The 144,179-nt window shown below is 38.5% G+C and overlaps 1 protein-coding gene and 1 pseudogene across 1 annotated transcript; both read right to left on the bottom strand.

Annotated features, from left to right (window-relative positions):
- Window positions 1-87,396: 87,396 nt before the first annotated feature.
- On the bottom strand, window positions 87,397-141,590 carry GPR63 (G protein-coupled receptor 63). The gene is made up of 2 exons (XM_044245368.1): window positions 141,438-141,590; window positions 87,397-92,892 (listed from the first exon to the last, which is right to left on the bottom strand). The coding sequence occupies exon 2, from the start codon at window positions 92,744-92,746 to the stop codon at window positions 91,487-91,489; it is 1,260 nt and encodes a 419-aa protein (XP_044101303.1). The 5' UTR covers window positions 92,747-92,892; window positions 141,438-141,590; the 3' UTR covers window positions 87,397-91,486.
- Window positions 92,890-93,050, bottom strand: LOC122897098 (annotated as a pseudogene).
- Window positions 141,591-144,179: the final 2,589 nt, after the last annotated feature.

Raw genomic sequence — 144,179 nt, 5'->3', positions numbered from 1 at the left:
AAAGACTGTCTCCTGCTGGCTGGCCCTCTAACAATACAGGGACCACACTTTCCCACAGTAGGCAAAGAGAGCCATTGCAGACGACTGGACTGAAGGCAAACACAGCTCAGCCACAACCGGAGGGTACAAAAAACACACAGGGGTATCCCAATATCCCTGAAGCACCAGGTTATGGTGAACAGCAGACACTGCATTTCAGGACACTACAGGACCTCTTCTTCTTAAGGCCATTACCCTCAAGAGCAGGAGACATAGCTGACTTTCCTAACACATAGAAACAGACACAGAAAGTTAGAAACAATGAAGAGACAGAGGCATATGTCTCAAATGAAAGAACAGAACCAAATTGCAATAAGAGGTCTAAATGAAATGGAGACAAGTAATATTCCTTTCAGAGAATTTAAAGTAATAGTCATAAAAATACCCATTGAATTTGAGAAGAGTGGAGAACTTCAGTGAGATCCTGAGCAAAGAGAAAGAAAACATGAAAAAGAAACAATCAAAGATGAGAGCTCAATAACTAAATTTAAAAATACACTAGAGGAAATAACTAATGGACTAGAGGAAGCAGAATAGATCAGTAATCTGGAGGACAGAGTAATAGAAAGTAATTAAACTGAACAAAAGAGAAAAAAATAATAGTAAAAAATGAAAATAGACATAGTGATCTCAGTGACACCAACAAGCATAATAACATTAGCATTACATGGATCCTAAAAGGAGAAGAGAGGAAAAGGGAGAAAAAATTTATTTGAAGAAATAATAGCAGGGAGATGCCTGGGTGGCTCAGTTGGTTAGGTGGCTGCCTTTGGCTCAGGTCATGACCCTGGAATCCTGGAATCAAGTCCCACATCCGGCTTCTTGCTCAGTGGGAGCCCGCTTCTCCCTCTGCCTCTGCCTGCCTCTCTGTCTGCCTGTGCTCACATACTCTCTCTCTCTCTCTGACAAATAAATAAATAAAATTTTTTTTTTTTTAAAAGAATCCATTTCTAAAAAGAAAGAAAGAAATAATAGCGGGGCACCTGGCTGGCTCAGTGGGTTAAAGCCTCTGCCTTCAGCTCTGGTCATGATCCCAGGGTCCTGGGATCGAGCCCTACATCGGGTTCTCTGTTCAGCAGGGAGCCTGCTTCTCCCTTTCTCTCTCTGCGTGCCTCTCTACCTACTTGTGATCTCTGTCTGTCAAATAAATAAATAAAATCTTTAAAAAAAAAAAAGACAAAGAAATAATAGTTAAAAATTTCCCGAGTCTGGAGAAGGAAACAGATCCAGATCCAGAAGGTACAAAGAGCCCCCAACAAAATCAACTCAAGGAGGTCCACATCAAGACACATAGTAATTAAAATGATAAAAAGTAATAATAAGTAGAGAATTTTAAAAACAGCAGGACAGAAGAAAACAGTTATGCACAAGGGAAACCCCATAAGGTTATTAGCTGATTTTTCATAAGAAATTTTTCAGGCCAGAAGAAAGTGGCATGATATATTCAAAGTGCTGAAAGAAAAAAATCCTGCAGCCAAGAATAATCTATCCAGCAAGGCTATCATTCAGAATAGAAGGAGAGATGAAGAGTTTCCCCAGACAAACAAAAGTTAAAGGAATTCATGGAACAATTATAGATATTTATGTACCTAATATGGGAGTACCCAAATACATAAAGGAGCTAGTAACAAACATAAAGGAAGTAATCAACGGTAATATGAGAACAGCAGGGAACTTCAACATGCCAACTACAGAAAATCAACAAAATACTAGTTCAAAGGAATACAGGCATGCTCATTTTTTTAAATATTTTATTCATTTATTTGACAGAGATCACAAGTAGGCAGAGAGGCAGGCAGAGAGAGAGGGGGGGGGAATCAGGCTCCCCACTGAGCAGAGAACCCGATGTGGGGCTCGATCCCAGGACTCTGAAATCATGACCTAAGCCGAAGGCAGAGGCTTCAACCCACTGAGCCACCTAGGTGCCCCCAGGCATGCTCATTTTTATAACAGCAATATCTATAAAAGCCAAATTCCAAAAACATCCTAAGTGTCCATTAACTGATGAATGGATAAGGAAGACATAGTATGTATATATAAAGGGATATTACTCAGCCATAGAAAATGAAATATTGCCACTTGCAACAATATGGATGGAACTAGAGAGTATCATGTTAAGTGAAATAAGTCAGTCAGAGAAAGACAAATCCTATATTCTTTCTCTTGTATGTGAAATTTCAGAAACAACACAAATAGGTAAAGGAGAAAACACCTTTACTCATTTGCCTAAGAGATAGGCAAATCAAGAAACTGATGATTAACTCTACAGAACAAACTGATGGCACCAGGGTAGAGGTGGATGAGGAAACAGGTTAAATAGGTGATAGGGATCAAGGAATACATGTGTGATAAGCACTAGATGTTGCATGGAAGTGATGAATCACTATACTGTACACCTGAAACTAATATTACACTGTATGTTAACTAATTGCAATTTGAATAAAATCTTTTTAAAAATCAACAAGGAAACAGTGGTTTTGAATGACATATTGAACCAGACAGACTTAACAGATATATTCAGAACATTCGTCCTAAAACAGCAGAATACATATTCTTCTCCCATTGTACATGGAACATATTCTTCTCCATGTGTACATGGAACATTCTCTAGAATATGTCACACATTAGACCACAAAACAAGTACCAACAAATTCAAAAAGATCGAAGTCATGCCATGCATCTTTCCCGCCACAACACTAGGAAACTAGAAATCAACTACAAGAAAAAAATCTGGAAAGAACACATATACCTAGAGGCTAAATAACATCTCAACAATGAAGAGGTGAACCAGAAAAATCAAAGAGGAAATTAAAAAATACATGGAGACAAGGGAAAATGAAAACACAACAGTCCAAAATCTTAGAGATACATAAAGCAAAAGCTGCTCCAAGAGGGAAATTTATTGCAATACAGGCCTACCTCAAAAAGCAAGAAAAATCTCAAATAACACTTCACACCTAACTTAACTTAACTTAACACCTAAAGGTGCTAGAAAAAGAAGAAAAAACAAAACTCAAAACAGGTAGAAAGAAGGAAATAATAAAGATTAGAGCAGAAATAAACAAAATAGAGAATCTGGGGAAAGAAAAGCAACAATAGAATAGATCAGCGAAACCAGGAGCTGGTTCTGTGAAAAGGTCAACAATATTGATAAAACCATTAGCCAGACTCTTAAAAAAACAAAGAGGGAGGACACAAATAAATGAAATCAGAAATGAGAGAGAACAGCTGACACCACAGAAACACAGAGTTGTAAGAGAATATTACGAAAAATTACATTCCAACAAGTTGAACAACGTAGAAGAAATGGGTAACTTCCTAGAAACATATAACCACCCAAAATTGAAGCAGGATGAAATAGAAAATTTGAAGAGGCCAATATCCAGTGATGAAATTGAATCAGTTATCAAAAAACTTCCAAAAAACAAAAGTCCAAGACAGATGGCTTCACAGGTAAATTCTACCAAACATTTAAAGATAAGTTAATTATTATTTGGAATTAACTATCTGGATTATTATATATTCAAGTATATATCCAAATAACTATTTGGATTAATTATTTGGAATTAACTATTCCAAGAAATAGAATTCATTCTATGAGGCCAGCATTTCTCTGATACCAAAACCAGATGAAGACACTACAAAAAAGGGAACAGGCTAATATCGCTGATAAACAGATGCAGAAATCCTCAACAAAATATTGGCAAATTAAATCCAACAATACTTTTTTTAAAAAATCATTCCCCACACTCAAGTGGGATTTATTCCTGGGATACAAAGATACAAATTGATACAAATCAATCAACAAGACAATTCACATCAAAAGAGAAAGGATAAAAGCATGATCATTTCAATAAGTGCAGAAAAAGCATTTGACAAAGTGCAACATCCAACCAAGCTTAGTGGGAATATACCACAACAAAATAAAGGGCATCTATGAAAATCCCACAGCTAACTATAAGCCATAATGAAGTAGCAGAAAGAGAAATTAAGAAAATAATCCCATTTATAGTTGCACCAAAAATAGTAAAATACATAGGAATAAACTTAATCAAGGAGGTGAAAGACCTATACTCTGAAAACTTTAAAACACTGATGAAGGAAATCGAAAATGACACAGACAAAGGGAAAGATATTCTTTGCTCATGGATTGTAAGAACAAATATTGTTAACATGTCCACAGTCCCCAAAGCAATCTACGGATTCAGTGCAATCCCTATTAAAATACCAAAAGTGTTTTTCACAGAACTAGAACCAATAATCCTAAAATTGTCATGGAACCACAAAAGACCCTGAATAGCCAAAGGCCAAAGCAATCTCAAAAAAAGAATAAAACTGGAGGTGTCACAATCCCAGATTTCAAGATATACTACAAGTCTATAGTCATCAAAACAGTATGGTACTGGCACAAAAATAGTCACATGGAGCAATATAGAATAGAATTGAGAGCCCAGAAATAAATGCATGATTACATAGTCAATTAATCTTCAACAAAGAGGGCAAGAATGTGCAATGGGAAAATAAGTTTCTTCAACAAATGATGTGGGGAAAACTGGACAGCAACATAGATAAGAATAAACTGGACCCCTTTTTTACACCATACACAAATATAAATTCAAATTAGATTAAAAATCTAAATGTGAGATCTGAAGTTATAAAAATCATAGAAAGCACAGGAAATAATTTCTCTGACATCAGCCATAGCCACATTTTTCTAGATACATCTCCTGAGGCAAGGGATACAAAAGCAAAAATAAACTATTGGGACTACACCAAAATAAAAAGCTTCTGCACAACAAAGGAAACAATCAACAATGCTAAAAGTTAAACCTACTGAATGGAAGAAGGTATCTGCAAATGACATATCCAATAAAGGGTTAGTATCCCAAATATATAAAGAACTAAGACAACTCAGCACACACCCAACCCCCCACCAAATAATTCAATTAAAAATGGGCAGAATACATGAGCAGACATTTCTCCAAAGAAGACATACAGATGACCAATATGCACATGAAAAAGATGCTCAACATCATTCATCATCAGGGAAATGCAAATCAGAACCACAATGAAATAGCCCCTCACACCTCTCAGAATGTTTAAAATCAAAAACACAAGAAATAACAAGTGTTGGTGAAGATATGGAGAGAAAGGAACTCTTGTGCACTGTTGGTGGGAAAGTAAACTTGTTCAGCCACTGTATGGAGGTTCTTCAAAAATTAAAAATAGAACTATGATATGTTGGTAATTCCACTACTTGGTATTTACCCGAAGAATATGAAAACACTAATTCAAATAGAAACATGCACCCCAATGTTTACTGCAGCCTTGTTTACTATAGTGAAATTATAAAAACAGCCTAAGTGTCCAACAACTGATGAATGGATACTGACTATTGGCCATAAAAAGGAAAGAAATCCTGGGGCACCTTGGTGGCTCAGTCAGTTAAGCATGTGACTCTTGATTTCAGCTCAGGTCATAATCTCAGGGTTGTGGGATTGAGCCCTATGCCAGGCTTGTGCTGGACCTGAAGCCTGCTTAAGATTCTCTCTCTCCCTCTCCCTTTGCCCATCCCCTCTCCACCTCTCTCCCTCTCAAAAAAGAATGAAATCTTGCCATTCGCAACAACATGGATGTAGCTAGAGATTATAACCAAATGAAATAAATCAGTCAGAGAAAGACAAAGACCTATAATTTCATTCATTGGTGAAATTTAAGACACAGCAACAGGATAAAATGGGACAAACCAAAAAAACAGACTCTTAACTATATAGAGAACAAACTGATGTTTACCAGAGGGGATGTTGAGGGGTGGGGTGCAGTGATGGGGATTAAGAATATACTTAGGGTGATGAGTAGTGAGTAATGTAAAAAATTGTTGAATCCTTATATTGTACACCTGAAACTAACATAACACTGCATGTTAACTGTATTGGAATTAAAATTTTGAAGGAAATATGTAAATAAACATAAAGAAATGATGGAGAAAAATAAGAAATAAGCAGTCATAATAAATTTAAAGAGACAAATAAGATCAATTCTATATTTATGGCTTCGAATTTACAGCTGTAACCTTTTAGAACAAAAGTTGTTTACAAATGGAACAGGTAATATAATTTGATATACATTATACTTAGAAATGGAGAAAATCTTTTATTTTTGTGTTGTAATTAGCAACTGCCATTTATACAATGATAAATTGATGAGGAACCATAAACTCATTATTTTTGGGGGGAAAAAAGACTAGTACACATTAGTTTAAAAAATGAAAGTTAACCATATTGTATTAAAACTTTCAGGTAAACAATATTAAATTGATCTTTTTCCTTTTCTGCTTGCTCTTTGATCCTACTCTTTGGTGGTTATTATGAATCTACTGAAATTTGGCTTTATTTTTCCTGAAACTTCAAAAATATAGAAAGAATACATGTAAGCATTTCTTCTACACTCATCATGACAACTGCATTATCAAATTCTCCACACTAATTTGGTGTCTTTGCAAAAATTCATATTAACCTTTAACAAACGGAAAGGCTTACTATATAAGTTCTAAATCTTACTTATGGGAATATTTTACAATTACTCATGATTCAATATTGTATCTTATTTTACATTCATTATAAAATTAATAAATTTAATTAACATTTATAATTTCCTTTGAGAAGAAAAAACCCATCTGGGTAGTTGATTTTGGAGGCCAACAGTACACTGATGGTCCCTAGTGAATGCAAGGAATACTTGCTCAACTTTTTTTTTTTTTTTTAAGTAGGCTCCACACCCAGTGTGGAGTCCAACATGGGGCTTGAACTCACGGGCCTGAGAGATCTGAGCTGAGATTAAGAGTCAGTTGCTTAACTCACTGAGCCACCCAGGTGCCCCCTCCCATCTAATGTTCTCAAGAAATAGTAGTTGTTTGGGGGGCAACTACCATACTTAAAAAAGGCAAATATAGATAGATAGATAGATAGATAGATAGACAGACAGACCGACCGACCATGGACATCAACACATATTTTGAGTGGTGTTCAAGTTCTAATAAGACATCTTTTTTTTTTTTTAAGATTTTATTTATTTATTAGAGATAGAGAGGGAGAGAGAGCAAGCACAGGCAGACAGAGAGGCAGGCAAAGGGAGAGGGAGAAGCAGGCTCCCTGCCAAGCAAGGAGCCCGATGTGGGACTCGATCCCAGGACGCTGGGATCATGACCTGAGCTGAAGGCAGCTGCTTAACCAACTGAGCCACCCAGGCGTCCCCTAATAAGACATCTTACCCGAGAGATTTTCTAAGACTTCAAGTACAGACCTCTGATTTCTTTCTGATAGAGTTGGACATTGTCCCCAGGCTCTGATCCTCTCACTTCCAACAGCCAATAGATGTTGCTGCTAACATTACTGCGTTTATCCTTATCCACTACTAACCAGCTCCAGGCACTTGCACTCACTTCCAAGACTCCCACCTCCACCGGCCCCCCACTCCAGCTCAGAGATCAGTGAGGCAGCAGTGACACAGTGGGGACCCACGCTCCCTGCTTCCTCTTTCCTCCCCCTCCCCTGTTGACAGGGAAACACTTATATTTCTATGATCAGCTGGAACATACTTAGTTTATAATTTCACTCAGATTCTTCAATAATTTCAGGTCTCTGTCTGTGGCTCCCGTCCTCATGTTATGCACTGTTTTATCTTGAGCCCATTTTCCACGGAACTAAAACATTTTCTGGGTCGTTTCCATACATGTAAAGCATGTGGAATATGCAATATAAAGATGACTAGGAAGACCTGAACCTTGACGACTAAGGGAAAGACAAGAACCAGGGTGAACCTGGACAGAAGTATACGGAAATTTATTTTTTTTAAGATTATTTATTTATTTATTTGACAGACAGAGATCACAAGTAGGCAGAGAGGCAGGCAGAGAGAGGAAAGGAAGCAGGCTCCCTGCTCAGCAGAGAGCCCGATGTGGGGCTCTATACCAGGACCCTGGGATCACGACCCTAGTGGAAGGCAGAGGCTTTACCCCACTGAGCCACCCAGGCGCCCCGAGAAGCATATGTAAATTTAAAGACAAACTGGGCACCTGGGTGGTTCAGCTGTTGAAGCGTCTACCTTCCGCTCAGGTCATGATCTTGGGGTTCTGGGATCGAGTCCTGCATCGAGCTCTCTGCTCCCCAAGGAGCCTGCTTCTCCCTCTTCCTCCGCTCCTTCTCTTTCCCCCTGCTCCTGCTCTCTCTCTCTCTCTCTATCTCTCTCTATCTCTATCTCAAACAAATAAATCTTTTTTTAATAAATAAAAATAAAAACAAAGCAAAAATGGCTGAGTAGTACAAAGTACTTCTATGGAGAAACGAGATTTCAAAAGATGATGGAGAGCAACTGATATAAAACTGAAAAGTCCCTATTTACAAGTTAACAAATAGAAATAATTTGAAAGCAATTAAGGACAGAAAGTTTATGGCCTGAGCATTGCTTGGTGAAAATTATTTTGGCAGCTGTGCCCAAAGCCGAAACCAGTGGGGCAGGCGTGGGCAGGGGGGATGAAGAAGAAGTCCAGCACTAAGATCACTAACGTGTCTAAATGAATCATGATGAGAGCCTAGAGTGTGTAGAGAGAAGAGGAGCAGTCGGAGCACACAGCAGTTTTTCATTGAATATTGGCTGCGTTATAAATGTCAGGCTCTCCACTCAGTGCTACAACTAGAATGTTGGGCCAGAACAACAAAACGATGTCTCTGCACTTAACAAAGCTTAGAAGATAAGGAGCCTGAAAGAAGGAGAAAGTCAGTTTCTCTGAAGGATAAGTTGGAATTAACCAAGGGCAGGTTTGAGGTAGTGAAATATCACCAGATGAAGTCTAAATTTTTGGCCACAATTTTTTTTAAATATTTTATTTATTTATTTGACAGAGATCACAAGTAGGCAGAGAGGCAGGCAGAGAGAGAGGGAGAAGCAGGCTCCCCGCTGAGCAGAGAACCCGATGCAGGGCTCAATCCCAGGACCCTGGGATCATGACCCTGAGCCGAAGGCAGTGGCTTTAAACCACTGAGCCACCAGGTGCCCCTGGCCACATTTTTATCATTGGTGTCTCGCCTCCTCATTCACCCTTTCAGCCAGTATTGATTGAAACCCTGACTCTGTACCTGTTACAGTCCCAGATGCTTGGGATGCAATGAAAAAAGCCTTAAATGAAGGCGGAAGAGAGAGAAAAGTGAACTGACTATTTCAACACACCTGACAGGTGCCTTGAGGTTTCAGGAAAGAAGGTGAGAGCAGTAACAGCGTCTTCAGCTACAAAATAATAACCATTATCACCAAGTTCTTGAGAATCATCTTCAAAGTGGATTTTTTTTTTTTAAGTTGCATTAAACACACCGTCCAAAAAAATGCAGTCGGTCATGGGGACGTAAAAGATGGTGAGAACACTGCATGCTCCTCCTTTGCCGCCCTCGGGGCCCAGGCATGACCATTCTCCGGCAGAAAGAGGCCCACGTGGGGCCAGAAGTCTCAGTGTTGTGACTCCTGCTGCCTTCATTTTAAGCACAGCATAAAATCACCTCATGAGAAACCCTTCATGAACAGCAGGAGGAAAAGTGAGAGGAAACTCAAAAGGAATGGAAAGCCCACGCAACTCGAGGCACAAAATTGAGGGTGCTTCTGCTCAGAGAGAAGCCATTGTTTGGATACCCCTGTCACGGGGGATGGACGGCTAAAGAACCACAGACCTTGTGAATGATCCAAGGTAGGAAGCAGGAGACTCTTTCCATCCTCCTGAGCCTCCACAGAGCTCAGAGTGGGAATCTTTGTATATTTCCAGTGAATATTTGGGTATCTTTCATCACCAGAATTGGATATGTAATGTCTCACATTCCACTTACTTAGCAATAACACATTGAAGGTGCCAATTTCAGACTTCTCAGGAAACTGGAGTGCTCGTGGAATTCTGCCAAACGCCGAAGAAGGTTCTAAAGGGTTTGGCTGAGGAAACGGAACACCAGAGACTAATTCGATCCAGCATGAAAGGTCACACAAGTCAAGGTTTATTGCCAAAATCCTGCCAGGGAGGATTAATTAATATCAATTGAGCAACCAAGAGTGGCTGGCATTTTACCAAGACTGACTTTCTCAGTCTTCTTCCGCTAAAAATGGCTGCCGGGTTCCAAGCTGGCTGGGCCAACAGATGCTTCCCTCTCTGACCATAGTGAAATGCAAGGGGGTGGGGGTTGATGTGACTACAAGGGTAAGCTCCTCTCTACCTTCAGCTACACAAAAATGGGTTTTGTAGTCATTTGTCTCGAAGCATATTCTTTTCCCATTCAGAGAAACACACAAAACAGCTAAAATTTACTAAGTTCTAAATATATGCCAGACCCTGAGTTGGGAACATGTTTTATGTTTAATCATCTAGTGTCCACAGTAACCCTGTAAGATATTATTATCTTCAGCTTACAAAGGAGGGAACCGATGCTTTAATATTAGCCAAAGATACAAAAGCCACAAATTCTCAAGCTTCGAAATCAACGCTGCCTCCCCACACTACATGTGTTTTGCTGGATCTAAGCAATTCATTCCTTGCTGCGGGAAACTCTTCAGAAGAGCCACAACATCGCTTATGACTAGCGGTCACTCTGATCTTATTGACTAGCTTGGGCTAAGTCATATAAAACCTTAAGAATGATTAACGAGTGATGAGCATTGGTTAAAACCTGATCAGTTTACCTAGAACCAGCTGATTCATTGCCAGTAGCATTAAGCCTGGAGTGTAAAATAGAGCATAAATCCACATGTTGAAATTATACTGCGGGTCACTAGAAAACAGCCTTGTCCAGCACTTTTCATGGGCTATGGAACAGCTTGAAGCATCTTCCTTTTCTGGTCCTCTTGCTCCCAGATGGACATATTTAATGCAATATACCTTATAGGATATGAAGGACTTTCTGGTTTTTTTCTTTCCAATTCTACAAGACCTAATTTCAAAGCCCAAGGTTCTGACTATACACTTTGGAAGATGTAACAATATTCTGTGAGTTGTGATCGATTTCTTGCATTTCGTTTTTTAAATGACAAAATACTATAACATTTTTTTAGAGAAGCATAAGAATGCCCAAATAAGAAGGAAAGGCTAAAATGTAGGCTATGATGAGACTATGAATATGCCATAAGCTGTATAATACAAAGATGTATTAACACACACCTTTACTATCAGATCCTAACTTATGATCAGTTATGATCCTATGTCAATCTATCTGAAGGATTGTGTCCTATTTGTTCGTATTTCCTTGTCATTTTAACATTTTTTTCTGCTTTCCTCAAGCACATAGACCAGTGCTTTGGATCATAAATTAAGCATTCAATAAGACAAAAATGTACTGAACTCCTACTTTTATTCTTCTACTTTTGCAACCAACCTCCAGTATATTCATACCCTGCCCATCAAACCTTGTTTGCTTCACTCTTCGTTACGGGATATAACATTCAGGTTAGCATAGCATTTTCCAGGATTTGAATTTCCTTCATTACATCAAACCAGAGGACTCTCAAATCTAATCACGACCTTGAGTGCAATGACAGCATCGGGTATTAATTCAGGATGCAGATGCAAAATACTATGCCTACTTTAGAGATGTTATGCTGTACATGGTCATGGCTCTAGCTCAGCAGTTCCCTTATTCACAGAGAAGACACTAGATTAAGGACACTTAGAAAGTTATAGCTGCACAGGAGTCTAAGAGAGATGAGGACCTGATTGATGGGAGAAGAAACCTAGAAAAGGGGTTGGTAGAGGGAATGAAACAGCTCCACTCCAGATGGCACGCATGCAGCGATATCCTGGGTATATTCACCTAAATAACTCCCATTAGGTGTATAGAGGACTTGAATGCTTATTCTGCGATATGCCCTGTTTGGGGCACATTGCTTGTTATAGGTGATTTAATTCATGTAAAACTTCCATGAGTTCCCAGCTGAAATTCAGTAAAGTAGGTTTAGGGCTGATAACTAACTGTCACCAACTCACATATGGCTTGAGAATCAAGACTCAAACCCTGATCTGTTCAGGGCCAGGGCTCAAGTTCTCACCATTACCTGTTTATGGCACCTGGTGTGCACTTGGGGAACGTCTAATGATGCTTCAGCACGGCCTCTTTCCTATTTTTCAAATTTAGTCCATTTATAACTTACGTTCAATCAGGTATTTTGTTTTATATTATCAGTTTTTTTCCCTCTTATCCTTAAACAATCTCATTCTCTCTCCTAGTTTTACCAATCACCTTAGTCAAAGAACTTGCCTATCTTTATCATCCTCATCCCCCTCACAGGTTCCAGAAGTGTATTTCTAACTGCTTGTCCTGTTCTTTCTCCTGAATATTGGAATCTCAGATACAACATGTCCTTACACATATTCACAAAAGGCTTAGAAGTGGAAGGGACATTACAGTTTAACTAAAACAAAAACAGCCAGTTTGTATATAGGATTTTGTTCTAAGTGCTTCATGTATTAACCCATTTAATTCTCCAAACATACATTTTGTGGATATTATTATCTCCATTTTCAGAGGAGGTAAGTGAGGCACACATTAGTTTGGTAAATGGGTCAAACAGTATGGTTAGTAACTGGGGTAGGAGCATGAGGTTTGCTGGTATATGAACATGGGCAACCCAGTTCCAGAGAGTGGGTTCCTCCAGGCTATGCTCTACTGCCTCTCCCACTTGGTAGCAAGGACACTTGCAACCCACAGAGGTTATGTGGTCTGTCCAAGGCGACATAGACAAAACTACACAATGAGGGTCTTCAAACTCCCGAGCCATCGTATTTCTACTATATTCCACTGTCTTTCTTTATCTTCCCCTACTATAACCCATGTCTTCTCTGAAATTCTCTTCTCCAAATTCTGTTAGCAACTTCACTGTACTCCCTCTGTCACCACTTTTCAGCCCTCTTTTATCCAGCCATTTGCCCAGGCCCGTAGATGTAACCCATCTCTCTCACCTAGCCCTAACCCTCTTCCCCCAGCACACACACACTCACTCATCTAATTTTAGACTCCCACTTCTTTTCTCTACTCTTTTAGATGATTCTTTTGGATACGTACATCCTTATTCTAAGAAACGTGTATATTGCTACTGCCTGAGTTTTTAATGTTAGGCATTGACCATTGATTTCTCTCAACAGAGAATGAAGATTTTGTTCTCTTTCTCCCCAGCTCCCACTCCCATGGCAATCTCACCCTTCAAATATAAATACATTGTGATTTTGGTTGGATCAGTGTTTGCTATGACCAAGCATACACTTTTATTGACTCATGTAACATAATGTGTCTTTCCCTTCCTTAATGAACCGTCTGTTTGCTCTGGAGTGTCATCTGCTGAGTTTTCAATCATGAATTCAATCATGAATCCTCCCTCCCCTATGGTGTCAGCACCTTCTCAATATGCTCAGACAGCTCAGGTGTACTTTCAGTTTCATCATAGCCACACCTCTCACTGAACTTCAGACACTCCCTACCCCTGCCCAAACCCAGGCTAATGACCCTCCACCATCACCCTGATGAATCCCATCTTCCAAGTCTTGGGTTGGAGCTCTGTTTTCTGGACTCCACGTCTTCTTTTTTCTAGCCGTAACTTCTCATTTTGCTGATGGAGCACCTTGAGAAATGGTGCATAGAAGGTACATTTTTAAGACTCGTAAAATTCTGTCCTCACATTTGACTGAGGGTATGTATGGGTATAGAATTCTAGGTTAGAAAAGTTATATCCTTTGGGCACTTGGGTGGCTCAGTTCGTTGAGTGACTCCTTCCTCAGGTCATGATCCTGGAGTTCTGGGATTGAGTCCCACATCAGGCTCCCAGCTCCATGGGGAGACTGCTTCTCCCTCTGAACCTCTCCACTCTCATGTTGTCTCTCATTCTCTCTCTCTCTCTCTCATATAAATAAATAAAATCTTTTTTTAAATTTGTGTCCTTCAATAGTGAGATTTATACATACATTATGTACATAAAAAATACTTTATGCATAAATCTCACTTAATGTATATATAAATCTCACTATTAAAGGACATTAAGTTTCCACATAGAAAGGGCTCTCTGAGTTGAGTGCTCAGCAAAATGGATGAAAATACACTCCCATTGAAGCACATCATTGTGAAATTTCAGGACACTGGAGACAAAGGTAAGATCCAACAGGTTTCCAGAGAGAGAAAAATAAATAATAGTAGTAGGCAAATGGAATTCATACAAAGGACCAAAAAATAAAAATCAGATGATAGCCACACTGGAGAATAGAAGATACTGTTTTCTATATACACACACACATATATATGCACATTATATATTTAGTATATATAATATATATGTATTACATAGATGATATATACTACATATAAGATATATAAATAATTAAAATATTATATATTTAATTGAAATATATATTATATATACTTTTAAAATTTCCTCTTCACTTTCTCTGTTTGCTCTTTCTAAACTTCCTAATATTTGGATGTTGAACTCACTAGAACATTCCCCTTTTCCTCTGCATTCTAGGAGATTTGCTTAACTTTTGATTACTATGCTTAGAGGTTTGGGTTTTTTTTTTTAATTTATTTATTGTATCTCATATTTTTAATTTTTATTATATGTGCTGCCGAAGCGAGAACATCATATTTTTAATTTTTAAAAGTTCTTCTTTGTTCCCTGTTCCATTTCATGGCACCTGATCCTGTTTTATGGATACAATCTCTTTTTTTCTCTTGGAAGATATTAATGATTGATTTCTTTGATGTCTTCTTTTCTCTGCATAGTCTGATTCTCTGAGTTTTTATTTTGTTCTCTATCTTCCATATCATGGGTTACATCTTTGGAATGGCCCACTAATAGGCTCTTTGGAAGCCTTGAATGAATGAATGTGTGGAGCTGTCAATGAGAAGCCTGACTTAAGGGTAATCTTAAAGAGTCAGACTGGATTTGGGGTGAAATACCTGATATCAATTTCTATAAAACATTTCCTCTTGGCTGATCAGATTATTCTCTAGGGAAAACCTCCAATTTCTGCTTGAATGGTATAAGCCTAGCTACCGGTATTATGATAAATGAGAGGGAAAAGTGGGCTGAGAGTCTCAGATTCAGAGTACATTTATTGCCCCTGTTTTCATATAATAATCTTGCCCTCAAAGTGATTTGGTATTACCCATTCCTAAGACTATTTTATAATTCCCAAAGAATAAATCTCTGGTGTCCTGCCTGGTTAAAAGAGACAATTGTCTTGCCTTTATGCAATAGAAGAAAGAACACAAAGGGATGAAGGAAACCAGAATATGTCACCCCAAAATATGCCCCCTTGACATAAAAAGTATTTTAAGTTGAAGGCAATTAAGAAGCAGAAAACCCAGGGAAGGCTCCCTTTTTTTCTATCTGAAGCCAGGATATAATTCTCCTTTTACTAGAAACAGATTCTTATCAGCCCAGAGATGACACAAAAGAAATCTTCAAACAAACCTGACTCCATTAGTTTCATCACATATATTTACCTTCCTAGTTTGCAGCCCTTGGAAATCTAAAACTGCCTTTCTTTTTATGTCATTTCTTTACAAATGTATTGTTCTTTGTTGAAGATGCTATATTGGCTGGAATTCTAAGCCACCATTTTGAATTACTTACTTTTGGTTTAGGTTTCTCTCCCATGATATGTACAGCCCATGTTAATAAACTGCTGTTTGCTCTTGTTAATCTCTCTTTTTGGTAAAGAGTCCCAGCTGAAAACCTAAAATGCACAGAAGTAAAATTTTGCCCCCCACCCCCGTAGGACCATCCTCTACTTAAATAAGTTTCCAGTTGATTCTTTGGTTTATAGTCCCAAATTCACACACACTCCCAGAACCACCTGGTGCCACCAACTCCTTAGCCATTGAGAATTCTGGACTGTAACTTGGGTTGCTTTTCAGCTCTTCATATTTCTCAGGTCTGCTAATTAAGTTTTTGTTCATCCATCAACTTTGCCAGATCCCCAATTTTTGCTATTGGCTCCTCTTCATTCTCTTTGTCATTTTAGGTTTAAAAACTAAAATCTCTTTACTGTTATTTTAGCATGGAGGAAGGGGCAGAAGTTCAATTCAAATATTTGACTTGCATGTTTACATAGATATTGGCCATCGTTTCCTCTTGTCTCATAAGTTACTAGTCTTCTAACTTCCTGTTCATGTCAATTCTTTGTTTAGAAAAAATAAACTTTTCTGTTGAGGAAAGCAAATATTTCCCATTGACAATACCAGATGTTCTTGACCTGTTTACCATCCCCACCATTATTCACATGAATAATTTTTTCATCAGAATTATCACTCAGTATGAGTCAATGCTCACAACTCCCAAGATTATGAAACTTCAAACAGGCCTTAGCTTACCATTATTATTTATTATATATGATTCCCAGTATTCTTTGCTTCAGCCAAAATTGGTTACATTTTTTGTCCTCTTAATCTGCCATATATTTTCTTCTCCCTGAGACTTTGCTTATGACTTTTCTGAAAAGTGGAATGCCCATTTCTAGAATACAAATTCTTCTGAGCCCCCAAGCCCAGGTCAAATGTACCTCTTCAATGCAACATCCCGCATCCCTTAACACATAACGCTATATATGTCACACATAGCACTTGTACATCTCATTTGATTTCTTCCTAAAGCTATTATTTATATAATTATTTTCCTTTCTTTATATAGGCTCCTTGACAGTGAGAACTGGGTCTTATTCTTACATCTTAGCCAATATAATAAACTCATAGGCTCATGTAAGTGAATTAGAAGTCTATCTAAACCATAATATACAAGAACACGTAGTGATTTCTAAAACCTTAAAATATTTTTCCCAGGACTTATATTCCATTTATGTATTTATTTGAAAAGCCAAAAAGATTTAAGAAAATTTTTAAAAAAAAGAAAACTCCACTTACTTCATCTTTTCTCATTTAACTGATTCATAGCAATTGTATAATTCCAAGAACGGTCTGAAATTTGGTTGCAAATTGTATATCCATGAGGAAAAAGAATCAGTATCCCAAAATGAAATTTTTTCCATAAAATATATCAAAATTTCTGTGCAGCTCACTGTTGAGAATTTGCACATGACTCACTAAAGCAATTACCTCAGATATGAGAACACTGCTGGCTTGAGGGGTTCATAGGTATTATTATAGTAACTTCAAAAAGATAGCCAAGTATCCTTCCCTGAGCCATTTCTAAAATCTACTTCAGTATTTAAAGTATTTTTGTGTCTGGGCGCCTGGGTGGCTCAGTCAGTTAAGTGTCTGATTCTTGATTTTGGCTCAGGTCACGATCTCAGGGTCATGAGATCAAACCCCGTGCCTGCTTTATGCTCAGTGGGGAGTCTGCTGGAGATTCTCTCCCTGTTCCTGCCCCTCCCCCCCCACTCATGTGTGCTCTCTCTCTCCCTAAAATAAATAAATCTTTTTTAAAAAATCAAATAAGGGTGCCCGGATGGCTCAGTTGGTTGAACGACTGCCTTCAGCTCAGTCATGATCCCGGAGTCCCAGAATTGAGTCCCACATCAGGCTCCCAACTCCATGGGGAATCTGCTTCTCTCTCTGACCCTTCCCCTTCTCATGCTCTATCTCTCATTCTCTCTCTCAAATAAATAAATAAAATCTTTAAAAAAATAAAATCAAATAAAAATTTAAAAATCAAATAAAACATTTTGTGTCATCTGGAAGGGAGGGTGATTGACAAAAATACATACTTTAAAAAAAACATGCTGCAGTAGAAATACCTACAGATCATTGTCAAAATAAGTCCGATTTTAGACTCAACATCCTCTCCAGTTTTATTTTTAGGGACATATTTTAATAACATTTCTGATTACTATTATTCATTCCATATTATTGCATTTAATGTAAATAGCTCCTATTCATTGGGCATTTATTTTGTGCTAAGGATTTTATATATATTTTCTTATTTAGTAGTTACAAAGTTCCTTTAAATATTATTATTCCCATTTTTACAAATACATAAACTTAAAGACTTAAAAGGGAGCTAAAGAAATTGTCTAGAGTCAAAAAAACAGGTAAATAGTTCTCTTCCTCTCACCAATTTTAATTTGAGATTATTTGTAGATGCCGGTGATTAGTTTGTCTATAGAGCTTCTCTACAAAGTTTTTAAACTTCTTTTATCCAAGAACCAGTGGAAAGGGAATTTTTGTACAAAGGTTTGTTTGTTATCTGGAGTGAAGAGTTAAAAGGAAATACCTATATAGACAGTCTCTAAAGTGCATATCCTTTTGCATGATGTTTGTGTTAGTTCTATGTGTGCACCAGAGAGTGGTGGAAACCGTGTTTGGTCTAAAGGGTTGTCTGTCTTCCCTTCTTACACCTGCTGATAAAGGCCATTGTGCCTCACGCTGGCTCTTCATCCAGCAGGAGAGCTCTCTTACCCACAGAAGTTTTAATTAGCTCCTCACAGTCTGCCTAAACTCTCTGCTTTCTATCAGCTGTTCTTTAGGAGTGTATGTTGTAAGGAGAATCATGTTTTTCCTTAAAACTAAAATTAAAGGGCCCCAAATTTTATCTTTTCATTTATTATGCACCCAGCACCATGCTATATAGCTGTACAAAGCTCTCTTGGGGCGCCTGGGTGGCTCAGTGGGTTAAAGCCTCTGCCTTCGGCTCAGGTCATGATCCCAGGGTCCGGGGATCGAGCCCCACATCGAAATCTCTGCTCGGCAGGGAGCCTGCTTCCTCCTCTCTCTCTGCCTGCTTCTCTGCCTATTTGTGATCTCTGTCTGTCAAATAAATAAATAAAATCTTAAAAAAAAAAAGAAATAAAAATAAAATATAAAAAGGTCTCTTGTTGGACGGCCAGACTGGCTCAGCTGGAGGAGCATGTGGTTCTTGATCTCAGGGTCATGTGAATTTGAGCCCCACAATGGGTGTAGAGATTACTTAAATAAATAAACTTAAAAAAAAAAAATAAGTTCTCTTGTTTCATGTTAACCACTATGTTCTTTCTATAAAGTGTGAGCCCCTTTCATTGCTGTACAGTCCATCTTTTCAGCAGCATAATTGAGGTTATATTCATGATCAAGTACTCAACATCAGAAAAATGACAAATATAACAAAGCATGCATTCATGGAGTTGCTTATTGAACGCTTATTATTCACAATGGGATAAATACTGAACAGAGCATAAATGAGTAAGATGAGTATTCATGTATCGTGTATATGCAGAGAATCCTGATATACCCTGAACTACAGACAACACATGCAATCAATCGGCAATGTCCCAAATTTGGCCTGAAACAAATGTAATCCTTTCCCAATAGACTATAGTTTTCTTCCTGCTCTCTCCATCCACAGCCACCAAGAAATCTCTCTCTAGGAATCAGAGGCATCAAAATTGTCGTAACTATAATTCTGTATTAGAGTTGAAACTATACATTTCAAAAATATCCATGGCAAAATCTGTATGTTGGAAGTCCCAGGGGAAGATCTCTGATGCCAGAATAAAATGAGGGAGGGAACTTGAATTTTGTTTTCTCATTTTCTCATGATTTTCTTATTCCTTCTCTGTAACCTATCCCCCACAACTTTCCTCCATCCTCACACAACCGTGCTATAAACTGAAAGTGGGTATCCTCCCCTCCCCAAGCCCCCCACTGCATTTCATCTGTTGAAACCTAATTGCCAGCATGGTGGTGTCTGGAAGTACGACCTTTGGGAGGTGAGTAGGTATGAGGACAGAGCATTCATGAAAAGGATTAGTGCCCTTATAAACGAGAAGCCAAGGAGTTCCCTTGTCCCTTCTGTGACCTTGGGAGGACACAGAAAGAAGACAGCCATCTATGAACCAGGAAGTAGGCTCTCGACTCATGCTGAATCTGCAAGTGCCTTGATCTTGGACTTCCCAATCTCCAGGACCATAAGACATAAGATTTCTGTTGTTTATGGAGTACCCAGTCTATGGTATTCTGTGATAGCAGCCCCAAGAGATGAACACATACCTTCAGAGTCAACTTCAGTGGAAAAAGAATTCACTCCAAGGCAATCTGAGAGAGGAAAGAAGGTAGTTCTATTCCTTTGCCTTAGAAGGGGTTCTCAAATGCCTAACAAAATTGTCTGTGGTGCTTTCAAAATACATAGTTCCAGATCTCTACCCTCTGGAGATGCAGTGTACCTGGAAAGACCCAGGAATCAGCATGTAACAAGCATTCTCTGGGAGATGCTAATCATGCAGTTCTGGGAAAGGCTACATTTTGAGAAATTCTGTTTTAGAAAGAGAAGTCATTTTTTTTCTTAATTTATTAATGAAGTCCAGGAATTGAAGCCAACTATCTCTGTTCTAGACCCCATCATCACATCTACCTCCTACAAAGTCTACCGCATCAGTAGACAGATTCATCAAGGACTAATGTGTAGATATTAAGCTGTCTCCAGGAAGAGGTGTTTGTTATAACAAAAATGTGAGATCCAGGAACAGAGCAGAAGAGGAATATCACAAGCGGGGTTGGAGAGTGGGTGTGTGGGGATGCTGGGATGCCGCAAATTTGCACGCAAGTGCCAGTAGTCACTTCAATTATTCCAACAGTTAAACTCTTTTTTTCCAAATACTTGCAGTGACTACCGTATACATTCATGGCTTCCATGATGTAGACGGGGGCAGAACAAATAACAATCGTGTTCTAAGGAACAGCTCATGAGATCTCAAATATAAGGTCCTTCATAGTTGTTTTCAACCTAAGTCTACATTTTAGTTTCTTTCTTCAGTCTAGAGGCTCATTACTTTCATTCACATGTAACCACGGCTTGGCTGTGCAAGTTTCACTAGAGGATGCAGAAGAATAAAAATAGAGTGTGAGCTGACTAAATGTGAGTACGGATCTCACAGGACAGCGCATTAGGTGCCAAAAGACTCCACTGGGGATTGGCCTGCCCACTCCACATCTTCTCACCGTGCAAAGCTTGCAACTGTCCGCTTGGCCCCCGCAGGCAGCACCACCCTGGGAAGGAGTCAGGTGAGCAACATTTCACTTCTATGAGGAACATGTGTGTCAGGGTCTATAAAGAAGATCTCTCATTGTGTTGGGTTTTGAAATATATCCTTGGAGGAATGACGGGTGGGGAGGCCTGGAGTAGGAAATTACATAAAGAAAAATGGACGAGAGCTGACTTGCAAGATCACTTTGGAGAAATAGTCAAGTCAGTGTTTTCCTGTTCCGTTTTTGCAAAGTGCCCAAATGCAGAGAGTCATTTACATGGGAGCTTACAATGAATCCTCTGAGGCCATCATTGCCAGAATGTGCTTCTCAGGGTGCCTGATTCAGCTAGCAGAGGTGCTCTTGGGTGGGATGGAGTTGCAGCTGCTTCCCTCGATTATCTTCCAGAGTTCAACTTCAAGACTTCAAACACAGTCTCTTTGACCCCAAAGCTGTGCGACTGCCTGTGGGCAATGCTGCCTCTCTATCTAGTCTTCAAAGATGAGTCACTTGGACTTTCCTCATCTCCCACCACAAAGAGCTCTGCTCCAGTCCTTTGGAACAAGCACTCCGGCACTGCCCTGAACATGCATACCCTTTCACACTTCCACTATGCTACTCCTTGGACTAATTTCTACCTCATTTCTACATCTGGTGAAATAGGTCAAGGTCTGTGTCCATTACCTTTTCCAAAACCCTTCCATAAGTCTTCAGGTGTTTCCCCTTCTTCTGTGTCCCTATGGCACTTAATTTGAATGACTGTACTTGGTCTGTGTATAAATGTTCGTGTCTTTCCCACCAATAGATGGATGTGGATTATTTTGTTCTTGTTCTTTTCCAGTAACGTTACGTTACCTGGCCCCATACCATGTACAGGATAGCAAACACATAGTTCAAAAACATCGTTTTTGAATGACTGCTGAAAACATATTTTCAAAATATTTTAAAGAACATGAATTATGTTATTAAAGTGTTTTATAGTTTTTTTAATTTATGCAAGTTAATATATGTCATTGTAATGAAAGTTTTAAAATACAGATAGAATAAAGAACATGAAACTAACTCAGATCTCTGGTTAAACCATGGATAACCACTTTGAAGACGCTAAGGTGTATCCTTCCGGAGAAGTTTTCTACACTTACGAGTACATGTTATGTTAATATTTTATCCTTTAATATCCTTTAATATGTTATTAACATAACACAATATGTCATGTTAATATTTTGAATGTGCTCTAGTTAGCCAAGATGAGGATGGCTCCCTCAACCAAGATTAAATCTGATCTTTTTAGATCTCTGGGCCACAGGCTCATCCCTGGACCAAAGGAAAAGAGGGATGCTGTAATGGACAGTCCCACCAGAGTCTATAGTTGTGGGGAGGACATGACCGAGTGCCGAGCAGACAAAAATGATGAGTGTCCACCACACACTCACATGAAAAATGAAGAGCAGGACTACATAAGAATGTGGAGCCGGACCCCACAGAAACTGAAAAACGGTTCGCAACCCCTTTCTCTGACAGGCAGTCTCTGCATCCACACGTACTCTCATTTCTGCTTTTCTTTGAGCATCTGTTCCTTTGTTCTCTTTACAAAAGAAAAAAAAAAAGGCTTTTTCATGAAAACTCCTGTTTCTGGCTCCCCATGACCTTACCTTCCATGTGACTCTCACCCCCGCCAATGCTAATGCGGGCGCACACAATATGGCTGTGCTGCTCAGCTCCCCAGTGCCCTGCCTCAGCCTCTATTCCTGATTCTAATGTCCAAGAGAAAGAATGACTGAAGTTAGGTCAGGGATCTGGTTAAGTTACATCCCAGCACTGGAAGTAGGTGGGCTATTTTGAGAAGAGAATGTGTCTTCTGTTTACCTGTTCTACTTAACCTTGCATAGCTCACATTCTCTTTCACTGAAACACACACACACACACAGAGGCATCTTGAAGACTCCTCCAAGTATAGGCTCTTTCCTGCCTCAGGGCTTTCCTCATGCTACAGCCTCTGCCTACAATGTTCTTTTCTCCATAATTTGTTATTTGTTTGTTTTCCAGCTTTATTGAAATTTGATTGACGTCTAACAGCATATAAGATTAAGCTGCACACACTTTGGTTTTGATATATGTGTATAGTGCAAAAGATACCACAATCAGGTTAGTTAACATCTCCATCCCTTCACATAATTACTCTGTGTGTGTGTGTGTGTGTGTGTGTTGAGACCATTTAAGATCTCTCCCAGAGCAACTTTCCAGTATATAATACGTATTGTTAACTATAGTCACCACCCAGTACATTAGATTCCTAAAAATGAATTCATCTTATAGCTGACAGTTTATATCCTTCAACCAGTGTCTCTTCATTTCCCCTCCCCGCCCCAGGTCCCAGCAACCACCATCATACTCTCTTTCTGTGAGTTCGGCTTTTTCAGGCTCCACATATTTTTATGATCTACTTCAATGTATCTTTCAAATTTCAGCTTAAATATCACCTTTTCTGACAAGTTTTCTTGCTTACATAATTTAGAAGGTATCTCCTGGAAATTCAGTAGTAGTAGTAGTAGTGTGTGTGTGTGTAAAATCTGTTCAGTCCCTTTCTCTCCCTCTCCCTCACTGGCCTGCAAACATCCACAAAAAAGAAATATAACTTTAATTTTTCCTGAAATTTTATTATCCTTAGTTTGTAGTCCATCAAGTAGGAGCAATTTAATCTCAATTTCCCCAGAGCTGCATCCATTTTCTGACAGCATGTGGGGTGGGAGGGAGGCACTAGCTGGGATTAGCCAGGCTTTGATATCATCATCTCTCCATACTGGGGTCAGGTAGAATGGATTTATTCAAGGCTGATCTTTTTTTTTTTTTTTTTAAAGGTTTTATTTATTTATTTGACAGAGATCAAAAGTAGGCAGAGAGGCAGGCAGAGAGAGAGAAGGAAGCAGGCTCCCTGCTGAGCTGAGAGCCCAATGTGGGACTCCACCCCAGGACCCTGAGATCATGACCTGAGCCGAAGGCAGCGGCTTAACCCACTGAGCCACCCAGGCACCCCTCAAGGCTGATCTTTTATCAAATCCATCCATTCACTGCCACATCTTCCCTAATTTCCACCTGCAAGTTATCTTAAGACAATATCTTCAAAATTGAAGTTTTTCTCAAGATCCTGTTTATTCAATACAGGCTACTCTTCTAGATAGGGAGGAAAGAAAACCATCGAGTGCATCACAAAGATTATCATCTTTCTTCAAGTGACTGAGAATTGACACCATGAATAAGGATGCGGTAGGGGAAGTCATAGAGTATAAGAACTGGTCCATGGATTGCATTTATGACACTGCAAACCCCATAATTTTCACTAAACCAAAATATTTTGAAAAAATGTGAAGTACTTTGAGAAGAGCATGAAACTGTCAGGTGTAATAGACTTTAACTGTGTAGTGCCTGTTAATGAAATCTCATATGATCTGAATTTCTTTTGCAATCAATGGGCTTTTTAAATCGATTATATTCACTTGCCTTGTATAGATCTCTTTCTGAGAAGTTGCTGTAGTTAATTTGTTTAAATTAGGGAGAGTAATGGGCTGTCATTTATTTTATTTTTCAAATTGTTCTCAAATCATTCTTTATTGACAGTGTTTTTGGGGGTTCTTGAAGCTGATTCCTACTATGGTACAATAAAGGGAAAGATAATTTATTTTCAATTGACTGGCATATTTTGGCACCTTTAGTAAAGGGCATATGACAGCTCAGGACTGAAAGAGCTCATACATTTTTTTCTTATATTATTTTAATCCACACATACTACTTGTAAAATCTGATGACTAACATACTTATAGCTGTGAGACAGATGGGGATATGTGCTCCTTCAATTCTGGAAGTTGATTTTCTTGTGTCCTACTGTCTCTCAGCAATGTTCACATCTAGCCAAGTAATAATGTTTAAAATAATGCATTTTTGCCTTGTAAATAGGATACAGTATTATCTCTTAACCCACCTAGAAACTAAAAGGGGAATGGTTCATTCAGTGTGTGTAATAATCAGCAGTTTCTGCACCAAGATGCTACCCAACATGCAGAGCAAAGCCAGCCTCTTAGTGTAACAAGCCTTCCTAGAAGAAAATTCATTCCTTTTTTTTTTTTTTTTTTTTTTTGAGAGAGAGAGAGAGAGAGCACAGTCAAGGAATTGGAGGTCAAGCAAGCAGGGCAGAAGGAGATAAAAGAGAATCTCAGGCTCCACACCCAGCGCAGGGCTCCATCTCACTACCCGGAGATCATAGCGTTATCCGAAATCAAGAGCTGTATGCTTAACTTACTGACACCCAGGGCCCCCCAAAATTCATTTTTATAATAACAAGAAATTGCTTTCCTGGTATTCTGTGTGATGAGGTAGAAAGAACATGAAATTTGGATTCAAATATCCTGGAGTGGACCTTTGCCAGACTTCTGGAGCCACACAATTAATATGGCAGTAAAGGGACTCTGGTAGTGAAAGTCAATGTGCCTACAAGAGCATCTCCTCTTTAAAAGTCCCTACCCAGTCCATAACACCAATGAATGCATGCCAGCATGGAGACAGTGGAACATCAGGATTAAAGGCACAGACTCTAGAATGTGATAGCCCCTAATTACACTCACCAGCTGTCAGAACTCAGGCGAGTTAACTCATCTCTCTGCCGCAGTCTTTTTATCAACTATGAAATGAAAATAATAAAATAGTACATCCCTCGTGGAGTTGCTGTGAGGATTTAATGAGTTAATTAGTACAAAGCTCTGAGGACAGTGTGTGGGATGGACTAAGAATGAAATGAATCCTCACTGTGATTAAATGATGTTCATGGCCAACCAAAGGCTTCTACTTGGCACTGGACTGCCCTCAGTTCATTTCAGTTCTGCTTTCTGGTTCCTATGACTGCTGCCGCCCACAGCCTCCCACACCCTGAGGTTCTTTCTTTATGGACTGTGGATTTATGACTATGAGCTAACCTATAATAAAATTCATGGCTTAGGTTAAATGCTTGTATTTTCCTAATTGCAAAAAAATAATAAATACATGTTCCCAAAAGTTAGAAAATACATAAAAGTGTAAAGAGAAAAATAAAAATTAAAACACTAGGATTTGGGTTTTATGTGTTGCTTCCAAGTATATTTTTCTAGTATGTACATGTTCAACTTAATTTGCACTTAGTTACATGTGGATTTTTTTCTCTAAATACAAGTGGATTTTTTCCAATAAATATACTACAGTATTGTAAAGAATTTTCTCTTCCTTAAGATTTTATTTGCTTGTTTATGTATTTATGTGAGAGAGAGAGAAAGTGGTGCAGACGGAGGGGCAGAGAGAGAGAGAGAGAGAAGCAGACTCCAGAATGAGTGCACAGCCCAACACGGGGCTTGATCTCATGACACCGAGATCATGACCTGAGTTGAAACCAAGAGTCAGTCACTTAACCAACTGCACCAGCCCAGCTCCCCTCTCTTCCTCATGATTTTCTTAATAACATTTCTCTTCACTGGCTTGCTTTATTATAAGAATACAGTATATGACAAATATAAATACAAAATCTATTTTAATCAACTGTTTATAGGTATGACAACTGTAGGCTATTAGTAGTTAAGTTTGGGGGAAGTCGAAGTTATATGGGGAGTTTTGACTGCTCAGTGGTTTGGCACCCCTAACCCCTTGAGGTTATTCAAGGGTCAACTGTCAAATATTGTTTTCCTGAGTTTTCTCTATAACATTTTTGTTGTTGTTAGGAGAATCTACTCAGGGTTGTTAAGAACAATCATTCCTTATGATAATATATAACTAATTCTTTTTTTTTTTTTTTTTTTTTTTTTTGAGAGAGAGAGACAGTGAGAGAGAGCATGAGCGAGGAGAAGGTCAGAGAGCGAAGCATACTCCCCATGGAGCTGGGAGCCTGATGTGGGACTCGATCCCGGGACTCCAGGATCACGCCCTGAGCCGAAGGCAGTCGTCCAACCAACTGAGCCACCCAGGCGTCCCAATAATATATAACTAATTCTTAAGGAATGCATCTTATTCCGACTGGACATATTTTAGTCTTGCTATGTCACCAAAAGGTTAAATTAAAAGAGTGTATCATTTAAACCACTACAAGATGAAAGGCAACACCCACACACTCTAATCTCTGTCTGTCTACCTTTGCTTGCTCTTCTCTGCCTCTTGGGAGCCGTAATCAAAGATCTTCTGTCACTGGTCGTGCCATGGTGCACCCACGTCTGATGCCTGGATTCGGAGCTGCAGAGTGAACCAAGATGGTAGCCACAAATCCTAAAACTGGCCGGAATATGGCTTTTACATAGAAAGACTATTTTTAACTCATCCTACATGTCCTCTTCCTGTGGGTCACTTTCCATAAATAATTCTCAGTAACACCTTCATAAGTGAATTTTTAAGAGAAAGCTGAAAGTGTGTTTTCTTTTTAAACTTAAGCCCAAAATGGGTGATCCAAACCCTAGATGACCTTATGACTTTCCTTTTCCATTTTACATTTCTTGAAGAAATGCTTTAAAAGTAAAACAAAAACATGTCAAGGTGGCTCAGTCGGTTAAATATCGGCCTGTGGCTCAGGTCATGATCCCAGGGTCCTGGGATCCAGCCCTGAGTTGGGCTCCCTGCTCTGTGAGGAGCCTACTTCTCCCTCTCCCTTTGCCCCTCCTTTCTGCCCCATGCGTGCTCACACTCTCTCTCTCTCTGTCACATAAATAGTTGTTGTTGTTGTTTTAAAGTAAAAACAAAGATGTTTTAGCTAATTAAAAACTTTGTACATGGGAATAAATATTCCTAAGATTTACTTAGGACTACTAGGTGTCAAAATATGCACACTCTATAAGTTATCAATTGTTTCCTTTCTTGAATATTAGATATACTATTTTAAAAAGTTATATAAAAATAATCCATGTTTCATAAAGGAGTTTATCCATATCCTTTATCATGTAAAAAGAAAAGTAAATATAGGGACTGAAATAACTCATAAAAAAAGAAAAACAAAGCCATTCTACTGGCATTATACTTACTAGCAAAAATACAGTGCCAATGGGGCTTAAGCAGCAGTTTAGCTAAACTTCTTCAACATGTAGCGGTTTTGACAATCTACTTCAACCAACTTCAGCTCTATGTCATGCATTACAGGCAGGGCACGTGGTGCAGCCTTGGTTGACTGGGGACAAGAACCTCAAAAGCACAGCAAAGAGACAGGGATGGTCAGACAGCCATATCCCTGCCATGGCTCACTGAACAAAAGAAAATGCAATGAGCTCCTGTGAACATACTCTGATACATGTGCCAACATTCTTCCTGAGCCTGAGCCAACAGAAAGTGGGATTGGATTACCTTGACGTTCAAAGTTCTCCATTCAACTGACTAGGAAACAACACCTAAGTTTCTTGCTCAGGTAACAGGGCAATGAGGGTAGATTTTGGGCCCCGCTTTATGAAATGATTCTGGGACCACAGACCCTTCTATCCAGTGACTCTACCATCTTTCCTTCATTAGATCCTCTCCAGCTGGACAGCTGACAAGGGATAAGACAAAGAAAGAGACACCTGGCGTGACCATCTTGTCCTAGATGGTGATACTTCAAACTTCCCATATTCTACAGCAAGAACTAGTCACATAGGCCCACCTCCATGGAGGTTCTGCCATATACATCAGAAAATACGTTTCTATTCTCCTCCAATTCTGTGACCATTTTTCACTTCTTTTTCATTTCCTGAGTGGCTATTTTCCTTAAAAATGAGTAGAAAACCTATTATTGAAAAATCTCACATATCCCTTTAAGATGTAGCCTGATGCAGTGGAAATACACTAATATTTGATGTAGATATCATTGACATCTCAGGAACTTGTTCCCATTATCTGTGAGAAAAGGCAAAATTTGGGCTGAACAATTATAATGTGGCATTTAAACCTCATCTACCAATCTCCCATCTTAGAAATCATATTTAAAGTAAAACTCTCAACATGTTATGCTATTCTTAGCTCAGATAGAAAATGATGCTGGTTATAGCAGTGTAACTATGGTGTTACCATGGTTATCTACCTATTAATGATTAAACATTCTTCCTCATGCTGATTAGAATATATATCTTGAAAACAGAGGTTTCAGTTTATTAGCAGATTGTAAGGCCCAAAGTTCTCAAACAAAAGTTTGGACATTAAAAAACAGTTCAGGCTCCAACAGTCAATAGATCCTTCTCTTATGTCTATGGTATGAGTAGTTTGCTTTCTCCTCATTAGTTATAGTGATCAACTTTCAAAGGGATAAACATTTTATGCTTCATAGAGTCATTATAATTTCCTAGGAAGAGAGAAACTTGGTGAGATAGTATGAATTATGCAAAAATATAAATTTGTTTATAAACCAGAAAGCATCAGCAAATTGAATCTGTTTATTCAATTTTTTTTATCAGACCCATCTTCTTAAGTCTACATACAAACTATCACCGCATATTACCAAATCAATCAAAATGTCTGAATCATAGGCACAAGATTAATAATAGTTTCTCACAGAAATGACTCTGAGATGTATACGCAAGGCATTTTTGTTGACTGTGTTTTAAAAAGCAGTTAAATGTTTGTGGGTATTTCTAGCTTCCAGAACAACAGATAATTTTTCTCCTTATTACAGATTTCTAGGGAGAGTTAAAACCTCAGAATTCTGTGTATGATATCTACATCTTCAGATCATTTTGTTCTGCAGGAGAAAAGAAAAAAGGAATGGTGTGGTAATGTTTCTCTCCCTGTACTGCTCTGTTTGTTTATTCAGTGAACATTTCCTGAGGGCTGAGTAAGTGTCAAGTCCTCTCCTCCCACTGGGGTACAGAAATGAACAAAACAGACATAGTTTCTATCTGTAGGAATGATAAAGGCCTAAACAAAGCCTTGTGAATGAATCACCATCTTTTGACAAGAGGAACCCTTAGCCTGGACTTCAAATTCTTCAGCCTATATTTTAAGCCTTCCTTGCAGGAGTCTACCCTGTTTCTCCCAAACTGGTTGGCTATATACTCCATGGCCAGGATCCAATTTTCTATCTCCAATTAGATTTCAAGGTCTAACTCAAATCCTACTTTTTCTATAAAGTCTTCTCTGACTGGATGGTCTCTCAGTCCTCTGAATACTCATAATCTTTTTTTTTTTTTTTTAAGTTAGCTCTACACTTAACATGGGGCTTGAACTCATGACCCTGACCAAGATCAAGAGTAACAGGCTCTACTGACTACTAGCCAGGCACCTCCCTGGCTTTTTTTTTAAATGTAGGAAACTTTATTGGGTTTACATTATGAATCAAGTACTTTAAAAAACTACAATTTATTTCTATTTTGAATCAATCTTATAAGGAAAATATCCACATTTTATAGATGAGAATGCTTTATTTTCAGTGGAAGTAAATTGACAACTTATAGCTGTAATTCAACTCAGGATGTTATGATTCGAAAACACATGTTCTGTTAAACACTTCACATTTACTAATAATATTTTTTATTTCATATCAGTTATAAATTCCCTTAAGTCTGGAATCATATACATATATATATGTGTGTGTCTGTATTTCTCTTAACTTCTAAAATTAATGCTATACCTAGAGTAGATGCCAATTAAAATTTTTTTCATGATAACTGTGAAAATAGTGCAAGTTAAAATATAATAAATACCTTCCTCTCACAAGGTATATACAATAATAATTAGAAGACATCAGGAAGAAGAAAATCACAATTGGCTAGAGTAGTAAGAAAAGCTAAGAACTAAAGGATGAGCAGAATTTAAGTTGCTGGTATCCATAGATAAAACATTCCAAGTATGGGGAAAGTCAAGAGCAAATGTGCTGAGAAGAGAATGTCCATGGGACAGCCATTGGAAGAGTCCAGCTGCAGCTGGAATTGATGTAGCTTAAGATAGCCTAGAGTGGCCAGTGGGAGGACAGACAAAATAACGCTCCCACAAAGACATCTATGTCCATCCTCAAAATCTGTCAATGTTATCTTTCATGGCAAAAGAGACCTTGGGAACACCTGACTGGCTCAGTTGGTAGAGCATGTGACTTTTGATCTCAGGGGTGTGAGTTCAAGCCCCACACTGGGTGTAGAGATAACATGAAAGGTAAAATGTTTTTAAAAAGTCAGAGAGACACTACAGAAGTAATTAAGGATTTTGAGAGAAGCAGATTATTCTGGATTATCCAGGTGGGCACAATATAATTAGAAGAGTCCTTATAAGAACATCGGGAGATCAGAGTGAGTAGAAGAGATATTACGAGAGAGGCAAGAGATTAGAGTGGTATGAGGAAGGCACCATGAGCCGATGAATGCAGGTGGGCTGTAGAAGCTGAAAAGACAAGGAGACAGATTCTCCCACAAAGGGATGCAGCCCTGTCAACACCTTGATTTTAGACTTCTGATCTCCCAAACTGTAAGAGATTAAATGTGTGCTCTTAAGCCACTCCATCTGCGGTAATTTATTATCCAAAGAATAGGGTATCTGTGCATGAGCCAACTTTAGTATTTAGCCATACTGCATCATTAGGAACCTTCCCTGCGAGCACTGAATGTCTCTAAGCTAGGATGGAAATATATTAAGGTGATGAAGATGAATCACATTATCACATTTATTCACAGTTATCTGAACTACTGTAGTAGCAATGAGAAAGGAATTAAGGGGGATTGCTTGGAGATTGTCTCTGAGGAATTAAGAAAAAAGAAAGAAGATGCAAAAACACTACTTAAATTATGAGTGTGAGAGATACCATTGAAAAATTATAGTTATAACAGAGAATTTAAGTGGGATAGAAGACACTAAAGAAAATGAAGAGTTAAGTTTTATACACCTGGAATTCAGCTTGCTGACTCATTGCCATTAGACCATGAAAAGGGCACTACTAGAGAAAGCAAGTAGCTTGGAAACAATGCCAATTAATCATAAACACCTTGAAAGTAGGAAGATAGCTTTTTCTCATTCCCCACAGGTCCAAACACATCACACTGCACCTAGCTGATGCTGAGGACATGGCTGGTGATAGGGAAAATATCTGATCTTGCCAATGAAATATATCACAAAACATCCTCTTTGGGATAAATATCTAGTTGTCAAGATTTCTCTCTTTTGTAAGTGATCTCCCCTCCTCATCTTTTCAATTTTGCATCTGGATTCCAGAAACCATATATATTCATGTGGCTTTCATGGGGAGATGCTCAGTCCTTATGCTATCTTCTGGGTCATGCTATTTCTACAGAAATGTGCCTTGACTCATCTAGTCCCACAGTGTCCTGCACTGGTCTCTACTGAATTGAGACTGTCTCATGTGGCCATTTGAGCATTACTCTGGCACTGTTGCAGGGGCCATGGGCTCCAAGTGCAAAGTGATGCACCTCCCTTATCCCCATCAAAGACCTGTTGTCTTCCTCCCAGCAGTTTTATGCCCCTGCCTCTTAGAGACGCTGGAATTTTCAGTCATTTTCCCTAAATCACTCTGAGGTGCCCTGGATCCAGTGAAGTTAGACTGCCTAGGCCACCTGCTTTCATCTTCGTTACTCAACTATTCCCACATCATGGTAGGCATGGTAACATTCAATATGAACTTCTCTGAGAATCATGTAGGCTCCCTTGGGCTATACTTTTGGAAGCTCTGAATACTCCAACTATATCTGATTATTTGAAAACAGCCCCTTAGCTTTTACACTTATGGTCTCTCTAGGAATTTTAAAGTGTCAGATTTGAAATTCAAAGTTGAGCAATGGCTTCTTGGCTGTAGACAGTAGATCTTTTGTTCCCTTCCTTACAGCAATATCTCTTGGTCTCGTGACTTAGCCTTCATGGGATGGACTGAAGGGAATGCAAAAGAAATAGTAGAGAAGGGAAAATCTAGTGGAAGCCATTTCAAAAGCATTATTTGCCTGTAAAGCCAGAAGAGAGTTGAAGTCAAGGGCATGAATGAGAGCAGAAGGAGCAAGTAAAAAAAGAAAATAAAGGATGCAGGACTGAGTTGGGGAACAGCTACAAAACATGACCCGAAGAGAACAGGAAATAAAGCAGGCTGAAAAAGGAGTGACCTAAACAGAAGGAGAACGAAGTTCTAAGAGTCTCCAAGGCCAAGAGAAAGAGAACATGTACCAAGAAGGAGACAAGGAGAGAGCAAAACACTAAAGAGATCAAGGAGAATGGATATCCAAATGGGGTCCTTGGGTCTAACAAGTGCAAGGTAACTGTTAACAATTATTTGACAGGAGTGGGTTAGGGGTAGGTTTGAACTGGAATCCAGGGATCACCCAGTTAATGACTTCAGGGTAGAATATTCCTTTCCTAGTCTATTCCTGTGCCAAAAATCTGAACAAACCAGAATGGATCATTTAAATGTGTGCGTGCGTGTGTGTGTGTGTGTGTGTGTGTGTGTAGAGAGAAACTAGACTTTTTGGTTATTATCCCTATGTAAATATTACTCACTATTAATTTCATATTTATCCCTAAAAAACTAAATTGGTATATGGCCACTCTCCTAAAGTATATTCTTTTTATGTGTGTAAAATTCATTCTCAACCATTATTTTCTGTTCATGTCACATAATTACTCATTTAGAACACATCAAAGTTTCTATGATTTCAAAAGATGATCATCTTGCCCCTACCATAAAATTCCAAGGCTGGAAGAAATTCTTATTGTTCCAATGAGCTTGTTAAATATAAGAAACAATCTTTTGTTGTCTCAAGAATTCCTAAGCTTGAAGTAAGGGACAGGTAACAATCCAGGAGTTCAAATGAAGGCCTATTGTATAAAAAAAACATTGCATTGATACCAATGGAACTAATGAGAGAGTAGATTATATACAACGCACATCTAAAGCTCATTTCAACAAAGACTCAAGGAATTGGATTTTACATTTAAGTTACTTTACCTGTCACAGTAAAATTCACTAATCTACTTTTTCAGCTAAATATTTTACCATAAAAATATATTCAAGGGGCGCCTGGGTGGCTCAGTGGGTTAAGCCTCTGCCTTCAACTCAGATCATGATCTCAGAGTCCTGGGCAGTCCTCTGCCCGGCAGGGAGCCTGCTACCCCCTGTCTCTCTGCCTGCCTCTCTGCCTACTTATAATCTCTCGCTCTCTGTCAAGTAAATAAATAAAATCTAAAAAATATATATATATATGTACATAAAGTATATATATGTATATATATATATACACATAAAGTGTATATATATATATATATATATATACACACATAAAGTTTTGCAGGCGAGGCAAACACAACACCAGGCAAGGTGGGCTCAAGGTAAGATTTGTTAAAGGCACTCTCCAGCGAAGTTTCAGGACTCGGGAGAAGGGGAGCCAGGAAAGTTGTGCTGGGAGGAGGTGGGCACTCTCAGATGAGGTTCTGTGACTAGAGGAAGTCACACTGGAAGGGAGTAGGCGAGGGTCTTTTATAGGGCCAAGGTAGGGCATGAGCTCACATCCATATATGGTAGGGTATTTGGTGATCAGAGGGTATGGGGTGTTTCCTGTTTCCTGCATAGGTATCATAGGTATCAGGTTACCTATAGAGACGTGACCTGGGCATACGTCCTTTTGGTGGGAGAATCAAGGGTTAAGGAAAGGAGGGGCGGAGGAGGCTGGAAGACGGTGGGACCCGGAGGTCATTTCTGTTGTCATAGATCATTTCTATTGTTCCTCCTGCACTCCTGAAGCCACCAACCCTATATATATATGTTTTCAACAAGGCAGGATGATTATATTCTTCCTTGTACAATAGACACAAAAAGAAATCTTCAGGGGGCACTATAAATATAAATATAAATGTTGGGCACCTGCGTGGCTTCATGGGTTAAGCATCTGCCTTCAGCTCAGCTCATGATCCTGGAGTCCCAGAACAGAGTCCCATATCAGCCTCCCTGCTCAGCAGGGAGTCTGCTTCTCCCTCTGACCCTCTCCCGAGCAGCTCTCTCTCAAATAAATAAATAAAATCTTTATAAATAAATAAATATATATATAATTAAAGGTAGAGTGATCAACCTGACAAACACTTAAGTGAAAAGACTCAAGTTCTAGATGAAATGACTATGGGCAAGATATTTAAGCTTCTCAGTCTATAAAATTCACACGAATCCTATAAAGATCTAGGATAATCATGAGCCTCACCCATAAGCTAGACTGAGGCAGAGTGCATAAATCTTAAGTGGTAACACACTGCTCTTTCTACTATTGGTTTTACAAAAATATAAAATATGAAATATAGCTAAGTTATGGGATGAAGATCAGCCAAATATTCTTAGATTCCTTCAGAATAATTTTCTCTTAGCACAAAGCCATCATTTCGGCCTCTCATCCCCCTGACGTGTGCTCCGAGTATACAGGATATCAAGGAAGTCCCTGCATCAGATTTTACAAAAATGAAAACCGAAGCCATGTCATCTGTTTTTTTTTCTCATGTATTTATTTCTAAATAAAAGCCTATCGTCCCAATCAGCAGGAGAGAGAGGACGGCCAACCCCATTTTCTTTTTTCACCTTAATTTAACAAAGCCCACTTGAGCCTTCAGAGCAACAAACAAAAATTAGGCATAGCATAGGAAGCCTATTTGAGGGTGTGAGGAGCTCATCCAGAGTTCGCCATGTTCTGGAGAGACAAGCCAAAGCCCAGGGGAAGACCTTGCTACCAAATAAGGCAGACAGAAAGTACAGAAGATGTGCAGCGGATCTCATCTAAGTCACTGACCTGATTATGCTTCAAAAGAAGAACTCAAGTTTCTGAGGTTGAAAAAGACTGAAAAGAAAGGAGAAAAAGCTGGGGCGATCATGACCGTGGCTGAGGGCAGGCAATGCGCTACGTGACTGTCTTTACTACAAAGCGACGCAGGCATCCTGCAGGACTACCTTTAATGTAGAAACCAGCAAGGGAAGGCATGGAGTTTTGATCTTACATTGTTATTTTTAGAAAAGAAGGTAAAGTAGAAATTTATTTTTATGGACTTCTCATTGATTCTCTACAAAAGTAAGGAGATTAACATTAGTGGGTGATAATAAATAAAAGTGGGTTTCTTTTCACCAAGCATCTATTGGTCCTAGAGGAAGGACAAAACGACATATTTTGTTAGAAAAATCACAGGAACTAACTTTTTCCTTTCCCTAAAAAATCGTTGGTATATGGGGAAAACACAACAAAGCACATATTCATAATGTAAAAGCTAGGTTTCACAAAGACTCCAACTTCAAACAAGCAGCTAATTGCTACTGATTTCCTTCTACATTATCAGAGAAAAATCTGGTAAAGAATTCAGATGTGTATTTTCTATCCATCCAACAGTATTCATGGGTCCATTTTGCATATCAGTTAGAACTTTCCCATGTTCTGGTGGAGGCAGCTCTTTCATTAATATCTTTACGAGATTGTTTTCCTTTTCTTTTAGGTCTCGTCTTAGATTCAGTTTTTCTCTTCCCAGATAAGATCATGCTATCCCCCCAGAGCCCTGCAAACCTCCAGATAGTTGTGGTAATGCTTCCATGTGGAGCTGTGATTTTGTCCTTGAAATGAAGGTGGTCCAACGAAACCTTTGTTTCGTTGTTTGCCTGCTTTTTGTTTATTTGTTTTCATAACACGTTTGAGTAATTCTTCATACTAAAGCCATCTGGCGGAGGGTGGGGGAGGTGGGGGAGGGAACCTGGGTGGCTCAGTTGGTTAAGCAACGGCCTTCAGTTCAGGTCATGATTCTGGAGTCCCAGGATCAAGTCCCACATCTGGCTCCCAGCTCAGCAGGGCGTCTGCTTCTCTCTCTGATTCTCCTCCCCCTCCCACCTCTTATGCCCTCTCTCTCTCATTCTCTCTCTCTCAAATAAATACATAAAACCTTTAAAAAAAAAAGCCATCCAGTTTTCCCCTTTCTTGTAAACTTTCCCCGCCTTTCCTACCACACATTTTATTGTCTTAGTGTGTATAGCTGAAGCGTAACAAATACTATTTGTATTAGTTGTGAGAACAGTATCCCAAGATACTTTCCAACAAGAAGAACCTATGAAAATGTGAACTTTCTTCCCTAAATACTACTGTGCTACAAATAGTGTCCAATGTTCTCTTGATAATTTATTCTGCGTTATTAAATGAGACCTGTGGAAGTTTTGATAGCCTGAGCCTGTCACTAACATTATACACACAGAATAAAAGCTGGAAGCTTGGGCACCATCCTATCCTGGGTTCTCAGTGATAGCTGGATTTCCCAATGACTGGAGTGAGTTTTAAAATACCACTGATGAGCCGACTAAGAAGATATGGGGTGTGTGTGTGCACGCACACACAATGGAATATTACTTAGCCATCAGAAAGAATGAAATCTTGCCATTTACAATGACTTGGATGGAGCTAGAGTATATTATGCTAAGCAAAATAGGTCACTCAGAGAAAACAAATACCATATGATTTCACTCATATGTGGAATTTAAGAAACAAAACAGAAGAACATAAGGGGGAAGGGAAAGAAAAATAAAATAAGATAAAAACAGAGCAGAAGGTAAACCATAAGAGACTCTTAACTATAGGGAACAAACTGAGGGTTGCTGGAGGGGAGGTGAGCGGGAGGGATGGGGTAACTGGGTGATGGACATTAAGGAGGGCCCATGATATAAAGAGCACTGAGTATTATATACAACCGATGAATCACTAAATTCTACCTCTGAAACTAATACTACACTATATGTTAACTAACTTGAATTTAAATAAAAGAAAGAAATAAAGAAAATACTGCTGCCATAGTCCCGTCTTGGCTTAATATTTCTCAAAGACCTTCAATCAGTTTAATGTGCAGCCAGCATTAAGAGCCACTGATCTAACCCTTCACCCACTTGCAGCCAAGGAAACAGAAGCCCAGATAGATTCAATCACCAGCCCAACTACGTAAAGTGAAAAGTCAGCAAAGAAAGGGTTAAAGACCGCGGCTTTTAGTGAATAGTTCTTCCAACTCCAAGAACCACTGGACGGCAAAAGGTTTCCTGAAGAACAGTCTATGATCTAAATTTCTTTCAACTTAGCCTAGGTCATGATCAGCTACAGAATTTGCAGGGCCCCGTGCAAAATGAAATCATGGGGGCCATTGTTTCATAAATTACTAAGAGTTTCAAAAAGTTGGCAGTGGGGGGGTTAAGCCAAGGACAGTGTCCAATGTTACTGCACAGGACACACACCCATGAAGTCAAGCCTGGTCCAGGTTTGAAAGATATTCTCTTCAGTAACAATGTGTTAGTAATAAACAAACAAACAAAGATTCCACTGCTGAGAAATAGCAGTGCTGAGAAATAGTACTGAAAAAGCCTTTGGTGTAGGGTTTTTTTTGTTTGTTTCTATGCTTATTTTGGGGGGTGTATTTACTTTTTTGAATGCAGGAGCTCTCAGGAGACTGGAAGAACCCCTGTTCTTTGTAACTGCATTAGCCTCCCTCTCCCCTTGTCAAAAGCAGAATCTGTGAGATGAGGGCTTTTTTGGGGGAAGTGATCTCAGAGAGCCAGAGAGACAGAGGGGAGCAGTAGAACAGGGAAGGAAAGAATCAGTATACATTGTGGGGGACTGTTACTGGACCAGCCTCTGAAGTGCTAACCTGGCTAGAGCCCTGGGCTAGGAGCCCTTTGAAGAGCCAGAAAGAACGCACATCAGCCCTGCACACCCACAAGAGAGGCAAGAGGAGGGAGCCTTTCTCATCTGGGTCCTGTGCTGTAAGGAGTTAACTCTGGGCCCTTCCAGACTGCATGTTGGGAGTGTCAAGAGAGAGGGGAAAGTCAGTCTCCCCTCTCTCTTCACACAGATTCCTGTGCGAAGCTCAGCTCACTGTAGCGAGAGGGGCTGGAGGGACACAGAGGCCAGAGCTAGTGACCCTCCAAGCTGAGACTCAGCCAGCAGCCAGCCCAAACCGATTTTAGCTAAAACTCTTCACTTCCCAGAATACCCATTAACATCGCTCTGGACACATGTGCTATCCACAGAGCACAGTTCGGAACAAAGGGAATGATCTATTATTAGATTCAGATATTCCATTTCAAAGAAATCATTCACTGGGAAAGCCAGGTTGGGGATGGGAAAAGACCAAAGGAAAGATTAGAACCTGGAGAATGAAAGCCAGCATCCAGCCAAAGGGCAGTAATTGTTTTGAATGTCCTCCCGCAGGTATAAGCACCAAGAGTTGGCCTCACTCTTCTGTACCAGCTCTCCTGAAATTCTTTAATGTATATCCAGAGAGTTTTAATAATAGGGCTATGATTTTTATGCCATAAAAATCAGTCTCTTTTCCAAATGAATGCTAGAGGAAACAGGAAATAGCATTTTCTGCCTGCACACTGGTCATAGTAAGAGGTTTTAAGTGAACTTGGCTTCAGCTAAAAATTACACAGAGAGAAGCCGTTTCCTTGTTTAAGACAATTCTGAGCACGTACACTCTTGGTCACTGAGGCTGCTGGCAGTAATCTGCACAGACATATTGGGAATAAATGTCTTCTTACTATATTTATTTAGCTGTGACAGCAGACTCAGAGCGATCTTAGCATTTTAAAGGGAAAACTCCCTAAATATGTTTGGTGTAGGTGTTCCTATAGACATGATCCAGTTCACATAGAAAAACAGCAAAACAAATAAAATCTTTACATAATGAAATTATCATTTCTACTTTTACTTAGAAACACTATGTATTCATTTTCCGTCAATAGCTTGCTATTTTTAAAAAAATTACTTTCAGACATCTCTACATACCTCTCTCCTTTTTCTGTCAGTTGGGCAATAGTTATTGTTGATGATGTCCAGAGCCCTAAACCTGATCGTGTCTGTCAGCAAGATATTTATATATTTTATTTTTTAAAGTATTTTATTCATTTCTGTGAGAGAGCAAGCATGAGTGGAGGGATTGGGAGAGGAGAGAGAAGCAGGCTTCCCAGTGAGCAGGAATTTGATACAGGACTCAATCTCGGGACACTGGGATATTTTTATATTTTATTTTTTTTTAAGATTTTATTCATTTATTTGACAGGCAGAGATCACAAGCAGGCAGAGAGACAGGCAGAGAGAAGTGGGGGGAAGCAGGCTCCGCATCAAACAGAGAGCCCGATGTGGGGCTCAATCCCAGGACCCTGGGATCATGACTTGAGCCGAAGGCAGAGGCTTAACCCACTGAGCCACCCAGGTGCCCCAAAGACATTTATATATTTTAAAAAGTACAAAGCACGCTGTCTCTCAGTAAGGCCGTAATTGAACTATCAAAAGGATATAATTTCCTGTACTACAGAATATGTTTTTCATAAGGTGTCATTCAAAAACCAGATTTATCTCAAGAGCGATTCAAATCCTTAGAAAGAATGTTATCATAGTTTTCAAAATGTAATTGTCTTACACTTAAATGTTTACTTGTCATTGGAAAACATGACTTTAAATATTGAGTTTTCCATCTGTTTTAAAATACGACCACCCACAAAAGCTGCATGTTCCCAGTTTTCCCTACACTCCTTTTTATTGCCACACTTTTGTTTCTGCTTATAAACCTGGGCACTTCACACAAAAGCAGTTCAATAGTATGAACTTAGAAAGCAAGATAACTTTAAAATCTGTGTAAAAGTATACCCCCCAAAAAACGGCACAAGGTATTCTTTTTCCAGTGCTGTATTATGGTTAAATTTAGATCTAAGATTTCAATAAAATATGAAATATTTTTGATTTCAATAAAATATGAAATAAAATTTCAGTAGGGGCATTGTTTAAAGGCCTCACATAAGCAGAAATTTTTCTTAACATAGAAGCTAAGTCACAAAAAAAACCTTAACCTTACATACCCTTAAACCTATATCCTTGGAATTTATATCCTTCATAATTCATTTTATTTCTCTATTTCATGCTTCCTATTTGCCACAACCCTATTTGTTGTTCAATAAGATGAAAAAAAAATGCTAGAATTCTCCCTCTGAGTCTCAATTATTCTTAATCCAGCAAATCATAAAGTTTCTGTCCCTTAGTTATCTGACCTCTAAAATTAAGATATTGTACTAAATAATGCTACCTTCTCTAAACGTTATCATTAAATGTTGTCACTGTAGCTTTGACATAGGCTTTCTTATGGAAGAGACGACGTGAAAACCTTCCCATACATCCCAGGTTAGGACAGCAAATTGAAAACTTACATTTTATTTCACTCACTCATTTCTCAAACTGCATTAAAACTACCATAACTAAATGTTTAAAGAAAAGGAAGCCAAAGATAGAAGGTGAAGAACGCTGAGTGTTGGCAAATCAAGAAACTCTGAATCCACCAAAGCCTGTCTAGAGAGCCAGCTCCAGTCCTGGTGGGCTCCCAAAGACTCCAGGAGCTTGACATTCACTATCCAGGCAGAGAAACTGACTGTTCCCAAAGGTAATACTTCAGAGGGTTTTTCCAACAAATGACCCACTCAGGGTCAAATTTGAGGTTCAAATATGAAAACTCTATCCATGCATTCAGGACCACTAATCACCTTTTTATCCCTCACCCTAAATCATAAATAGACGGTAAAGGATTACCAAATATATGAACAAAATCTCTAATGTGGACAGAAGAGCTCAACAAACAACCTGATAGAAAAACCAGGAAGAAACAAATCTAGGCAACTATCATTGATATCCTGAGAGAGAGAAGAGAAGAGTCTGAATCCATGAAACACGACCAGGAAGACATTAAAGAGGAAAGAAAAAAGATGATGTTGGCATTTTAAAATGTGATAGCGGAAGTTTAAAAAAAAAACACACAAACTATGGAAATGTTATAAGATAATTTGAGTAAATATCCAGGGAGGAGAGCAAGAAAACAAAAGAATGGAAAATATGAGGATAAGAGAACTGAAGTACAAATCTTTCTGTGAAGAAAGAACAAGAAAAAAATGGAAGGCAGGAAATAATTTAAGTTCCTAAAATTAAAGAACATAACTTGCCACATGGGAAGGACCCACACTATGAGGAAACAGAGCCATCCTATGGGATACCAATGTACTGTTGGGTCCATTGTCAAAGGAGGGAGACTGATACAAAGCGAAAGTCAAGCAAAGCTTTATTTCTCGCCAAGCATCGAGAATCAAACCAACCCCTCGGGGCCGTCTCTTACAGAGAGGGCAACCCCTCCCTGCTTCAGACTAACTTTTATAGAGCAAAGGCCCTGTGATTGAGCCTGGCCACACACACGTGGCCAATGAGATTGTAACACATAGAGAAAGCTGCACTATCATGCTAGGTCACACACGGGTGGCCGATTGAATTACAGTTTACCCCATAGTAGCTATTTGAACTAGCCTATCACCTTGGTTAGAATTGGCACCCAAAAGGCACCCAAAAGGTGGGGCCCACACTCCTTGGTAGCTAGGGAGACAGTACGTGTGCCCCACTGATTGGATGTCTCCACCTGGCCCGACTCATCCCTCCATTTGGGCTCTTATCTCCATCTGACCTGACCTGCCCTTGTATTTGGGCTCTATTATCAGGGACTGGTCGACCATATTTTACTGGTTTCCCAGACTTGCTTTTAAGTAAGTCCCCTGGGGGTGGGGGGGCAGGGTCAGTTTAAGTTTTACTGCATAAACAAAAAATGGCTATTCAACTGAGGTGGAGCCACTCTGGCTACATAGGCCCTTACATGTACATTTTCAGAATTCTAAATGAAAGCAAAGAGGGATTCTACAAGCTTCCAGGGAGAAAGAGGAGAAAAAAAGATCACATACAAATAAAGAGGAATCAAGTAGTTTTGAAATCCACAACACCAACACCAGGAGCAACAGGTCAACACCTTCAGAGTTTTTTTGTTTTTTTTTATTTTTTTATTTTTTATAAACATATATTTTTATCCCCAGGGGTACAGGTCTGTGAATCGCCAGGTTTACACACTTCACAGCACTCACCAAAGCACCTACCCTACCCAATGTCCATAACCCCACCCCCCTCCTTCAGAGTTTTGAAGGCAAATAATTTCCAAACTAGGATGCTACATGAAATCAAGCTATCAATCAAGTCTGAAGGTAGAATAAAAACAATTTCAGTACATGCTGTACTGAAATCAAAATATCTGTCATCCGTGACCCATTTTTAAGAAGTCTCTTAAGGATGTACTTTACTATAATGAGAAAGAAAAGCCAAGAGAGAGGACATGGGATACAGGAAACAAGAGGTATTATATAGGAGAACAGGGAAGGAAGACAGTAAAGGAGGACCCTTGGATTTTCACCAGTTGCCATAGTGTGACTCAAGAGAAAAACAACAGCTGAAATCACCAAGAGACCCACCACTACGTGTTGTTAATCTGAGACAGAATGTACAGATGAGCCTGGCCCAGACTTGGATCCAGGCGGATACGAGCATGAGCTGAGGAAGCTCTTTAGCCTCTCCACTTCTCACCAGGTCCTGCCCCAGGGATTAGCTAAAAGCACTCCTGCAGAAGTGCTCTTCTAGGACCTACTCTGGAGTGCTAGAGAAAGGCCATAGTGAATTTAGAATATTTCTCAGTACACAGCAGCCCTCCCCTGTTGACCGTATCCCTACTGGACACCCTGTCCCTGCCGGGCAGGTGCCTCGACAGTATGGGAGAATGTGCAAAGCGTGCCGACAGGAATACTCTGGGATATTTTACCCTTATAATTCATTACACAGCTCACAAAATAGTAATTATTGGTTCTATTTCACTCTTCTGAGCTTGGCTATACTACACACCCATTCCTATAAAACTGATCCATTTCTAGGCATACTGACAAGTCAGGTTTCTAATCCTTCAAGGCGGAGGGCCACTTTCTAATTAGTTCACTGAAGAGATATGCAGGGGAGGAGCCCTCCTACAGCAGCCAGAACACCAGTTTCTCCTTATGTCTTCTGAGGCTCCCATGTCTTTTCATTTGAAACCTCATCTAATACCTACTCCATTATTCTACCACATCTGCATCAAAAACATCAAACCACCAAACAAAGGCCCTCATTGAGATTAAGGAGAGATCAAGGCATAGTTCTTACTGAAACTGTCAAAAAAATCACTTGATTTATGTTGAGTGAAAAAAAAATGCATATTTTGGCCACTAATACATCAAAAAAGTAAATAAATCTCTGTGAGGATTTCTTAAGACCATAGGTGTCCTCCAAACCACTCAGGGTCAGAGTGTTATGATTTCTTCATGCTCCTTGCATCAATTAACTGTCATGGGAGAAAATACTTCCCTATAGGAGTTGAACTTAACTTAATGAAAGATGAAGCAGAAATTGTAGTGATTTTCATTTGTGTTCGATTCATTTATTTTGCCTTTTTTGGTTTATTTCAGCAATGAGAAAAGGGAATTCAATTTCTAGAAGGGGTGTTATTTACATTTAAAAAAACAAACAGCTGGTTGAGTGTCTGACCAGTGATTTTGGCTCAGGTCATAATCTCAGGACCATGGGATCAAGCCCCACATCCCACTCTGCACTGAGTGTGGAGTCTGCTTGAGATTCTCTCTTCTTCTCCCTCTGTCCCCACCCCCACTTGTTTTCTCTCTCTTTGTCTGTCTCTGTTTCTCTCTCCAAAAACAAAAACACATGGAGAGATGGCTGGAAAGCAAATAAAGGTTGATAAAAATGTAATAAAGGTGTTTTAGGAGAGGTGCCTGGGGGGCTCAGTCATTAAGGGTCTGCCTTCAGCGCAGGTCATGATCCCCAGGGTCCTGGGCTCCATTCGGCTCTCGCTCCATAGGAAGTCTTCTTCTCCCTCTCCCACTCCTTTTGCTTGTGTTCCCTCTCTCTGTGTGTCTCTGTCAAATAAATAAAATGTTTTTAAAAAGAAAAAGATATTTTAGTAAAGTGGGATAATCAGCAGTTTCCAGAAACCAAGTTTAATGTAATAAAGAAAATAAAAAAGAAATGTTCATCCCCTCACTGACAGGTAAAGTAGCAAAATTCTGGTGACCTGCCTGGGAAAACACCATTTCTAACAACAGCAACAACTATTCTTCTTATTATTTAATCACATCCCCTTTTTTACAATAGCAAAATATTTTACTCATTCAGCTTCACAGCCTGAGTCATCGATGAAACAGTTTTCTTTCATTTAGAAACACAAAAGATAGGTGTCTCTTCTTAAATGATAGTCATAGCTATTAATCAGTGGATTATGATTTAAATGAGGCTACTTTCAAATTTTCTTGATTTCTTTCTTCACTGTATAAACAAAGTTGTATTCAGGAACAAAGCACCTGTAATGGAAGAGGCTGAGTAAAGCTAAGCAACTTTCTAAGAATCAGTACTCTTGGTTGCCTGATTATATTTCGTGCTGCCCAAATTACAACCGTACATGGTATCAGCAAGCTAAGAAATGAGCTCTTAAAGTAGATTTTGTGGATAAAGTGATAAAAAGCCATTCATGTAAATATCTGAAAACAAAGACAACAAGCCTTTCTTAGAACATATTCAAATACTATGTTGATTCATGTCAGATGGTCCCTATGGAGTCCATTTTTAGCTCCAATATTAATGAAAACAATGGGGACCCGCTGTAAAATAGATTTGCAAAACTAATGTCTGCAACAATCAAAATTAGTTGAAAATGACAGTCTATTACTCAATACCCTGGATAGTGGGGAGGAAGAGGAGGAGGAAGAAGAAAGAAGACAAAGGAAGAAGGAGAAGAAGAAGAAGAGAAAATCACAAATACATTCCCGTTCTAACTCTTACCCATCAGACCAAACTTAATTTTTATTTTGTCTTCTATGCTTCCCCACCCCTTCTGCATTTGTCTAAAAAGGCAATGATCCCCTTCTCAGAGTAAGAAATATGGATGAAATATTCAGAGATAATTGGAGTTCTATTGGCCATCACCTTATTATATATTCTGAGCTTCAAAGCAGGAACACAGTTCACTTTAAGGTCAGACTCATATTTCTTTAGTGGTTACTTGCTGTTGCAGTGACTATTACTTGGCTGGAAGCTTTGAGTGGTCAAAATAATAATAAAGGAGTCTGAGAGCCCACTTATACACCAAATGTCCTAGTTCACACAGGTCCTCAAGTGAGAACAGTCAGTTAGGGCTCCATAGCAAGAGGATGTGATAACCTTTCTGTGATCCAAAAGAGGAGAGTCCAATGATCAAAACAATAACCTTGTCTTTCAATAACCATCCACAACTAAACATGATCAGGAATTCTAATAACACATCACAGGAAAGAGGTCACCAGGCTCCAGCATGCTCTTATTCTACCCTGTGAATGAATGACTTCATGTCTTTCTGTTGATCTTGGAAAGTCACTGAGGCCATGTTAAAAACACCAACTCTCAAATGAGCAAAGGGAAAAGTTGACTGTGGGTCTGTCTATACATTCCTTCTCTTGGACATTTTTTCCAGGTTTCAGCCTCAGCTTTTCGAGATCTTAGAAAGCTAAGAAAAAACAAAGACATATGAGCTATGCTTGGCCAATGTTGGCTTTCCAAAGACATGTGAAGAGCTTCAGGACAACACTGCTACTTATAATCACTGCAGCCCACTCAGGAAGATTATTCACTAGACGTCAATATTAACCCATTATATTAATATTATATTAATAATATTAATAACATCAATATTATTAATGGTATTAACAATATTAATATCATCATACAATTCTTCTCGCCTCCTCCTGCAACAAACTCACATTCTCAATAATATATCTTTGGTTGGGGAAGATTGAGTTAAATTATGCAGTTAATAATGCAAATTAATTTCTGCGATATTTTAAGGATCACTCACTCATAAAACATTTGAATTACATTTTCAAAGAAATCACTATGCTGGGATACTATAAGTCGTAATTACATGTAAACAAGCCAAGATCCATTTCTTACCCAGCAACTGATACGGTAATTTTCAAGCAGTGAAGAGCCATTTAAATTTCCATTACTGCCACTGTCCTACTTCTCAAAATTCCTTTTGAATTCACATATCTACAGTTTTGGAGTAAATAAAACCACTGACTTAAAAAAAAAAAAAAGATGGCATCGATAATATAAAACAAGAATTTTCCAGACACCATCTGATCTTGGGTTGATCATTAGCGGCAGTCTAATTACAGAATGAGACAAATCTTTTATCAGAAAGCAGGCAACCCAGAGGTCTAATAAGTGGAGGAACTACCAGTGAGGATGGTTAGAAGGTAGAATATATTTGGCCATTACAAAATAAAAACAAAATATTTACTCAGGGTCCACCATATGTGGGTAATGGGGCTTTATTTGATACTGTTAAGGAAATATAATTAAAAACCAAATCTCCTGGGGTGACTGGTTGGCTCAGTTGGGTTAAGTGTCCAATTCTCTATTTCAACTCTGGTTATGAACTCAGAGTCTAGAGATTGAGCCCTGCATCAGCTCTGTGCTGGGTGTGAAGCCAGATTCTCTCTCCGCCTTGCCCTCTAGCCCTCCCCTGACCTAAAAACAAAACAAAACAAAACCTCCTGGCCCAGAAATCCTCTCCACAAAAGTAGCAGAAAAAGAAAACCCTATATCCAGAAGAAACAATTTTTTATATGTTTATGACAGGAGGTACTTTTTTGACTTGAAGCAAGGTGCCCACTAAAGTTGGACTCCTACCCTCCCACAGAAACTGGAGAGGAGCTTGGTATTTATATTTTAAAGCAGTGGCTCCTGGAGCCTTGAGAAAGACATTCCTGAATCATAAGGCTGACAAAAAGCTTATCTAGTCTTCAAAGGATATATATATATATATATATATATATATGTATGTATGTATATTTCAATATATGTATATTTCAATATATATATTTCTATATATATATATATTTCAAAGAGAGGAAAAAATACATGCAATTACAATTTTCTAAAGTAAATGCTCTAAGAAAAATTAGGAGGCAGAAGTTTCTTCCCTCATTTACAGTAGAGTTACACTTCTCATTTTTAATTTTTATTTGTCCTGAAAGGAGTAATTCTCAACACAGACCTAATTTCTTCCAGTCTCTTCTTAATGTCACATAGATCTGAATTTTGTTCTCAAAATTCATGACTTCCCATTCAAGCCTTTGCACTGCTCATTTGTGTTGGGGCTTTTATGTGTGTGGCAAAACACAGCAGTTGGCAGCTCCCAATAAGAAGGAGGGTAACATACTCATTTACTCTGAGACAAGGCAAAAGATTGGTCGCTGGAGTATTTCACATGGAGCTAGGATCAAAGTCTGTAGAGTGTTCCAAGTGTTGGGGAAATATAATTAAAAACAAAATCTTTTCCCAAGCCAGAAAACCTCTCCACAAATATAGAAGATAAAGAAAATAATTGTATTACTGAATAAACTTAACCTCCATGCAATACTCATCACAGGCAATCTACTAAAGAGATTGCAAAGACTGAGAAAAAATTGTACTCTTTAAGTAGTTAAGTGGATACAACCCATGACATCAATGTTTTCAAGTTAAAAATTGCTAATTTTTTCATATCTTTATGACCGGAAGTAGGGTTTGCAATTTGGAGTCAGGTGACCACTGAAGTTAGGCTCAGAATCTTCCAGAAGAGTGTGAGATAGTGTGTTACCTTCTTTGATGATCACATTTCTGAAGGAGTGGTTTTCACTGGGTCCATGAGGGAACTCTTAAATTGTGAGACTAGTAAAAGGCTTATTTAGCATGTCACCTTTCACAAGAAGCTGAAGAAACTCAGCAGGAGAGGGATGCATAGTACATCTAAGGAGACTGGGCATGAAGTTTCACAAAGAAACCCATGGTCAAGTTTGGCAACGAAGCATTTTGAAGTATTTTGTGAGCTTGGAAAATGTATAGCCCAGGTGACCAGGGAAGACTGGAGGCCACTGTGTTCTTTCCTAATGTTTGATATAAAGCCAGACTCTTATTATCATTGCACAACCAGAGATAATGGGAGGAAAGCTTTCATATGTGACTCAGATTGAATGTCTTGTCAGCAAGAAATGAGAAGAAAGTAACTCAAAGGACAGTTATCTTACTTCTAAAAATAAGGAAATGTGATATTCTTCCTCTTCTTTTTTTTTTTTTTTTTAAAGATTTATTTATTTATTTGTTTGACACAGCAAGAGAAGCAGGGGGAGTGGGAAAGGGAGAAGCAGGCTTCCCACAGAGCAAGGTAGCCCCATGCTGGGCCCAATCCCAGGACCCTGGGATCATGACCTGAGTTGAAGGAAGATGCTTAATGACTGAGCCACCCAGGCACCCCAGGAAATGTGACATTCTTACGCTAAATGTGACAATTAGTATTCATGTACTCACTGCCTATTATATACCAGTCACTGTTCCACGTAAATAAGACCAGGAAGATGCCGACAATCATGGAGCCTATCAAGTATTAGAAAACTCACGCAAGCAGATAATTATAATCAAGAAGGGTAACTTACAAAATGAGAAGCATAGATGACACAGATGTTGTCAGAAACCCATGTTTGAGCTGTTAAGGAAGGTTTCCAGATCTTACTAAGTCGAAACTGAGACTCAAATGAAGAATAGGAATTACTGGGACACCTGGGTGGCTCAGTGGGTTAAGCCACTGCCTTCGGCTCAGGTCAAGATCTCAGGGTCCTGGGATCAAGCCCCACATTGGGCTCTCTGCTCAGCAGGGAGCCTGCTTCCCTACTCTCTCTCTCTCTCTGCCGGCTTCGCTGCCTACTTGTGGTCTCTCTTTGTCAAATAAATAAATAAAATCTTTAAAAAAAAAAAAAGAATAGGAATTACTACCTGTAAGTACAATACGATAATGGATTTACAATGGCGACTTCCAGATTTAAAAAAATTTAATTCTTCCAAAGTATTTTTACTAAAGTAAGGAAGTGTGGCCTGGATCTTAAAAGTATTTCCACCAAAATAGTTAAACTTCAAAGAGAAAAACTTTCATTATCCTGAAAATGCTTTTTATTCATCTGATTTCTTTAATGATGTCAAAGTGTTCCTTTGTTTTCCGAACTTCAGATTTCACTGCTTGAGTCTTCAGGAGTTCGAGGAATTACTTAGCATAAAGAGAAGACTCAAATTACTAATTATGGGGCGCCTGGGTAGTTCAGTCGGTTAAGCGGCTGCCTTCGGCTCAGGTCATGATCCTAGAGTCCTGGCATAGAGTCCCACGTGGGGCTCTCTGCTCAGCGGAGAGCCTGCTTCTCCCTCTCCCTCTGCCTACCACTCTGCTTACTTGTGCTCCCCACCTCTCTCTACCAAATAAATAAATAAAATCTAAAAAAAACAAAAACAAAAACAAATTATTGATTATGATTTTGCCAAGTTCTTTCATGCTTTACCCAACCAACTTTGCTTATAATACATGGGTACTCCATCAGGTGCTGGGGATAACAACATAAAAAATAGCCAGTCCTTCCCTTCAAGTATCTTTCTGTACCAGAGTAGCAAGTATAGAAAGAAATAATTGTCAGTTACCTGCCATGATGGATGCTTCCCAAAGTCACACAATAATGCAATTACATGAAGGCTCTAACATCTTTACATCACCAACAGATGGGGAACACACATTTTAACAGATGACCACCTTGAGGCTGCTGCCAGCTTAGGACATTCATTATCTTTTTTTTTTCTTTGATATTTTATTTATTTATTTGAGATAGAGAGAGCACAAGCAGTGGAAGGGGCAGAGGGAGAGGGAGAAGCAGACTCCTCACTGAGCAGGGAGCCCAATGCGGAGCTCAATTCCAGGACCCTAGGATCATGACGTGACTGAGCCACCTATATGTCCCAGGACATGTAGGTGGCTCATTAACGTCATTGACTCATTAATGTCAATGGCTGTACCATTAGTGACTGGTCCACTACTACTATTTCTGATCACATCTGTTGAATGGCAGTTTGCAACATGTTCTTACAGTGTATCTTCTGCTGTCCACCTCTCCCAAAGAAAAAAATGATGACCTAATAACAGTCTCAAAAAAAAAAAATAATAATAATAATAATCCACATGTATGGATACATTCTTCTATTGAGAAATCTTTTCTAAAATCAAGACAAGGGGGACCTGGATGGTGCAGTTGGTTAAGCATCCAACTCTTTTTTCAGACCAAGTGGTGATCTCAGGGTCGCAAGATTGAGCCCTGGATGTGCTCCACGCCCTACAGGGATGGGGGGAGAGTCTGCTTGGGATTCTCTCTCCCTTTCTCTCTCACCCTCTGCCCCTCCTGTTTGTTATCTCTCTTGTGAGTGCTCTTTAACTAAATAAATAAATCTTTAAAAAATTGAATCAGTAGGGGCGCCTGGGTGGCTCAGTGGGTTAAGCCTCTGCTTTCGGCTCAGGTCATGATCCCAGGGTCCTGGGATCGAGCCCTGCATCAGGCTCTCTGCTAGACAGGGAGCCTGTTTCCCCCTCTCTCTCTGTCTGCCTCCTTGTGCTCTCTCTCTCTGTGTCAAATAAATAAAATCTTTTAAAAAATATTTTGAATCAATAAAAGCAAGGCAATATTTTACCTCTGTTTTTAATTTGAAGATGAGAGGAAAAAGTGAATAGATCATTAAATTTTGAAATCATACAAACTTCTTTAATAGCTATTTTTATAACAGCTCAGCCAGAAAAACAAATGCTTTATTTCAGCATTTCATTGAATAAAATAGGTATTTTCAGCAGGAAAAACTCAGAAAGAAATGGAAGGAGAATGCTATATTTTTCCATTTAAAAGAATGGTGAAATTCAACTTAAATATATTTAATTCATTGATGGAATTTAGGTATTCTTAGATTCCAGGTTATTGTGAATATATAATAAGTAGCAGGTAAAAATAAATAAGAGGTTCTTCAGCTGAGTTTTTTAAAAGTTAAACATTAGTATGTGCTGACACTACGCATTACAGGGAAATTAATCCTTAAATTGAAAATTTAGGTATAATTGCAACTAATCACTTTAATTGTGTAATTGCCTAGTCTAAATGGGCTGCTTGCTATAAGCTGTGTTGTGGGTAACTTTTTAATTAGATCTGTGTCTTGAGAAACAAAATAATCCACCAACACCATGTTTATCCACCAATAGAACCATGTCTATCCACCAATAGAACTACTAAGCGATGAAATCAAAAGGAATAAAAATCCATGCAAATATTCTAAAATAATAGTTCCTAGATTGTAATGATTCTCCCAAATCCCTAGGCTGACTTTTAATATTATCTCATTCAAAACAAAAAAAGCTTTATCTCTTTTCAAATAAAATAATGCTCAATTTTTAAATTTTCATGCAATACAGAAGTTCTTTTTCTAAAGAATAAACACAAAGCCAGATTTCATGTCTCCACCTAGAAATAACCACTGATGTTTTCTTTTATATCTTCTAGACTTTTTACTATCCATAAAAATTTTCTTACAAAAACTGAATTATTTTAAGTAATATCCCTCATTCTGTTTCATTTACTTATCTTAATATTGAAATGTTTTAGAATCTATTCATAAGTTCTATCTTCCTTAATGTATATGTTTTTTACCATATATATTTTTTCCTTATTTATCTAACCAATCCATTGTTAAAGCTCAATTATTTTCCACATTCCTTTTTTGCTATTATAAGAAATATTACCAGAAATAAACATTCTTATTAGACTTTTGAGGCACTTTACTTGATTAATTTCTAAATTTGGATTTTTGGGGTCAAAGGGTATATATTTAAAATATATAATTTAAAAGATTTTGTTAAATGTTTCTAGATGTTTCTCCAAAAGGTTTTATCAACTTACAGTCTCACTAATAGTGTATGAAATGGCCTATTTCCTGACATTTTGATCAATATTAGTTCTTATTAATATTTTTAATTTTCATCACACTGATTTGGTTTTCTAAAGTTTAAGGAGGAATTGCAAAGGGGAGTTATATTCTTTGTTTTGATTATAATGTTGTTTCAGTTATATACCTACATCAAAACTTATCAGTTATATACTCCAAGTACATGCAGTTTATTGTATGTCATTTATACCCCCAAACAGGCTGAAAAAAAAAAAAAAAAAAGAAAACCCAAAATGAAGGCAAGGCAAAATAAAAAAAGGTTTGGTTTTAATATATCTTGGATTATGGAGAAATTGAATAATTTTAGGTGCTTATGGGTTGTTAGGCAATTGTGTTTTTTATTACTGACTTGTGTGTTCTCTTCATAAATTAATAACATATGTAAATATATATTACATAATTATACATCTATTACATAATTACACATATATTACATATACAATCAAATATATATCACAGTATATGTAAATATATTTTCCAAGTGTGCCTATTTTGATTCTGCTGTATTTGGTCACCAGCAGTTTCAAATATTTATGTACCTAAATCTACTAATCTTCTAGATTGTCAGGGAAGGGTCCTACAGCAACGTTTCTGAGGGAGGCCTAATCACTGTCCCCTGCCTGCTTTTGAAGCTCCAGTCAGAACCAAAGTAGGTTTCAGAGGACACAGGAGCCACTTATCTTCTTCCAACCTTTCTTTTTCTAGACAGAAAAAGTTCTTACAGCTCCCACAAAGAGTCACACACTTGTCTTTACAAAGAGCACATATACTCTATTGAATCATAAAATGAAACGAATTTGACAATTTGGGACTTACAAGAATGGCAAGTTTATTGGGCTCAATTTAACAGGCAGACCCAGGTACGTGTCAGAGATTTGGGCATGTGGATCGCTTAGCAACGGCAGCCTGCAAATAGGTGGATTTCTGGGAGGCGAAGTCCCATATGGAGAGAAGATTGTGATCTGTATGTGTAAAAGTCATCTGGTACTAGGAGGGATAGAGATCGGAAGAACGGCTGCAGACGTGATGGCAATGCCATTCGTTTTCCGGGCCAGGGCAGGCCTAATTCTGTTCACGCAGAACTGTGGTGTGCAGGCTTTCAAATTATTGTGACCCAACCCTGGCTTCCCCATCACCCTGCTTCTCTGCTATATTCCAGAGGAAACGGAGGGCAGGAAGCAACTTTACTGAGGCCACCAAAGTAAGGAAGTTTAAGTGAAACCAAGGGAATTCAAAATAGGAGGAAAGGCCAGGTTTAGGGGAGACATGGTGACTAGCACAGGGCGTCTTGGTCTTCATTGGGCCCCTGAGGCAGGTGACAGCACCAACTACAAGTCCAGTGTAAAAATATATTCAGATATAGAAATGGGATAAATTTGTAGAAACGAGAGGTAAAACTGTTCAGGAAAGCAAGCATTAGAGATGTTAAGAACTCCAGAGCAGGAAATAGAGACAGCACAGAATGATGAGGGTCTTGGGTTCCTACTGGGCGTAAAGAAACACCACAAAGGGCTGTGGGGAAGGTAGCCGGGGTCTTTGATGGGAGAGTTGCTTCTATCTTGGGGCGCAGGGGGATTGCTTTTTAAAAAATACAGAAGTGGTATTCCAGAATACCTAGAACTCCATGTCGCACTCAACTTCAGAATGCTGAGATCAAAGAAAGATGCTGAAGGACAGAAAACTCGGAAATCATATTGTAGAGAAGAAGGGAGACTGAAATTTTCTGAATTTTGTTAAAATGTAAAATGATGTTCTCCCAAACATGAAGCATTTTACCTGGGTGCTGACCTTTTTCAAGGTGAAATGAGACAGTGTCAAAATTAACCTCCCACTGGATGATTTCCACCTTCTGACTTTGAAATTCACAATAGATTTGAGATCACTGGAATGGATTTGCATGCAACCTAGCAAAGCTGAAACAAGACCCTTTCTCTTTCCCTCTCTATTTTTCTCCTTCCAATGTCTTCCCCTTTCCCCAACAATCTCTATGTGTTACTTTTCTCCCATTTTTTCATCTAACGACATGTTTACGTGGCACTGTCTGATAATATTAAATAGCCAATGCAATTAGGCCAATTTACCATATTCACCCTGAAACCGCTTAAAAGCATAAAGTTGAACAAAAGTCAAAACGGCTGCACTAATGCTTCAGGAAATCTCAATTTTAAACTAAGTAACATTTTTCCTCTCTTCTGCAAACCTCCCCTTCTCCCTTCTTAGACTTTTGCTCCAGGAACCCCATTGCACCTTGAGGACAGGATGAATAACGCTGGCAGCACATACATAATTCCTGTGAAAACTGGATAAAACCCCCTCGGCCCCTTCCTCTGGGCAGGCTTGCAGTTTTGAAGGTCTTGGGCTGCTGTAAAGCAATAAAGCCATTCTTCTTATACGCAAACCGTCTTTGTGTTACATATTTTGTCTCTGAAGCACAGAGGTCAGTTTTTGACAAGCTCATGGAAAAAAACAAAAAACAAAAAAAAACAGTGGTGCTTTTGGCTGGGCATTGTCCCTTCACAATATCAAAATGTGACAGATGTTGACTTTATCGAGCTTTGTAATCGTCAAGAAACCTCAGGCAAAACCTAAGAAGGGGAAACCCTGCTTGTGAAGAATGCATCCTTCAAATTAAATTTAATACTGATCCTTCTCTACTTTTACAGATACTTATTAATAGAATTCACTGAATTTGGGGTGCCTGGGTGGCTCAATCTGTTAAGCATTTGCCTTTGGCTCAGGTCATGATCCCGGGGTCCTGGGATTGAGCCCCAAGTCAGGATTCCTGCTCAGTGGGGAGCCTGCTTCCCCCCTCCCTCTACCCCTCCCCCTGCTCTCTCTCATGCTCTCTCTCTCTCTCAGACACGCGCACAGTCATGACATCTCTCTCAAATAAGTAACACCTTAAAGGAAAAAAAAAAAAGAAATCTATATAAAAAAAGAATTCACTGAAATGATCCTATATGGAATCTCTTTGAAGAAACACTATTGCACTACATAAAGTGTCCCCAGGAAGTAAAACCTGAAATTAAAAAAGAAGTACAAATGCACAGGCTTCCACCTTAAGAAACGAGGCGCATCTGATGTGTGAGCAGCTGTCCTTTCAGCCATTCCTTTCTCTGCAGGCCTCTCTCCCGCTAAACACCCGCTGAACTCCTGAGACTGCCCTCGGCACTTCAGGCATGTCATATCATTTCATCGTCACCACAGCCTTGTAAGATAGGCATGATCATCTTCATTTTAAAGGGCAAGGACATCGAGATTCATAAAAATCAAAGTACTTTGCCTTAGCTAATACCTGGTCTTGTCTGAATGCAAATTACATACCTTGGGAGACATTTATTCATTCAACAAATATTAATTGAGGGCCTGGGCACTGGGGATATAGCAGCAAACAAAGCAAATTTCTTGTCCAGACGAAGCATATAATCTGGTGGAATTCTATCTCAATTATGATATTATGCTACCATATCCCAGCAGACATTCTTATTCTTGCCCTTTGGCAATGGCTGCTGATCAGTATTTTCATGGGAGGCACCAAGAACAGAACATGATTAAGCAACGTGAGCAGAAGAACTTGATGGACTGATTTAGGTTTTCCTTTGATTCTGGATACTTCTCGTGCTTGTGATTCTCTTACCTTAGTTGGGATCAAAGGGTAAAACTGGTTATCAGCCTATATCATAAACTTGAAAAGAAGCTTCTTTTTCCTGCCCTTTAAAGAATATAAATCCAAGCTAGGCTAATATTTAGGGTACAGAAGACATTTTTGGTTCAAAATCTATCATGAGTCAGAGATTATTTTTCAAGTATTCAAAACAAAGAAGTGTTCTGAGTTTTACTATTGCTTAAGTCATCTCTATAAGTTGGACTGGTATAGTGAAGCCAAACTTCACTTAACCTTCCTCCCTGCAACTGGATGTGGAAGAAGATAAAAAGCCATAACGAGTAATCACATGTTTCTCATATAGTCTCATATATTCCTCACTTCCTATTCACAAGCTCAGGGAGGACAGTCGCCTGGTAGAGGGCTCTGAGAGAAGAGAATTTTGAAACTCAATTTACAATTGGCCCAAAAGTGAATTAACTGAAAATGGGGGTCTGGGAAAGCAAGTGGTATTCTGCAGCAGCCATCAATAACCGCCCACCCCCAGTACAGTCCAAGCCAGAGAAGGAAGGTCCAGATTAGAATAGGTCCAGCAAGAGGAGCTAGAAGATGGGGTCTTTTTTTTCTCTTCCGGTGTCCATTATTCAAAGCAGATCATCTGTTGAAACATATACTGGATAAATGGAGTTAACTGTCTATAAATCAAGCTAGCCCAAAGCCATTCTGTAATACCTCACACATGTGAATACCCTACCCATTTAACTCACAAAGGTTTTGTAAAAATGTAATGGAATAATTAGTTTGAAATGCTTAGCACAGAATATGTTGCAGAATATTAGATATTAAATATTTCAAGAAAATAGCAGTTACAATTATTTAATCTATTAAATGGAAAGGTCTGAGCATAACATAACACAGCACCGGTATGATTTCTAGGTTGACATAACATAGACAATGCTTGACCAACACGAATGACACCAGTGAAAAATAAATGGGGGAAATACAAAGATCCCTAACCCACACTCCTGATATCTAACCTGCCAGTTATAAAGATTAGCTAAACTTGGAAAAAAACAAGAAGACTGAGTGAGAGGAAATGCACAGGTGAAAAATATCACCTCTTAAGTAACCACAATCTCCTTTTCCATAAATGAACATTAACCACTACAATTCTTTAACTCTGGTACAACTATTTTTCAAAAAATAAATAAATGAACAAGAATAAAATTACAGTGATTATGTTCACAATACAATCACAGCAATAATTACATTCAGCTTATTAAGTAATTTTGCAAGGAAATATTTTTAAATATCTCAAATTCATTTCTGAAAATGAATCAAATGTTTTAGGAGCCAATTAACTGAGCAAGAAAGATCAAAAGAGCTCTAACACAGTAGTGTTAAGAACTATTTTTAACCACCCATAGATGTGTGTTTATTGTTTCATTAAATTCTGGCCATGACCTAGATAGCTACCTTCTCTCTTCACCTGGTGTTTCCACCTCAGTAAGATACACTCCTCCCAAAAAATTAAAAAAAAGATACACACTTCTCATTTTTTACACCATACTATTTTTACTTTAACCAAGGAAGTCAACTGTCAATGACTTCAATATCATGAAATCCGCTTTATTTGAGGGCACTTTGGGAGTTCATTGCAAAGACACCCCAAATTATAGTTTGCAGCCAATGAGCTAACCTTGAAATAGTTTTTAGATGAAGTTTAAAAATGTAATAAGGCCATATACTGTGTTCAGATAAGCAATAAGACCACAATTCTTCTCAAGAGTCTTAAGAATCCCTCTTTTCATGTTTAAACGTACTGTATGCTTATGCAGGTGCTCCGTAATTATAAAGAAGCATATACACCTAGTTTCCAGGTTTCTTAAGGAAGCTTATTCACATAGAACTGATGTTTTATGTGAATAAACACTGGAGATCAAGGATAGGCATTCAATAATTTCTGTCTAAATAGATTACCAAAACTACATTGCTTTATTATAAACATTCTGTTGTACAATGACTTTTACTTGGAAAGTTTAAATATATGGAATTTTAAAAGCTCCAATATCATAATATTCATTCTTATTCAAATGGCTTCTGGGAAATTTTCAACAGAGCCACCTTTCTGAGGAGAGCTTCATTAATGATTTTCACACAGTCAGTAGTTTTTTGAGCTGTGGAGTTCTTAGTTCCAGCCAAATCCCTGGCCTCATCATTTCTGGAAATGTCCCTTGCTTACTCAAGCTTTCCAAAACCCTTTCCCAAAAAATTTGAATTTGAAGTATGATCATACAGAGAAGTTAGAGAAACTGCCCATATGAAGTAAATTGTAAAGAAACATTTAGTCTTTAAGACAGCAAATAGAAGAATGCTAGCCACTTCCATTTTTTAAGTATCACCAAATTCCAGACTTCTTACCATTTGATGGATTTCTGAGGTTTTTCCCTATCTCGTTGCTTTTATATGTTCATTCAATAGGCAAACCACAAGACCTCAATCACTCTTCAACTAGGACTCACAGATCATACCAATCGAAATCTCATTAACTTCTACCTAGAGTTCCCAAAATACAATTTCAATTTATTGGGAAAGATTAAAAGACGTATTTGGCATTTGTACTGCAATGAGGAGTTAGTAGTGGGTGAAGGACTATCAGTCTCGGAATTTTATTCTCTTTTTTATAAGCTTATGTGCTAATTTTAAAAGGCTTACCAAGTGAGTCTTCTAGACAAGAAAATAGAGAATTAATCAATTCCTAGAAATGTCTCAGTGTAAAACATATGAGCACCTGTCGCTGCCAGACCCGAGACCTTAACTAACCCACAAATACAGACTTCAGCAGATACAGAGATGCCTCCCTTTAAGTGATAGTACATTTTAAAATATTTTGCTGAAAGAGACCCAAAATTTAAGTATTCTCTTTGATTTCTCTGTCTCTCAGAAACTCTACGTTCAATTCTTCAACACGTTCTGTCAGCTTACAACCCTATATAAAATAGGAACTCACCTCCCACTCTCACTTCTCCCTCCTTCTTCTCCTCTATTATTTCCATATCTTCGAAGATACTATATAATTTACTTACTTATTATATTTATTTTTTTTCTTTCCTCAAGAAAATATAAGCTGGAGTGGTGGTATATTTTCTGCACTTGCATGTCATATGCCAAGAATTGGCACACAATTTTAAGGAATTAAATATTTGCTGAATGAATAAATGAGTACTCAAAAACTCACCAGAGTTAAATGGCATTGTTTATCATCCCAATTACAAACGAGGAAACTGAGGCACAAATAGGTTAAGTAATTTGCCCAAGTGAAACAATGACAGAAAACAGATTTGCTTCTGTTTTCCTCACATGTTCTTTAAACTTCTATGCTGTACTAACACTCAAATACTGCTCCTCAGCAACTAAGAAACCAAGCCGCAAAACCACCACAACAAAACATGAATATTTGAATCACAAAGTAAACAAATTATATATATATACTTCATTCCCAACAGAATTCATATCTTTTTCAAGCACATTTAACATATTTACCCAGAAAAAAACGTGTTAAACAGTAAACACCAAATAAAGATTCAATATAATACAGACATTATTTTACTTCAAACATAATAAAACCAGAAATTGATAAATTAAAGGTACTTTTTAAAAGATAATATACAGATGGAATCTAAAAATCATACTTCTATATAATTCACATGTTAAAAAAGAAATTTGGATCAGAATGAAACATAAAAAGCACTAGATAGCTAAATTTCTGGGAGTCGCTACATTTGTTTCTTTTAAAGCTTTCTATTTAAATGTATGTTAGAAAACAAGAAAGACTGCAAAAATGTGAACTAACAATTTATTCTCAAGAAGCTGGGAACAGAATTTACAATAAACACAGACAAAAGTATAAAAGAGGAAATAAAGATTAAAACAGAAGGTAATGAAAAAAAAGTAGATGTGATTCACAAGTTAGTACTATTCCTTAGACAAGACTATAAAATAGATAAGTTGCTGGTAAGACTGACCAAGAAAATGAAAGGGATGATAAAAAGAAACAGTATCAGGAATAAAGCATGAGGTATAATAATAGAGTAGAGATTTTATTTTATTTTATTTTATTTTATTTTATTTTATTTATTTTCAGAGTAGAGATTTTTTAAACATGGAAAATACAGTGGGGGTTGCCTGGCTGGCTCAGTCAGTGAAGTACTCAAGTGTTAATTGTGGGGTTATGAGTTCAAGCCCCACATTGGGTGTGGAAATTACTTAAAAATAAAAGCTTTAACAAAATAAAGAAAATACAGTGAATAACTTCATGTCAATAAATATCAAAACTTGAGCAGATATAATAAATTATGGGAAATTACCAAAACTAACAAAAGAAGAAATAGAAAACTTTAATAAATTTATAACCACTAAAAAACTGGGGTTAGTATGTTAAAATCTACCTACAAAATCAAAAGGGGAAAAAAAAAACTTTTATGTGACCAGAAAACCTTACCTATATGTTCTTCAAAATGATCAGAAATCATATATCTCTCATAGTTCACAGTTTCAAAGAATACAAAATGAAGAACATTTCCCTAACTCATTTTGTGAGGTTGTTATGATACTGATGTCAAAGCTGGGCCAGAACAGTACAAAAAAAGAAAAACTAGCAGCCAATCTCACTTATGAACAAGAACATAAATATCCTAAATAAAATGTTAGCAGACTAAATCAAAGATTATGTGAATGTAATATGTGAATAATCTATGTAGGGAGTTTTTAGGAGTCATGGCAGTTTACATATCAGACGATGATTGAGAGGATTCTGAGAAGATGGAGGAGTAAGAAGCCCAAGAATCTCTCTCCCTCCTACACAACAACTGCATTAGCAAAATCTGTCTGATCCAACTATTTGGAACTCTGGAGTCTTTTGAAGTCTTGCAACATCTAGAGGAAGGCTTAGATGGTAAATTGGCATGAATTTCAGCTCTTCTACAGTAGCAGCCACCAATCTCCCACATCTCAGACACATGGCAGGCAGATGTGTCTGACATCCTAGAGCAACTTACAGCAGCTTATGGAAACCAAGGTGGGCAAACAGCACTCTGCCCTCCAACTATGAGGAATCTTTGCTCTGACAGCTGATGGCTGCTTCTGATCACAGAATTGAAGAGAGGTGGGCGGTCCCTGTTACAAAACCTCTCTCCCATTGTTACAAGCCCCTGTTCTAGCTGAAGTGAATTCCAGGGGATTTAAAGAGCCAGTATCATCCCTTCACCCTTAATTCTTCTCCTTTTCCCTTTTTGAAGCCAGACATTAAAGGTTAGGACATTCAAAAATAACTACATATATGGGGAAAATAAGAAAGTGACCACACATGTCCAGGAAAAGGTTAAGACCTGAGAAGACCTTAGGTTTATATCTCAGGCTCATCCTCAACACAGAGCTAGCTTATAAAAACAGCAGACACTAGAAGGTGGGGAGAATCTGATATCCATAATTACCACATCATTAGAATCAAATGTCCAGTTTTCGACAAAAAATAATAAGACATAAAAGAAACAGAGGAATATGGTCCATTCAAAAGGAAAGGATAAACAGAAATTGTCTCTGAAAAAAGATCTGATGGCAGATCTACTAAACAAAAACTTTAAACAACCATCTTAAAGATGTGCATTGATCTAAAGGGAGATGTGAAGAAAGTCAACAAAATGATGGAGGGACACAGCAGAAATATCAATAAAAAGATAGAAGACCTAAACAAAAACAAAAACAAACTCTAGTTGAAAACACAGTAACGGCAATGAAAAATTCAGTGGAGGGATTCAAAGATAGATTTGAGCTGTCAGAAGAATCCGTGAACTTGAAGATAGGACTATGGAAATTATTGAGTCTGAAGAATAGAAAGAAAAAAGATTGATGAAATGGCAACAGAGTGTTAGAGACTTGTGGGATACCATTAAGTAAATCAACACACTCATTGTGTAAATCCCCAGAAGGAGAAGAAAGAGAATGGGGCAGAGAGAATATTTGAAGAAATAAAGGCTGAAAACTTCCCAAATTTGATAAAATACATGAATGTAAATATCCAAGAAGCTCTATGAATTCCAAGTAAGATGAACACAAAGAGATCCACACTGAGACACACTATAATGAAACTTTCTAAAGACAAAGAATTTTGAAAGTAGCATGAGATACAACAAATCTTTAATAAGATTATCAGAAGATTCCGATTTTCTCACCAAAAACTTTGGAGATCAGAGAGAATGGAACAATGCATTCAAAGTGCTTAAAGAAAAGAAAGGAAACTGTCAGCCCAGAATCTTACATCTGGCAAAACTGTCCTTCAACAGTGAGGGAGAAATTGAACAAAAGATGATGGAATTTATTATCACCAGATCTGCCCTGAAAGAAATGCCCAAGGGAGTTCTAGAGAATGAAATGAAAGAACACTAGACAGTAACTGAAAACCATATAGAAAAATAAAGAACTCAATAAAGTTAATACATGGGCAACTAAAAATCTAGTATTACTTTAAGTATGGTTTTTAACTCAAGATTTGATTCTCTGTATGGTTTAGGAGATTAATAGATTAAAAAAATTACTAGTTGAAATACTAGTACTATTGTAACTTTAGTTTATAACATCAAATTTTGTTTCCTACATAATTTAAGAGACTAATGCACTTTAAAAATTTATTAGTTTATGTTCTGGGGCACATAAGATATAAAATATAATTTTTGGAAAATTAACAACTGAAAGGGATGGAGACAGAGCTAATTTTTATATGTTATCAAAGTTAAGCTGCTATAAATTCAAATCTGAGTGTTATAACTTTAGGATACTAAATGTAATCTCCATGGTAACCACCAAGAAAATAGCTATAAAATATACACAAAAGGAAATGAGGAAGGAATTTCACTACAAAAAAAAAAAAAAAAAATCAACCAAATGCAAAAGAAGGGAGCAATGCAGAAAATGAGGGGGAAAATAACTATAAGGCATATAAAAAAGAAATAGCAAAATAACCGAAATAAATCCCTTATTATCAGTAATCACTTTAAATTACAGTTGACCCTTAAACAACAACAGTTTGAACCGCAGAAGTCCATTTACACGTGTTTTGTTCTGTTTTGTTTTTTTCATTAAATACAGGACAGTACTGTAAATGTATTTTCTCTTTTCTTGTAATTGTCTTGACAACATTTTCTCTTTTCTAACTTACTTTTTGTAAACGTACAGTACATAATGCGTATAACATATAAAATATGTGTTAATAAACTGTTTATGTTATCAGTTAGACTTCAGTCAACAGCGGGCTATTAATAGTTAAGTTTCAGGGGAGTCAACATTGATACATGGATTTTTGACTTTGCAAGGGGTTAGTACCCTTAACCTTACATTGTTTAAGGGTCAGCTGTACTGTCTCCAATCAAATCTGAATTAAATTCTCCTATCAAAAGACAGATATTGGCAACATGAATAAAAACACATGACCCAACTATATGCTATCTTCCAGAGACTCACTTTGTAACCAAAGACACAGATACACTGAAAGGGAAAGGATGGAGAAAGATAGTCTATGCAAATAGTAACAAAAAGAGTAAGGGTGGTTCTACATATTAGACAAAGCAGATTTTAAATGAAAAATGGTTACAAGAGATAAGAAGGACATTGTTAAAGAGTTTGATACAGCGAAAAGATATAATAATGATAACATTTGTATACCTAATAAAAAACCATCAAAATATGTGTAACAAAAGCTATCAGAATTGAAGGGAGAAATAGACAGTTCTACAATAATAATTCAAGACTTCAAGACTTCACTCTCAATAATGGATAGAAAAACCAGACAAAAGATAAGTAAGTAAATAAAAGCTTAACATAATTAACCAACTAGATCTAGCAGACATGTATAGAACACTTTATCAACAACATTTAACTCATTTTTCTCAAGTTCTCATGGGCCATTTTCCAGGATAGAACATATAACAGACCACATATTAAGTCTCAGTAGAGTTTAAACGGTATATATTATACAAAGCATCTTCTCTGACCACAACAGAATGAAATCAGAAATCAATAAGAGAAGTAAAACCAGAAAATTCACAAATTTGTGGAAATTAAACATTAGTTTAAAAAACAATGACTCAAAGAAGAAATCACAAGGGAAACCAAAAAATACTTTGAAGTGAATAAAATAAATATCAAATTTTGTAGGACACAGCAAAAGCAGAGCTAAGGGGGAAATTTATAGCTATAGCTACACTTATTTGTTTGTTTGTTTATTAATATAAATAGCAATAAGCTTATAGCTATAGCCCTCCTAAGGTGGAAATTTAGAACTTACATTAAAAAGAGAAGAAAGATTTCATATCAACAACCTAACGTACAATGTAAGGAACTCAAAAAAAGAACAAACTAAACCCAAAGGTGGAAGGGAGGAAGGAAATAATAAAGATTAGAGCAGAGATCAATGAAATATAGAATAGAAAAACAATATAGAAATGAATGAAGCCAAAAGCTGGTTTTTTGAAAAGATCAACTAAATTGGCAGACCTTCAGCAAGACGGACTAAGAAAAAAGAGAAAACAAAATTACTTATATAATTACGAAGTCCTACAGAAATAAAAAGGATTGTGAGAGTGCTATGAAAAACTGTATGCCAATAAATTGGGTCATGTACATGAAATGAACAAATTCCTAGAAACACAAATCATGAAGAAAAAATCTTAATATATCTATAAGTACTTAGGAGAATGCATCTCTAACAAAAAACCTGATGGCTTCTCTAGTGAATTCCAGCAAACATACAAAGAACTAATACCAATCCTTCTCAAGCATTTCCAAAAGGATGAAGAGGAAGGAGTACTTTTTAACTCATTCTATATAACCAGCTTTGCCCTGATAGCAAAGCCCCAAAGTCACAACAAGAAAATGGAGAACAATACCTGTAATGAACACTGATGAAAAATCCTTGACAAAATACTAGCACACTGAATCAGCAGCCTACTAAGAGGATCATATACCTTGACCAAGTGAGATTGATTTCTGGAAAGCAAGGATGGTTCAACATACCAAAAACCTCAGCCAATGTAATACATTACATTAACAAAATGAAGGAAGAAAAAAAAAAAAACATTATTATCTCTACTGATGCAGAAAAAAACACCCAAGAAAATTCAATATCTTTTCATGATAAAAACATTCAGCAAACTAGGACTAGAAGAAAGAATACCTCAACAATAAACATAATCATTTGCTCTACCACAACCCCTTTTCAAACCATAAGCCATGGATACTTGAATGGAGAGATAAGGCACCATAAAATTCAATGGCTTTTAAATAGTAGTTTGGCCAGGGCCAAAAGAAGGGCTTTTGCTCATAAAATTTTATGAAGCCTGCAAAAAGCTGGGTGGTCAGCACGCTTCCTTCAGTAACTGTGTTCAGCTTGCCTAACTAATTATTTGGTCTATTTCTAATCTATCCCAGACCCAAAGGCTGACAGATTCCCACATCCAAACATAAAAGCATACAAAATTTCATGTGAGTGAAAAGCCCACACTGTAAAAAGGAGGGGCTTCTTTGACTTCTTCATACTATACCAGATGTGCAGAACATGCACATGTATGGTACAATTCCTTAATAATGCATTATCATTAAAATTATTTTTGCAGTCCACTCCCTTCCCCTAGGTAAATCAAAACCCAAATAATCCACATAGGTGTCCACACCTTTATTTTGGTCTTCTTAAGAATATGGCTATCTTTTTCCTTCCCCCGCCAAAAATAAATCAAAGAATAAAAATGCAGTATACTTTCTACTTCTGAAGTGAGATAGACCATAGGTCATGCTTAGCTCTACTTGTACTGATCTTGAAAAGCTGGCAATGAAGCCCTTCTTTTGGCCCTGGCCAAACTACTATTTAAAAGCCATTGGGAATACATAGATGTACATTTTTACAATTATATATTTTTAAAAAACACACAAAAGCACATCCATGTTTTAGTTCACTCCTTCTTTTTTCTCTTTTAAACTTAAGCTTATGAAAATTAAATCATGTGTTCAGGAAAAGTTTTTGTTCTGTGTATTTATCTCCATTACAAGATGGAGAATATGTCAGCAGAAGTTTTCACTTAAAAGCAAAGATCACTGTGGCATTCACTCTTTCGAAAAAGGCTTATCCTTTCTGTTACCACTGTTACACTTCAGTAATTAAGGAAAGTATTCCTAATGAGCACTATTTTGACAATAAAAAATGACATCTGAGCAGAAATGTGTTAACTAAGTTACTGATCTTTTGAAACAAACAAATAATATTAAATCATGAACAAGTATTCAGGATAATTAGTATTGATTTCTACATATTCAAGGATCTTTGAAGTTGTGAGAGTCACATCCACTCCTAGGTTAGAAAATCCTCTTTAAAGCAAGAAAGCCTTCAAATGCTTATTGTCAAGGGATGTTGCATAGGATTTACACAGCACTTCAAAAACACTGAATGTAATTGTATTAAGCTTCAGACTTCCATCATAATTACAAAATAATATCTTTCAGAAACCATACCCTCTTTTAAAAGATAAAGAGGAATTTTCACGAGTAGGTTTTAACATCTGAAAACATTAATTTTCTTCAGTACTTCTCTATTGTTGACTTAAGGTAAACTTCTCCCTGTTCTCTCCCATTATAATCTTTCATCTTTATTGAGTGCTACTATTCCTGAAAAATATATTTCCAAAAACTTGCTAAGCCTGTGACCACAAGGAAAACTGCCTACATGCAGTTCACAAAGGTTACACTCATCCAGTCCCTTCAAAGGAAATCAGCAACTCCCAGTATCAAATTTCTTGTTTGTTATTGTTTATGGTCAGTTTGGTTTTTTTTATTCTGTTTTGATTAAAATGCTAAAAACCCTCCTGTAAAATTTAGGATCTGGGAAAGCAAGTGCCAAATTTCATTTCCAGCTGAACTCTCCAGCTTCCCATCCCGATATACTCATTCCCCATACATTCATTTAGTAACCCTCTACCCTCTGGTCTCTACCTAGGAAAAAAACAGGAATTACTAAAAGAGCTAGACAGGGTATTCTTTAAGGCAGTTAATATAACTGTAGTATTACCCAAGACAAAGAAAGTCCAATTTTAAGAATACCAAACACTATCCCTTTTCAAGAAGTAATGTTAAACTTTTGTTAATGATAGGAGCCACATAAATCTCTCAAGAAACCTAGAGTTTCTCCTAAGAAAGACATCAAACCCAAGATGCTAGTAATAATATTTCATTCCAAATACTTTAGGATCCTAGCTACCCCTGAGGAGATGATACTAACTCTACCCTCACAAACACATACGCAGACACTATTTCCACTCTTAACCTCCACCAGATTTTAACTTGATCCTCATCTCTGTAAAGCTCCAGGACCCTAGAGGAGAAAAAATTCATTGGTTTTTCAGAGTATGTTTGGATTTGTACAAAGAAATTAGAAAGAATTAGAAATTCGAACTACCTGGGATTTTATCATATCTATGGAGAAACATAACTCCTGGGAATATGGAGAACTAAAGACACAAGGAATAAGGATAAGGATCAAGAGAGAATACGATAAGTTAAGGAGGAGGGAGTAGGACTGTGGTCCCTCTGGGAGGCTGAGGTAGTGAGATTCATCCCTTGTAAAGGGATGCAAGGCACGAAGTGGTTAATTTAGGAGCACAGTGCCCCCTACATACTCACCCTTTCACTTACTTGGAACTGACCTATGCTTTGCAGTAAGAAGCTTTTTACATTTTCAGTGGTGTCATATATGCAATGAGCTCCGCTGTCGTTCACATAAGGCTTTGACATGATAGCCTCCTTGTCTGTGGTCCAGTGGGAAGCAAGGAGTATTTCTCAATAAGAGTATAAACAATAGAGGACAACAGTTTTTGTCATTTTTTTTCTTGCTATATAACAGGACCTAAACATAAAGTCACTCAATAAACATTTGTTGCGTGAACATTGAATCACTTTGCCTACAGACTACCCTGTAAGAGAATCACAGCTCTTCAATAGCAGATTCCAGATTAGAAACTCCTAAGGTTCAGGGAGCCTGAATGGCTGAGTTGGAAGAGCATGCAACTCTTGATCTTGGGGTTGTGAGTTGGAGCCCCACATAGGGTGTAGAGATTACTAAAATAAATGAATAAACTTAAAAAAAAAAAAAGAGAGAGAGAGAGAGAGAGAGAGAAGAAAAAGAAACTCTTAATGTCCAGGCCTGTTATGCTTTTCACACAATTTCAGATACTAACAAGCAATTAGGAGTTTAGTGTGTAATTAAGTAATACTCAACACCTTAAATTTAAATAAACTTGAAATGCTAGGGAAACAAGCAAGGAACCTGGGAACAGATTCTGGGAGAGGGATGAAAATAATTACTTTCATTTTTAAAAAGAAGAGTTTAATTTTTTAAGCTTAATTTATATAAACCCCAATTTAATTATTCTAAACTCAGACTAATTATAGGTAAGATTACATTTATAAATTTTGAAAATCAAAATATTTTATTTTTAGAAGACTTATTTATTTGAGAGAGAGAAAGTAAGGGGGGGTAGCACAGAGGAAGAGGGAGAGAAAATCTCAAGCAGACTCCATGCCAAGCATGGTACCCAAAGTGGGGCTCAATCTCATGAACCTCAATCTCATGATCATGACTTGAGCCAAAGTTGAGAGACGGATGCTTAACCAACAGTGCCACCCAACATTCCAAAATAATATTTTTTAAAAGTAAAAAATCCAAAACCTCTTCATGATCAAAAACAAACAAACAAAAAAAAACAACAACAACAACAAAAAAAAAACTTACACTGAACCGGAAAGAGAACAGAACTTCCTCAACTTGAGAAAGAATATTACTAACTGCACAATTGAAACTAATATATGTTAAATATATATATATATATATATATATTTATTTATATATATGTATATATATAATAACTATATGTTAACTAACTGGAATTAAAATAAAATAAAGACTTAAAATAAATAAATAAATACTCTGAATAAAAAAAGAGAAAGAGGCAAACCAAGAAACAGGCTCTTAATATAGAGAACAAACTAATGTATACCAGAGGGAAGATGAGTGGGGAGATGGGTTAAATAGGTGATGGGGATTAAGGAATGCATTTGTGATGAACACCTTGTGACAGTTTTTTATGAAGCATTGAATCACTATATTGTACACCTGAAACTACCATTACACTGTATGTTAATAATGGGAATTTAAATAAACACCTTTAAAAAAAATAATATCTACAAAATACCTAAAGCCAACATCACACTTAATGGTGAGAAACTAGAAACTTTCCCAGTAAGATCAGAAACAAGAGTAGGATGTTGCCTCTTACCACTGCTTTTCAGTATCACACTGGAAGTCCTAGTCAATGCAATAAGACAAGAAAAAGGAAATTAAAGATATACAGACTAGCAAAGAAAACACGAAACTGTCTTTATTCACAGATAACATAATCATCTTTGTAGAAATCCAAAAGAGTTGACAAAAAAAAAAAAAAATCTGGAACTAAGAACCAAGTATAGCAAGGTTGCAGGACACAACTTGCAAGTTAAAATAAAAAAAAAAAAATGAGTCACTTTGCTGTACAATAGCAATGGACAAGTATAATTTTAAATTTAAAACAGAACACCATTTATGTTAGCACTCCAAAAAATAAAATAGTAATCAAACATAATATGTATTATACTACATAAGGAAAACTATAAAACTCAGATGAAAGAAATCAAATAAGTAAATTAATAGAGAGCTATTCCATGTTCATGGACAAAAGACTAAATATTGTCAAGATGTCAGTTCTTTGCAATTTGAGTGTAATCCCAATAGAAACTCCAGCAAGGTATTTTGAGGATATCAGCAAATTAACTGTAAAGCTTATATGAAAAGGCAAAAGACCAAGAATAGCCAACATAATATTAAAGGAGAAGAACAAAACTAGAAGATTGACACTATTGGACTTTAAGACTTGCTATAAAGCTATAATAATCAGGACAGTGTAGTATTAAGGAAAGAACAGACAGATAAAATGTGATACAATAGAAAACCCAGGAATAAACCCACATAACTGCAGCCAACTGATCTTTCACAAAGAAACAAAGACAGTATAATGAAGAAGACAGTCTTTTCAATAAATGGTGCTGGAACTGAACATCCACTTGAAATCAATCAATCAATCTAGACACAGACCTTACACCCTAAAAAAAAATTAACTCAAAATGGATCACAGACCTAAATTTAAAAGATAAAACTCTAAAACTTCTAGAAGAGAAGAGAAGAAAATTTGATTACCTTGCATATGGCAATAATTTTTTGGTACAATACCAAAGGTACAGTCCACGAAAGAAAGGTGAAGGTGAAGCTGGATTTCATTAAAATTAAAATGTTCCCCTGTAAAAAAACACTATCAAGAGAATGAAAAGATGAGCCACAGGACAAAAAGGGAATATTTGCACAAGACATATCTAATCGAGAACCACTAGCCAAAATACAGAAAGAACTCTTAAAATTCAACAGTAAGAAAATAAGCAACCCAATTAAAAAATGAGCAAAAACTTTAACAAAACAGACCTCACCAAAGAAGATACATAGATTGTAAACAGTGAAGGAAAAGATGCTCCATGTCATATATCACAAGGAAATGCGAATTAAAACGAGATACCACTGTGTACCCTTTATAATGGCCAAAATTCATAAAACTGACATCAAGTACTGTCAAGGATATGAAGCAGTAGAAACTCTAATTCAATGCTGGTAGAAATACAAAATGATACAGCCACTCTGAAAAATAGTTTGGTGATTTCTTACAAAACTAAACATATTCTTACCACTTGATTCAGCAGTCTCACTCCTTGGTATTTACTCTAAGAAACACAAAATCTATGTCCACACAAAAACAATGAAATACTGTTTCATCAAGGATGAAGTCCCCGCAGACCCTGTCCAGAACAAGGGTACTCCATATCCAAGCTCTACCTTCCTTGTCCTCACGGAACGTACAGGGTGCAAATGTAGAGACAGAAAAGCAACTGGCTTCAATAATAGAGGTAAGAGCTGCATACAGATATCACTGTTCTCATTCCATTTATTTGGAATCTTAAGTTGTGTCTCCTTTGTTTTGGAGATAATGATAAACTATCAGGCTAGCATCCAAACAGCTGGGCAGTAACACCAGATGTTGTCACTACACTCAGCAATAGCCACAGTCATGTCTCCTAGCTACACACTTAATGAAACAAAAAAGGCCACAGTCCAGCTACTCATCTGGAAATATTCCCTCCAATTCACCATGTTCAGAAGCTCCATGGAGAGAAGCACTCCCTGTGGAGGACTTCCTGACTTCTTCTGTCAATTCCCCCTGGTTTTGCTCAGTGAGGTCTAGTTTCAGAATAAACCAGACTGGCAGAGAGGAAAGTGCTGGTCCTGCTTACAGTTCTCCCTATTGGGCTCTTACTGAAATGTAATCTTAAGTGATGCTCTCCACCTATAGTGAGAGGACTTGACAAATTCTAGAAAACTGTGTATTCTATTAAGATGATGTTAAGGATGCCTTTCAACATGATCTCTAGTATCTTACCTGTGAAAGAAAACTGAAAGTGGTTTATGGTCTCAGTGCCAAGAATAGTTTCATTCCCACCAAGACTGACTTTTGCTTACCTTGTGACCTTGACACTTCTATGAAAGATCCCATTTCCCTCTTTGTATTGGTCCTAAGGAAGCTCAGAGTGGATGTGTGGCACACCCATGCAATTTGTGTGCCTACTTTTACTCCCAACTCTTTCTTACAAATTAACTCTACTTTCCCTTGTACTTCCTTAAATTAATTCATCTCAATGAATTGTGTGTTTCTTGTCACCTAAATTCATTTTTTAATAAGACAAAGTGTAAATATATATTTGAACTAAGTATGTTATCCTCTTTTTTATTCTTTCAAATACTACAAACACACCATGATTGGAACTCAAGCAAATCTAAGTTACAATTCCACTTACATAAGTAAAGAAAGATGCCTTCATCTGCACCAGAATTTCACTGACTTCTCACTTGTGATAATTCGTATCTTTGGTAAAAGAAGGGTCAAGGCACATCAGAATTCTCTTCAGCTTTGGCAACTGTGTGGCATGCTAACTGCTACCTGCTTGAACCAAGCTTACATTATTAATGAGTTTTCTGATTGTTGCTTTGAAGCTAACAGACATGGAGTCTTTATTTTTTTTTTTTTTAAAGATTTTATTTATTTATTTGTGAGAAAGAGAGAGAGAGAGAAGCACGCAAGCAGGCAGAGAGGCAGGCAGAGGCAGAGAGAGAGGCAGGCTCCCTGCTGAGCAAGGAGCCCGATGCAGGACTCGATCCCAGGGTCCTGGGACCAAGACCTGAGCCGAAGGCAGCGGTTTAACCCACTGAGCCACCCAGGCATCCCGACATGGAGTCTTTAAATTAAAAGAGAAAATAGTACCTAGGGGCGCCTGGGTGGCTCAGTCGTTAGGCGTCTGCCTTCGGGTCAGGTCATAATCCCGGGGTCCTGGGATCAAGCCCCACACCGGGCTCCCTGCTCCACGGGAGGCCTGCTTCTCCCTCTCCTACTCCCTCTGCTGTGTTCCCTCTCTCTCTGTGTCTCTGCCAAATAAATAAATAAAATCTTAAAAAAAGAAAAAAGAAAGAAAGAAAAGAAAACAGTACCTAAAATACAATATTCCAAGAAAGATATTGGCCCTTCTACCTGGCAATAAAATCACCCAAAGAACAAAATGAAATTACCTAGAAAATAACTTTAAAATAACTTGCTACAGAACAGGAAACATAGGATTCTATCAGAAAGAATCCAAATGTGCCCCAGGGTGCATACTTAGTAGCTCATTCCGTTAGCCTTCTGTGAATTAAAACACAGGACTATTCTTACAATTGAGAGAATTTCCCCATGTTCTCAAGCTTCTCTCTCTACCACTCTACTCACAGAAGGCTACCAGCATATTCTAGTCAGGAAAAAGCATATATAAAACATTAGCTCATTGTAATGAAAAATCAAAACTAAGAAAACCCAAATATGTTTGTATCTATCCTAAGAATAAAAGTAAAAGATTTTGTCTTAACTTTGTCTATTTGTTCACTTTTGTTTCTTTTTCCTTTTCAATGATTTCATGAAAAACTCAGGGCTTATTCTCCCTAAGCCTTGAATCATTTTATATTTAGACAAGCTGAGTCTGGCTATCTCAGGAAAAATCATGCTTCAGACTTTTGCAATATTTCTAACCTCAAAAAATTACCAGTGTTCCTGGAGTCTAAAATGACTATACCCAGAGGAACTAATTTTCATCTGTGCTTTGAACTTATACAAAAACCACAGATGCCTTTATCTGTCTGGCTTATAGGTTAATTTACCACAGGGTGTTCTGTTTGGTTCTCTCTGGTATTATTTAGCTGATAAAAACTGGGAAATATTGTGACTATCTGTGTCTTGCCCTTATTATACTGTCCGATTTGGCTCAAATCATCTCACCTCACCCTCCCTCTCTCTCTCTTTCTCTGTCTCTCTGAAATTAGGTTTTGCTGTTGCCAAGAATAAATTGTTCCTTAGGGAAACCAGTAAAAGTCTTGATTGTGTGTCACCTTGAGCACAAGTGTACTAGGTAATTTTCGTTTTACCCTCAGTTTAAAATCACTGCTTCCAACTCTCACTTATCTTTGAAGGGAGGTGGGGAGCATTGGGATCATTATAAAGTCAGTTATTAGTCACACTTTTTTTTTTAAAGATTTTATTTATTTATTTACAGACAGAGACCACAAGTAGGCAGAGAGGCAGGCAGAGAGAGAGGAGAGAAGCAGGCTCCCCACTGAGCAGAGAGCCCAGTATGGGGCTCGATCCCAGGACCCTGGGATCACAACCTGAGCCCAAGGCAGAGGCTTTAACCCACTGAGCCACCCAGGTGCCCCAGTCACACTTTCAACCATAGTGTATCTACTAGCATGGAAAGAGACTAGCCTCAATCGGCAAGAATTAATATTTAATAGAGCCATTGGAAATAAAGCATATATTCCCCACTGACGATAAATAAACAAACAAACCCAAGAGATAAATCTTCATTTCAAAGGGAGAATATGAGACTTTATTTGCTGGATTAGGGTTAAAATTTTAGCTCTTTCTGGATTTCATCTAATTTCTGGATCCCTCATGAAACCATTCCTTTATTACTTGCAGCTGTAATGCCTCCCTAGGGCTGCTCCCCTAGGTACGGTTCCTTGCAAAGGGCTCAGGGAAAACATTTCCAGTTAGTATAAGCAGAAGAATGGACAACCTGCTTTTTTTAAGAAAAATAAATCTCAAAATTTCAAAATGGTAAACTATGGTAGATACCATAAGACTAGCAAAGTTTACATACCCTTCACATTGTCTAAGCCACTCCATCAAGCACTGTTTTCTTCTAATGTTCCAAATTCGGACACATAATGAAGGTGGAATCATCAGTGAGGAAATAATTAAAGATCCAAGCATATAATTCAGAAAAGAATTTGAATAAAACTCTATGACAAACATTTAAACAGGCCAAAGATGCACCAAGGTATTGCCATTGTGTGTAGTTATTAACAAGAATGAGTTATGTCTGTTGGCTAACCTAAAAAAACCCAGCTATGATTTATCAATGAAAAAAAACAAAGTTACTGTACAACAATGCTTACAGTATGACCTTATTTTTGTAAAATGAAATAAACAAGCAAACAAAACTCAACACAATAGAAAGCTATAAGTTTCTATAAGCATAGAGGAAAATACATTAAGTATACATAGTTAATGGTTAACACTCATTACCTCCGTTTATGATCTTAAAATTAAACAGAACAAAAAAAGTAAGAAAAAAAACACTATGAAGGAAGATATATGCATCATATAGATGAAAGAATATTCTATTCAATTCAATGAACATTCGTTGAGCGCTCAGGAGCAGGCATATTGCTAAGATATGGGGCACTGGGCTACCAGTAATAGAAAACCCAACTCAGATTGCCTAAAGTAAGAACACTTATTGGCCTGCATAACCAGAAGCCCAGCAGTCATAAAGGTCTCAGGAGGGACATGATCTGGGACTCCAGCTCCATTTCACTAAGATTCTCTTAGTTTTCCCTTTCTTTGCATATTGATCACCACCATCTGATAGGAAGGATAGGACTGATTTCCAAGTATCACATGTCCAGAAGGAGAGAGAATTGCTTCCCAAAGAGATGAAGTAAATGCTCCTGTCAAATCTCTCCTTGTGCCTCACTGGCCCAGTTGTGCCACATTCCTAATCTTGAAAAATTCATGACAAATAAGATGGATATTAGATCAATCAGGGATAGACTGGAGCAAGGCATGAAGACAGTCTACTGAGGAACATAGGCTAAGTCGGGGAGAGGACAGGAGTAGTTATCAAAACAGGGTTCCATTAGCAAAGAGAACAAAGAAGTGAGGACTATGGTCAAACATGAACAATAGCAGCACTGTCCTTACCTAGTAGAGTTTACACATTCCAAAAGGCAAGCAATAAAGAAGCAATTATGACTGGGAGAAGCATTATGGAGTATATAGTAATATGCTTTGGGAACAGATAGCAAAGGATTTATCATTGGTAATAAGAAGATAATTCAGGCATTATTCTAATGTGATTGCTCGGTAAAAAATTATTTTTTTTTAAGATTTTATTTATTTATTTCAGAGAGAGACAGTGAGAGAGAACATGAGCGAGGAGAAGGTCAGAGGGAGAAGCAGACTCCCCATGGAGCTGGGAGCCCAATATGGGACTCGATCCTGGGACTCCAGGATCATGACCTGAGCCGAAGGCAGTCGTCCAACCAACTGAGCCACCCAGGTGCCCCTAAAAAATTATTTTTTATATTAATGGTCAGAATGTATAAAACATGAGCCTTCAATATAAATACTCATCATCTGTAACACTGCTAAAGGTTTCCACCTCGCAAATACGGAAATTCTGATAAATTCTATTTCACATTATTCCCATCACAAAAGAAACATATATGTAAGTTGGATTTTATACTGCATTAGTGAATATGTTCTTAACAGGAAGAAAACATCTGTTTTACTAAGTTTCAATGAAAATTTAATTTTCTACTTCTAATTTACATATATGAAGACTGGAAGAATTTTGCACAAATTAGTTTGTGGCTCCAAACATTTCAAACACTATATTTCTGGTGCCAAGCACTGAAAGATGCATTCAGACAGCACTTTCATGTTATTCCTGGAAGCCATTCCTACACTAGATTTGCTAGTAATAACTTCACTGTAAATGCATCCCACTAAACCAGAATTAGTGTGTCCCCGATTCAATTTGGATCCCAAACTACGTACAAAATTCCCAAGCATAAAGGAAGTATGACAAAGGTAAGTCAAAGTAGAAAGAGACAATGGTCTTAGAGTTAATGAAAAACTATATATATAAATATTACCATTACTATATTTTACACTTGTACACTGCACAAATACAGATGACCACAGGAACACATTGCTGAATTCCCACCCAAAGCCTTGAAAGGGTCTCAGGCAAGTAAGAAGCACTGAAGTTTGTTTAGGCTTCATTAGCTTTATGGTAAAGCCAGCTCTGCCTGGGAGAGAAAAGTAGGTTGAGAGAAGACTATGCAAATATAGGAAAGAGAGAGCACAATGATAGTTGAGGGCTTCCGGTAAAGGAGAAGCCTGGAGTGTGACACACTGAAGCAGGAAAGGAGCACAAGTTATTTCAATATAGGCAAGTTTGCCTATGTAGAAAAAATATAAGTTTGCCTATGTAGAAATAATATGTTTGCCTATGTAAAAACAATATAAGTTTGCCTATGTAGAAACAAGAGGTTGGAAGAGGTCTCCTCTTGTTTCCGTAACTTTCCATAGGAAGTAAAAGGCAAGGTTGTCTACAGAATGTGAATGGGTAGTTGTACCTAAGGAATAATGGTAAGGCTTATGAATAATCATTTTGGAACCTATAAAAGAGATGACAGGGCAATGGGGAAAATTTGCTAAATAGTGCTGAGTCAAAATAAAATTGAAGAACATAATCTTGACATGTCACCAATCTTTAGGGTTGTGTGATAGTCTCCAGTAGAATACAGCAGCTCAGCTGAGAAATCAAATGTAATGGAATTTTGTTGCTTTTTGACCACCCAATATTCATAGACCATCATTTCATTCATTGTACCCCACTTTCTCTCTAGAGAACCATTTAATTCTTCCCCCACTTTTAGCCCACATACTCTGGGCCCCAGTGTGGAGCATGTTCCCTAGACACAAATCAGATTGTTTTCTGTCACTTACAATGGAAGAAGTCCTCACTGAATTCCAGAAAGAAAGAAAGAAGAAAAGAGACAGAGAGGAAGGGTGGGAGGAACCAAGGAAGAAAGAGAGGGAAACAGGGAGAAAAGGAGGGAGGAATGAAGGAAGAAAAGAAAGAAACCGGACGTGGCATAGTGCAGGTAATGGATCAACAAGATAGAACAGGAGAAGATAGAAGAGAAAGTAACTAAGGAGTATCTCGTCTTCTATTTGTACCTCGGGACTGAGACCATATGCCTCTTGCAACTTCCCCAATAAAAGACTTGACAGGAAAAGAAGAGTTCGGAGAGTATTATTTATTGTGGCTTTCTAGAACAGCCTACAAAGAAAAGATTCACTTAGGCTGAAACTGGCCCATCTGAAAGGAGAAAAGAATGAAAAGTATGGATATGCAAATGAAGACCACTTCTGTTTGTGGTCTACAATCCAAGATGGCTAAAAGTCTAGTGAAATGAAACCAAGAGTTGGAAAAATGGAATGCTTTCTTGTCAGCTAAGGTTCATGTCAGGAAAGGCAGGTGGGAGTTGTTCTAGGAGACCAAAATTGGGATATTTTCCCACTCAAATATTTGCTGTTATGCACTCTAGACTGACAAAGAGAACTAACCTAACTGCAAAAAGCTGGGATGGAGCCTGCGAGCAAAAGGCAAATTCCTGGACTCTTACCGCTGCTATGGTTTAATTTTATCCCTAGGCAGAGAGCAAAATGGAAGCCATTCAGCTGAGTCAAGTGCATGAACCAGTATCTGAGACTAAGGCAAGGCCAGTAGCTACACGATTGAAATTCCCATGCCCACTTCCATGATTCACAAACTCTTCTGATACGACATCTGACTTTGGATTCTTAGCTCATGGAACTCAGGGAATGAAAAGGGGAGTGGGAGGTGGAAAACTTCTTAAGTTGTTAAGGAAGTTGCTTTGCTTCAGTTCTAAATCAACTCCCAGGACCCCAAAACTTTACTAACCTGAAGGTGACTGCTCCAAGATGATACTATTAGATGGCTCATCCTCCCCGTACCCATTGGAGATGTAGCTATGGAAAGCAATGGACAAAGGAGAACTTCCTAAAGGGCAGAAAAGAGATCAGTCACACTGTTTATTAAACCTTTTGACTCAGTAGATCTTGGTAGCGCTTTGTACTTTCATCAGCTAGATGGGCTTATTGCACACACGTACTTGAAATATAGTATTTTAGGGGTGAAAGAATCTGAGATACAGGCAACTTGGGGTACTGACCTATATCAATGATTGTCACTCATTCCGCCTCCTCCCTCACAACCTGGGGTGCACAGATCATCAATGGCATAAGGAAACCAAGCACTAGCCTAGAGAATCTGAAAATCTGCCTTCTAAAATTATCAAAAAGGGATCCCTGGGTGGCTCAGTCTATCAAACATCTGCTTTTGGTTCAGGTCATGATCCAATGGTCCTCGAATTGAACCCCATGTGGGACTCTCTGCTCAGCTAGAAGCCTCCTTCTTCCTCTCTCTCTGCCCCTACCCCTTGTCTATGTGTGCTCTCTCTGAATAATTAAAATCTTAACAAAAATTTAAAAATAAAAATAGAAGTGGGGCGCCTGGGTGGCTCAGTGGGTTAAAGCCTCTGCCCTCGGCTCAGGTCATGATCCCAGGGTGCTGGGATCGAGTCCCACATCAGGCTCTCTGCTCAGCGGGGAGCCTGCTTCCTCCTCTCTCTCTGCCTGCCTCTCTGCCTACTTGTGATCTCTGTCTGTCAAATAAATAAAATATTTTTAAAAAAATTAAAAAATAAAAATAAAAATAGAAGTATCAGAAAGGAAGCTGGGCCTACATATGGGGTAGTTCTACCGGGTCACTATTAAATAGAGAATCCCATCATCTCAAGTGGTTTCCTCTCTTTGGGAGACTGGCCAGAAACAGGGTGGGAAACTGCTCGCTCTATTGTGGCAAAAAACACTGTTTTCACTAAAAGTCATTTCTTCTTCATTTGGGCAAGCATTGAAGGAAGGTGTACACATGTGGCTGAATTCTATCCAATGGAATGTGGAGGGGAGAAGTGATGAACACCACTTCCAGGCTTAGGTCATAAAAATCTGCCAGGTTTCCAAGCATGGTACTTCATCAATACAGTCTGCTGGATGTTGGCACAACGGCATTCACATGCTGAAGATGGCAGAGTTTCTATCACCCTGGATTCCTGGGCGATTACTTAGAACCAATCAGGGACATCTGAATTGGGCTATTATATGAAAAACATCAACTATTCTTGAGTTAAGCCACTAATTGGAGGGATTTGTTGTCATAAAAACTAGCACTAATTTAACGAATATTCAGATTGATGTTTGTGTCACATTCATGAGGCCAGAGTAATATATATCCAGAATTGTGACTGGACCAGGGGAGATGATTAACCAGGGTCACCTGAGGAAGCATGGCTAGAGAATTCTAGTTGTAATGAGAAGGAAGCAAAACTAACTGCTAGAGAAGTATCCCCAAAAGTCAGGATCAAGTGAAGAAAGCATTCATAAGAGAGGAGATAACAGGCAGCAAGCCAGGAGGCCCATAAGTGAGCTGGGTTGCTAAGCATGAAGACGATCAGAGCATGTGGTGTAGTTGAAGACAGAGATGTGAGGGCCCCAAAGGTCTGTTTGCACAGGTGCCCTTAGCAGGAGGCCTAAAAGTGTGAAGGAACTGTGCAAATCCAGACACTTTCAGCCCCATCTCTCACAGCCAGTTTTGCATCCCATTAGCTTGCTGAAGCCTCAACCCACTGGCTTCATTCCTCCAAACCCCATTTCTCAAAGGTTGGTTCACTTCTCAAGTTCGTTTCTTCCTTCCTTCCTTCCTTCCTTCCTTCCTTTCTTTTTAAGATTTTCTTTATTTATTTGAGAGGTAGACAGAGAAAGAGAGAGAGGAAGCAAGAATGGGGGCAGGGGCAGACAGAGGAGAAGCAGGTTCTCCACTGAGCAGGGAGTCTAATGCAGGGCTCAGTTCCAGGACCCCATGATCATGACCTGTGGCAACGGTAGATGTTTAACTGATTGAGCCACCTAGGTGGCCCCCAACTTCTTTTATTTAACTTAGGTCTGTATCTGCCACACACTGGTAACATTTTCATGTTCCATTTCCAAGTCCTCAGCATATCTATACTTCATAGTTGAACTTTTCTGTAAGCCAATAATTGTTGAGAAGCTTACTGTGGGTAATTGACCCCTATCCAGAAGAGAAAGCACCTGATGCTTTTCACTCTAGTGTTATTCCTAACACTCCCACTCCAAAATACCACTGTTTGTTAGCCCCTTCTGGGATTAAATTAAAAGCGCCCAGAGGAGCATCCACGGTGCAGAAGGGGGCAAATACCCATGAAGTCCCCTGCTTTGGGGACATCAGGACTTCATGACAAGTGCCACAAGCCTCTAGGCATTCCATGATCTCTTCACCAAGCTAAAATTCCTGAGGAAGGAGGCATCAAACTTTTTGTTAAAGGTCTCAATAGGGACTTTGGCAGCCTTAGTCCTTCTCCACTACCAAAATCCTTCCTATCTCTAGTGGTCCCCATGTCTGAACCCCTTCCCAAGAAGAACCCCAAAACAAAGAAACTACCATCATTTGGATTATTCCAAGATCTCAAAGGTCTTTGGTTTGCCCCAGCCTCTAAGAACTGTATGCCTGTCTTGCGGGATTTCTGCCCTATCTTTGTAAGTTCTCTAAGGACAAGAACTGAAAAATGCTTAGTAAGAATCTTTGGTTCATTTTCTATGCTGCTTCTTTGCAAGTGAGTAACACATGACTTTAGATCACAATGAGAATATTCACGTTTATTTTGCGGGGTCCACCTAAGCAAATTATCGGCACTGAGTAGTGCTTAGCGATGCTGAAACTTGGATACTCCAAGATGAATATGTGATGAATAATGTAGACAGATCACCAAAGCTTATGGCCAGAAGATCATAGAAGAGTTGAGGACAAACTGAGGGAGGCCCAGGGGCAACAGGAGGAATCACAAAGTCCAAGGTAGGTCAAATAGGACAATCACATTCTAAAGGAAAATTCATTATGAATGAGGGAGAAATAAGGTGAAGGAAACAAGAAAGCCCAGGTAAGAGGATGGACAGATGGCACTGCAAGATGATAAAACCTGAATATCAGTGTCCGTACAAATGAGGCTTTGAATTTTTGCATCTCTACTTCCTGTGTCCTATGGCCTCTTAAAATTCAATTAACCACTTAGAGCCTTAAAGGACTTGTAAACTACAATGATAATATCTACATCCTAGAGTCATTCTAAGAATTAGAGACTATATATTTATACAGATATATTACGTGCATCATATAGCAGGCATCAATAAATGGGGGCTGTATGCATGAGATTATTGGTTGTGAGCTTTCTGTGGCATTGTAAGCAGTAACAGTCTCAGCCAGAAGCTGATGACTGAAGTTGGCTTTGTTTGTTTGTTTCTTTTTAATTTTAAGTAGGTTCCACGCCCAACATGGGCCCTGAGATTGAGTCCCTTGTTCTATGGACTGAGCCAGCCAGGCGTCCCAAATCATTATTTGTAACAGTTAACTTGTTTCAGCCAACAATGAATCTTTGTTTAGTACTTAAACATTTTAGTATTTATTCATTGAACAGAATAAGTAAACCCATTTTCTCTGTAAAAGTCCAAGCTAACTGCCAAAAACACAGTATGACCCCATGCATGCACCATAATGTTACCTGTTTTTATGTAACCATCCATCTTGGCTTTCAATTGCCAGCATTTTTAAAGATTTGTTACTAAATATAAGTCTTCTTCATTTCTATGCAATCTTACTCTGATTTGGCTGCCTTTTTTTTCCTCCTAAATTCTTTTTTTATTGAATCAACCCTTTGTTCTGGCACCATGTTAATATACCTTTTGGTCTATTTATACATGTCACATCTTGGACTGACTTTTTATTCCAAGTTTCTTCCTGGCAAAGACAATGATCACAGTGTGCATACTTAATAAATGTTACATAATAATAACCATTAAATGTTCCTTTAAAATCTTAAGCAGCTTTTTATCTTTAGCTTCTACTTTGAGATAATTATATACTTCCCCAAAACTATTTATAGTTCCCATCAGGAAGAACAGCTGAAAAAAAAAAAAATGTGTTCCCAGTCCTGCCAAAACTATGGTAAAAGTGATTTAAACTCTGAATTTCTGTTGCAAGTGTTCAAATGGCATTCAACATATGGGTGTCTGAATCCAACAATAGAAAACTTTTCCTAACCAAACTCTTCTGATGGAGGTGGTTATTGGACACATCTTGCCCATACACCATCATCATTCATTCACCAACAAACAGATATGCAAAACAGTTACAGAAAAACACCTTGTTCTTTGCTGTTCTCAATCCATCTGGATCTGGGCTCCTCAGCCGCACCGTTGAGTCATGACCTCCTCCTTCCCTTTGAAGCCTGAGCACCAGCATATTTAGTCTAGACCACAAGATTTAGTCAGAGATGACCTTACAAATTAGAGGAACAGAGGACCTCCTCCACGACATGACTTGCACATCCCAGGGTCCAAAAAGTACATACATGTGTTTACTACTCTTGGGGTTGCCAGGTTTAGCAAATAAAAATTTAGAACCCTTATCCATTCTACAACCATCCCTACATCCCTATCCATTCTACAACCAGCCCATTCTACAAACCAGCCTAGCGACAGTGTCTGAAAACCCCCAGATGAGAACCTTCAGTCAGAGAAGCAGGTCTAGCTAGTGGGATGGTCCCTGGGTTTGGAGACTGAAGACAAGGGCACTGGTCTCAGGTCTTGTCACTTAGAAGCTGTTTGGTTTAAGTAAATCCATTATGATTTTTACTGCTAAGACCCTATTCTCAAAAGGTCCATTTCCTGACTTTTGGGAACCACTACGCTTTGTGAGTCCCCATGCTAGGTGCTGGGGAAACAACAGATGAGCACAGTGCTCTGCCCTCAGAGAGCTTCGTGTCCAGTGGGAAAGAAACCTATGAACTCAACAGAGAAATGTGGGGCTGGAAATCAATAGCGCATGTCTTCTTTTGTTTTTGTCTTTTGGCTTTCATTGCTTCTAGGCCAGATTACGTTTCCCTTCAGTGTGCATACTACTACATACTTGTTTTCATGAGAAGCCTTTTGCCCTCGAGAGGTCAAATAGAACCCACTGCTTAGCAATAGTAGCCTCCACACAGATGAGCATGGCACCATAACGTCCTAGCATCTAAGTCAATCAACGTTTCTGAGATTACAGATACCTCTGGGGAGTCGTACAGGAAAATGTCATCTTTCTTCTTGTCAGAAAGAAGTGTCTTCTGTGCCCTTTGCAGTTACCCCACTCATCAGATGATGGTCCTGGAAGAGGAGATGAGAGCAAAAGGAAATTCTCTGGCTACTGATGGTTTCCCAAGGGGTCTCCAGCATCTACAAAGGAAAAGTTCTTCCAGCATAGACCCAGAGGGACAGAAAGGACAGCAATGCTTACCAAAGTAAATGTGGGGTATGCAGACCCAGCTTAGGTCCCCTCTGAAGTTTAAGTCCACACTGAGAACAAACTTCTGGCCCACATACCAGGAAGCAGCAATTCCTGGTCTCATCACATTGACCTGGTTCCTTTGTCCATGAGTTCAAGTTCAGCGGTTTGTTTTTTTTTTTACTGGGAAAGCTTGGATGATAAACTAAAAAAAAAAAAAAAAAAAGTAATAATAATAATAATACATTTTTTAAAAAATTTCTCTAAAATGTAAACATTCTATTATTCTCCTTTCTACTAATAAACATGCACCTATGCAATTAAGGTACTGTCCAGGACCACAAACTGGCCTCTACTTACTCAATCACTGATTTTTCCAAACCTTGCAACTTCATTGTCCAGCCCTTCTCTCTATAACAGTGAAATCTCACTGACTGGAAGTGGAAGGAGCTCTGAAGTTGGAAGCCGTCAGCTTGGTTTGAATCCCAGCTCTGCCTTCTTATTGCTGCAGAAATCTGGGTAAGTCGTCTAGTTGCTTCAAACTGTTTCTTCATCTGTTTATTGGGGTAAAATGTATTTGACAACCTCTAATATGTACTATCACAGATGATCAGTAAGATAAATTACACTATTTAAAACATACTTTCATAAATACATAATAACAAAGTACAGTGATGGGTTTGGGTAGTTTCTTTCTCAGTGTAAGAATTCAGTTGATTAAGCAGTTCTAATTACTATACCAATCATGAGTTAATGGGCATCTTAAAACACTGCCATCTTATATCAGGCTGAGAGAGATCTGGTGACCCAGTAGGAGTGTCAAAGTGGGAACAAGGACCTTGGAGCTCTTGATTTTATCACCTCCACCGGCTCACCCTCAGTCTTAGCTACTATACCTAAATGCTGGTACATTTGACAAATCAGTACATCATTGAACCCAAGTGGTGCACCAAGGTGAAAACCTTTCCAAAAGGGATTCTGGGATCTATGCAATTTAAGGGAAGTACTGGGTATCAAAGTGTCCCCAAAATTTCTGCCATAGTCAGCAAATTCCACGAAGGTTCTGTGCAATGGGAGATGGTATGTCCAAGGCTGCCAGTGACCCAGTCAACTTAACCAGTCTCTTTTCTGGTGTAGCTAAATACAATTAAAGACTGTATTTGTTCCTGTACCAGGAACAAATCAATCTAGGTTTTATGTTAATATTCACAACTTTGTGTGTAGGTTTTGCTGCTAAATTATTCATTACCTAGGGCATGCAGAGTTATATCATCCAGTATGATGCTCAGTAAGCTCTTCTCACTAAGGACTCAGTTCTCTCATGAGAGAATAATAGAAGCAAGGTGACGTAGAAAAATGAATTCTGGCATTTGGCCAAAGCTGTGAATCTAAGCTAAGCCTGAAAAAGTTACTTCATCCCCTGGCAACAGTTTCTTCAGTTGGAAAAAGGAGAAAACACTGTGAATTAAAATGGATAAAGTATATTTTGATTTAAGTGGACAAAAATGGCACCCATCATTACTATTAGCACACTTCTATGCTAAGAGTTAGTACTGTTATAATTGTTTTCAAATTCATGGGGTGTCTGGGTGGCTCAGTGGGTTAAAGCCTCTGCCTTTGGCTCAGGTCATCCCAGGGTTTTGGGATCAAGCCCTCCATCAGGCTCTCTGCTCCACGGAGAGCCTGCTTCTCCTCTCTTTCTCTGCCTGCCTCTCCGCCTACTTGTGTTCTCTGTCTGTCAAACAAATAAAATCTTTTTAAAAAAATTTAATTCTTTAAAAAGACGTCATCCTTCACAGTATCACAAACATAGAAAGGAAGTTGGTTTACATAATCTGGTCAATTGACTATTTTCCGTTTTGGAAAATAGTCAATAGTTGCCAATTGAAGAATAGCAAGCCAATTCTTGCAATAGTAAATAGATATTTTGGGAAGTTTCAAAAGAGATACAGTGAAAATCAGAGATAAATACTGTGCCCTGTGATTATGTGGATTTGAATCTAGTACAGTCAGAATGTGCACTCCACCCTCTGCCACAAGCTTATCCCAATTGTTTTACTAACCTCAACACAGACTGAATTTTTTGGACTAGCAGTACAACATCATAGGAGGATCTTATTATATTTTAAATTTGGATTTCACCCTTGTAATGGTCTTTTGCTGCATCAGTTTGGCTAGGCTACAGTCTCCAGTTCATCCATCAAACACTAATCTAAGTGTTGCTGTGAAGGTATTTTGTAGATGTGATTAAAGTCCATCATTAATCCACATTAACTAAGAGAGATTATCCTAGATTATCTGAGTAGGCCTGATTCAATCAGTTGAAAGGCCTTCAAAGCAGAACTGAGGATTCTCCCAGGAGGAGAAAATTCCATCTTGGGCAACAGCTTCAGCTAGTATCTGTAAATTCCAGCTTGCCCTACCTGAACACCTGCCTTTGGGATTTCAGATTTATCTAGCCAGTCCCACAATCAGTAAGCTAATTCTTGCAATAAATCTCCTAAAAAAAAATCTTCTACCAGTTTGGCTTCTTTGGTTAAATATTAACTGATATAGCCATAAATTGTTTCTTTTTGCATTAAATCTAATTGACTGCACCTGGATATCTCAATTGTTCCTAAAGTTTCTCTTTATTATATATACATTAAGTAGGGTTCATGGCGGATAAGAAATTTTTTTTTTCTATTTTCATGGTAGATATGAAAATGTTTTTAATTCACACGTTCCTCTACTTCACTATATCTTTCCATTTCAGGGAAAAAAAACTATCAAACGTAGATTCAATGGCAATCTTCTTTTGTAACTTAAAAAGAAATATGTTTATTGCTTAGGTGTGAAAAAGAAGAGAAAATACAATGCTCATACCTAATTTGCAAGAAGCTGAAACTCATATATAAAAACTGGCATTTCCTATAGATTTAAAAGTGAATTTTAGAAAGAACTTGGGTTTTACACATGGAAGTGCAATCTGAAATCATTTTATCAAAATAGGAGCAGACATTGTCATAGCTTTGCCAAGTGACAAACCAATTTTAAATAATTCAGGAGTAAAATTTCCATAATTCTCCTAGAGAGAATTCCTTAAAACCGTTTCTTAATACTAGTGGTCTTTTGCCAAGTTTCATCTCATCTTTAACTTCTCTGAGAACTTCTAAAACCAGAATATAATTATATACACACAGGCTTTGAGAGCTAATTTGAAAATAAAAACCCAAAGGAAGCAGGATTTGAAACTCAACTCAAATTTTAATTTAACAGAAAGTATTACTCATGACAAATCTTTCTAAGATAAGATGAAGTAGTCCTTTAAAAAAAACTCCACTTTTAGAAATGTTTAATATTTATTCATTTTCTTATTGGGAGCTCTTTTCCTGGTTGTAATAACAATATCCACAAATAACCATACTTTATTCCATTCTTGAATTATAACTCAAAATTCAAAGTGGTTTTCTATTTCCGTATGGGTCAGGTACTACTGTAAAATAAATTAATTTTAATTACAAAGGACTAGTACCATTATATAGTTAAGAAATGTATTACCATTTACTTGTAATAACAAACATGTGCTTTGATACTTTTATTATTTGAAAACTGAGTCTTCAAAGAAGGCAGTTTAGCAGGACTATGGTTGTCAAAATAAATTTGTATTTAGCAGTCCTTTAAACTTAAAAACCATAGTAGAATAAAATGTCAAGCAAGTAGAAATTTTTCTGTGATATATACATAAATATTTTCATGTAAACAAAAGCAAAGATTAAGAACAAATTAAATATCTTTGTCAGCAACTGAAATTATACAATAAGTAAAAAGATTATTTTCTTCATGCTTCCATTGAACACGACTGGCATAGGAAGACCAATGGGAAATTCAATGAATTTTAGATTCCCCTCATACTCTTCTGGAGATTATATACAGTAACGACAACTGTCTAGAAGAAAATAAAACATTAGCAGAACTAGACTCTTGAAAGTCACGACTTTCAAATACTAAATGGGCTCCCTTTGCTCTAGTGTGAGACAACATGGCCTATCAGAATTTTGCCAACTGAAAGATATAGCTAATACCTGCGAGACTCAGCACTAACACATGTGGCAGCAAATTAGGCACAATGATGTGTAGATTTTCCTCTCAATGTGGATGACCCATGCACTAGGAGATAATGGCTTCCAACACTAACATTTTTGTGTAAAACAGACAATCTTAAAATTGGTATATTTCAACCGGAGTGTTTCTTGAAGCACCCCAGGACCCAGGGACCCACATGGAAATCAGGGTGCTCAAAGACATAGTGTGCATTCTTGGGCCCAACCCCAGCTCCTCTGGGGAACCCGGACCTCTGCATTGTTAACAAGCTCCCCTAGGAATACTTGGACACAAATTCCTATTAAAGTTTGAATATCACTTCTCCAGGCTATTGGGGATTTCTTTTGACTCTTTCCCTTGATCGCAGGTATTTCACGATCTCTCTCATGCCTCTTACTTATTCACCAGAAGGAAAAGGAAAACAGAAATATTTCTGATTTTATCTGTCAATGGCAATAATCAATAGTGGTCTTTTCCCCCTCAAGAAAACACAGGAGTATAGGCAAAATAGGATTTTGCACCTAAATTTTGCAAAGGTACATCAGAGTATATTTTTTTAAAGCTTCAAAAATGTATACATAACAAACACATTCAAAATGGTTTGTAAACCGCCCATCAAGAGTCTCTGGTGCAAACAGAACCACTGCTGAGTGGTGGTGCTGAGTTCCCACTAAGGCCCCGCACAATCTTCTCTCACAAACAGGGAGCATCTCAGCAGGCATCCCAAGTTCTTGCTCTTGCTCTAGCCCAACAATGCACTGCCTACCGGGAAGCACAGAAGTACCCAAGAACTGCTCATAAAAAAGGACAAAGGAAATAAAGGTCAGTGTCAACTCCTATCACTAAAGGAGTCTCAAGACCCACTGCCAATATGGGAGATGAATACAGATCATGCTGACTTTCCTCAAAGTCTCATTTCCAAGAGACATTATCTGCTTGCAATCCAGTCTATATTGAAAGTGGAAAGCATGATACACCTCGCAGGTGTGCCTATGTATCTGCTACTCAGTGTTTATATTCTGTAAGATACCTAATAGACAAAAACAATTTTAACCTATGAATAATACAAATTAGAAACCAAAGAGGTAGGTGACTGTCAGCAAAGGCTGATCCCAAGACAACATGCTGAGTAAGTCCTCTGAGTTCCAAAAGAGTTCTTTACCAGGAAAATGAGTTCTAATGCCATCACAACTGCCTTGAGAGCAGGCTTCCTCAGGTCACGATGTCATCAATCTTCCAAAGTCCTAATTCCTGATACTGTGCTATGTATGGGCTCTTCTGACATTCAGTAGACATTCCATTTGGAGAAACAGCTAGGAAGTAAACTGCAAAGAAATAATACTGGACACCAAAGATTGATGCTGAGGTCAGCCGAGCTCTTCACAAATCTCTACTCTCACATGGAGGAAAGCACATTAGAGTTGGGCAAGATTCATCTAAGCCAACTCTGTGGTTGTAAAACTGAAGAAAGAAAGGCTCATGTTTCCCACTGGCTCACACAGTACTAAAATGTTGAAAAGATGCTATAAAAAATCCCAAAATTGTTCATGTTAACTCAGCTACTTGGCCACCATGATGTGGCAAAAAGGCTATACTTTCAACACTTATGACTTTAGTCTGCAGCCCCATCGCCATCAGCTGCTTTATAAAGTGTGTCAGTGGCCACAGAGCAAGGGGACAAAAGACTCTTGATGTACCTGGGGTGGGGGATGGAGGAGGGTAGGTGGTCAGCAAGAGAAAAATAATGTGAAACCCCAGACCTGCCCTATTGAAACTTGCTCTATGTTCAGACCAGGACTTATCTTTGCTTCCTTGTAGAAGACACACTCTTGAGCACATTCACAAACTCCAGCTCTGTTATGGGCCAGCCCTCAGGCAACAGTGCTATTTTGTCCAAAACATTTACACATAGCTGAACAACTGGAAACCTTGGACCCTGCAAGGCCAAGACCTACATACAGCTGTATTTAACTTCTCTGTAATCATCAGTCACTTATTTTGCAAACTAAAACAAACAAACAAACAAACCCAACTGTATTTCTTTATAGCCTTACTTGTCTAAGATTTTTAAGTTCCACTGTAAAAGGGTTGTGAGTGATTTTTTTTCTATTTTCCACACTTTCTGTAATGTTTTCATATTTTTTAGTAGTAAAAAAATGATACTACTTTTAAAAGGAAGATCTTAGTGCTAATAAAAAATGCTACACAAAGTTCCCTCTTGACTATGAAATACTTAAATCTGAATGATATGTCCACGTGGCAGAGAAGACCAGCAGTCTCAGGATGCTGACAGACTTTTTTGGATTCCAGCTCTACCATTAACCTTGGGCAGGATTTTCATCTCTCTGAGACTTACTTTATTTGTAAAAAAGAAAAAAAAATACCTACCTCACAAGATGCTGTAAGGATAAAGATGGACAGTGCCTGGAAGATGGTAGGGGTCTAATGGTAGGTCCTTCTCCCCACTGGGACTCCGTGAGAAGCACGGAGTGAAAGGAAATACCATAGCCCACACCAGCTACCCCCTCACTGCATCCTATTTAAATTCGCAAAGATGCTCTGTCTTCTCGAATTGGCTCTGAAGCATCACTATTGTGCTTAGAAAAATGTCTACATTTTTATGTTCTCTCCTTTAAAACTGGACATGCAGATAAAACATTTCTTAAAAACCTATCTTCCTAGAATGATAATGCAGTGTCCCCTAAAGCACAACAGGTCATGTGTAAAAACAATTCTGAAAAGCATGACTGAATTAGTTTGTACATTATTTCTTAAAGTGCACCAAAGTAAGTATTAATGACCTTTAAAATGTCACTAACCCCCTTGGGTTATTTATTTATTTTTTTAATAAAAGTGAATATTTATCTACTGAGATGTGTGTGGTTTTGGCTCCCATGTGATGGCAAAAAGCAGCAATGTCTTCCAGGAAAAAAAAAAATGACAAACTCAATTAAGCATACCTTAGCAGCATCAAAACACCTATAATTCAATGTAACCACAGGCTCAATAAAGCACAATCTTGATTCCTACTTCAAAAACAAAATCAGTCAAAGAAACAAAACACCATCTCCCCACCCTAAATCAAGGATTTCTCTTGAACCCTGGAGGTAACATCTGTGATCATTTCCCTATTGTGTATCCTTGGTAATAGAATTATAACTAATCACCATTCTTCCTTTACACTGCAAGCACACACGCACACACACACAAACCCTATAAAAACCGGTAAGGTATACTTGCAGAACCCATGCGATAGAAAGTTCAAAGTCAGATAAAGAGTAACCAACACCCCAAGTGTCAGGCAGTGCCAATATTCACACCACTGTCCGGTGTTCCCCACACACATAGACAGCACTGGGACGTATCCGCCGCCTCGTGTGACCAGGAAGACGTGGCAAAAACTTGAAGGACTTGGGCATCATGTCCAGGCAGGCGTCGTGGAATTTCTTAATCCTCCAGTAGTAAATCAGTGGGTTCAATGCAGACTTGAGGTAGCAAAGCCAGAGTAGCCAGGTGCTAATCTCAAAAAAGTTGTGCTTATAGTAAAAGTGCTTACTGAACGTTGCCACAAGGCTGTAAGTGGTGAATGGGGCCCAGCAGACGATGAAGACAGCAAAGAGAATCAAGATGGTGGTGAAGGCACGCGTTTTAAAGCCCATGTCAATGCTCATCTGGAAGGGTCTCTGTAGACTCATGAGACCCAACTTGCTGGCTTGGCTGAGGCATATACCCTCCGGGTAGCTGTGGATCCTCAAGGCATTGTGCCGAAGGGTGTTGAGGATGCCCATAAACGAATACAGGATCACCAGGAAGGGAATGAAGAAAGAAACCAGAGAAATCAAAATCACGTAAGCTTGGTAACCCGGATCAGTTGTATATCCAAACACACACTGTGGGGCTCGGGAAGGGATCTGCAGGTCAGGGTTTCCTACAGCCAAAGGAAAAGCTATACAAAAGGAGGCCGCCCAAGACACTGCAATCAGAATCTTAGCCCTATATGGATTTAGCTTATCCTGCCTCTGGACTATAATAAGGAACCTATCGATGCTAATGATGAGCAGGATGGCTACTCCCTCTATCACAAACAACCAGAAAAACATAGCAGACACCCTACAGAAGAATTTCCCAAAAATCCATCTTGTAGTAAGAATAGTTACCAAGGCGAAGGGCATGTTCAACACTGCCAGCAACATGTCTGCAAATGCCAGGCTGGCAAGGAGGATGTTAATTGCAGAGCGCATGGCAGCTTTTTGGTAAACCATCAGGCAAACGACCAAGTTGCCAAGAAAAGACACAGACAGAATAAATATCATTATAGCAGAAAGGATGATCTGGAGAGGCAAGTTTAGGCTCTTAAAAACTGCTGGTGTTGGGGGTACAGCTGTGCTATTCACTGTCAAAGAACTCATCCCCGTGGGAGCCATCGTTTCCATGCTGTATCTGAGCAGTGGGCCAAGGCCGGGATGTTGGAATGGTGGAGGGACCGTAATGTTCACATAAGTGTTTTCATAGACTACAAATGTTGTGTTGGTTGCCCCGGTATGGGACGCAGTCAACACTGCAGAGAAGACCATGGTTTCAATAGGATGGAAGGTGCTGGCAGAGATATGGGTGTTCTTCAAGCATTTCAACACAGAGCAGCAGTATCATGTTTCATTGATGGGTTTGGAAACACATTCTGGAAAACAGAGAGCTCCATCTTCCACAGCAGTCCTTTTGCCTGAAAACAAGCCCAAAACACAAAAAGCCAATGAGAAATGGGCTTTGGAAATAACATTTGACTTCTTACCTTTCATCATGAAGGATCAGTTTTTTAATTAGCAATAATCGCGCCTCGGATAAACCTCATTGGCTACGATACTGCCACTGCGCAAAGCTGAAGGATCAGTTTTTTAAAACCTTGAAAAATACTGAAGCCTCTGGCCTATTCAGTGCTAAAATATGGTTGTTTTATTTTATATTTGTCAACCACGATGGAATTTTCATGACATTTATATATAAAGTGAAAAGGAAGAGAATCAGAAATGTATCATTGCCTCAAAGGCAAAAGTTATAACCTTCCTGTTAATTTTTCTTTTAAATTTCCAATGGCAGCTTGGTCTTTCCACAGTCACTATTAATATAGTCTTTAGTATCTGGTTCTCCTGAAAGTACTAAGATCTTTCCTAAAAACTCTTCAGTACAGGTTCATATTGCATTTTTACATTAACACAAAACTATTCAGCAAAGAACACTGAACTCAGTTTCCCATTAATTGCACTGTAATCACACACTTTTGTTCTAACAGCCATATAAGAAGGTACTAGGTTATTTTCTATAAAGGTCTGAAAGAAGTTCCTGGCTTTCCATTTTTGCATGTTTTTTCTCAGAAATTCCCACACTAACCATACAGGAGGAGTTATTCGAGAGGAGAAAAAAAAATTGTATGTAAAAAGTCTGGGTCATATTTTCAAGAGTTTTCTTTTCCTAAGCTCTCTTGTTTCTCACATTCTCTCTTCTGTTCAATGTCCACTCATTTCCATCCTTTAATTTCTGATTTACATATTTTATTGTCTCAACTTCTTCTCCCTAAAACCAACTTGATTGTGTGCTAGCAACTTGATAAAAGATATCAAACAAATAACAAAGATGGAGATTCTAAAGGAGATAACCAGAAAAACACTAAGATGTGAAGAATGTATTATAAAACCTTTCAAAAATATTTGGTTATCTTTTTTTTAAGACTTTATTTTTAAGTAGTCTCCACACTCAACATGGGGCCCAAACTCACAACCCTGAGATCATGCATACTCTACCAGTTCAGCCAGCCAGGTGCCTCAAAGATATTTGGTTACCCTGCTCCAGTTTTATCACCTTTTTCTTATCCTTACCCTCAACTTATTATCAACCTTTGCAACCCTAGAATTTTCCATAAGGAGCTTTCTTAATCTACTATTTTAATAAACCACTTTTATGGCAAAAGCTCTCTCTTCTTTCCTGGGGAGGCAACCTCTCTCCAAAGAAAGACCTCTCTTTGGGTTGATGAGTAGATTCCTTTAATAAATCTTGAAAACTGAGGAAAAATAAATGCATGGAAGCTTAAATCACCACTGTAATTTGCTCATTTTTTGAGCTTAGAATAAAGTCATCAATTTTAGGGTAAAATGCAAATAAGTTCACTTTTTCATTTCTAGGGATATGAAGGATGGAGGCATCCCATTTGCAAGACCCAAGATCCAGCACTCTAGCTAAATCACAGGCTATCTGCCATACTTGTATCTCTCTACAATCCCCTCGTCATTGTCCAGGGCTGACTTCATGAATAAAAATACTAATCTGTTTGCTCAAATACTTATTTTACTATTTACTCCTATTTTTATAGCGTAAGTTCTTTGTCCCTATTAGCTTTCATCCACCTTCACATGTTCACTTTGAAATGCAAAATATACTTAAACAAGAGGACACACTAATCTATTAATTCTCAAACTTTATTAACCACAAAAGTCCAATGATTAGGGGGCAGTGGTAGCTGGAAAGCTTTACAACATAATCACCATAAGTCTCTTTAAAATTACCTAAATATAATAATTAACTAATTAAAATGATCTAAATATACATACAAATAAGAATAAAGACTGTGCTTGCAACATAAATCAGTTTCAACACAAGTCTATCTCTAAAGAAAAATTATAAATAGGCAAATGTGTATCTTAAGCCTAATAATTCTAATTGTGCTTGACCAAGTAAAACAAACATGTCTCCATCCTGAAGTGGTACACACTTTATAATTTATTTTTTCTCACTGAGGTATAATTGACATGTAATTTTATTTTGTTTCATTTGTACAACATATTCGATATTTATATACATACTGAGAAATGATCACAATAAGTTTAGTTCACATCCATCACCACAGAGTTATGAAAAAAATTTTTCCTGTGATGAAAATTTTTAAGATCTACTCTCTCAGCAACTTTCATATATGCAATACAAAATTATTAACTATAGTCATCATGATATACATTTTATCCCCATAACTTATTTAATTTATAATTGGAAGTTTGTACCTTTTGACCCCCTTCACTCATTTCACCCACTTCTACCTTCTGCCTCTGGCAACCGCTAATCTCTTGTTCTCTTCTATCTCTGAGTTCGGGTTTTTCTTATTTTTTGCTTGTTTAGGTCTTAGACTCCACATATAAGACAGATCATACAGTATTCATCTCTGTCTGACTTGTTTCACTTAGTATAATGCCCTCAAGGTCCATCCATGTTGTTGTAAATGGCAAGACTGCATTCTCTCTATGACTATTCCATTGTGTATATATACCACAATTTCTTTATCCATTCATCGATCAATGAACACTTGGGTTGTTTCCATAGCTTGGTTATTGTAAAGAATGTTGCAATGAACAAGGGGGTGCATATATCTTTCTAATTTAGTGTCTTTTTTTCTACAGATAAATACCCAAGAGTGCAATTGCTGAATATATGGCATTCTATTTCTAATTTTTTGAATTTTCATACTTTTTCCATAGAGCTGCACCAATTTACATTTCCACCAACAACATATGATGGTTCCTTTTTCTCCACCTCCTTACCAATATTTATTTCTTGTCTTTTTGATAGTAGCCATTTTAACGGGTATGACGTGGAATCTCACCAGTTTTGATTTGCATTTCCCTGATGATAAGTGATGCTGAGCATCTTTCATTTACCTGTTGGCCATCTGTATATATTCTTTGGGAAAATGTCTATTCAGATCTTCTGCCCACTTTTTGTTAGGATTTTTTTTTTTTTTTGCTATTGAAATTGCATGAGTTCTTTATGAATTTTGGATATTAACTCCTTATCAGAAACATGATTTCTAAATATTTTATCCCATTCAGTAGGCTGTCTTGTCATTTTGTTGATGGCTACACTTTGAAACACTTTGTTGTTCTATCATGTTGAGGAACAAAAACAAAACCACAATTTAAAAGATGTTTTTTAGGTTGTTACATAAACATATATAGTCATAATATTTTTCTGCCATCAAAGCCCCCCTTTACTATAAAAACTTCCAATTTAATTCATTCCATTATTCATTCACTAAATATTTAAGTACCAGGTATGTCCCAGGCACTAAAGAGACGGCAATGAACAAATGGTTTGAACTTCTGGTTAAAAAGGACAGACCAGGGGCACCTGGGTGGCTCAGTAGGTTGACCCTCTGCCTTTGGTTCGGGTCATGGTCTCGGGGTCCTGGGATCGAGCCACCGTTGGGCTCTCTGCTCAGCAGGGAGCCTGCTTCACCCCCTTCTCTGCCTGCCTCTCTGCCTACTTTTGATCTCTGTCAAATAAATAAAATCTTTTAAAAAATAAATTAAATTAAATTAAAAGGGCAGACTGATCACAGATCCTGCATTTCAAAACCACACTGAATGACAGGAAAGTGATTTTTTTTAAACAAAATGTACAATCCCAAAGGACAAAAGGTATGAATGAAAAACACATCAACAGATAAGGAATTTTTTTTTTAAGTGTCGTAAGATAAAAAACAGATGGAGTAGCTGACTGAACAGAGCAGAAAACTCTCTATCCTCAGTATTTTCAGGGAAATATGCTTAGAAGTAGCTGACACACCCTGTAGGGCAGCTGTGGATTGGAAGGCACCAGTTCCCACAGAAAGTGTAGGTGGCGCTAAAAACTGTTACACTGACTGAAAATCTATCTCCAGTGCCAGGAAGGAGAACAACCCTCCACGCCCAGGTCTCCCCTCCACTGAGCAACCACATGAAAGCACACATGCCATTACAGCAGCCCAAGTCTGTGGCACAACCAAATCTAATGAGCATAAACTTGAGACTGTGAGTGCAGAGCTGAAAACAGGAAGACTGACTGAATGTCTGCACATTCCACAGGAGAACCTAGCCTTCTTCTCTACCCTGTTCCCACAGTGCCAGCAGCCTGGTATATGCTATTCATGCAAGGCTAAAATGTTTGTATATTCCAGTAACTAAAAAGCCCAAAGGAAACATTTGATGGTACCCCAACAAAATTCTAGCATGGTGCCCAATCACCTTGTATACTGAAGCCCATCTACTCTCAAGCCCAACCCATGCACGCAGACTTTCTAATCAGCTTTTTGATGCCTATTAAATATAAATGATCAATTTTTCTAATATATAAAGAATCTACAAAGGAATTAAGCAAACGCAATTTTGTAATTAAACATTAAGGAAAAGAACCTGAATTTATAGTATCAAGGAACATTGCATGCACTTACAATGCCTTCTCCCTGGTATCTACAGTATTCTTCATTCATTACACTTCTGGCTCACCACAGTGTAAATGTAAATATTCTCTGGCCTTCTTCCTTTCTTAGTGGGAAGCATAACAACCGAAGCAAAGCTTTGAATAATCACAGCAACTACGTTAAAAGATTCCTTCCTCCAGGACTTCTCATCAAATACTACTGTGATCTGGAGTTACTGTTGAATTTTATATTAGATTAAATAAAAGTTTTATAATCAAGATTTGCATTTCCAAAACATAAAACAAAATTTGCATTTCCAAAAGAAATGGGACAGCAGCAACATGAGAACTAGAAAAGGAGCATAGTTTGATAATATCTGCATGAGAGTTTAATGTTTAATCTAATCTAGACTAGCCTTTATTTATCATTTGGTGGAAACTCTTACTACATTTTCCAAATAAGAAAAATTTAAAATTCTGTGAATGTGTGCAGACATGTTATCACCCCCCACACGTATGTGCTCATGTAAAACTCACATATGGCAAAAGTAACTGGATTTATGATTCTTCCCCTTTTCTTAAGGCATCTCCAAGAACAAACACAGAAACTGGGGTAATAGGTTAATAACAGGAGTATACTGTTTCATGTTTGGACTGTGCCAAAATGTCACAATTCCTGGGGTGTTGGTGGCTAGAATGGGCAGTGGAGGTTGTAGTATTCTCTAGTCTCCCTGCTACTGCGGTGCTTTAGATACTTGTTTATTCTCTGCAAAGAGTATATTCTCCTAGAAGGCATAGACTGATTTTGTTAATTTCATGTTTCCCTATGACTACTATCCTTTACATACAACCCAATACACTTTTGGAAAATTAAATTCGTTTGTACCATGTTTTGGGAGAGCAGGGAATTTCTTTACTCATTTTAATATTTATTTATATGAAAAATGAACATAATTTTTTAAATAAATTATTTTTAATTAATTTATTTATTTGAGAGAGAAAGAGAGAGAGAGCATGTGCATCCAAGAGGGGGAAGGGCAGATGGAGAAGGAGAGAGAGGATCTCCAGGAGACCACTGAGGGTGGAGCCCAAATCAGGGCTGATCTCACAACCCTGAGATCATGACCTGGGCCAAAACCAAGAGCTGGATGCTTAAACAACCAAGCCACCCAGGCACCCCTAAAATAATCAAATGGGTTTTTAAATGAGAGTTGAACCCTATACCACCCTTCACCAATCCATTACCATTTTCTGACGTAGCCATTTTTCATTATTTTAAAGGATTTTCAAGTATTTATTCTTTATATATCTAAATAATATGAAGAAATAGTACTTTTGATTATCAATATTATGTATTAAATCTTGACTTCCTATTAGAATAGATGAGAGTTTAAATGTCACAGCACCTCCAACTTATTTCTCCTCCCTTCATACTACCAAAATCTTACTTGAAAATTTAAATTACAATAGACATTAATGTTAACATTTGCTGATAAGCCAAGAGCACATTTTCCTATCATGTATAAATTCCTAGAATGAATAATTTATTTATTCTTATTTTCAACTTTTAAAAATAACCATCGACCATTTTTTTACCAGCTCTACGAGACAGATTTTATTCCTAAACATATTTTATTTGGAAGGTCAAATTTATCAACTACATTTCTTATCTTACAGTCATGGGTTTTGTCCTCTTAACCCTCCCTGGAGGATTTACTTTCTGGATCTGGTACGCAGACAGCAGCCTGAGATACCCCTTTACTACCATCCTGGAAATCCTCTTTTCTCCCTCTGGCTCTTGGCTTCCACATTTCCGGCCCTTTGTCTTCCACTTCACTGCTTCCTTTGTTTACTTCCTTCTTTCCCAGGAAATGTTTGTCCAATTGTTTTCAAAGGAAGAATACAAGGGAGGTAACTTCTGAGTCCCTGTATGTTTGAATTAAGTTATTATTCTGTCCCTTCATTATCTTGGTTTAGAATTATCCAATGAAGATAATTTTCTCTGAGAATTCTGAAGGTGCTCTCTATCGGTGGTTCTCTAAGGTGAGGGTTCATAACCATCACCTGGAGCATTTGTTAAGCCACAGACTGCTGAATCCCAGTGCCTGAGTCCCCTACTCTGTCTGGGGTGGGTCCCAGAATTTGCATTTCTGGAGGAAGGAAAAAAGTAAATGGAGAACTTTAAATTCCAGACTCAAGGATTAGTGAAAAAAAAAAAAAAAAAAACTTCATTAACCACTGTGAAAGAAACTTCTATCAGCCATAGCCCCAGAGATGAGGTTTCCAAAAACTAAACCAAAGTTCAATCCTGTGGGTGTCTGATCAGAGAAATAATTAGAAGCTTATCAAGTTCTACTTGATATTTATTAGCATCAAGGCTATAAAATAGAAAGTAGCAGCCCCTCAATCAATTCCCAAACTTGAGCCAGTATATACACCTAGAGTCTCCTGAGTAAAAGGAAACTAGGCCCCTTGAGGAAGGACCTTGCTACACAGACAAAAACCCTGTACTATAAATCTTCCTCCCATTCTTCCTCAAAACACCTGCAGCCAACTACCAGAGTGACTATACACTGGGGAAGAGGAAATAATCAGAATTTTGTGGGATTGTACAATATGGCTCTGAACTGGCCTTCATTCCTGAAGACCCAAAATGGTAACAGGTGGCACCATTCAAAAGGCTTATGGAAATCACGTAATTATTGGAGTTTGGGCTCAGTTCCAACTCCCACTCATCCCAGAACTCATGCCATCCTTATTTTCTGAAATACGGAGTTGGAACAGACATAGCAATGGGAAGATTCCCTCATTGGCTCCTTGATGTGTAGGGCTACAATTGTTTAAAAAAAAAAAAAAGAAAAGAAAAAAGGTCAAGTACAAACTTCTAGTGCTGTCTCTGCCTGTGAAAATAGTCAAAAACACTTCACTCTTACAGAAATTGCAGATGTTAGGATCACTATCAAGGATCTGAAGGATGAAGGTGATCATTCCTAGCACATCCACATTCAACTTGCCTGTTGGCCTTATAGAAAACAGATGGATTCTGTAGAGAGCAGATGCTGTACCAGATGTGACTTCATTGCTGGAGTAAGTCAACACAATCCCCAGCTCTGGCACACAGCGATTGATCTGGCAAATTGTTATTTTTTTTCTCTATATGTGTTAGCAAAGAACACCTGAGCAGTTTGCTTCTAGCTGGCACCCTGCTGTCCTATCCCAGAGCTATCAACTCGTCCAGCATACTGTCATAATCTAGTCCACAGGGATCCCACTTGTCTCTCCATTCCACAGAACACTATGCTTACCATTACATACTGAGTGAACAATAAACAATATCTACTCTACAAATATTGGTAAGATACATATGTGCTAGAGGGTGGGAAATGATTCCTACAAAACTTCAAAAGCCTGCCATCTTAGTACATTTTCTAGGAGTATTGTACTATGTCAGAATCTCTCTTCCTAGGTGATAGCTGGCTCTCCCTCTCACTAAAATAGAACCCCGCCTCTTAGTAGGCTTTTTCGAATTTTGAAGGCATCACATACCTTATATGGGTATGTTATTCTAATCCATTTATCAAGTAGCTTGAGAATCTGCCAGCTTTGAGTGGGACATCTGAGGTTTGAGTGGGCTGCCAGGGCAGCCACTTCTGCCACTTGGGCTATACGACCCAGATTCACTGGGGTTCAACATCTCTGGGACAGAAGGGGATTCGGGATGGCATTTGGCAAGTCTGCTATAGGTGAATCACAACACAGATCTCTGGGATTTTAGAACAAAGCTATGCAACGAGAGCACTCTACATGAATTTGGTGTTGACTGGCCTTCTGAAGCCGTAACGCTGGGTGTGCACAGAGCATTTCAACCTTAAGCAGAAGTAGCGTATATGAAATCAGGCCTGGCAGGTCCCAAAGGCACAGCTAGGCAACATGAGCAAGTGGCTCCGATTCCCAGAGCTCCTATTCTTGCTGCATTGTTCCTCCCTTCAAACTTCATCTGTAATATTCTTAAAGAAAATTCATTCTTTTCTCCAGAGTTTTGCTAGGAAGTATAATGTCAAAGAATATCTTAAGCTTCTTGAATACAAATTAGCTTTTTAAATACTTCACAGCACCTCTATGAGATTATTACTATTAAAATTCCCATTTTAAGGATGAGGAAACTAAACTATGACATGACAACAAATCAGATAACTTAAAGGAAAGGATAGATTCCTTAGAAACATACAACTTATGAAGACTGAATTATAAAGTTAACAGAAAAACTGAACAGACCAATAATGAGCAAGGAGAGTGAATCGGTAATCAAAAACCTCCCAAAAAACAAAAAAGCTCGGTCAGTTAAGCATCTACCTTCTGCTCAGGTCATGATCTCTGGGTCCTGGGACCAAGCCCCACATCGGGCTTCCTGCTCAACAGAGAGCCTGTTTCTCCCTTTTCCCTCTGCCCCTCCACCCCCACTAATGCACGTGTGCACGCTCTCTATCTCAAATAAATAAATGAATGAATGAATAAATAAATAAATAATAAAATGCAATAACCACTTATAGCACACTTCACCCATGGAGAAGAAGGTGAGTAGCAAACCATCCAGACTGTGGGCTGTATCAACAATGGGTCCAGCTCAGGACTAGGCTCCCATCAGAGACCTCAGACTGCTCCCAGTCTCATCCCACTGTACCCATCTTAAGGGATGGCCTTGAGTCCACTGAGCCCAGGGTACTAGGAAGAGTCGAAGAGCACCAATTAGAAACAACTACTGCTCAAAATCAATGAAACAGAAAGCAAAGGAATAGTAGAATAGATCAAAAAAACTAGGAGCTGGTTCTTTGAAAGAATTAGTAAGATTGACAAACCTTTGGCCAGACTTATCAAAAAGAAAAGAGAAAGGACCAAAATAAATAAAATCATGAATGAAAGAGCAGAGATCACAACCAACACCAAAGAAATGCAAACAATTATAAGAATACATTATGAGCAACTATATGCCAGCAAATTGAACAATCTAGAAGAAATGGATGCATTCCTAGAGACACATAAACTACCAAACTACCAAAACTGAACCAGGAAAGAATAAAAAAAACCTGAACAGATCCATAACCAGTAAGGAGACTGAAGCAATAATAAAAAATCTCCCAACAAACAAGAGCCCAGGGCCAGATGGCTTCCTAGGGGAATTCTACCAAATATTTAAAGAAGAATTAATACCTACTCTTCTTAAACTGTTCCAAAAACAGAAATGGAAGGAAAACTTCCAAACTCATTTTATGAGGCCAGCATTATTTTGATCCCAAAACCAGACAAAGACCCCATCAAAAAGGACAATTACAGACCAATATCCCTGATGAACATGGATGCAAAAATTTTTCGCCAAAATACTAGCCAATAGGATCCAACAGTACATTAAAAGGATTATTCACCATGACCAAGTGGGATTTATTCCTGGGCTGCAAGGTTGGTTCAACATCCACAAATCAATCCAAGTGATACAATACATTAATTAAAGAAAGAACAAAAACTATATGATACTCTCAATAGATGCAGAAAAAGCATTTGAAAAAGTACAGCATCCTTTCTTGATCAAAACTCTTCAAAGTGTAGGGATAGAGGGTACACACCCCAATGTCATCAAAGCCATTTATGAAAACCCACAGTGAATATCATTCTCAATGGAGAAAAACTGAGACCTTTACCCCTAAGGTCAGGAACACGGCAGGGATGTCCATTATCACCACTGCTATTCAACATAGTACTAGAAGTCCTAGCCTCAGCAGTCAGAAAACAGAAAGAAATTAAAGGCATCCACATCAGCAAAGAAGTCAAACTCTCACTCTTAGCAGATAATATGATATTTTGGGTGAAAAACCCAAAAGACTCTACCCCAAAACTGCTAGAACTCATACAGGAATTCAGTAAAGTGTCAGGATTATAAAATCAATGCACAGAAATCAGTTGTATTTCTATTCACCAACAGCAAGACAGAAGAAAAAGAAATTAAGGAGTCAATCCTGTTTACAATTGGACCCCAAGCTATAAGATACCTAGGAATAAACCTAACCAAAGAGGCAAAGAATCTTCAACCAGAAAACCATAAAGTACTCATGAAAGAAATTGAGGAAGACACAAAGAAAAGAAAAAACATTTCATGCTCATGGATTGGAAGAATAATTATTGTGAAAATGTCTATGCTACCTAAAGCAATCTACATGTTTAATGCAATCCCTATCAAAATACCAGCAATTTTTTTCAAAGAAATGGAACAAATAATCGTAAAATTTACATGGAACCAGAAAAGGCCCCAAATAGCCAGAGGAATGTTGAAAAAGAAAACCAAAGTTGGCGGCATCACAATTCAAGACTTCAAGCTCTATTACAAAGCTATAATCATCAAGACAGGATGGTACTGCCACAAAAACAGACACATAGATCAATGGAACAGAAATGAGAGCCCAGAAATGGACCCTCAACTCTATGGTCAACTAATCTTCGACAGAACAGGAAAGAATGTCCAATGGAAAAAAGACAGTCTCTTCAACAAAAAAAAAAGTCTCTCCAACAAAAGAAAATTGGGACAGCCAAATGCAGAAGAATGAAATTGGACCATTTCCTTACAACACACACGAAAATAGACTCAAATGGATGAAAGACCTCAATGTGAGACAGGAATCCATCAAAATCCTTGAAAAGGACACAGGCAGCAACCTCTTTGACCTCGGCTGCAGCAACATCTTCCTAGTAAGTTCACCAAAGGCAAGGTAAACAAGGGCAAAAATGAGCTATTGGGACTTCATCAAGATAAAAAGCTTTTGTACAGCAAAGGAAACAGTCAACAAAAGCAAAAGACAACTAATAGAATGTCATATTTGCAAAGGACATATCAGATAAAGGGTCAGTATCCAAAATCTATAAAGAACTTATCAAGTGAAATGGGCAGAGGATATGAACAGACATTGCTGCAAAGACGAAATCCAGATGGCCAAGAGACACATGAAAAAGTGCTCAACATCACTTGGCATCAGGGAAATACAAAATAAAACCATTCACACCAGTCAGAATGGCTAAAATTAACAAGTCAGGAAACAACAGATGTTGGCAAGGATTCCCACTGTTGGTGGGAATGCAAGCTGGTGCAGCCACTCTGGAAAACAGTATGGAGGTTCCTCAAAAAGCTGAAAATAGAGCTACCCTATGACCCGCAATTGTACTACTGGATATTTACCCCAAAGTGATCGAAAGGGCACGTGAACCCCAATGTTTATAGCAGCAATGTCCACAATAGCCAAACTATGGAAAGAATCTAGATGTCCATTGACAGATGAATGGATAAAGAAGATGTAGTGTGTGTGCGCGTGTGTGTGTGTGTATACATATATATATACATATACATACACACATACATATATAGATATATATGTGTGTATGTATATGTATATATATATGTATACACACACGTATATATGTATACACACACACAATGGAATATTATGCAGCCATCAAGAAAAAAATGAAATCTTACCATTTGCAACAACTTGGATGGAACTAGAGAATATTATGCTAGGCAAAATAAGCCAATCAGAGAAAGACAATTATCATATGATCTCACTGATATGAGGAATTTGAGAAACAAGACAGAGGATCATAGGGGAAGGGAGGGGAAAATGAAATAAGACAAAACCCAGAGAGGGACACAAACCATAAGAGACTCTTAATCTCAGGAAACAAACTGAGGGTTGCTGGAGTAGAGGGAGGTGGGAAGGATGGGGTACCTAGTGAGGGATATTGAGGATGGTATGTGCTATAGTAAGCACTGTGAATTGTGTAAGACTGATGAGTCACAGATCTGTACCCCTCAAACAAATAATACATTATAAGAAAGAAAGAGAGAGAGAGAGAAAGAGGAAGGAAGGAAGGAAGGAAGGAAGGAAGGAAGGAAGGAAGGAAGAAAGAAAGAAAGAAAAAGAACTATTGCTCTAGAACTCTTCTGTTCCTTAATGAGTGAAGTAAACACATAATTGGCAACTGGGAAAAACCAGGAGGACTCATGGAAAAATCCAAGTGTTCTGGCAAATTCCTAAATGACAGAGCAGAAAAAAAACAGGTTAGAATTTGAAATATTGGCCTTATTCAGACTGTCTGCCTCTGTCTTGAATGAAATATAAATCTAAAAGAAAGGAGAAAAAGACTTAAGAGAAAGGAGAGCGCTAGTCTTAACTTACAGAGCATCTCTCTCCCACTCTGGGACAGAGGCTGTGCTAAAGAAAAGGTCTTACACCACTGTATTTTTCTGATACTTGCCACACTCTTAGCCAAAAAAGGAATTTCACTTGTCCCCAAAGCCTTCCACTCTTCACCCCTACATTTCCTCTCATTCAAGAAAATAATTAAATGGAAAACAGAGAGGAAAGAAATTACATATCACACATAAATCCATATTCTTTGCCTTTTTAGACTCTGACTATGTATCTACAGATTCCCATTAGAAAAGAAGAATGGCAAACAGAGAACACACCGGGATGGAAGCAAATATTCTGAATATACTCCTGAGTTCTGTTATGAAGTAGGTGGAACCAGAAATAAAGAACCAAGCCGTTGACCTCGGAGGTAGCCCAAATTTTAACTTTATTTCATTAAAAACGACAGGAGCAGTCACTTTCATTGGGTAACCTGCTTTATAACTAAAAAGAATAGTCCAGAGATAAATTTATACCACTATAAAGATATCTACTTTTTTTTTTTTTTTACTGGATTCTGTTATTTTTTGGTTTATCTGTAGGTAGAGCAAAAGGAAGCGTTGAACAAACTAACCAGAAGAAAATATGCCAACAATCAAGTGGAGTGGATGGGGTAGGGGAGGGCTTATTTGAAGTTATTTTTATAAAAAAAAAAAAATCATCACTGAATCAAAATTTCACTTATTTTCATAGTATATCTAACTTAAAATCTATATGCAATAAAGCTAAAGGGAAAAAACGCTGTGTGCACATTTTAAATGTGAACTATAAGCAGTGTTCTATTTATAACACTGTTCCATTCCCCATATATTTCTAATTCCAACCAGAATATTCACTACAAAAAAGAACTTTTCTCACTAGTGTTCCAAGGAACATTTAGTTCTTCCATGGACATTTAAAAAATTAGATTAATAAGCATGAGGATTTATTTGCATTCATGTTACTTTTCCCCATAAACACTGAGAAATTAAACTAAATACAGCAAGGGTCTGTTTCAGAGAATGTTCTAAGTGACTTCTGATGACAATTAAAACTGAAATTCAAGCAGCAAGAAAGATCAGCACTTAATAGAAAAGTAAATTAATTGTAATTACAAACTAGGAAAATATATTTTTATGTGGTTAATAGAAGATTAAGCTTCTGGAACCTTTCTAAAAATACACGAAGCAATAAAAAAAAAATGATAAGCCCCATGGTGACAGGTTTTGTTCATATTCCTTTTGTCTCTTACTTCTAATTCATATTCCTTGGCTCACATTTGTTAGGTCATTGTTCTGCTGAGAATCTTTACCTGCCTTGAAACTACTCTTGGGAAAAATGCTGGCCAATTTAATTTCATCAGCCTTTTTAAATAGTTCACAGATATGGTACTTACCTACCGCTGATGTTTCTCACAATGGTGGCTTGTCTATAAATTCAACATTTGGAAGAAAATACCAAGGTTTATTTAATAGTGAAACTGGAATCTTAAATCATACTGCCTAGATCTATAACTGTTTCATTAAAACTTGAATATCTCCTTTTCTCACCCATAAACTATCTGCATAGGGCGAGGGGTAAAAATAAGTTTTACTTCTTCAGGGAGTAGACAGCATTCTGACTGAAATCCACATGCTAATCAAAAACAATATGAATTCGGGGCCCCTGGGTGGCTCAGTGGTTTAAAGCCTCTGCCTTCAGCTCCGGTCATGATCACAGGGTCCTAGGATCGAGCCCCCCATGGGGCTCTCTGCTCGGCGGCAAGCCTGCTTCCTCCTCTCTCCCTCTCTGCCTGCCTCTCTGCCTACTTGTGATCTCTGTCTGTCAAATAAATAAATAAAATCTTAAAATATATATATATATAATTTCATTTGATTTTGAAAAACACAGGTTTTTAAAAAAGGTTTAAAAGCTCAGTTTTCTTCTGTGCCATAAGCAATCTCCTCTTTGCCCAGTGCCATTACCCCTTGATGCAGGTAACTGCTGAGTGTGTTTTAATGTCCCAAACCTGACCTCTGGTCCCATGTATCCAACAGCTGCTCCCTTAGCATAACCCCCTGGACATCTCAAAGACACTTCAAACTGTCATGTCCAATTAGATGTCAGTCCCTCCCCACTCGGAGTTACCCCACACCAGTGTTCTCATGCTCAGTGACAACTGCCACCCACCTGGTTATACATGCCAGAAACAGGAGTCACCTTGACATCTACCGCTATCAGCTATATAACTCAGTCCTTTCCCCAAGAATGATCAATTTTGACTGCTACCTATTATTCCTATGAAGCCACTCTTCTCCACCTCCTCTGCCATCATCATTCTGTTCCAAACTACCAACGACTCTCATGAGGTAGGACTTTTTGCCCGGGTTATTCACAACTGGATTCCCAACACCTAGGACTGTGCTACTGCACAGTTCATGTTCAGTAAACCCTTGTCAAATGAACAAACCACCTCCCGCTACCACCTATCCCCATTCCCTGTTCACTTTGTGAATTCTTATCCTTCGATTCCTATGGAAGTCTCTGGATACCTGACCAAACTATCCACCACCCCCATCCTATTGTCTCATTTCAACATGTACTTCTCAATGATAACACTCCAGTCAGCAGTCATTTTACAGGGATCCATCTCATCTTTTATTCATGCCTGTGACCAAGCCTGCCATGTTCCTGTCCCCCCGAGAGAGAAAAATCCATGAAAGCAGAAATGGAACATTTTTTCATCAGTACTGTATCCTTAAACTCAGTTAAGAGCCTCCCAATATAATATACATTCAATAAAAAGCTAGGGGTGCCTGGGTGGCTCAGTGGGTTGAGCCTCTCTACCTTCAGCTCGGGTCGTGATCTCAGGGTCCTAGGACCGAGCCCTGCATCAGGATCTCCACTCGGCGGGAGGCCTGCTTCCCTGCTACTTGTGATCTTTCTCTCTGTTAAATAAATACATTAAAAAAAATTTTTTTAAAGATTTTATTTATTTGACAGAGAGAGAGAAATCACAAGTAGGCAGAGAAGCAGGCCGATAGAGAGAGGGAGAGCAGGCTCCCTGCTGAGCAGAGAACCCAATGCGGGGCTCGATCCCAGGACCCTGAGATCATGACCTGAGCCAAAGGCAGAGGCTTAACCCACTGAGCCACCCAGGCGCCCCAATAAATAAAATCCTTAAAAAAATAAAAATAAATAAAAGCTACTAAATAACTTAAAAATTTCATATTCATAGAGCAATGTCACCTTTTATATCCTGTTTATGACATCCTTAAAAGAAGAGTCTATTCTAAAGCATTGCCTTTAAAGTTCTTTATTGAAACACTTGGCGTATCTTGTCTGTTTTGGAAGCAAGCTACTAAGAGGAGCACAGGAATATAGGGAACAGACAAAATCAAGCACCTACTGGAATCTGACCGTTAGGGAAGTCTTTTTGTCCTCTAGGTAATGAGCCACAGAGTTGCTATAGTCTGAAAGTGTGTGTTGCCCACCCCCACCCCCCAAAAAAATTCAAATGTTGAAAACCTAATGGCTCACAGTGATAGTATTAGGAGACAGGCCTCCGGGAAATGACTGAGTCATGATGGCAGAGCCCTCATGAATGGGGTTCATACCCTTATAAAAGAGGCCCCACAAAGTTCCCTTGCCATGAGAGGATCTAATGAGAAGTCAGCGATCTGCACCTGGAAGAGGGTCACCAACCTGACCATACTGACACCCTGATCTTGGACTTTGAGCCTCCAGAATTGTGAGAAAGAAGCTACCCAGGAAGTGGTATTTTGTTATAGCAGCCCAAACAGACTAAGATAAGAAAAAATAGATGAACACAATTATATTAAACCCATAGTCTAGAAACTACGTGAATGGAAGTATTAGGTTCATAAACTAGAAGAATATGAATCTAAGATTAAAACCCGAGCAGTACTAAAAACAAAACAGCATAGTAAAAATCAGGGCATCATAAAACTCTCAGACTAAAAATGGGAAGCCAGGGAAAGGAATAGGGTTGAGGGTAGTTGGGAAGTGCTTTGGACCCTGCTGGTGCGCCTCTATTTTTACTCCCACCCCTGCCACCTGTACCTCCATAAATCCCCTGGACCTCAGCTGTTGGCCCAAATCCGGTCTAGAGAAACCACAGAAGTTCCAGCTCCTCCAACCACTCCTCGACTCATTACTATTCACCACATTATGGGGCGTGGGATCTGCTTCCCACTAACTGCCCAGAGCAACCCCTCACTCCCAGTCCAAGGGTGAAGGTAAAACAATACCTCCATGGGGTGAACTTCAGCCTGAGAGACATAGAAAACGGAAAGTTATGCCCCTGAATGACCACCAGGCCCAGGGAGAGTTCTTCAAAGCCTGCTCAGAAGATAACTCACTTGAAGTTGCAGCTAGATCAGTAACATACCACCTTGCATGTGCTTTTCCTTCCTCCTATCTTACTTTCCTATCCCCTCACTCTCACTGCCCTGGGACTGCGCGTCCCAACATAGCCTTCCATCATGTAAGCTTTGTCTCAGGCTGTGCTATCTAAGAAACTCCAGCTAAGAAACACAAAAGCACTGAAAACCAGATACTAATCTAAAAGGGTATTACGGTCACCACCTCTCTTCCTAATTGCAGTTCATGACCTCACCATCCATTTACTTCAACCCAAAACCTGGGAGTCAAACACAGTTTCTTCTCACCTTTTTAACAGCACACCAAATCAGTCTACCAATTTCCTCCCCTTAAGTAGTTCTTTAACTGTTTTCTCTCCTCCTTCTCCCACCCCAATACTGTGTCTCCAGGCCAGCCTACTAAATGGCTTCTCTGCCTCAGTCTCATCCTCCCTTTTTACTTTAATTTCAGCAAAGCTAGCACACAGTGTCATATAAATTTCAGTTCCATAACAGAGTGATTCAACAATTTTACATATTATTCAGTCAGTGCTCATCAAGATAAGCGTAATCCCTTTCACCTACATCACTCACCCATGAACCCACCTCCCTCTGGTAACCACCAGTTTGTTCTCTACAGTTAAGAGTCTGTTTTTGCTTTGTCTCTCTTTTTCCTTTGCTCACTTGTTTTGTTTCTTAAATCCCACATATGAAAGAAATCATATGTTATTTGTCTTTCTCCAACTGGCTTACTTAGCTTAGCATTATACTTTCTAGAGCTATCCAGGCTGTTGCAAATGGCAAGATTCCATTCCTTTTTACAGCTGAATAGTATTCTATTTTATATATATAATCTTCTTTATCCATTCGTCTGTCGATGGACACTCTGGCTGCCTCCATAATTTGGCTCTTGTGTTGCAATAAACACAGGGATGCACATATCCTTTCAAATTAGTGTTTTCATATCCTTTGGGTAAATACCCACTTGTGTGTTAGTGGGTCATACAGTAGTTCGATTTTTAATTTTTTGAGGAACCTCCATACTGTTTTCCAGAGTGGCTGCACAGTTTGCATTCCCACCAACAGGGTAAGAGGGTTTTTTTTCCTCCACATCCCCACCAACACTTGTTGTTTCTTGTGCTTTTTGTTTTAGCCCTTATGACAGGTGTGAGATTATATCTCACTGTGGTTTTGATTTGCATTTCTCTGATGATGAGCAATGTCAAGCATCTTTTCATGTGCCTACTGGCCATCTGCATGTCTTTTTTGGAGAAATGTCTATTCGCATCTTCTGCCCATTTTTAATTGGAATATTTGTGGGGGGGGGAGTTGTGTTGAGTTGACTAAGTTCTTTATATATTTGGGATACTAACTCTTTATTGGCTAAGTCATTTGCAAATATCTTCTCCCATTCTGTAGATTGCCATTTAGCTTTGTAGGTTGTTTCCTTTGCTGTGCAGAAGATTTGTTATGTTAATATTGTCTTCCCATTTTATTTTTTTTCCAATTTATTTATTTTCAGAAAAACAGTATTCATTATTTTTTCACCACACCCAGTGCTCCATGCAAGCTGTGCCCTCTATAATACCCACCACCTGGTACCCCAACCTCCCACCCCCCCGCCACTTGAAACCCCTCAGATTGTTTTTCAGAGGCCATAGTCTCTCATGGTTCATCTCCCCTTCCAATTTACCCAAAAGCACATACCCTCCCCATTTTAAACTCACTGACCAACTGTGGCCAGATGAATAATATTTTAAAAATTACAATCCTAATCATTTAAACACTTGATGAATTCAACTACAACAATGGTAGCCAACCTTTTTTTTCCCGCCTGAGGAATCCAACATACTCATAAGAGTTCAGGGGACAAGAGAGTTTATTAGGACAGTCACTCAAAAATTTGTATCAGGGGGCACCTGGGTGGCTCAGTGGGTTAAGCCTCTGCCTTCGGCCCAGGTCATGATCCCAGGATCCTGGGATCGAGCCCCGAGTCGGGCTCTCTGCTCAGCAGGGAGCCTGCTTCCCTTCCTCTCTCTCTGCCTGCCTCTCGGCCTACTTGTGATCTCTGTCTGTCAGATAAATAAATAAAATCTTTAAAAAAAAAATTTGTATCAGAATTTCTGAAGGACACTTGAGTAGTTAGGGAAAGCTTCCTTCCTCTCTGCTCTTCCAGATTATAACATGCCCACTTGTTTTTCCTTTTTGTTGTTGTTACCCTTGTTTGACTAGTGCCTCTTCCCCTATCACCTGATAAGAACAGGGTCCGGGGCCATGGAGGCAGTCACGTGACTACCAGGCACTCCGTCTCCCTGTAGCAACTGATGTGGGAACGAGACCATGACATCTACATCTGTTGGTCCCTCTACGTAGAGGACCTTCCCCATTTCTGTCAGGGCACTCTTCTACACTCTTAAACTTCCTTTAAGAAATCATTCTATCCAGGAATCCTTCCCAAGACTGCAACTTGAGCTAAGCACTCTCTCTTTGTGCTCCAACTGTACACCTCCAGGTTAGCTCTGTGTTACAGTAACATTATTTCCCCAAGAGCAAGGCACCTGTTAGGAAGTTTTATCAGGCTTTTAACTAAGGCCAGGTGGTGAGGGAAGACTGATTTTAAAAAGTAATTTGGGATTCTTTTGGATTAAATACACTGTGTTACATATAAATACTCACCAAGTAAAACACCCATCTCTACAAATCCCTTCAATAAAGTAACAGAACTGTCTCACACTTGTCAAGATTTAGAGATAATTTTACACTTAGAGAAAAAAGATACCAAAAAAGAACAAAAGAACATTTCCTTTTCTTAATCATCTACAATTGCTTCCCATTTCCATATATTCCAAATGCTGGCAACTCTTTAAGGACCTTTCAACCTAAATGACCAAAATTTAGGGATTTAGTTAACTCAATAAGACATGATGCAGTCACTTTAAGTGCTATTGATGAAGACTTTAAAAACATGGAGAATTGCTTATATTGTAAAATCATAAAAAGTGGGATGTCATATTGCTTCTATAATATAACTACAACTCTGTTTTACATACACACACACACACACACAGAAGCTCAAGGGAAATAATTACCTAAATGCTGTATATTGTGGTAGGAATGTGGACTTCTTCTTTTCTTACTGCATTTTTAATGTGCTTTTATTATTTCTATGAAAAAGTAAAAATAATTAAATTGAACCCCATGGAATAATTTCAATATATTTGAAAGAGTGCATAAAGCCACACCTCAATGAAATTCTTATAGTAAAACCTCAGCCTGTAAGAATTATTCACTGGAACTGAGTAACCCAGCTAAACTGAGGTTAGTGAATGAAATTCACCAACCTTCCAACATATTTCAATAAGTACTATTTCCTAAAGCACACTTTCCTAGCCTCTTTAGTTACATTGCCATGTTGTTAAAGGGGCAGATCAGATGCATAGGACACAGGGCTAAAGGACCCAGCTTCAGGGCTGCTCTGCTACTGTACATCTTGAGAGCTCCCAAAAGGCTGCAGAAAGACAGGTTCGGAATGGTTTGCTCTCCCTAGTGGGACAGAGGGTTGTTCCTGGGAGTAAGTGAACTGTATGTAAAGCCCACACTGCGGGACATGTCTCAAGGAGGTTCCCAGTATGTGCTTTCAGAGTCTAAAGCAAAGAGAAGGGAGCTAGCTATTCAGCTCCAGCTTCCACCACCCCAACAGAGCTATTCCAACATCTGCTTTTGATCACTCCTCTTGCTCAAAGTGTCTTCAGACTCTCCCTCTCCAGTGCTGCTGTGTCCTGCAGTATAGGAGGCTGGTGCTCCATGGGGAAGACATCTCCACGACGTTGGCTAATGACTCCTCTTTCCTCCTCTTTTGCCTGTCATTTCACTCATATTCTTTGATGTGACTCAAAGAATAAACCTTTACTATGAAGCCACTTGCTAACCTGTCCCTTGTATGTAAAATATCAAATGAAAAATAGGCAAATCTGAAATATTGGGACTTGTTACTCAAAGAAGAGTCAGCAGCATCTGTGTCACCTGTGGACTTGTTAGAAATGCAGAACATCAGGCTCCAGAGCTGCTAAATGACAGTTTGCATTTTAACAGGGATCCTGAGATGGAAAAACAGAGATGTTCGTGTAAGGCCTCTTTGGGCATATTTTATACAGTTTTGATTTCTAAGCCATTGAGGCATTATGTATATTCAAAAAACATTAAAGGGGTAAGTATGTAAAGTCTCAAAATTTAATACACACAGAAATAAATGAACCTGAACCTATATGTTAAATTGATAATCACACTTAAGAAAGAATTTATCTTATGTACATAGTATACTACTGTATGCCCCTAGAATACCCCGTATTCTGGGTAACCCAGGTGGCTCTGATGGTTAAGTGTCTGCCTTTGGCTCAGGTCATGATCTCCGGCTCCTGGGGTCAAGCCCCACTTAGACCTCTCTGCTCAGCAACGAGTCTGCTTCTCCCTCTCCCTCTGCCTCTGCCACTCCCCCCAGCTTGTGCATGCTCTCTCTCACTTGCTCGCTCTCTCTCTCTCTCTCAAATGAGTAAGTAAAATCTTAAAAAAAAAAATACATGGGGCGCCTGGGTGGCTCAGTGGGTTAAAGCCTCTGCCTTCAGCTCAGGTCATAATCTCAGGGTCCTGGGATTGAGCCTCACATCCGGCTCTCTGCTCAGCAGGGAACCTGCTTCCTCCTCTCTCTGCCTGCTGCTCTGCCTACTTGTGATTTCTCTCTGTCAAATAAATAAATAAAATCTTTCTTAAAAAAAAAATACTCTATATTCTAAGGGCAAAAAAAAAATCTGCAAAGAAACTCTGGACTTTAATTAGCATAATTGTTGTTAGTAGTGATACTGATATTTGGTAAAATTATTTTATTTATGTAATATAGGATAAAGAATTGTACATTTATATCCCCTCCCCACCTAGCTCTACCCATTGAAAGGGTCTAGAAGCCACCATATTCTGGATATACAATGAGCACATTCAAGTCTTGGTTTCTAAACACCACTGACCATCTAAAGGAACCAAGGCTCCTTAGGAAGATGATGACCCCAGGTCTGGGATAGGAAAAGTATGAGATGGGGCTGAAGTGCCTCAGAGAAGTGCTGAAGACTAGAGAACCTGACAACCTCACTTCCCTCTCTAGAAGCTTTGAGGATCTTTTCTTTAGAACTTAGTGTTCTTAAATTTCATAAGAATTAGCCTAAACTTGAAATTGTCTTCATCTAGTTTGCTGAGCTCTCGGAACTTGTCACTGTGAATATTGGGATGGTGTCTCAGAGCACAAAGTAAGTTTCTGTTATTAATTTGATCTTTTCAACTCTTCATTAATTCTGTTATATCTTTTGGAATTCTAAGAGGGTAGACAGTGGACCAACTTGACTGAGCCTATCTCTGCCCTTCTTGTAAGTTTTCTGCCTCTCTTTTTGCACTGCATTCTAGATTTCCTTATAATTGTCTTTCAAATTTCCCATAGTACTATTTTAGTTTCAGCAAACAAATATCTGATTTTCAAGAGTTCTTCCTTATTCTTTAACTGTTTCCATTTTCCTCCATCCTGTTATTTTTAAGATGTCATCTTCTTAAAACGCCCCTCAAGTTTCCTTTTATTTCCTCTCCTCAATTCCTTAATTAATCTGTGCTTCTTCTAGGAACATTTGTTCTGTTTATGCTATCACTCCTTTGCTGCTGCTTCTTTTCACATATCTAATGCATATTTCTGAGTAAAAGCCAGGATGACTTTTTCCTCTGTGCCTGCTGTGGGTTTCCTCTACTATTCTGCTGGTCTCTCCTATCATAAGGCAGTTTGCAGAGAGTCTGTGTGTGGAGATGTTGGACTTGTCAAAAGACTGACTTTATTTTAAGATAAGCAGAAGGTGGGCCTTCAAATACCAAGAAGACAAGGACTTTGTCTGGGGCAGGTGCACTGCCCTTATCAGCTCCAAATCTCCACCAGGCACTTCCTCTGATTTCTTGGGAAAAGAAGACTCCAGTTTTCAATTCAGGGGTAAAATGATGAGCTGCTCTATTCCACACAGTAAGGTTGCAGGTAGAAGAAAAACATGCGAGTGTAGGGCACAGGCTTACTATTCATTCTACTTCCTTCATTCACTGCACTCGGCATCCTGAATCTTTCTCTTAAGATACCTATTATGGCCAATGGAAGTCTACAGAAAACAAAACACGACAAACTTTAAAAAAATCCTCAGGGGTTCAAGTATTCTCAATATTCCTGTAAAGAAATTACTAACCAACCCACCTGTTTTTATTCTTTCTCTTTTTAGAAATCTCCATAAAATTTGAGATGGAAAGAAAAATCACTGTGCCATAAAAAGCATTTCATTTCTCATTTTATAGACATGACACATTCTTGAGTTTCCCCCACAAGTTTGTATTACCTTTAAGATGTCTTCTATTCTTTGATTTATCTCTGGGCAGTAACTATGGCTTTTTTTAATAGAAGCATGAGCATTAAGGACGGCAAACATATGAGCATCTGCATAAATCTACCAGATACTCCATTTGTATTAAAACAAAGCCTTATGTGAAGATTGGCATTAGCTCAAATGTAGGATATAAAATAAAATTATTATAAAAATTCAATGAAAAAAGAAGACAACTCTGGTATTATTTATGCTAATTCAAAGTAAATTTAAAAATTTATGCACAATGACATCCAACGGTATTCAGAAAATAATCCAGACTTGTTCAACCTCCAACCTTCTATCTGAAACATAACAATATAAAAATCTACTTGTATATATACATATGCCAATTATCTATATACACATATGTATTTTTTTCAACCAAAGGAGATGTATGGTGTTCTGGAGTACTACATGGAAGTATCTCCTACCCACCCCACATTCCTTCTCCTTTGCTCTCTTTCCTGACAGTGGCAAACGCAGCAGAAACCACACTTGTGATAACATTTCTCTTCAGGATGACGTCAGAGTGAGCTAAAAGTATGTATCTCCACCGCTCTGATATTCCTACTGATCCACAGCAGCCGTGGGAATCTGTGCCAGCTTCAGAGTGGTCGATTTCTAGCCCTCAAAATTTGTTTGCGCCCGCTTCCCTTACCTGCAGGCCGTCATTTATGACTCAGCACTGCTGTCTCTGGCCCCATCTCTAATCCTATTACCTTCACTAATAACAACAACCAATTAACCTCGGCTTGAAGTGTTCACTTCTAGATGTCACATACTTAACTAGTGCTTACATATTAGATAAAAACTATTCTGGAACTCCACAAATATTAATATAATTAACAACTCCAGAAGGTGGGCATCAGAACTGTCCTCACTGACAGATGAGGAAGCTGGGTTACAAACTAGGCAGCTAGCCCAAGGCCGCCCAGCTGATGAAGGGCAGCGCTATGAGCACCTGCGCAAACTGGCTCTAGTCTGTGCATCACCACCGCATTCGGGAGGGGGGGAGGAAAGTCTTATTCTAGAATGAGAGAAAGAATTTAAGATGTGCAATTACAGCTACCACTCCTTAAACACCCACCATGCACCAGATCTTCACAGGTATTATTGCTAATCCCAACAAACCACCCTTAACGCAGAAGTTATTTTCCCCATTTTGAAAACAGATAAACTGAGGCTCAGAGCTTGACGTGCTTCCAGTCACACAAACAATGGGAGAGCTGGAATTGGAACCCAGGGCACCCCAGGTCCAAAGTCCCTGCTCTTCATGAAATGCTTTACTGCCTCCCTCATCACCCAACGAAAGAAAAAGGAGACTTTTATTCCATTTAATCCAGCAATTTGTGATGTTAAAAATGCTGTCCCTAGGGGCACCTGGGTGGCTCAGTGGGCTGGGCCTCTGCCTTCAGCTCAGGTCATGGTCTCAGGGTCCTGGGATGGAGCCCTGCATTGGGTTCTCTGCTCAGCAGGGAGCCTGCTTCCTCCTCTCTCTGCCTGCCTCTCTGCCTACTTGTGATCTCTCTCTCTCTCTATCTGTCAAATAAATAAATAAATAAACAAATAAAATCTTAAAAAAAAAAAAATGCTGTCCCTAGATCTGGTCTATTCTTCTGGTCTAACACCTTGGGGATTTTATTTTTAGACCAGCCTTCCCCAAAGGCTTCAGTTTTTTTTTTTTTTTTTTCAGAACACCACTCCTTGAGGGCCAGAGGCAGCATGAGAGCAGACACTATGTTTTATGCAGAGTTGATGAAATGACCAAAAAAAAAAAAAGGAGTACAGTAACTAATAACTAAAACAAGGACAATTCTGGGAGTAAAATCCTTACTTCCACAATTAATAAAGCCAAAGTATCCCTGATGTGATAAGGAAAATTCCACTATCCCTCATCCTCAGACACCACTTTCACAATGTTGACTAAAAATTAAGCCGGATGATTTCTCGAAATCTAAACACTTGGTTAAAATTGGATAAACTATGTGAATGGAGAATGCTTTAGATTTTTAAAATTTTTATGGGCATGCTTTGGAACTCTGCAGTCTAAAACTGCCTTACCCTTAAACTCTTTCAAAATGCAACCAGTAAGGTTGCCATTCAGCACTTAGATGGTACTTCCAGGAATGACACTAATTTAACTTCATGTGACTGGGAGGTAAAACATTTAAGCCTTGCCTTTTACATTTGTGGAGAAGAGATACTATACTTATCCTTAAGGGATGTGGTATATCACAAAGGAGAATGTGACCCCAAGTTAGTGATTTGGATGGATGTGAAAAAGAAGGTAATAACTCAAAAATGGGATGCCTCATGACCTAGACTTGAAGCCATGCTCCTAGATGAAATAATGTAAACCAATAACTGAAGAAATATTTCACCGTGATCAATCACTGAACACAGCATGACACAACAATCTTCTAGAACTCCTGGCTCCTATCTCTACATGACTATTTAATATAATCTGTTTCCCCTTATTATCTGGTGTTACACTGTACACCAGATACCAAGAAAGAATACAAAAGAAAAGGAGATATAATCCTTGCCTTCAAAAGTGTTGAAACATTATAAAGAACAATGAGGGACGCCTGGGTGGCGCAGTTGGTTGGACGACTGCCTTCGGCTCAGGGCGTGATCCTGGAGGCCCGGGATTGAGTCCCACATCAGGCTCCCAGCTCCATGGGGAGTCTGCTTCACTCTCTGACCTTTTCCTCGCTCATGCTCTCTCTCACTGTCTCTCTCTCTCAAATAAATAAATAAAATCTTTAAAAAAAAAAAAAAGAACAATGAAAGGTCAATTATTAAGTCCATTAAAGACAAGCTTGTGACTGACCAATACTCCCACCAAGAACTGAAAAGGCTGGATAGTTTTAAAGAACTTCTTTGAAGCATCTAAGAACTACCAAAGCAAGGAGAACTTGAGGGGGACAAGATCTTAGAGAAGGAAGCATGGCAATATGAGGTAGCACTGCATTCGATGAGACTTTTCTCCTGAGATGTGAGCCAGCTCTGAAATGCCAGGCTCACAGGTTTTTCTCAAGGAAGCTACAAGGCCGAGAGCCTGAAAAGTGGCAGCTGAAAGGCTTGAAAGCAGCTGAGAAGCTTAAAGTTGAGTAAGAGAGGCAGCTGGGAGGCTGAGACACTGAACAGAGCTCAGTCTGTACCAGTGTCCAGCAGCCAGAAGCTGGTGTCCAGGGCTCATGAGAGGGTGGTAGGAACGACTTCCAAAGGACTTCATTCTTGGACAAGGCATGGACAGGAAATCGAAGGCTCTCATAACAACCAACCACCAACCTAATTAATTCGCTCAAGTTTAGGTTTCTTAATTAAGTTTCCAAATGAAGGAAAAGACTGGTAAGTTGGCCAAAAGGCATCATTTGAAAATGAAAGGCAAGTCAAAAGAAGATATTTGCAATCACATAATTGACAAAGGACTCATACCCTGAAAATATATACATTTTTTTAATGCTGATACATTTTTAAAAAAAACAAAAGCACATCCAGTTGAGAACCAAGCAGAGGTTCTCAAAACTTCACAAAGGAAGATACCCAAAGAGCCACACACACACACACCAAAAACAGGTGCTGTTCCTCATTATTCATCAGGGAAATGCAAATAAAAACCACAAAAAGACAAACTGAACAGAATGGATAAAATTAAAATGACCACAAACAGTGAGTGTGGGTCACGATGAGGTACAAGTGGAACTTTCATACATGACTGTTGGGAGCAGATACTGGTTAAATGTCTGTGGAAAACAGTTTGTTATTTATTATAAATTTGCAGTCATACCTGCTCCATGACCCAGCAACCCCACTCCTAAATATATGCTGAACAGAAATATTAACATTTCTGTACCACAAGTCAAGTACAAGTATAATCCTAGTAGCACTAACCAAAATACCCAAACATAAGAACAGCAAATACGTCCATCAACAGAAATGTGGTATGTCTGTATAATGAAATGCCGTACAATCACGAAAATGAACAAGCTACTGCCATGCACCACATGGATGGATCTCACAAATATAATACTGAGCAAAAGACACAGAGACAAAAATTCAAAACAGACAAAAATTCAAAAACAGGCAAAATGAATATTTGTTTTTGGACGTTATTGGTTATCTTTGGGGAAGAGTAGAACTAATGATGGGGAAGGGCCTTCTAGAAGGTTCTGCAGTTCCTGGGACGTTGGTACCTCCATGGTGGTTACACATATGTATTAATTTTTTTCAAATTTCACTAAGCTATGCCCTTGATTTGTACATCTTCCTGCTAATATATAATATGTTTTAAATCATTAAACCATTAAACCATTTTAAACCATTAAACCATCCATTAAAAATAATTAAAAGTTTATAGAAATTTTACTTCTCAGGATCCATTCTTAAGAAATATTTTTAAATATCCTCTGAAAGTCCAAGTAATTAAAATATAATAAAATCTTCCAGACCTTCGGTTAGGCAGAGAGTTCATAGATAAGACACCAAAAACAAACCAATCCATATGAGAAAAAAATGACAAATTGGCTCTCATTAAAACTCAAAATTTTTGCATTCAGATAACATAATTAAGAAAATGGAAAGCCAAGAAACGGACTGAAGTATTTACAAAACACCTATCAAAAATATATCTAGCATGTGCAAGAAATACTCGCAAGTTAGTAATATTCAAACCTAACTGAGAAATAAACAAAAGATTTGAATAGACATTTCAACAAAGAAGACATACAAATACCTAAGAAGTGTATGAGAGGATGTTCAACATCATTGTCATTAGGGAAATGTATATTAAAACTACACTGAAATATTTCACATCCACTAGAATATAATAAATATGACAGACAACAACAAATGTTGCTAAGGATATGGAGAAATAGGTACCCTCAGATATCACTGGTGGGAATGTCAAATGGTGGAACCATTTTGGAAAAGAGTCTGGCAGTTTTCCAAATAGTCAAACACAAAACTCCCAATACAACTCAGTAATTCCATTCCTAGGTACTGGCCCAAGGAAAATGAAAAAGGGTGTCCACACAGAGAATTACCCATGAACATTCATAGCAGCATTCTTAATAGCACAAAGCTGGAAACCTAAATGTCCATCAGCTGATGAACAGATAGACAAAAGGATATAATTATCCCTACAATGAAATACTGTTCAGCAATAAAAAGGAATGAAGTACTAACATGCTACATCATGGATGAGTCTCAAAAATATTGTGGTAAGCAGAAGAAATCAGTCACAAAAAGCCACATACTACATACTTCCACTTAAAGAATCGTTTAGAAATGTCAATTGTACAGAGACAGAAAGCAGATTAGCAGTTGCCTGGGACTAGGGATGGAGGAGGAGATTAACTGTAAATGGGTGTGAGGGACCTTACCTGGGGAAAAAAAATGTTCTAAAATTAATTATGGTGATGGTTGTACCGCTTGGCAAAATTACTGAACACCACTGAATTATGCACTTGAAATGGCTGAATTTTATGAAATGTTAAATATACCTCAATAAAGCTGTTAAAAAATTTCATGTACACAATAGCAAGAAAATAAAGCCAACCTAAAAGTTCACATTTGTGAAATAGTTTGGGCTAATTATGTGATTTATCACATAGAACGCTGTACAGCCATTAAAACGTTTTTGAGGGACGCCTGGGTGGCTCAGTGGGTTAAGCGTTTGCCTTCATCTCAGGTCATGATCTCACGGTCCTGGGATCAAGTCCAGCATCAGGCTCCAGAGCCTGCTCCTCCCTCTGCCTGCCACTCCCGTGCTTGTGTACCCATGGTCTCTCTCTCTCTGACAATTTTTTTTAAATCTTTAAGAAAATTAAAACATTTTTGAAGAGTATTTAATGACTTAAGAAAATATTATGCATGCATTTTGAGTGAAGAAAACAAACTCCAAAGCTGTATATATAGTATGTTCTTGCTATGTTTTTTTAAATTTCTAAAAGGGGTTGGAAGGAAACACATCAAACATGAACAGAGGTTTCTGACCAGTAAGTTCTTTAATAATACTTTTTTTTCTGTACTTTTCTGTATTTTCCAAACCTTATGTTTTCCTATTGTCCAGAAAAAAACTCTAAAAAAAAAGAAAAAAATTCTGCTTGAACAACACTTCATATATTGTAAATATATATATATATGAATAGTTCTTTTCAATGATCATAAGACATATTTCTTTTTTATTTCTTTAAAAAAAAAAACTCTACTCCCTAAGAAGATATTAAGAAAGCAAAATAAGCATCTTCTTATCTCATCATGCCTACTGTCCATGGTTAAAACATAATACAATATTTAAAAATTTAGAAACTGGTAGGAATTACTCAAGTGTTTCTGCTGCTATGCAAGAAATGTATTCTCATCAATAAGGGTATAACGGACTTATGAACAGAATTTTGTTATCCCCAAAACCGCAAATTTTAAATATAATTTATCTAGTCACTACTTCTAAAAAGTATTCCCATATTTCCTCCAATTATTTACCTACTAAACTGTATTAATCTTTAGATCACCTTTCTGGTTCCCTCAAACATCACCTGGGAATCAGTGCAACTTCAAAGCAAACAAACAAAAAGCCTGCCTATTTTTATTTTCATGCTATTCTACAAAAGGTGTTTTGTTTTGTTTTAATCCCTCTTTAGCATAATCTGAATTTCTGGGTACAGCTCAACTTGCTCTGTTCTTTAAACCTGTTCTCTTAAGTAACTCTGTATCCATCTGACCCCATATGCCTATCTGTGTGAGAATTAGACATTTAAACTTTTTTTTTTTTAACATTTTATTTATTTGACAGGAAGAGAGAAAGCACAAGCAGGGGCAGTTGCAGAGGCAGAGGGAAAAGCAGGCTCCCCACTGAGCAGGAAAGCCAAAGAGGGGCTGGATCCCCGTGGTCCTGAGATCACGACTTGTGCAGAAGGCAGATACTTAACCAAATGAGCCACCCAGGCACCCCTAATTTTTCTTTAATAGTCACAAAGAGCAATAAGACTTTGTTTCCAAAGCCTTCAAATAACTTTATCAAATCAAAGTTCAGTGTTTTCCAGCATACCGGTATTTCTTCCAAAACTGCTGGTATTCTCTTCTCCACTGTCTCTTACTACAAATGATTCCGGCATGTCCTTCATAGGTTAGAAAAAGTCAGTCAAGCACCTCCGTAAGCTTTCTATTGAGCACTTCCCTGCCCTTCCCCCAGATGCCTACCATCCACATTAGCAGTGGTCAGAGTACCTGGAGTGTCGTCAGGCAGGTTACCTGATCTCTCAGTTCCTCAGAAAAATTGAGGTGATCATAATACACCCTAGTTCACGAAGCTGTGGTAAGCATTAAATGAAACCAAATGTAAAATTCTGACACATAATCAGTGCTCAATAACTATAGCTACCCTTTCTACTTAGCCCAAAAAAGAAAACCATGTCCTCCACAACACCAGCACTTCAGCGACACTTGGAAAACTCCTTCGTCCATCACCCTTGCAAATGACTGTTTTCTGTATCTCACCCCAAACTGAATTTAAATCTGTTTCTCACTTCAAGATTCTGCACTGTGATTCTGACATACCTTTGTTTCTCTTCTTCTGACCTTCGCCACTCCAGCTTCTGCCTCCTTTTTTCAGAACAGTGAGTTTGCTGTCTCTTTCACAGCAAAACAGATACAGCTTCTCTCGTTCTTTTCATGTTAGAAGTCTACATATTCCTTCCTAAACCTTCCAGAAACAGTCACTACAACCATGTCCAGTTTATTCCTATACATCTAGGTGCAACTATGATATAGCCTATTTGTTTCTCACAACATTTTTCATGACTGTGACTGCCCCTGAGAGCTCAAAATTCAACAAAAATGTCAAGGGCATCAACCATGTGCCAGGTACTGTGGTAGCTGGTAGAGATTTATATGACATGCTACCTATCTACTAAAAACAAGAAGGGACAAACATCCCTATACCATAGTCTCTTTCTTTCTTCCTACATATCTGGGCAATGTCACTGCCTAAGATAGCTCAAACATCATCTCTGTGCTTAAGACAATTTATGAATATACTCCCTCCCTACCACTTACTACCTCACCTCACCTGCAATGACTGGACATTATGTTCTTGTTCAGTATCATAGAAATTTCACAGAATGTAGAATCAGAAGACCTAAATGATATCACCAGAGACCTCAAATAACCTCTCGACTGTATAGATAATGGTCAACTGTCTTATCTTTTTTTTTTAAAAAAAGACTGCTAAAATCATTGTCCCTTGGTCCTGTCATATGAAGATATAATTCATTACCATAGCAAATTCCAATAATGAACATAAGGGAAAATATGCAATCACTAAATTTTTTCATGAGTGGGAAGCCAGAAGATAACACAGGAGTATCAGCACAGAATTAAAGATCATTCTGCTCTTAAGATGCCATTTCAAAATACTGCTGAAGAGCAGTGTTGACTCATCCTCAAAAATAATGGCAGATCTGTTTGACCTTGATTCACTGCCATGATCAAAATAATTCTGGTTAACTTGGAAAGATTCTGAAAAATCTAAAGGTCATACTTAAAATACTTAGAGTTCAAAAATCTATGAAGTAAGACTTTAGTTTTAGTATTCAAAGTAGCTACCAGATAAAGACAATGTCCAGAGTCATCACGTGCCAATTGAAATTACCTTCACTTGCATATTTTGCCCTGATGTTCAGTCTTCCACGATGCTACCCATGTATTTTACAGATTTTATTTTTAAGTCATCTCTACACCCAGTGTGGGGCTTGAACACACAACCCTGAGATCAAGAGTTGTGTGCTCCGCTGATTGAGCCAGCCAGGGGCTCCACTAGCCATGTACTTCATACAAATCCTTGACATATATTTTCAGCTTGACTTATACACATCTATAAATGAATTTCTTGTTTTTTCCTTTAACAAATAGTTATTAAGCACCTGCTCTAAGCCAGCTTCTGACTAAGCACAGCATACAACCGGAGAACAAAACATGTCTCCTGATCTTATGCAACTCACAAGTCTAGTGTGGAGACTTATTGTGATGGATAATTTTACGTGTCAACTCAACTAGGACAGAGGGTGCCTGATTAAAACTTTATTTCTGGGTGTGTCTCTGATGGTGGTCTCTGATGGTCTCTGGATGAGATTAGCATTTGAATTGGTAGACAGAGTAAAGCAGACTGTTCTCCCCAATGTGGTAGGGCATTATCAACCCATGGAAAGCCTGAATAAAACAAAAAGGCAGAGGAAAGGGGATTTTGCACTCTGCTGACTGTTTAAGCTGAAACACCAGTCTTCTACCCTCGATTTATATTTATACCACTGGTCCTCTAGTTCTCAGAACCACACCATCAGCTTTCCTGGGTCTCCAGTCTGCAGACAGCAGATCATAGGACATTTCCGCCTATATAATCATATGAGTCAATTCCTTATAATAAATCATATGAATTTCCTATTGTCTGTTTCTCTGGAGAGCCCTGACTCATACCAAACACACACAAACACAAAAATAACCAATGGAGTATGTGTGCAATAAAGGAAAATCCAGGAGTCTCAAAGAGAAGAAAACAGAAAACACAATTCCTCATTTACATGTGTACATATATTCTTGCAACATCCTCTAAATCTCGTGTTCTGTGATAGTGTGATATTATCGACTATGATGAACCCAAAAGAACTAGGCTAGAGACTAGTATATTTTAGTTTTAAAGTTATCATTTATTTTGTATTCTGTTTTATTTCTTAGTGGGTGCAGGGCAGGAGAAAAAAGGTCATAGAGAATAAGAAGCAAAATAAAATAAAGACTAAAAGCTGGAATCTTTCATTGAAAGAATAAGTAAAACTTTACAAAATGCATGTGGTCCTGAGAAAAGTTTTCTAAAACCAAATTCTTGACAAATACTTTTTTTAGGGGGTGTGTCCAAACAGGGGCAGGGAGGGGCAGAGGGAAGGGGAGAGAGAGAGAGAATCGTGATCAGGCCCCCTGTGCTGAGCACACAGTCCAACACAGAGCTCCATCTCACAGCCCTGAGATCAGGACCTGAACCAAAATCCAGACTCCACTGCTTAACCAACTGAGCCACCCCTTGACAAATAATTTTAAATTCATGGTTCTTGAAACCTCACTAGCCAAAGAACTCCACTAAATCCTACCATAAAGCAGAATTCATGCATCAAAGTGACTATCTACTCTAACCCACTCTATTTCCATTTCTGTTATTTCTAAGTTGAAATTTTCAATCAAGTTTGCTCTACATCCAACAATGGGAAAGGATCACTCTAACCAAAACGTGTTACATAATTGTCATTCTAAATTCAAAGTACTGCATATCACTTCCCAACATCCACCCTGCTCCTTCCTACTTTCCTTGCAAAAAATTATGCCACAGCGGGGCGCATGGGTGGCTCAGTGGGTTAATGCCTCTGCCTTCGGCTCAGGTCGTGATCCTAGGGTTCTGGGATCAAGCCCCGCGTTGGGCTCTCTGCTCTGCAGGGAACCTGCTTTCTCCCCTCTCTCTCTCTGCCTGCCTCTCTGCCTACTTGTGATTTCTCTCTGTCAAAAAAAAAAAAAAAATTAAGATTAATTTATTTTATCTTAGAGAGAGAAAAAGCATGCAGTGGAGAGGGGCAAAGGGAGAGAGAATCTCAAGCAGACTCCCACTGACTACAGAGCTCCATCTTGAACCCTGAGATCATGACCTGAGCATAAATCAAGAGTGGTACACTTAACCCACTGAGACACCCAGGCACACCTTAGCAAAGAATTTTTTAAAGAAAATCTTCAGGGGCACCTGGGTGGCTCAGCGGGTTAAGTCTCTGCCTTTGGCTCAGGTCATGATCTCAGCATCCTGGGATCGAGTCCTGCATTGGGCTCTCTGCTCAGCAGGGAGCCTGCTTCCTCCTCTCTCTCTGCCTGCCCCTCTGCCTACTTGTGATTTCTCTTTCTTTGTGTCAAATAAATAAATAAAATTTAAAAAAAAAGAAAATCTTCAATATTCATTTTGAATCTTTAGAAATTAAAAAAAAAAATCAAGGTGATAAAATGGTTATATTCTAAACTCCAAAGAACAATTTCTTATCATGCATCACAAAATCATAGGGAGAAAGGATCTGGGTTGTAGTGTTTGCTCCTTAGTGGGTTCCCTACTGATAGGGTACCAATGATGCTGCCATTCAATAAGGTGCCTGTTGCTAGTCCTCCAGTCCTCTGCTCAAAGATCACAGCATCAGTAAAAGCCTTGCCAGTTCACAAGGTGCTGATGCAATTGACATACAGCTGGTAAGACCAAGTACCATAGGGAGTTCACTAGCCAATGTCAACTGCACACACAAGAGTCAAAACTGCAATTTCTGGATTTGCTCTTACACACACAAAAAAAAGGGGGGAGGAAGAAAAGCACTAAATACTGCTGTACAAACATCACTGCTTACATTTATGTGGGGTTTTTCAGGTTGTATTATACTTTATTCATTCCCACAACTCACTTCGTTTCCCCCTAGCAGATACAACCTATCAAAGAAAGAGTGATGCCCAGAAAGTAGTGTGTGTGTGTGCATGCAGGTGTGTGTGTTCAATATTTCAATAACGGCAAGATCCATTGCATTAGAATGGCCCAAAAGTAGAGTTTGCCTAATGGTTGATAAAACAAATGTGAAAATTCTTCTTATATGCAGAATACTTTATTATGCTGGATTTGAGTAGTATATACAGAATTTAACATAGATTCTAGAAGGGACAGCATTCAGTGAAATGATCAATGCAAGTCTCAAGTTTATATTAGATAAATAGAAAATTCCCTTTCATAGGGCCACAAATGGATGCTTTATGTAATATGGCTTTTTGTATGACTACTCTCTGTCTATTCATTAAAAAAAAAAAAATTAACCTAAAGATCTTTTATTGGAACTTTATTCCAACTTAGAATCTAGATACAAGCAAAGACCCCACCAGAATAATGGGGCACCTGAGTGGCTCAGTTGATTGTTTGACTCTTGGTTTCCGCTTGGTTTCAGGTCAGGATATGGATCCTTGCCTCTGGCTGCACACTCAGCAGGGAGTCTGCTTGAAGATTCTCTCCCTCTGTCCCTCCCCCACACACAAGATACACTTTCTCACTCCCACTCTCTTTCAAATAAATAAATAAATCTTTAAAAAAAGGAAAAAAAAAAAGACCTTACCAGGGATAAGACTCTAATATTCAGGCTTCAGAAATCGTTTCTGTACTGATGCCTCATTATGCAAGATGAAGAAAATTACTAGGACAAAAAGATGGTCTTTAAAACTCAGAAGGCAAAAGAAAAATTATTTCGTAAAAAGAGCACAGAAAATAATAAAAGCTAACTTGATAACATGGATAATTAGCCCTTGATGAATGGAATAATTATCCAAAGGTAATCGAGTTAATTACTTTAGTCTTCTTTATTTGCGGGGGGTGGCTTCATTTTATCACTGTATCTAAGTTTTTATAGCTAGTCCATAGTAACTGAGTGTGGAGAAATAAATGAAAGGTTCTTAAACTCCTTCGACTTTGACTGTTCATCACAACCAAAGCTGTGCCCACGCATCTAGCCCATGTAGGGTTAAAAGGAAAAAGGTGAGTAGTTATAATAACAAAAGGAAAATCTATACTCTTCTTAAAATATTTACCAAGATGTAACCATGAAATAGGCACAGAATAATTACTCCCTTTCAAAAGTGAGCCACCCAAAAGAACCCCACAGTTTGCCATCTTTCACTTACCGCTTTTGAGAGTATAAGTAAGGGCAATGTGGACCATGGTGGCTTTTTAACTTTCCCTACTACCATTTTAAAAACAAAAACCTAGAAATCTGAAGAAACAGAAAACTAACTGTGAGTGGCAGTGTTTTTCAAACTCAAAGATATAGCCAGATATAACTAAATAATTTAAAGTAAGATGCCTACACTAACTCCCTTATAAACAAAATCCAAAACTAAAGTTAAAGTGACTGTAAATGAGATGCAGTTTACAGCTTAGGAAGAGAAAGTGTTAATACCAATATTTCAAATTTACCAGCAGAGGAAAATAAATTATAAAATTGGACTTAAGGGGGGAAAAAAAAGTAAGCAGCTTGCCATCATATCTTGACATATTAGTGTCTACTTTTTCTTTTCAAAAGCAAAACCCTCTAGTGATTAGTTAAGGTTTACATACTAAGCTGAAAAAAAAAAAAAGACATCCTATTTTGGACATGTCTACAATCACAGAAACAAAATAAAATAGAACAAAATAAAACAAAATAGTTTCTTTAGTATAGTCATATTTAAATCAAATTTTGAGTTGGGATTATAGGATTATAATATTTGTCAAAAGACCCCAACAGCAACCAGGACTTCAACGGGCTACATTTACTATGTTAGAGGGGAAACAACTCCATGTCAAAAGGGCAAAGATAAAGAAAACTGCATATCTTGATCCTGATGTTAGATGGAGGAGGAAAATAATTCCCCAAAGGACTGTAACCACAAATTAGCACTGAGATTTAAAAAAAACAAAAACCAAAAAACCCGTCAAGCAGAAATCTGATTTAAAATGTGCCCAGTTACCCACACCCTGTGCCAGTTTACTAGCACCCAAGCTAGTAGCAGAAGCAAAATATATTTCTCCTCTGAAGGAACCCACCTTCAACCCAGGCCTGACCAATTACCACAAACAAAATCCCAAAGGAAATGAGCAGCTCATAGTCAAAAATCACAAAATCTTGGGGCACCTGGGTGGCTCAGTTGGTTAAGTGTCTACCTTGGGCTCAGGTCATGATCTCAGGGTCCTGGGATCAAGCCCCACTTTGGGCTTCCTGCTCAGCAGGGAGTCTGCTTCTTCCTCTCTCTTCACCCCACCCCCTGCTTGTGTTCTCTCTCTCCCAAATAAATAACTAAAATCTAAAAAATCACAAAACCTTAAAATAATAAAAGCAACATAAGTGATTAAGAAGGGGCTCCTGGGTGGCTCAGTTAAGTATCTGCCTTCAGCTCAGGTCATGATCCCAGCATTCTGGGATGGAACTCTGCAGCAGCTCCCTGCTCAGGAGGGAATCTGCTTCTTCCCCTGCCCCCACCCCCCAATCGTGTGTGTGCATGCTTACGCACATGTGGGCTCGTGCGCTCGCTCTCTCTCTCTCTCTCTCTCTCTCATGCTGTCTCTCAAATAAATAAAAAAAATCTTAAAAAATAAAAAAAAAAGCAAGAGGAAAAAAGGAACTGACCCACCAAAAGAGTTTAGTTATAGAAGTTACTAGAATATGAAATAGTTGAAATTATGAGATAAGCAAATGTGAAAAAGAATCAAATAAAGTTCTATAAATTAAAATACAATAACCAATACTAAAAATCAACAAAATGAAACATCAGGCATAGCTAAAGTGAATTAGTAAACTGCAAGTTGAAACATAAATTTTCCCAAATGCAATCAAGAGATTAAAGAGATAAGAGACAAGGAAGATAATATAGAATGTCTAACAAACATGCAATTAGAGTTCCAGAAGGAGATCATTAAATTACTAGAGAGAGGAAATATTCAAGAAATAATAAAGAGAGGTTTTCAGAATTCCTAAAAAGATGCTGGTTCTCAAATGTAGTCTCTCTAATGCCAAGCAGATTTTTAATTCATACCTAGAAATATTAGATTGAATATTCTGGAAAAAGAGAAAGATCAGGAGAGTATCTTTAATAAGGTGGAGAATAACTGAGTATCTTTAAAGGATACTTCTTTTCAGGAAGGAACCAGAGGGGGAAGATGGATTCCCCTACAGAGGCAAAAAAAAAAATCTCTTGACTGTTTAATTCTCAATGGCAACAGTAAAACTGAGAAGACAAAGGAATTATATTTTTTGATGTACACAAAGAAAACTGTCAAAATAGAACTCAATACCGAAGAGTCTCTCTTTCAAGAAACAAGGTGAAATAAAAGGATTATCACACTCAAAAATCTGTCTCTGCCTCTCTCTCTCTCTCTTTCTCTCTCTCTCTCTCTCTCTCTCACACACACACACACACACACATACACACACTCAATAAAGGAATAGAAAAGCATGTATTTGGGGCAGAAAAAAATGATCCCACATAGGAGGTCTGACATCCAAGAAGAAAGGGTAAGAATAGATATTGATAAGTACATGGTTAAACAGAAAGACGCTGTATACAACAATAAAAGTAACATCTGACTTATGAGAGGAAAAAAAAAAAACAGGCTAGAACTAAAATACTCAATTGCAATAACACATAAGCTGGAAGTAGTTATCCTAAGAGTTAAACAATTCTAAGAATTTGCATATTTTTAAAAGGACAGTGTATTAGTTTGCTAGGGCTAACATAAAATACCAAAGACCAGTGGTTTAAACAACAGAAATTTATTTTTTAATAGTTCTAGAGGCTAGAAGTCCAAGACCAAGGTGCTGTCAGGATTGGTTTTTGGTGAGACCTCTCGTCCTGGCTTACAGACAGCCAACTTCTCACTGTGTCATCACATGACCTTTCCACTGTGCATGTGCAAAGGGGGAGAGAGAGCTCTAATGTCTCTTCCTCTTTTTTATATGAACACCAATATTCTTGGATTAGGGCCACACCCTTATGACTTCATTTAACCTTAATTGTCTCCTTACAGGCCCCATCTCCAAATAAAATCACGTTGGAGGTTAGAGCTTCGATATATGAATTCTGGGGAGGCACAATTCAGTCCACATCAGAAGGCAAAGATATTAACTTAGAGAATATTAATATGAGTATGCATAGTAAAATTATCTGGGTACCCACTAAAAAAATAGAACTTAGTGTATAACAATCTCCTAACCGTCAAAATAAAAAGAATACTAAAGGGACGTCTGGGTGGTTCAGTCGGTTAAGCATCTGCCTTCAGCTCAGGTCATGATCTCAGGGTCCTGGGACTGAGCCCCCTCACCTCACCACATAGGGAATCCCAGCTCAGCAAGGAGCCTGCTTCTCCCTTTCTCTCTGTAGCTCCCCCTGCTTGTGTGCTCTCTCTCACTCTCTCTCAAGTAAATAAATAAAATTTTCTAAAAAAAAAAAAAAAAAATTAAAGAAAGTGGAAAATCAATGTATCCAAAAGAAAGCAACAAAAAGAGGAGAAAGACACAGAAAAAGTAGAATAGAAAATGTGTCATAATATAAGAATAAATGAATCCAAATATACCAGTTTTCATTCTAAATATAAAAAGCCTAAACTCTAAAGCAAAGATCCAGCTATATGCTATTTACAAGAGACATATCTAAAAACATTACTATATCAAGTTGATCACAGAGAACCCAACATCATTTTATTAATATCAAAGAAAAAACATTTAAGTCAAACAATGCTATTAGAGCTTTAGAAGGTCATTACATATGACAAAAAGTTTCACTTACTATACTGTATTTAAAAATCTAATCTTAAAAGCACCTAATAACAAACTTCAAAATATGTAAAGCAAAGGTAAATTATCTAGATGAAATCCATTATTATAATTTCTCAGTAGTGAAAGATCAAAACTATTAATAAGGATAAAGAATATTTAAACAACACAGTTAAAACTTTTGTCTTATGGATACACATGGACCTACATGGAACACTGCATCCAGAAACTGGAGAATACATGTTATTTTCAAGTTCCACACTGAGCATTTATTAAAAAGAGAACATTTGCGCTAGCCCATGAAGCTTACATCAAAAAGCATCAAAGACCTGGTATGATAGAGACCATGTGCTCTGATCACATCACAAGTAAGGTTAGAAATCAGCAGCAACAACCAAGTATGTTTAAAAATTAGAAATCGCCTTTCTCAAGAAATCACAGCAAGCAGCATGGTATGATAACAAAAAACCCTATATAAGAATTTCTGAGAAGCAGCTAATATAGTGATTCAAGGGAAATTAATTGTCTTCTAATAAGGCAAGACTCAATGAGCTAAGCACCCAATCTAAGAAATTCGAAAAACAGGAGAATAAACCTACAAACATAGAAGAAAGAAAATAAAAGAACAAGAATCAAAGAGTTGGAAAACAAGCATATAATAGACATGACCGGCAATGCCAAAACCTGGTTCTTTGAACAGATTAAGAGAAATTATATACCTCAGGATTGAAGGAGACAGAGAATTTAGCAAATCAGGAGCTTTAAAAGTGTGGGACATATCACAGTTGCAGCAATGATTAAACAGATAAAAGAATATCATGGAAAATTATATGATAATACTCTATGCTTTTGAAAACTTAGTTATAATGACAAATGTTCCTTGACAGTAGAATGGACTAAAACACAAACAAAAATGAAAACAAATTATGGGTATAACAATAACAAATCTCAAAAACATAACAGTGAACAAATAAGCAAGCATAAAAGTATATGTAGTACACAGTATAATTCCCTTTACTTAAAGTCCAAAATAACCAATTCTAAAGAATATGCTGCTTTGGGGATAAAGCAAGGATTGCTGTTAGGTGGGGAATAAGGAAACAGAGGGAGTCTAGATATATCATACTTTCTAATCTTGATAATAGGTCATGGATATTCAATTTTTTTAACTTACAAATATGTTCTATGCACTTTATACATACAATGTACTTCACAATAAATATTCTTTTAAAAAATTTCATAGTAAAATCAGTCTTATAGCGTTATTCTGAACTTTCCCATATGAACAGTGGCCATTTACATGATCTCCTGAAAAAATTTATGTATTCAATCTTTACATGCCTGTGACTTTTCATGCCAAAATACAAAGACATGTTTCTTGTTCTCTAAGATATTACAAAGGGAAATAATACTCCCCTAAATAAAAAAATTCATACTGAAGTACATATTAAGGAAACGGAGAACCTCAGTCCAACTTGCAGAAATGAGGAAAGCAGACTATTTCACAGTGGAGAAAACAATGTCTGAAAAAAGAATAACTGGCCCGGAAAACATGTTTGATGTATATGTGTTTACTTTCTCTTTCTTTTTACATCTAGGAACAAATTCTAAAAATGAAAAATATGCATAAAAACACAAATGTGACTGCACTCACCGGGGTCATGCTTGAAGGCTAAATATAACTATGGTCAGAAAAATGAAGGGGAGAATTTCTACATTTAACCCTCCGTCCTTAAGTTTCCACACATGACCTTTTCCTGGTTTTTGCCCATTTTTCACCCATTTCTATCTCTAGTTTTGTTCCTAGAAGTGACTATGTTTCTGTGGTAGTGAGAGTGATACTTACCTGGTTTCAAAAGGTAATTTCTGGTTAAGATGAGTTTTTATATTAATGACAGAATGGGAAAAAGATATAGATAAAATATAGATTGCAGAAATAGACCCATTTACTACACAGGACATTAAGATGCCCAGAGTTGGCAGCAAAGGACAGAAAACAGGACATTATTAAACCTTAGAGATGATTACACAGGAGACAGTATCTACTCCTTCTACCACACAGCAATTGTGTATGCATCAGTATATGTGGGCAGCAGGTCAGATGGTAATATAGCAAGAAGACTGAAAATGGAGAACATTCTCAGGGCACATGATAACTGCTGTACTTGTTAAGGAGGAAACAGCATTTACAGCTATGTGCGAGCACTAGTGAATGGGTTGTGTGGAAGCTGGACCTTATAGTTGAGTCCTCAGAAATATCTAGGTTACTTCGTTTGGATAAAGCCCTTGTCAGTCATGTCTGGGTTCAAATCCTATCTGACTTGAGCATTTCTTATTAGACTGACAAAAAAAAAAAAAAAAACTGCAGAAGGTAATGAAGGAAAGTATAACCAAGTCTACAGATTAGATGTTGAGAACAATAAAGTGCCTTAAGGTCAACAAAAAAATATCAACGCCCTTTACCCCTACCAAAAAGTCTACTTCTAGGACTTTACTCAAATGGATAATCATAGATGTGTACAAAAAACTGAGCTTTAAGACATCTATTGCTGTATAGTAGCAAAAAACAAACAAAACAAAACAATCAAACAAAAAAACCTGTCTGATATTATGGCAAATCTCCAATAAATTATGTTAAATTCACAGACTACAATATTATTTAGTATTCAGAGTATGTAATGAAAGATCATTCCATGATATGCAATGTGGCTCATCCTTGTGTGAAAATTAAGAAGAAATATATACTGGGGCATCTGAGTGGCTCAGGTGGTTAAGCCTCCAACTCTTGATTTTGGCTCAGGTCATGATCTCTGGGTCATGAGATCGAGCCCCACTTTGGGCTCTGTGTTGGGTATGGAGCCTGCTTAAGATTCTCTCTCTTGGATGCCTGGGTGGCTCGGTGGGTTAAGCCTCTGCCTTCGGCTCAGGTCATGATCTCAGGGTCCTGGGATCGAGTCCCGCATCTGGCTCTCTGCTCCGCAGGGAGCCTGCTTCCTCTTCTCTCTCTCTCTCTCTCTCTCTGCCTGCCTCTCTGCCTACTTGTGATCTCTGTCTGTCAAATAAATAAATAATATCTTAAAAATAAAAAAAAGATTCTCTCTCTTTCTGGCCCTCTCCACCCAAAAAATAAAATCAAATTAAATCTTAAAAATTAAAATTAAAGAAATACATGGCACAGTATCATTTTTAGAAACCAAAATATTATTTTTCTATATTATACAAAAATATACACCAAAATATTAACAATTGTTATCTGCGGGCATAATTTTCCTTCTTTTCTGGGTTTTTTTGGGAGAGGGGTTAGTTTTTTGCTGGTCTGAATTTTCTAAAATTTTCTATAATGAACATGTGTCACTGCCATCATAAGAAAAAAATATCTAGGGGTGCCTGGGTAGTTCAGATGGTTAAAGCATCTGTCTTCGGTTCAGGTCATGATCCCAGGGTCATGGGATTGAGCCCAGCGTTGGGCTCCCTGCTGGATGGGGAACCTGCTTCTCCCTCTGACTGCTGCTCCCTTGCTTGTGCTCTCTCTCTGGGTCAAATAAATAAATTGAAAATATTTTTTTTAAAAAAGAAATATCTATTACAGAATAAGGATAAAAAAATAAAGATTTGAAACCTTAAAATACCAACTAGTTACAAAATATGGAAACAAAAATGAGAAATTCCCAACATCACTACACCTTCTGTAGGAACAAATTTACCCAAAGCCTATTAGGGACAATGGGGAAGCTTCAAATTCAAAACTCCTTTCATGAAAGAGCTCAGTAATTCAAAAAAAAGGAAAGATTTCTGAAGAAGTACTGAATGGGACCTGGCTGAAAGGATTAAAGAACAGACTTTCTGCTACTGTTGGACAGTGTATAACTTCAGAAGGTACTCCAGTTTGGGCAAACTTAATCAAAATAGAGCAGGAAAATGGCCCACTTCATATCCAGCCTGGAAGTAATGGCAAAAATAAGCTAAAATGATTAAAAGAATGGGTTTTTAGGGGTGCCTGGGTGCCCCAGTGGGTTAAAGTCTCTGCCTTCGGCTCAGGTCATGATCTCAGGATCCTGGGATGGAGCCCCGCATCAGGCTCTCTGCTCCGCAGGGAGCCTGCTTCCTCCCCTCTCTCTCTGCTTGCCTCTCTGCCTACTTGTGATCTCTGCCTGTCAAATAAATAAATAAAATCTTTAAAAAAATGGTTTTTTTATTACAAGTGCATGTTTAGAGTTGTGGGCAAAATGCAACATTTTCCCCTCTGGAAGGTAATGGATGCTACACCAAGAACAGTCCCTTTGCACAACACCTCCCTTTGAATCTGTATCCTCCCAGGACCAACTTAGATCAAAAAACCTGCAGCAGACACCTTCAGCCAGACACTGTACTGAACACCTGATATAAATGTTAACTGATTCTTAGGTAACTTTCAGCTGAAACTCTTATTCTGGTCCAAACTTCAAGCATCTATAAATCCTGCAAATATTCTTTCTCTAAAATGTTTAAAAACAACAACCACCAGAAGAGCCGATAGCATCTCCCTTTGGAAGGTAACAGCTAGAACAAAGACTCATGTCCCTTCTGCACTGCCTTCTCAAGGCAGAACATTAGAGTTTCCACATAAAACATTTTGCCTAAAATATTTTTTAAATGCTTTAGTGATACAGACAGGACTTAGTTAATTGAGAGAAAAGAAGCTAATGAAGCTTTGGTCAAAACCCCCAAATGGTATGTAAAACTTATGGTTAAAAGGACACATAAGGGTTTCAACTGAAAATTACCTAAGACTTGATGAACATATATGCCAGGTGATTGGTTATTTGTACAGTATATGGCTGGGAATGCTTTTCAATCTAAACTGGGCCTAGGAGAATATAGTTTCTTTAGCATTATCCCTCAAAGGAAATGGTGATAATAATAGTGTTACTATTAATTTCAATAGGTGACCCCTAGATTACCCTCCTAACTACAAATAGAACTCTTTTGCCCAAGTTCTGAAAGCTATATTAAAATCCCCAACTCTCCCTTACATTTTTAATAAACATGAATGAGCTTTCCAGTATATTACGCTAGAGTTTCATGCTTGAATTTTCTGAATCTTCTGTCACACAGACAGAAATGAGAAATTACTTTTACCAATCCTGTCCCAATTTGCCAGCACAGAGGCTAAAAGGCACTTTATCCTATGTGTCAAACTCAAAGACCGAAACAGCTCACTGCCAGCTTCAAAAACCATTTTTTACAAGCATGGCACACTGCCTCAAGCCAACCAAACACTAAAGCATGTTGGGCTGCCCAAACTGCAAATTATTTGGAATGTTCTCCATGTTTTGTGGTTACAAAAGTACCTATTTTGTGGACCATCCAGTTAAAATTAGGGCCATATCTGACCTTAAACAAAAAATTCTCAGGAAACTGAAACTATAGTTGACCAATTCCCAAGAGTTCTGAAAAGCAGTGACCTCAGGCTCATAATCAAATATCTCAAATGTTATTTTTTGAAAGCCAAAGAGGCACAACATAAAGTCAGTGAAACACATTACTGTCTGTTTTAAGTAAACACTAAAACTTCACCATAAAATACACCTCATAGTTGCAAAAAAGGAATAAAATTGTCACCTGCAACAAACTAAAGTGTATATGTGGCAAATAAAAATGCATATTTAAAAATAAAGCAAATAAAGCAAAAATCAGTCTAAAAGATTATTGCACTTCATTTCTAATTTTTACACACACATATTAAAAGGTAGCAGTTTCAGCTGTGAAATGTGATGATATACTCCAAAGCTTTGCTTGTAGTGATTAGAGCCCTGTATCATAGCTATTATTTTCCCAAGCATTAATGGATACCTCTTTCAAATCAAATACTTACTTAGGACATCATTCATAAATCTGAATGCCAAAACTTCCCAAGGTTTGCCTCCCATGCCATCAAGATCTACTCTGAGTCTCAGACCTTTGGAGAATGCCCTGAAGATCATTTTTAAAGTGTGAAAAAAGAAAACATCGTATTGACAAGCTAATTTTTTCCTAGGGATTCCTCTGTGGAAGATAAATTACTGAAGCATGAGAAATCCCTGGTTCAATCATCCACTGATGGGATAATTCAGTCCATTTTAATAAACATGTGGTTAAGATCGTTGGCATATGGCCCCCTGGTACAAGCCTTAGGCAAGAAAAAGAACACAGGGGAAAACACAATACTTTTTTAACTTAACTGATACTGATGAAATTGATGAAAATGCTGAAGAGATGACAAGCCATAATGGGAACTATTTTTAGCTTTTGATCTCTTAGACCTGTGTTTCTAGTACATGTATATTATCAAGTCCCTTTATGCTTTTCCCTGTTACAGATTTACAGATCTATAAATATGTAAGTACAGACATAGATAAATATGGATTTTGTAAATATACGTGGGTACGTATGTGTGTGAGAGAGATATATATTTACTTTTTTTTTAATTAAAGTTTTATTTATTTATTTGACAGAGAGAGATCACAGGCAGAGAGGCAGACAGAGATAGAGGAGGAAGCAGGCTCCCTGCTGAGCAGAGAGCCTCCATCCCAGGACCTGGGGATCATGATCTGAGCTGAAGGCAGAGGCTTAACCCACTGAGCCACCCAGGTGCCCCTATATATTTACTTTTAAAAAGAATAATTCAGGGGTGCCTAGCTGACTGAACAGATAGAACATGTAACTCTTGATCTCAAGGTGGTGAGTTCAAGCCCCACATCAGGCGTAGAGTACTTAAAAAAAAAAAAGGCATATTCATAAAACAATCATTTCAAATCAAATAAATCATATACTAAATCTCAAAATTGCTGAATTTCCTAGAAAATTGTGTATTCTAGGAACTAAGTCCCATCCACTTTAGAACCCCAAATTCTCATTGAACGCAGTACTTCCTTGCCTGGACTCCAGCAAACTTAAGGTAAAACAATAACTGCAGTGAAGACTTTAAGTATGTGACTTTTTCTAGGCAAATTTTTTTCCAAGAACGGTCAGTGTGCTGCATATTTTCAGAAAATGCTTGGACAGTGAGTTTTTTGTTTGTTTGTTTGTTTTCAAGTTTCAGTCCTGGTATATTTGACAGCAGAGTGACAAAATTTTGCTCAGAGAGAAAAATCTATATCCCAAACAAAATGTTATAATATTAACGGTTATTCTGGAATGGTTTCCTTTCAAAACTTCCTCACTACAAATGTTTCCTACAATACCCTCCTCTGTTTTGATAGTATTTTTTCACACAGAGATTATACATAATGCATATAACTGAGAATTTAAATACTTAACGATATTCTTTTCTTTAAACAAGCTCCCACATTCTATTTTAATTGTTTAAAATAATCTGGATAATGTAATCAATTATGTCACTAAAACTCTGGCTATGCAACACTTCACAAAGTATAGGAAATTTTCATCAGCACCTTTGATTTGCATCTGACACCAGATGTAGGAAATGCCAGTGGAGAGAACAGAAACAGGATTAGACAGGTGTGGTAGAGACCTGGGGGTGTGAGAAAATGGGCTTCCTTCACCCACAGGACACATAAAAAAAGAAAACTTACCCATTTGTGTAATAAATGTACTCATATAATAGGTTTCATCAAATAATTACATATATTACGTACCTCATCCAAGGGTAAAACTGTCTGAAGTAATGTCGGATTATGCAAGGACCATCAGGGTTTGGTTTGGTTTTGTTTTTGATGATTCTTAGAAATACTACCCTTAAAATTAGTTGGGGCCTTTTAATCTAAGACATAATGAAAACCATATTCACCAAGAAACAAACAAATCAAGAGAAAATTCTATCTTAAAATGGGATAGGTTAAAAAAAAACCTTACCTTGCCTCACCGAAAAAAAAAACAAAAAACTGCATACCTACTACGGGGGATACCTGGATTTCCTAAGTGTCCAGATCAAGTCTAAATATCTAATCAGAGACTATAGGATCACTTTGAAATTTTGGGTCAGTCTTAGGGGACATATCATAAACATATATGGGGGGGTTGTGTGTGTGTGTGTGTGTGTGTGTGTGTTTAGTACCCTGAACCTCAAGGATATGGGGGGGGGGGGGCAGAATGTTTCCCAAAAGGGGCGGGGAAGAGAGGACTTAAAATCAGGGCGACGCTGAAACCCGACCAGGGCTGAAAGGCAGACACAGGGCGCCGCAAGCTCACCCACATGTAAGAGGCGAGCTCTCAAACTGTTGGAGCTCGCAGGGAGCCTCCCGACTTGGGCAAACGAGGTGAATTTCACCCTTAAAGAGGGACGAGAGCACAGTGTAAAAGTTCAAGAGGATTCCATCCCCTTCCTCTCACTCCCGGCACTTAGCTTCTGAGGAGAAAGCCCGGCTGAGAAAAAGCCGGCGCTGGGTGCCAACCTGCAGCCGCCCAGTTTCCTAGAAGGCCTAACTGCTCCAGCGGGCAGGGGATGGCGACAGGGGGCGTCGGGAAGCGAGGCGGGCGGCTCCCGGGGAAACCGAGTCCCGGCCGGACCCCCGCCGTACGGCGCGGGCTGCCGAAATCACTCAAGTCCAGCCGCAAAACCTTCCCGAAACCCCGGGCTTCTCCTGCACAACTTCGGTCTAACCGGCTCCTTCTCCGTCACACACTCTGCCCAACAGCACAGCCTCCCCAGCGCGGCGGGTGGAAGCGCTCCCCGCGGGCGGCTACCTGTCCGGGGGCCGAGGACCCCCAGTCTCACCTCATACAAAGGGCTGCGCGCGGGCGCCTGCCGATGAACCCAGGGAGCATGGCCCCATCCAGTCCCTCCCGGAACTTTCCTGACATAGCACTTCTCTCTGCTGCAGAAAACAACGCTTCCAGGCAGAGGAGGAAGAGGAGGAGGCGGCGGTGGCGATCCAGGCGGCGGCGGCGGCGGCGGCAGGAGCTGGAGCAGAAAGTGAGGAGCATCGCGGGCGAGCGCCGCCGCCTCCCAATCTGCCGAGGGGTTCCCGCCCCCAGGGTAACCAAAGCTCCCTCTTAAAGGCGCCCGCCGCGTTTTAGGACCGGAGGTAAGGGGAGGAGGGGAGAGGGGGCGGAGGCAAATGAAGAGGGAGAGGGCCCGCTGAGACGGAGCGATTTCGGAGGCCGCCGTCCAGGCTGCCGCGCCTCCCGGCTGCCGCGCTCGCCAGTTTCTCGCCGCTCCCCACCCCCCCCCCCCACTCTCCGCGGGGTCTGGTTACCCCTCCGCCTGGGCAAAGGTGGGACAAGTGCTGGGACCCGGCACCGGGGCGCCGCTCCCGCCTTTGGCTTGCGCCAGGATTGCCCCTGGAACTTCGCCCAGCCTCCTCACCGCCCCCATCCTTTAGGGTCCTGTCTTCCTGCCCCCACCGCAGCGCCGCTGTCGCCCTCGCCCCCAAAGCCCTTGCGCGCCGCTGGCGACTGCCCAGTGGAATTGCGTTTCCTCACGTGGGTTCCACATATTCCTCCTCTATCTCCCACGCAGTGATGAGGGTCTCCCCGGGAGCGCCCGAGACTGAACTAAGTAAAGGCCAGTGGGGACCCCTAGACGGATTCCTGAAAGTGTCACTTGTGTAGGGCATGGGAGATGTGCCAAGTGTCCTGCTTTACCCTGTGCTCGCTTCTCCGATGGCCAATTGCCAGACGGCCTCCAACTGGATTTCTTGAACTGTTGACTTTCATCAACACAGATAGGCGGTAAAGATCCCCAAAATGGACTCAGGAGGACGCTCCAGAAGAGTTACAGTCTTAAGATCTAAATGATGCAGGGAAATGCTGCGTTCAAGTAACACGTAATACTGTTTCGCCAGCTCTCATCAACACTTGTGATCGCTGCTGAGACCACGGCGAGGTGTGAGCAGTGTGGAGATGCCGCAGAGACACACTGCACCAGCGGCCATCACACGTTAGGAACAGTGGGTGTGGGCAGCAGAGGCCTTGTTCTTCGACCTCATGGCTCCAATTCTTACTTCATTGGACTGTGGGTCTTCGAGATAGGCTGTCCTTTGGTCCCTGCACAGTGTCCTTTGGCTGAGGAAGAAATGGGCCCACAATTCAGGGTTAAGATACAGCCTGGGCTACCAGGAGCTGCCTCCCTAGGGGCAGTAGGCTCAGAAGGAGTGGCAGATTCTAATTCACACAAAAGTACTGGTGTGGTAGCCTGAGATTGGACCTCAGTCCTGCCATCGGTGTAACAGGGCAACTGTATAGCAAGCACATGCTGATTTGTGGAGGAAAAGGCCAGGGAGACAATGTATAAAAGGTTGGAGCAATTTCTCTTAAAATGTGGAGAAGAAATAAGCCTTGGGGTCTATAAGAGCAGGAGATGTGGTCCTTCCTGGAGCAAACATGAAGTTGAGAGAGGAGGTTGGCAGTGAATTAGGAGGGAAGAGATCTTCCTATTATGATAAATTCCTATATAGTCAGAATAATTGGAAGTACTAGGTACCCAACTCAAAGTGATTCGAGAAAACCTACAGTGGAGGAGGTTGGAATGTATTGGCTCCTATGCTTTAAATCCCAAGAGTAGATTTGGCAAAGAAGAAGGGGAAGGAGTAGGGGGGAAGAAGAATTATTAATTTTTTTGAATCTTTTTTTTCCTCCAGATGATCAAAGAATGTTAGGACTCCATTTTTCTCCATATTGTGCTGTGCTTTCATTGTACAGGTTTTATTTTCCCTAATCAGGACCTAAATTGACAGCCCCAGACTTATTTTCTCCAGTGATCTCCTTTGCGTCTGATCCTATCAGCAAAAGAGCAGGCCAAGGAATGAGTCTTATTAGACTAACTTGGATCCTACTCCCTTCTCTCAACTGAGCATTGAATATGCAGTGCAGGTTGGGGTCACTTGACTATGTCTGAAAAAGATCAAGGGAGATAGCTTTAGTGCTCCCTGCCCTGTACGCCTAAACCACATGAACTGAGTAGAAGAGAGGAAGTTCCCCAAAGGGAAATTAGTTTTGTTAACAAAGGGAAAATGAATGTTGAGTAGGAAAAGACCATAGATGACCCACTCCCAACAGCCCTCCATTCCCCACCACACACACAACACCAAAGGGGACTGAATACCTCTCTAGCTTCTCCACCAATAGCTTCAGGACCAGAAAAATGCCAGTGGTCTTGGGGTTACAGTTAGCCACATCGTTTGGTCTCAGAAGCCCTTGGGAAGGTGCTTGTGATATTTAACAACCACTTGCAAACAAACAGTATCTAAAATGTAATTGTATTCAATAATTTTTTCCCTAAATCATGATACCTCTGCTTCCACATACCCCCAACTCCACATTCCTTTTCAAGCTCAGTGTTATTATATAATCAATTCAACTTGATCAGAGTCCATGGAAATGTCTCATTACCTATACAGTGTGTTCATTCAAATGGAAAAAGAATTGAGGCCTATGAATAATCACATTTCAGTATCCAAGTGACACAGGGCCCAACTTCATTTTCAAGTTCCAGTAAGTTCTTCTTTAATCTTTTCAG

The sequence above is a fragment of the Neovison vison genome, chromosome 1, assembly GCF_020171115.1.
Source record: "Neovison vison isolate M4711 chromosome 1, ASM_NN_V1, whole genome shotgun sequence".
In the NCBI taxonomy this organism is placed as follows: domain Eukaryota; kingdom Metazoa; phylum Chordata; class Mammalia; order Carnivora; family Mustelidae; genus Neogale; species Neogale vison.
The sequence above is the reverse complement of the archived record's forward strand: the minus strand, read 5'-3'. Positions and strand labels throughout refer to the sequence as shown.

Bases quoted from the DNA above. Each gene is read 5' to 3' on its own strand.
- GPR63 (XM_044245368.1), bottom strand. From the start codon at position 92,746: ATGGTCTTCTCTGCAGTGTTGACTGCGTCCCATACCGGGGCAACCAAC.